Source organism: Drosophila santomea, chromosome 2L, assembly GCF_016746245.2.
Source record: "Drosophila santomea strain STO CAGO 1482 chromosome 2L, Prin_Dsan_1.1, whole genome shotgun sequence".
In the NCBI taxonomy this organism is placed as follows: domain Eukaryota; kingdom Metazoa; phylum Arthropoda; class Insecta; order Diptera; family Drosophilidae; genus Drosophila; species Drosophila santomea.
The window spans coordinates 1680529-1818549 of record NC_053016.2 but is presented as its reverse complement, the minus strand read 5'-3'; the positions used below and the strand labels follow the sequence as shown (position 1 = coordinate 1818549).

The window sequence follows — 138021 nt, the reverse complement described above, 5'->3', positions numbered from 1 at the left end:
ATTTCCCCGAGGACCTTGGAACCTCCCACGATAATTATGAAATGGAAGTCATTTGTTCAGCTGTCGCCGGGCGAAGTTTTTCCAGCTGCGAGCTGACCACTGGGAAAGCTTTAAGGTGGAAGTGGAAAGATCGGAAAGTGGGAGGTGAAAGTGAGTGATTTGCATGATGATACTTTATTCCCTGTTCCTACTTTCCATTTCTTCCTCCAGCCACATCCACATGAATAAATTCCAATGGCCAATTTTGGACAAACTTTGTGGCATGTGGAAGGAAGGGAAAGGGTGCTTTACACGTGGTGCCAATGTCGTCCCGCCAACATTCTGACAATTTGTGGAAAACAAATAGGAAAAGCGGGGGAAGAGCTTCCCTGCTGAATTATTCATAAATATGCAACGCATTTCCATCTTGTTCTAGAATCTGTGAAAAATTCGGGTACATCCGATGACAAGCCAGGAAAAATGCTGGGACAGAAATGTCGAACTAGAATCCTGCGAAGGTGAGCTTGACATTGAACATCCTTCGAGGTCGGAAAAGATGGATGACATTTCCTAGGAACTTACTGATTTCAAGCTTACTGATATGCAAATCAGAGGGAAATCCATTAAAGACATGATGTGATGAATCTCTGTTTCTATATAATTTTCAATTCATTGCGCATCGAGTTTTTTAACCAAAAACCAAACAGTTTTCCCGCTCCTCTTTTATTTTCCACTTTTCAGAACCCCTATCCATTTTTACCCCCACAGCCGTTTTATGGTTTTGCACTTAGCAATTAACGAGTTTACTTTTTTTAGTGCTACTCCCAGTGCCCGCATCAAGTGGACATATCCTCCTCCACTCCCTGCAGCACTTTCTCCCTCTGGAAGCCCCTTTCACCACCCAAAAACACCTCCCAGCTGGCTCGTTGCTCTCAATTAGAGTGTCACTTCCGTTTGGAATTTAGTTCGCTGCTGGACAAATTTACCTATGTGCAGGTGCCGTCACCTCCGCCTTTTCCTCCCATTTTTCCAATCCCGCATCCTTCCATGTTTTCCACCCGCTTTTCCCGCTCCTCCAGCTGCCATAAAAACGGAACTCGGACACGGACTGCATTGCGGTATGGTCCTCTTTGGGGGATGCTTAATGGGAAGAGGATAAGGATGTGGATTCGGATCTGGATGGGTCCGACTTGGATCCTCTTTGAGTTCGTGCTGGGAAATAATTGCGCTTCAGGGAGTTGGTAATTTATGGCAGGACAGTGCAGGGTTCAACTGAAGTTCAAGGTCCGAGAAGCAGTTTTCCGTGGAAATTGCCATTTCAATTGCACTAAGTTCGCTTCGCGGACAAAGAAAGTTCTCACAATTTTTGCCGAGTTCTGGCTACAAGTGAATGCACATTATTCTTTGGAGTTTTCCACTCCCTTGGCTTTATTACCCCCTCACAATCACCTTCTACTTAGTAGCTTTCTTTGCAGAAAATGCAGCGGAAATTGTTTCTAAATAAGAGCAAAAGCAGAAGAAAATGGGAAAATGTCAAAGAAATTTAAGAAGCGCAAAGAAAGTTGGATGGGGGGCTGTTAGGTGAAGGCAGGAAGTACTGCAGAGAAAACTCCGATTGAATTGGCGTCAAGGAATCGGAAAATAAAAACAGGTGGGAAAATAAGATTTGAAATGAGGAGAATGAAGGAAAAGGGATTCCTCTGGAGTGGTTTTGATTTCCGGGAAAGGTTCAAACACATGTCGCTCTCACCTTTCACCGGCTTTTCAACTTTAATTTTCTTTGCGGTCTGCCTTCGAGCTTTTCATCTTCCTGTTCTGCCTGCGGTTCCTTGGCAGGAAGTTAACATTAATTATAGGAAAGTGCCTGCGAACACATTTTCACATCATTAAAAATTATTTATGTGGGCCAAGTGGATAGGGGCCCAGGATAACAGGAAGCCAGGGATACCATTCAAACGGAATTAATGTCCTTCCCCGCCTGCCTCATCTTTTAACAAATATGGAACCGAAGTAAGTTTCATGGATACTATGAGATATTCGCGAGACTTGAGAATCATTGTTTCATTGAAATTTGCATAATACGCTGCGAATTTTGTGGTCGCAATTTAACGAGCCACACAATTTGTCAGCGGACAACCTCGAATTATTCATGGGCAGCCAAAAAGGCAGGACAGGTGTAATGGTGTACAGGTGTACAGGTGGGAAAACTCTGACTGTGGAGCAATCAACTTTGGGTCTATGAATTTGTAATTGGCAAGGACACAAAGTTAAATGGAATGGAAGCAGACGAGAGTTAAATGCCAAGGAAGGTGAGTCTGGAAGATAGGTGTCCAAATGCCTGGAATTCGCCTAAAAGTAATCGGAATTATTCATGGTCAGAACTGCCATTTACTACTAGGAGAAAGAGGTCAGAACTCACATGTTGTAGATTAAATAAATTGGAAAAACTGGAGACTTCCAACTAATAAAGTGAATTGTTATTTATGTCTGGCTGTAATTTGTTAACAAGCAAAAATAGATTAGTGGCCATTTTGGAAACAACTACAATTTTATATTGATTCTGCAATGAGAGGAAACGAAGAGATGCAAACGTTATATTGCCAGTTGGGAAAACAATTACTGGAAATACGGAACACTATCAAAAATGGGGGAAACTGGAATAGGAGCATTTCATTTGTGGCCATCGGTAAATAATTTAGAACTGGTGCAGCAACCACTGGACCACCGAATCCCCCGTCTTTCCCTGTTGATATATAACCCCGAAATCCGCGACTGAGCTATTTAATCAACAAATTATACGGACAAACAATGTGGGCGGTGATGCGGACAGGGGCGTGGCATTAGGCAATGGCAATTGAAACTGGCAACTTCGAAAATAGAAATGACAGTTTTAATTTCCGTCTCGTTGTGCAGCGAGAACAAATGAAAACAAAGAGCACTTTCGACACCAGGACTTTCAGTTTATTAAAATAGAACAAATGCTTAGTTTAATCAGTAAATACTTATTTAATGTAAAGGTCAGCCGCTCTTCTGAATTTCTACTTATGTCTTGAATAATTGTCCTTGGTAGTTGGCAACTCAATCGACGAATTCTTAGGGATTCCAAGTATACCCATCATCTCCATCATCCCCTCAATCATCATCATTCCCATCGATGAATTCGCACGTGACCCAATGCCATAGATTTCCATTCCCCCGATTTCCCCCAACATTCGCTAAGAAAACAAAGGACCCGGGAAAATGTCAACAAACACAAGCGGAAAAATCGTGAGCAGGATGAGAGAAAAAGAAAGGAAAATGTTCTGAAGTCGATTCGCCAAGTGAATATTTTGTGTCGCTTTCGCATTTTGCATGCGTAGTTTCCAATTCCACTGTCAATATGCCAAGAGTAAGAAAGAGATAGCGATGCCAGAGGGAAAGAGACGGGGACACACATGTTAGCTTTTCCAAATTCTCTCCTCACGTAGCCGTAAACCATTTTGAGCCAAAAAATGGAAAAAGCGATAAGAGGAGCGAAACCGAGACCACGGCGCACTACGAACTTAGCATGGGAGATGAGAAATACCAGGACCACGCCCCCTTAGGCCTCCCACCTCCTGCCAGTTGAAGAGAAAGGCCTTTCTCCAGACTGAGGCGACTTTATTACGGCGATTCTTCCCCGAGGGAAAGGAGAACAGAGGGAGAATTGAGATGCACGCGACATTTCAACAAAATTAAAAGAGGGAAAAATGCTGAAAATGTCCTTCAGAAAAGGGCGAAAAGGAAGAGGCACCATCGAGCTTGCCAATTTAATTCGTTTCTGAATTCCAAATCCAGTTTGCTGGCTTTTGGCCAAAATAATTTGCAATATTTACGGGGCAACGAAAAGAGGAAAATCTTGGCCAAGCAGAAGTGGGTCGAAATGGGAGGGGGTATTTGAAAGACGAGTAAACATGAAATTAATATGCGATATGGAAACATTCGAATGAAAATACCAACAAGAAGCCATGTGAATTATAAGCCGACCAACATGGAAATGCCAATTTTGGGAATGAGTTTCGGACTTTAGACTTTTCTTCTTAGACTTTTTAGGCCTAACTGTCCATAAAACAGCCACATCTACTGCAACAAGATGTGGTCGACACCTGGCCCTGGGTCATTTCCCTCCTTTATCATTCAAATACTCTCCATTTAGGGTTATTGGAAAACTTTTGTCCTAACTACAGTCCACTGGAATGCCGAAAATGTGAAACCGATGGAAAAACTAATTTGTGTCTCAAAAGAAGCCCGACTTTGGTAACTTCTGTCCTGAGTTCCTGGTCCCTTTCCACCTGAGAATATGGTCTTAGCCGGAGGCAGTTCCTCTGCTATATTGGAGATTCCAAAGTTATTGGAGGAGATGCAGAGGAAGTGGAAGTGAGGAAGTGAGCCACATAATTCCTGGACCACTGACAATTTGAAACTTGCACCGCGAAATTACGCGGACTGATGAGCAAAGTTGGCTCCCAGAGACATTCAAGATTTATTGCAGATGCAGAATGCAAGATTCCATTTTTAACAATTTCCAATTACTTTATTTGCTTTTATTTTTTTCAGTGCAAAGCACACACATTTATGGTAAATGTGGCTCGCATTATTTAACTTTTCATTCTTTCAAATTTATTTCACCACGCCTTATAATTTAATACAACTTTTTCTGTGGCATCCCCCTCTCTTTCTATCTCCCTCTGTCCGTCGCTTTCCTTTTTTGTTGGTAATATGTGTGTGTGTTTTAATGTGTGTTACTTTCCTCTTAGCGGAAATTTTTGCTTCCTTTTCTGTGGCTTTTTTGGTGCTCTGAAATTATTCGCTGGCTGAAAATAAGTCAAGGGAAACCAGCAAGATTCCCCGTCTCTCTTCCACAGTTAACACAACCACTGTCTCTTTCCCCCAGAACACCCCTCTCTTTCTGCCAAGCTCGGCATACAAAAGCAATTACGATGGGTGCTCCACTGACTGGTCTTAAATGGGTCCGCTCTCCGCGTCCTCCTTTCTCTCGGAAAACACAAGACTCAAAGTCAAGGGATTGACAGCTGCCGCGCCCCCTTTCCACACTTTTCCCGCCGCCTCTGATGCTTCAATATGTCAAAACAAAGCAAAAGGAAAATCACTGCAGGACCCACGGAAGTTTTCCTCGCCTGTAACTGTAAGTTGGGAAAAAGGAAGGGAAAGTCTCGCCAGTGCAAACAATGACAACTTGTGCTAACCCCTCGAATTTCACTCATTCACTCTGCTTGCATTTCATAATTAAACAGAAGTGGTGGGTTCTTTATTCTGAAATTTCCACAAATCTGTTGCCAGGAAAAACTGTGACACGACCTCAAATCGAAACGAGGAAAAGCCCATTTAAAAAGTGAAAATAAAATGAAGTGAGGAGGAGGATTTGAATGCAGACATTGTTTCGTTTATCGCGAACTTTTCTTTATTTTCTTTCTAAACAGGGATTCCTTCTTGTCCCAAAGTCTTTTTTTTGTCTTGTCTGGAAATGAGGAAAAGCGATTGAAATCATCACAAGTGACCCACAATCAAAAGAAAACTGAACTCGGATCTAAGCTGCTTAAAGAGGAGAACAAAAGAAAAGCTCTCAAATTCAAAGAAATTTACGCTGATAGCGTAAATATATATTTTTGTTCATAAAGCTAAAAATAAACCTTTTTAAATTTCTCATTCCCACTTTTCACAAATTTCTAGTAAAAAGAAAAAACATATTTTATTTCCAGGAAAAACTCTTTTTGTTTGTTTGATTCATCTCATGATGCCGTAAATCTTTTACAGCCCGGAAAAATATTTATTTACATATAAGTGAAGGATGAAAAACTTTGAACAACAGTTTAACAAAAGTTGCTAATTTTAGTGGCAAGCCCAAGAACGAAACTTTTTGTAGAGGATGAGCAAAAATATGAAATACAATTACCACATTAATTTACATCACTGCGGCCCGAAAAACAATTAAAAAGTTACCAAAGTTTGAGCCCAAGCAAACAAATGTAGTGGGAACTAAAAATCAGAATGAGATTTTTTGGCTCCGCAAAGTTTGCCAATAAATCGAAATGTTGTTAGACAAACTAATCCTGAATTCCTTGATCCCCTTTGGTTGCTCACATATTTCAATCGAATATTTCGTTTGCCCTGCGGATTCATGGATTCCTAAACCACAAAGGTTTGTTTGTTGTGTAGTTTTCCTCGTCGCTTTTCCTTTGTTTGCCAAGCGAATTTCATAGAGAAATAGATTCGAAAATGGCGCTGTGTTTCATTCTGCTCATCTGTTTATTGATGTACTTCTTTTTACAAAAAAGCATTGAGCAATGTTAATGGAGAAACAGACTGAGAAACAGAGGGAGAGAAAAGTTTTCCTGCCACAAAAATCAATTAAAAGTTCGCCCCAAGCTCAGACAGAACTCCTCAATCTTCCATCTTCAGCAGACTTTAAAGGGAATCTCATTCTTCGGGAGAAGGATATGCATCAATGAATCAGGATGTTATTCAAGCATCTTCCAAATTAAACATTGATCGATGGCAGGATTATGTTCTCCCATTCTCATCCCTATATTATTCCCCGATAAACACTTCTAATTGATATTTAAATTGAGACTTTCCTTTGTCGCTATTCTAAGCCAAAGAAAGCGTAAGAAGTATGCCCACATCCAGTCGGATAAATTTAAGTTTGGGTTCTGCAAGGATAATCTCCCCAATTCCCCCGACTTTTCCTGCCACCTCAAATGTGCGAGTCGTTGACATGAATAATAAGAATTTCGACCACGGACAAAGGACTCTCCGCAGACTAAGGCCTAAGGACTACTGACCTCCCCCAAACTGGTTTCCTCGAACGGAGGTTGGTCTCGAAATTATGGCAGCAGAGAGGATGGAATCGCAGGAGAGAGGGAAAGCTTCTCTAGAGATTTATCTGTGAGATAACCCGAGCGAAGGGCGGATGTTTCTGGCATCATGTTGACAATGTCTGGCAACATGTGTGGCATCCTTCGTCCTTTGGCTCTCCCTTGTATTGATTTCTTGCTCTGTTTTGGCTTCGATTTGAGGTTGAAGGCGGTGCAAGGAGTCAAGGAAGGGTGGCAGATGGATTTCTGGGTCAATTGCTTTCTGGTTGCGTATTTCATTTCGGGGATTCCACTCCAAAAACCGCAGACCTTTAACTTGAAACGGGGTAACCGTATGCCACCCTTTCACACTTCACACACTTTAAACCAATTACGAACTTGGCCCAGCCGACAAGCACTTAATTGGTTTAAAGGCCTTGACACAAAGTTTTCACTGGCAATTTGCGATGGCTGCGCATTTCCATCCAGTCATCCAGTCAACTGACATGCCACGCCAACTTCAATCGAGGACCCACAAATTTATTTGTTTTGGTGTGCGGTAAGGGAAAATGCACGAAATTCTGCGGACAAAGCCAAAAATAAATGAGCGGATGCAGGTCAAAGTGCAGTGGATGCACCCCGTCGTCCTTCGTCCTTCGTTTCCCTCCCCCTAACGCCTGATTATCGGACCCCTTTTTGTGATAGATGATGCCGCCTGTTTCTGTTCCTGGCAACCTTTTTAAATTCCGCTCACGCAGGACATCAGCTTGGATGCTGGCGTCCGTTCCACTGCTCCTGCCCCTGCTTCGTCCTTCAGCAACGAGTTGCGGTTTCCATGGGAGGAGAGATGGGGTTCAAATAGGGATAAACGGGTGGGAAAACACGGTGCAGCTGCAATTCGGGGCCTCGGTTCGGCTGACAATGTCAGCACTTTCATTATTGCCCGCATTTCGGACTCAAAGTAGGACAAAGGAAGGAGCTTAGGTAAAAGGGCGGAGGAGTGTGGTGGTGCAGCTGAGTTCAGCTGATTGAATAGCATTTTTCCATGCTACTCGCCAGAGTTCCGATGAGGCAGCAATCAAAGCATTTTCCAAGTGTTTTCTGGCATTTTCCGGGATCTGATGAAAGGCACCAAATGGGAATGAAATCCGAGGCAGGTAAACTGAATTGCCGAAGTTCTTTCATCTAGACAGGTGAATTAGAAGGTATCCACATTGGATTGAGTTACAATTCAAACAGATTGAATAACTTTTTCCTTATTCACTTTAAGTTTGTATATTTAATTTTAAAAAATTTAATGGTTTTGCCCAGTTTATCTTTCCATTACTCATACGCAGCGTCGACCACAGCAGTCTGTCCAACTTGTCTTTTTCAACCGACTGGGGAAATGCTTTTAGACCCGCTTTCAGAATTCCTAATGAGAATTCTCCCAGACGAGTTCCCGAGTTCGGACATGGCTTAGAGGAATGTTCTTCTGCACTTTTCAAACGGTCAAGGTTGCTTTCTGACCTTGAACTTACACATGAAGACACTCGAATGAAAACCGCGATGGGAAGCAGAAGTGCTTTTCTTTTCCCTTCTTTTTCAAATGAGAGCCGTTGGGAAATCGCTCGCCCACCTATTCCCTTCTCTAATATATTTCTTGACTTTGTTTTCCATTTCGGCATTTCCTTTAACCCACAAATGCAAATGGAAACACTCGCATAAAGTGAAAAATTCTCCTGTTATACCAGCCTCCTTAAGCCGCCGTTTCGCCAGGCAAATAAAGATTTTCCCATCTCAGAGCGCGCTCTCCTGACCCCAATGCATCCTAGTTGAGGTTCTTCTCCTCGCCTAAATGGAGATGAGCACCTGCCCACCTCCTCATCTTGGGGTCACATCAATTTGAATGTTTCGCCTTGTTTGAGATGCTAATGCTGCGTAGAACACGAATATCTCAGTTGTCGGGGAGTAGAGAGGTTAGCCGGCAGGGAAAGGGGAAAGTCAAGTTGCAACCACCCGGGTCACGTCCTCTGTTCTCCCTCCTCCACTGTCGATTGTGCGACAGTTGAACACTGGAAATGGGTCGAAGGTGTTGCATGATTTATGGATGGATGAAGATGCAGGGAGTCCCTCAAGACGGTGTACTGCACTTGCTGTTTATGTTCCAGGTGGTTAATATCCTGCGAGCGGGGAAACAACTCGAACAATAGGAACTGGGAAGAGGGAAAGCATATGCACATCCGTACTTCCTCCTTTCCCTTTGCCCTTTCTCCAATTCTCCGATTCTCCAGTGAACCACTTCCCGCAACTGTGTGCTATGGAGTACAGGGATGCGCGATAGAGACATCTGCCACTCCACCCGATTCATTCCCACATTGTTCAGTGAACGCCCATTGAGGCATGCATAAAATATGTTACAAGGCAACCGACCATGCCCTCTTCACTGAAAGGGGCGGGGGATTCCGGGAGATGGCAGCCTGCCATCGATAAATTCGTTAAAATCTTCGCTTCATTCAATTAAAAGGGAAAACAAAATAAACGGAAAACAAGGAAAACAAGGAAAACACGTCACCAGAACTGAAGGAAATTTAAAAGGGGAAGAGCAAGGATATGTAAAGTGAGATGTCATCCGTGCGGGAAATCAGAAAGGATATTCCGAATCGATCTGAACTGACGTAATGAAGTTTCGATTTACTCAGGGTGAAAGGGTAACGTGGTCAGATCCAACTGTTGCAGTTAATTATGACTTTTGGCTGAATGGTAATTGAAAGCCATTGAATAAGAACCACTTGTTAATGGTTATAAAAACGGAAATTAGTAAATTTTCCTGGTTTCCCCTTGTTCAGCTAGAATTTCTCTACACTTTTGGGAATCCGATCACATGGAAGGTATTTATACCCGTTACTCGTAGAGTAACTTGCAGCGCAAGTTTGTCGATTCATGTTGCCACGCCCACTCCAACGCCCACAAACCGCCAAAAAAGGTCAGTGTTGAAATTTTTCTTCGCACTTCCATTAGTTGAGTAACGGGTATCAGATAGTCGGGGAACTAGACTATGGCGTTCTCTCTTGTTAAATTATTTTTCATTTAAATCTTGTATTCCCAGTTTCTATCAATATGCCAGAAACATGTCCAAATTTCTTGTTCGCACTTCCACTAGCTGAGTAAAGGGTATCTGATAGTCGGGGACCTCGACTATAGTACTCTCTGTTTATTATTCAATCATTTATTTTTAGAGAAATAATTGAATGTTGATTTCCTGAAGTTTATATTTAGCGGCTGTTGTCAATGGATTGTCTTGATTTACATAACTCTGCAATTGATTTTCCTTAATTTATGTACATAATTCGTTGCCTGGCAGAATTGCATCCACTGTGTGATCAGTACGCCAAATCCAAGCAAAAGGAGGCAATGGTGAAGCTGAAAGCGGAATCTCGGACTGAGCAGAGGGATCTCTTGAATCAATACTATCAGGATGTTCGGAATCTGTTGAATGTCCTTGCGGCGGATCTAGATGCCACCGCGAGCAGACATGAATTCACCTTGCAGAGCAGGCCAGCGATGAAGCCAAAAAAATCCGCGCATAAACAACTTTAGATTAGTTTAGATGTTGATTCCATTAAATATACATTCTAGTGCTCTTGTCAATTAATTGCCTTGATTTACATAACTAATCAATTGAATTTCTTTAACCTTTCGCGGCGAATGTATGTACATAATTCGTTGAGCTCCGTATAAATAAGCCCGAAATTCGGCAAAAATGTGTCAGTTGAGTTTTTCGCAACATGTGTGGGCTGCGTACCTGTTTTTTGTGCCTCGTCGTTGCATTCTGCCTCCTCTTCGGAGTGTCCCACTCCACCAACGAGTCCGTTTGTGTCCTGAGCGATGCGCCGCAGCAATGTGGCGCCTTCTGCCTGGGAGCAGTGCATCCACTGTGTGATCAGTACGCCAAATCCAAGCAAGAGGAGGCAATAGTTAAGATCATAGCGGATTCTCGGGCTGAGCAGAAGGAGCTCGTGGTGAAGCTGATAGCGGATTCTCGGACTGAGCAGATGGAGCTCGTGAATCGGAGCCAAGAGGAAATGGTGAAGATGATAGCGGAATTTCGGGCTGAGCAGAAGGAGGTGTTGAATGTCCTCGCGGCAAATCAAACTGCCACCACGAGCAGACTTGAATCCATCTTGCAGAGCAGGCCAGTTACAGTGCCGCCTGGGTTCCAGAAGATTGGATCCAGATACTTTTTCGTAGAATATAATGAGGAGAAAAGCAGGACCTATGCCGAGGAAACCTGTCGCGAAAAGGGCGGTCAGCTAGCAACCTTCGGAAACGAAGACGAGTTTGAAGCCGTCACAAGAATCGTCAGTATATATTCCTCCTTCTGGCTGGGTTACCATCGAAATAGTAAGGACGAATTCGTGACGACCACTGGAAATAAAGGATCGTTTATGAAGTGGCATTCAGGAGAACCCGAAAACTTTGGCGAGCAGAACTGCGTTGGCCTGTACAATTTAAGCATGTATGCTAGGAAATGCGATATTAAAGATGGCTTCATTTGCCAGTTGGACACGGTTTAATAATTAATTATCTTTACTACGTAAATATCTATACATACTTATGTGCCAGGTGCTCTGCGAATGTGTCCGCAGAGAGTAAGAACAGTTTTCGTGCAAGCACACTATTATTGGGTTGAATTGATTAACACAGAATTAACCAAATTCATGGCATTTAAAGCAATATTCAAATTAGACCACCTCGTACTCATTTTGGCGGGTAGTATTTAACCGCACAGGGGAAAGCGATCAGTGTTCGTTGTTTGCGAGTATACAGAATATGCTGAAGTACTGAGCCCCATGGTGGATCACATTGCCAGGCGCCAGGAGGAGTGGACCTCTTGTATTCTGCAAGCTAACGAAAGGGAGGCGAGGTAGGAGGTCTCTCCCAAGGACATTGGGTCGAGGCTGGACAGACAGGAAGGTCAGCAGGCGGTGCTGTTGCGGATGGTTCGTAGTTAGTCCAAGTTTGATAGGAAAATAGTTGCGCCCAAGTTCGAGGTGGATTCGACTCAAAAAAATGTAAAATTCTAAAATATGTAAAATGTAATCTGCGGAATATAGACAAGTAAAAAGTAAAAGGGCACGTTTATTTCATTTCGTTTGTTTCAAATTTGTATATATATGGCTCCACAGTAGCGAGTGTTTTCGTCCACCCTCTTCAGGATTGTTCCGATTCTAGATTCGTTGAAAAGTATGTAACAAGCACCAGGAAGCGTTTCCGACCATTTAAAGTATATATATTGTTGATCAGGATCAATAGCGCAGTTGAGCTGGCCATGTCCGTCTGTCCGTCCGTCTGTCCGTCCGTATGTCCGTCCGTCTGTCCGTCCGTCCATATGAACGTCGAGACTAGGACCTATAAAAGCTACAATGTTGAAATTAAGCATGCAGCGCAAATTTGATGACCCCATTGCCACGCCCACAACTCCGAATTTCTGTTTCGCACTTCCACCACCTCAGTAACGGGTATCTGATAGTCGGGAAACCCAACTATAGCGTTCTCACTTGCTTTATATTGAATAATTTAAAAATTAGAAATATATTCCAGTGCTTGTTCAATTAATTGTCTGCATTTACATAACTAAGCAATTGCATTTCTTTAATGTATGTACATACATAAAAGCTCCGTATAAATAAGCCCGAAATTCGGCAAAAATGTGTCAGTTTAGTTTTTCGCAACATGTGTGGGCTGCGTATTTATTTTTTGTGCCTCGTCGTTACATTCTGCATCCTTTTCGGAGTGTCCCACTCCACCAGCGACTCCATTTGTGTCCTGAGCGATGCGCCTCAGCAATGTGGCGCCTTCTGCCTGGCAGCATTGCATCCACTGTACGATCAGTACTCCAAGTCCAGGCACAGCCAAGAAGCAATAGTGAAGATGATAGAGGATTTTCGGACTGAGCAAAAGGAGCTTTTGAATCACTACTATCTGGATGTTCGGGAGCTGTTGAATGAACTTGCGGCGAATCTAACTTCCACTGCAAGCAGAGATGAGTCCACCTTGCAAAGCATGCCAGTGACAGTGCCGCCTGGGTTCCAGAAGATTGGATCCAGATACTTTTTCATAGAATATAGTGAGAGGAAAAGCTGGACTGATGCCAATAAAACCTGTCGCGAAAAGGGCGGTCACCTAGCAGCCTTCCGAACCGAAGACGAATTTGAAGCCATCACAAGAATCGTCCATAAAAATACTATGTTCTGGCTGGATTACCATCGAAATAGTAAGGACGAATTCGTGACGGCCACCGGAAATAAAGGATCGTTTATGAAGTGGGAGTCAGGACAACCCGACAACAAGGGTGGCAAGCAAAACTGCGTTTTCCTGTGCCATTCAAGCATGTATGATTCGAATTGCGAATATATCTATCCCTTCATTTGCCAGTTGGACACGGTTTAATAAAGATAAAGATAATACGTAAATATCTATACATACTTATGTGCCAGGTGCTCTGCGAATGTGTCCGCAGAGAGTAAGAACAGTTTTCGTGCAAGCACACTATTATTGGGTTGAATTGATTAACACAGAATTAACCAAATGCATGCGATATAAAGCAATATTCAAATTATTCAAATAGATCGTACTCATTTTGGCGGGTAGTACTTAAGCGCGCAGGGAAGAGCGTTCAGTGTTCGTTGTTTGCGGGTATACAGAATATGCTGAAGTACTAAGCCCCATGCTGGATCACATTGCCAAGCGCCAGGAGGAGTGGACCTCTTGTATTCTGCAAGCTAACGAGGTGGATTCGACTCGAAAATATGTAAAATGTAAACTGCAGAATATAAACAAGTAGAGAAGTAAAAAATCCCATTTATTTCATTTCGTTTGTTTTATTTTTGTATATATATGGCCAAAGCAATAATGGTGGGATGATAGGCAACTGTTACCTGGAAGTCCTCTTTTACCTGATCGCATTTGGAATTTTTATTCGTTTATAGACTATAGCGTTCTCTTTTGTTTATATTCGTACATGCAGTCAAATGATTAACACAATGAAATTAAGTCAGTTTTGAGTTGCTAATGTGTGAAGAGGTCCTCATTAGTTTTGTATGACTACGCAAATGAGGGGAACTCAGAAAGGAGCTGAGCTGCGAGTTCGGGATGGCAAGTCATGTGAGCTAATGATAAACACTCTCGTTAAGGATGTGTGGAGAGGGGAAAGGAAAGGAACTAAGCCAAAGCGGATGCTCAGATAACGGACAACGAAAAGCAGGAAGTGGGAGTGGTTGCAAATGGTAGCGGAAATGGAAAATGGGAAGTGCAAAGGACTCCATGCAATTCCCATTTCATTTGTTCACTGAATAATTGTGCACTTTAATTGAATATACGAATGCATTTTCCTTTGGCCGGAAAATAACGAATAAAGAAAAATCAGTTGCAGTTATTATTATGACAGGTCTGAAAAATAGTTACGAGCTGTGCACTTTGTGACAAACGAAATGATGGTTAATGAGGAATGGTAATGTCAAAGAAAATTAAATGCAAATCTCTGGAAAATTAAAACAAAGCTAACTATGGAATTTAGAACACTCAAATGTTGCGCTCCAATGGTTTTAAAATAAGCTGTCAATTAAGAATATGATATTGAAATTTAAAGTAGTGGAAAACTCTGCCCAGAAAAGCATTTTGAGCTCTGCCAAATGAGGCGAGGGAAAATGGGGAAAAGGCCAGAAAAGCAAGCAAAGCAAATGGAAAGACCATGGAAAACTGCCGCAATTTGTTGCAAAAACATAGAAAGTTTCGCTTGTCGGAAAGGAAATGCAACAAAGTAAAGGATGGGAAATGCGGCAGGGGAGATATTTAAATCCTTTCCCTCTGAGTTTTCTCTTCCTGAGTAGAAACTGCAATCAGCCACTCCCACAATTCTCGCTCCGCCCATTTTGATGGCGCTTGATAAAAACCCCCAGAAAAATAGAAAAAATTGAAACATGAAGAGGGAAAAGTTCATGTTTTCCCTTGTCAACTCTTCTTTAAAGAAGAAAGGAGAAAATTTGGTCGATGAAACGGCTTGCAAGTGGGGGAAGCCACGAAGGACTGAGGACACTTGCTGCTTGCATTTGTGTTGTTTTATTTATTGACTTTTATTGCCTCCCATTCGGATTTGCATTTTCAGTGCAACTGAACAGCACCTAATTGAAAGTAGGGCGAATCGGAAACACAAATCGTGGATTATAAGAAATGTGAAGAATAGAAACGGACTGAAAAGATGCCAAGAATCGATTCATGAGGCATCTTCCAGTTCATAAATTCCTCATGAAAGTTCTTTCCCATGTGAAAGGATTCTCCACTGTGTTACTTTTCCAGAGCCTCATTTTCATTCTCGCCACATTGGAACTCTGAATGTGCAGCATAAAACTAAGTGCTCCCTTTCAGGATCTCTGCCTGCTCCTTTCTTATATCGCATATCCCCCCAACTTACATCCTGTGCCTTCCTGAATCCTTTCATTTCGTATTTAGCCGAAGGGAAACGCAACAGAAAGGAAAATGCGGCTAGACAAGAGCTTGAAAGCAAGAAAAGGACCACAACTGGGAAGAGAAAGAGAGGCTAGAGCACAGATGAAAAGAGAAGGGAATAGAGGAGCCAGCAGTCAACATTTGCTGACTTAGCTGCAATTATGGCAGATATTTTTATGAACTTGATGTCAGCACACACTCACACTGAGACACATCCTCCGACACATGACACACACACTCTCATACACTCACACACTAAAGGATGGTGGATAGGGACATTACGACTCCTGAAAGGAAGCTGCGAGAAAAAGGTCAAACGGAGCATGGAAAATGAAGATGAAAACGCCAGTTGGAAAATCATCCGCAAGAGTTTATGAAGATGTTGTTCACTACTCCACAGATAAGTTATGTTATTGTGCAACTCCCTATTAAATTAAATTTTTAATTTTATATAATTTCTTTGTGTTCATTCTATTAACTAAAAACATAATAGATTATTTCCTGGCTGCTTTAAAAATGCCGTATCATTTTTAATTTTCCTTTGTTGTTCATTTTATAGGTGGCACTTGCAACTGAAAAACGTGTCCATGATGAAAAACCGCACATTTCCACAAGGGACAACCAAAAGCAGAGGTTAATTGTTCAAATATTTTCAGAGCACACATGGAACGCCCTTTGACCTGCGCCCCCACTCCCCTCTGCAATCCATTTCTGAAACAGTGAAAGGCGCCACAAGATCACAACTCTGCTTTCACCAAAAACAAACTCCAAATTAATTTACGGCGCAGTTAAACATGCAAACATTTTCATTGTTAATTTTTATAGAGGGAACAGTGGAAAATGGAAACTCTACTTCATTGCAGTTTATTTCGAGGCTCGATAAGAATCATCAACAATTCATTTTCGGTTTCATTGCGTTCCCATTTCGCGAACTTTATTTCTTTAAATATCCCGCGGGGAGAACCATGAAATTCCCGTCGTAAAATTAAATTTCTCGCAATTAATTCTTCCGATTCCCCTCCGCTTTGCAGAAAGTTCGCTGGAATTTTTATCGCTGACCCGGAATGACCTTCCCATCGATTTCATCGCCTCCCATTTCCCACCCTCCCCTATTTTATTTTCTTTAATTTATTTATCTTTGTTGAAGATGTTCCTTGAAGTTGATTTTATGCTCTAGCTGACTTTGTCTCACTTTGGTCCCCTTTCCTGTCGCCTTTTAATTGTGTTTAAATTATTCGGGAGAGTGGCAGGGGAGCTTCGATTTCTGTTTATCTTTAGCAATTCCCCAAGAATTGGATCGAAATTTCTTCGAAATTTATTGCTCCGGAAATTAAAGAAAGTTTGCGAAGGAAAATGGCTCCTGGGACTTTTAGTACAAACGCTCAGATGTAAAATATAAAAAAAGGACTTACGTTTGGTGCTTAGAATTTTAATATCATTTTTTATCACAGCACCCAATAGTTTATGAAAAATGTTTATAATATATTTATTGACCATCCACAAAACCTTTCTTTCTTGTCAGCCGAAAGATAATAAAATTATTATACAACATTTCAAAAGAACAACAGCCTCGCAGAAGGATAATCTATTTTGTCGCTTCATTTTCAAAGCTGATTTTTATCACGGGGCACATTGAAAATTTACGACTTTTCACAGCGCATAAATTCTGCCCCGTTTGCCAATTTTTATTATCTGCAAAATACTTTATGCGCATCTGAGGAATACACGGGATAGGGAGCATCTAATGGATACATGAACCCAAATTGAGACACTTTGCATAGACCGAAGCAATCATCATCCCCTCGAAGGGAGTCGGGAAACTTCGGTAGGGAAAAAGCTCGGAAAATGAGCCAAGAAATAATGATAAAAGGTGAAAAATGCACTTTGCGGAAAGGAAAAACAGAAAATGCTAAGCGCAACTTATTATGAAGGGAGCACAGCAAAAGAGGAGTGGGAAAAGAAAACTTTGAGCGGAAGCTTCAGCTGCATGTGTTGCATACTTTGTGGGACTCTAAAGAAAGCATGAAAAATGGGCAAGGGGAAAACTAATTTTTAATGCCTCCCAGAGGAAAGGAAAAATAGGAAAAGTTTCCTCCTCCGATTGCAACGCAAAATGTTGTCACTTTGTATCCCGACAGCAGGGATCATCAATCGCCGCTCTCTTTTCTGAGTCACCAGCGGATTCATCAGAAAAATGTAAGCAATAGGAGTAAGTAAACCAAACTTCTTCTCGTTTGCCAATAAATTTTCAATTTCCGTCTGAAATTTGCAATTTATTTCACTCCAGAAAAGCTAATTTCCCCGCTCTCCAAACACTTCGCTCCTTTGTAAGTCACTTTCAGGGAGTTTTCCAAGGTGGATGGTTCGTTTTCCCTGCAGTTTTCCACACAAGCTATCCAGAGTTTATCGAAGGACATAAATACGTCGGAAAATTGCATTGTCTGCTGCCAGGATTGCTCTTTATTAGATAAGCAAAACAAGGTAAACATGTGCCGCATTCCTCTGCGATCCTTTGACAAGTAAACAACTGGAAAAGTTCGCCCTTCATTTTCCACACAAAAATCCCAGCATTTTTGTCAATGGTGCCAGCAATTTGATTTGATTTGCCAACTCTGCGAAAATATTTCATAAATATTTGCCCGGAATTTTCCCCGATTTTTCAACACTTTTTCTGGGGTTTCCTTCTTATCGCCCAGCGAACATTTGCAACTGTGAAAATGTTATTCACTCTTTCCGTTTGTTTTTCCCTTGCTACTTTGTTGTGCAAATATTTTTGACCGTTTTTGCACTTCATTTGCCTGGGTGGGCGTGTTTGGGAGGGGCGTGGCTGTTTGTTTTTCTTTGATGTGCTAAATTGGTGCAACGATTGCATTCGGAATGAGATTCGATCGCCTTGAAATCGTAGAAGTTAACTTGGGATTATGGGGAAAATGGGGAAACAGAGATTTTTATTTTCAAGCCCCTTTGGGACGATATCCATTTGCTTTTAACGACTTGCGAGCAAAGTTTCCCCGCAGGCAACACGAATCCTTTTCCAAGTGAAACATTAAACTTTTCCCCATCAGAAAATAAGGATAACAACAGGGTGGCAAAGGACATCAGCTGAAAGGCAGCCAGGATAATGGCCATGCAGACATGTCAGCAATAAGAGAAAACATTTTCAATAATCTTAAAAGAGGTTAAAGGCGGAGCATTTTCATGACATTTTTGACATCATTTTGAATACTACATATACATTTATTCATAATGACCAAAAGATTTGTGAGGATATTTTAAGGTCAACGAACATTAAACCACTTTGAACCACTTAGCTAAAGTCTGGCCCAACTAAAACGAAAGTTTAAAAGTGAAAAAGCACAAATTCTATTGCGATATATAATACATTTGATCCACCCCCGCCCACTTTTCGCCCTCTCTACCACTTCCAACATAATTTGTCTAATTAACTCATTTCTGGTGTACTCTTGAGTATCCTTTTCCTTTTACCCTGATAAAAAAAATCCTTTCAGGGGATTTTTGTTAGTCCAATTTGAACGAAATCTTTTACAGACTCCAATTATGCCACTTCGTTGAAACTGTGACTGGGGCGTCCAAATTGCATGTGAATTCCTCGAACGGGCTTACGTGGCGTATGCTTAACTTCTTTGTATCGCCTTAGATGTGTGGGTTCCTTGGCGCCTTATTTATAATGAATTCACGCACTCAAAGTACGTAGCCATGGGCTACTGACTCTTAAATTCCGCGATTAATTAGCGCTTAAGAAACGAGGGTATACTTATATCTGTTTTAGAATTCCGAGGAGAATCCGCACTTCTTTCACTATAACTACATCCTTGTATCCAGCAATCAGTCTATCAGTACACATGACTTAATTGATGGCTAGTTTTCGTTTAAGTAACATCGAGCTGCAAAAGGGTAAAGTCGATCCCACACTTGAGAAATTGCATTCGGTTGTCCATGCAAATTGCAAAAGTCCTCGCTCATTTCATTGTTGACCCTGTTTGTTCCCCAATTGTTTGCTGTGGTTAGTAATTAAAAGTTCGAACTACTGTTGTCGGAAAACGCCTCACCAATTCTAATGGCAAGCTGTGTAGCAAGTGCCTACCTTGAGGATGTGGTGCAGCTGCTCTGAATAGTCATGAAAACGTGGTTTGATAATGGAATGAGCATAAGGGAAATTGCTGTGGGCTCCTTGAAATTGGTGAAGTATGGACTTACTGCATAAGAGGGCTTCTCTCTGTTATATATGAAATAGAAAACTAAAAAAGAACATCTCCTGTTCCACCGAAAACAGCAACACACCAACAATAAAATGGAAAAAGTGTGGTTGTTCTACGTGAAATTTAATCTGACACTCTTAATTAGTAAGTTTATTAAACATATTCCAATCTTTAATCGAGCGATTTTCAGGTAGTATTTCGGCACATTTACTCATCAAATATTACAGTTCGGGTAATGAAGTTCGTCCTTGAAGTTAACTAACCGGTAAATTCACAATACAGCGAGCGAAAGTTCCCAATAATTAGTTTGCTTATCTGTCTGACTCATCAAGAAGTCAGCACTCTATGTTCACAACGTTCCGTAGGGTCATTTCCGTGTCACAAATTATTCCGAGTCGGACTTCAATAATGTCACAACCGAATCGGATTCATCGGATTCGTCAGGTCCTTGCGCACTTCACCATCAGAGCTACGTTGTATGGATCCTGGGTCCTCGGACTATTTCCCTTCACTTTCGATTCTCGGACAAGGCGCCTGTATCGCTCCAAGTGGCTTTTGGCATATGGTTTGGTGCTTAACTTGAGTCTGCTGGTTTTATCAGTGCTGCCTTCGACGGATGATCACAATTCTGTCAAGGTGGAGGTCTTTGAGCGGAATCCATTGGTTAAGCAGGTGGAAGAGCTAGTAGAGGTTATCGGTGTGATAACCACACTGGTGACCCATCTGCGAACCTTTTCGAGGAGCAGTGAACTAGCTGAGATTCTCAACGAGCTACTGGTGCTGGAGAAGCGTCACTTCAGTAAGCTCATCCTATCGGAGTGCGACCAATTCAATAGGTATGTGATCGAAATGGGTCTTGTGGTAATCCTGGAAATCGGCTCCTCTTTGCTGATCTACTTTGGCATACCGGATAGCAAGATTGTTATCCACGAGGCAGTCTGTATCTACATTGTGCAGCTGGAAGTGCTAATGGTGGTGATGCACTTTCACCTGGCAGTGATCTACATATACCGGTATGTGTGGATAATCAATGGACAACTTCTGGACATGGCCAGTCGCCTGAGAAGGGGAGACAGCGTGGATCCTGATCGAGTCCAACTGCTTCTCGGGCTATATTCTCGCCTTTTGGACTTGAACGCCCGCCTAGCCGCCATTTATGATATTCAGGTGACATTTTTCATGGCCACCTTGTTTTCGGCCAACATTATTTTGGGCCATGTGCTGGTCATTTGCTGGATCAACATCAAGAGATTCTCCCTGGTAATCATGATCCTGCTCTTTCCCCAAGCTTTGATCGTCAACTTTTGGGACCTTTGGTTGGGAATCGCCTTCTGCGAATTGGCTGAGAGCACGGGCAAAAGGACCTCTATGATCCTAAAGTTATTCAATGATATGGAGAACATGGACCAGGAAATGGAGCGCCGAGTAAGTGGATCTTCGTTTTAAAATATTATGTATTTCTTTACACAATTACTTTTCTTTCTTAGATAGCTGAATTCACCTGTTTCTGCAGCCATCGCAGTCTGAAAATTTGCCATCTCGGATTGTTCGATATAAACTATGAGGTGGGCTTTCGTATGATAATCACAAACATTTTATACGTAGTTTTCTTGGTGCAGTTTGATTACATGAATTTGAAATTCAAAACTGATGTTTAATCAATTGAGGTGTAAATTTTCATTTTAAGACGACTAAAAACGATAACATATATTACTTTAAAAGTTTTTTGTGACTCCAAATATTACTTTTCTTGACTCTATGGCTTACAAGTAGTTCGTACCTTTTCTAATATAGCTGGGTTCACTTATTGGCATCGTCCTTAATTTATTGAGTGCGCCAACAATATAACTCCTATCTCATTTAACCCTAAAATAATTATCCTATTAATTTGTGTATACTACAAAAAGTCATTCCTCTGCAATCGATATTTCATCACAGTATTAATCATTTTAAAAGGGTTTATGTTGATTGTTAACTTTGGAAGCCGTCAACACTTTCTATTTTAGTGTTCCCGTACTTTCCCCGGTGTTTACTTACATTTTTGTGACACCAGTTGACTTCTCTCGCGTGGTCGGAAATGTTCGAAACAAGCCGCGACATTCGTCCTTATTTGGCAAGACAGATCCTTAGAGCCACTCTCTATGGATCCTGGCTATTTGGTTTATTCCCCTTCACCGTGGACTCTAGAAAAAGAATATGCCAGCTTAGGCGCTCTCGCGGCCTAGTTTTGTACGGCCTAGTCGCTAATTACTTCCTTATATTCATTCTGATTCGATTGGCTTTTGAATTCAAGAAACGTAAACTAGAAGTTTTTGAGAGAAATCCTTTGCTGGAGATCATTAACATAATAATTTCAGTGATAAACATTCTTTCAGCCATATTGATACACTTTATGAACTTTTGGAGCAGCAAAAAAGTTGAGGAAATATGCAACCAACTTTTAACTCTTGAATATCAGGACTTTGAAGGCCTGAACTTGAGAAATTGCCCAAACTTCAGCTGTTTTGTGATTCAAAAGTGTTTGACTACTATGGCTACAATGATATCTTTTTTAACGCTCATCTACGCAATTCCGGGAAATAAGTCCCCTTTATATCTGACACTTTTGAGCTGTCTGATGGGAGTATCCTCCAATTTGAATACCATGCACTACCATATCGGAGTCTTGTTAATCTATCGCTTTTTGTGGCTTATAAACGGACAACTAAAGGACCTCGTGAGCCAACTAAAACTGAACCCTCGGGCTGACTCCTCCAAAATGCACCAATTTCTTTCCCTATACAACCGCCTTCTGGAGCTTTATAAAAAATTGGCCATCGCCTACCAATACCAAGTGATCCTATTAATAACATCTCAGCTAGCTGGCAACATCGTGGTCATTTATTTCCTCATAGTATATGGAATCAGTATGCATAACTTTTCAGTCTTTTTGGTGGTCTTCCCGCAATCTCTGTTAATAAACATTTGGGATTTCTGGTTGTTCATTACCGTATGCGATCTTACTGAAAAGGCTGGTGACGAAACTGCGATCATTCTAAAAATATTTTCTTACCTCGAACACCGAGATGATCGGCTAGAAACCAGTGTGAGTACATATGTGAGATAATTCGATATGATTATAATTAATTTTTCCAACAGGTGAACGAGTTCGCTTGGCTTTGCAGTCACCGGAAGTTCCGGTTTCAACTGTGTGGCCTGTTTTGTATAAACTATAAAATGGGCTTCAAAATGATTATAACCACTTTCCTCTACTTGGTATACCTAGTTCAGTTTGATTATATGAACTTGTAAATTAACCTTTTTAATTCATTAAAAAATGCTTTCAAAATTTCCTTCATTTGTTGCCCATTGTTAACGCCCTAAATCAATAGTTCACCCCTATGAACCCTTTTTAATAAGCCAAAATGGACTTTATAGATTGATTAACGTAATAGCTCCAGTTCTTCGATGATTGCTTATATCTAGTATAGTTATTGTATATCTGGTGGAGTGAAATTGACCATTTAATTTTCGATTGCTAGTCGAATATGTTGGGATCACGCAGCAACTGGCAATCCCGTTTGTGTTGGTTTGTCTTGAAGGTAACTTTGTATGGATCCTGGTTACTTGGAGTATTTCGGCAAACGAACTGCTTGTCCTTGAGTATCAACACTTTGCCAGTTTGAATGAGAAGAATTGCCCCAAGTTCAACTGCCTCGTGATTCAAAAGGCGGTTACTGTGATTGGCCTCTTACTTACATTCCTGAGTGTTTCCTACGTACTGCCTGGAAACAACTTCTCCGTGGAAATGGTGATTGTGAACTCCTTAATGCAATTCAGCATCAATTGCAATATTATGCACCATTATGTCGGAGTCCTGTTAATCTATCGCTACTTATGGCTGATCAACGGACAACTATTGGAACTGGTAACCAAACTTAAACTGGATCATAGGGTTAACTCATCGAGGATTCGTGAATTCTTTTCATTGTACCGTCGCCTTTTGGAGCTCATAGGGAATATAGTGGCCGCCTACGAGTACCATATGACCCTAGTTCTTATAACTGGCATAGCCAGTAATATTTTGGCCATATATTTCTGGATTGTGTTGAACATCAGTATGAATATAAATTCCTTATGTCTGCTGATTTTCCCGCAGTTTTTGCTTGTTAATTTTTGGAATATTTGGTTGAACATTGTCGCTTGCGATCTAGCGGAGAATGCTGGCAAAAGGACCCCAAAAGTACTTAAACTTTTCGCTGATCTTGGGCTGAAAGATATTGAACTAGAAAGAAGTGTAAGTATAAACTAAAGCAGATAAAACAAATATTATTATATTTATTTTAGAAAGGTGAACGAGTTTGCATTGCTGTGCAGTCATCGCCAATTTAAATTTCACGTGTGTGGACTGTTTACTATAAACTATAATATGGGTTTCCAGATGATCATCACCAGTGTCTTATACTTGATTTACTTGATTCAATTTGATTTCATGAATTTGTAAAACTGTCTTGTTTGCCCTCCTTCAACTTACTTATTCGAGCTTATGTTCACAGAAAATAGGCACTCATTACATTTGTGGTTGCTACTAATTAAATTACTTTCCGCTTGAATTATATTTTAATGTGGTGTTATCTTCATCACTCAGAACTTTACTAATTAATATTTCATCAATTAACAGGCTGTTTTGGGTTTTGTGATGGCATTTTCATCAGTCGTCCTGCGATGTTCCGACCTCGATGTGGTCTTCGACCGAAGTTTGTCTACGTTGTCCTTAAGTCGATCCTTTACAGCTCCTGGCTGCTCGGAATATTTCCATTTAAGTATGACCCAAAGCTGAGGAGACTACGCCGCTCCAAGTGGCTAATCCTTTTTGGACTAGCCATGACCTCCAGTCCCCTTATCCTGATGCTGAAACAAAGTGCAGAGTACCATGAACATGGGATCAGGTTGGATGTCTTTCAGAGGAATTCCGTGCTTCATCAAATTATTTCAATAATGGAAGTAGTCGGAGTGGTGACCATTTGCACGGTGTACCTGCGAACCTTGTGGAGGAGCAAACATCTGGAGGAGATCTACAATGGGTTGATGCTGCTGAAAGCCAATTACTTTTGCTCCGATGCAGTGGAGTGTCCTGCCTTCGATGTCTATGTGATCCAGAAAGGAGTTCTCATTGTAGTGGGACTATTAGCTCCCTGGATTGTGCACTTTGGAACGCCCAATATTAATGTACCCGTAATGAACGTCTTGGTCGTCTCGTTGGGCAAGTTGGGAACGCTTCTCCTGGCCGTTCACTATCATCTTGGGCTGGCTTTCATTTACCGATTTGTGTGGCTCATAAACAGGGAACTCCTGATCCTGGTTTCCTCCTTGAGGGGCAACCAAATGGGCAGCTCCTCCAGAGTTCGCTTCCTCCTGAAACTCTACACCAAACTGGTTCAACTATATAGCAGACTGGCCGATTGCTACGACTACCAGACGGTCCTGATGATGGCAGTATTTCTGTCTGCCAACATCATCGTTTGCTTCTATATGATTGTCTACAGGATCAGCCTGGGCAAGATGTCCTTTTTCGTAATGTTAATTATGTTTCCCCTCGCACTAGCTAACAATTTCCTGGACTTTTGGCTGATCATGAAGGTTTGTGATTTGCTGCAGAAAACTGGAAGTCAAACTTCGATGATCTTGAAGCTGTTCAACGATATTGAGAGCATGGACAAAGATCTTGAGAGAAGTGTAAGTTATAGGGATGATTTCTTAAAAATAATCGCTTAAGTCGAGATTTCACCCTTAGATAAACGACTTTGCATTGTACTGCAGCCATCAGAGGTTTAAGTTTCTTCACTGCGGATTATTTTACGTAAATCGAGAAATGGGCTTTAATATGTTCGTCGCAAGCTTTCTCTACTTGCTGTACCTAGTCCAGTTCGACTTTATGAACTTGTGATTCCCCAGGCTTTCTATTAGGGTTGAGTTCCTTTAGAGCTGCCACTAAGTCTTCCACAAAGACATGAGATGCAATATTAAGCAGGTGACATCATGGCAATAAAAGCTGAATCACTTTCCCTACAAGCAGTTGAGCAATTGTCGTCGAGTGAATGAAGCGAACGACTTGCAGTTGGGAAAAGGAAGGGAAATTGGAACAGAGCCGCAGGGCCGCAGTGCAAAACTACAGCTGCAAAAGCCAAACTCCTTTGGAACTCTTACCCCTTAAACGAGACTATGCAGAAAGCCAGAAGTTAAGCTCTCAAAAACGGAAGAGTCAAAAGCGCCCCAAAAGAGTGGAGTGGCTGTAAAAAGAGTGCAATTAAGGCCAGCAAATAAATGAGTTTACTGCTTTACTGTTTTGCAGCTAGCTGTGAATGGGATCCCTTTTCTTACTACTTTGCGAAAACAATGGCACTAACCTACATGAGCAGCTTTAAGGGCGCTCTAGCTGTTGTTCACACCAAAAATAAACATATTAAATAGGATGCATTGTGAAGAAAAAAACGCTGGCTTATTACAAATCCTTTTGTTTTCACAATTTAATTTAGAAAATATTTAAAACTGCGTATGTAGTTTATAAAAACTACATGTTTATATATAATAAACATTTCTGTGCTCGTCTTCGGGGTTCTCATTTGTTTGCCCTTGCAATCACCTGCGTTTGATTTATGCCAATGTTACTATACACTGTGTCCGTCGTCTGTTCTGCCGGACATTGGCAACATTTAGGCCAGAAAACTACAACTGACAGGCAACAATTAGGCCAACAATGTGGAGCGCACAGAAAAAGTCAGACAATGCATACCCACACACGCTGGGGCCCTCGTCCTTGGCATCCCGAACATCCTTGGCTGTCAGCTACAGTCCTCTGGTCCTTTTCGGCCCTCGTCGGGGTAGAGCCCCATTATCTTCGATTATCGAGAGCACAAAGCCAGCTGCGATAACAGGGCCCAGCAGCCACACTCGACACAATCGCGTAAATTGATTTTTATTATCCTGTGCAGGGGATGCCCCTCCTGCCGCACGGCATCCTCGGCTCTCGAGCTTCTGCAAATTTCCTGCCCATCTGCACGGCGGGCAAACAAATATAAAGTCGAGTGTACACAAGCATTTGATTTATTGCCCTGGCCCAGGACATCCGCCAATTGTTTGGGCCACGTGGCACCCCCCGGATCTCTCGGATCCATTGTTTACACAATAAAATTCCAGCAGTGAAGTCAGCATTAGGTCAACATTCTTCCTGTTAGGGCGACTCGTCAACGCTTACGGATAATTCGATTCGCTCATCTCGATTTGTGCCAGCTTTCAATATATTTTTATTAAAATGACAGCATCTGGTTATCGCCCTGCTGAGTGAAGCACATTTTCACCATTTTCACGGAGGCAAGAATTCATAAAAATTTTCTCGTTTTATGATGATTCGCACTGTCAGCAGAAATAGGCCCGAAATGGGTTTCCTTTATAGTGATAAGTTTGGTTATCTGTCCCTCATTTCACTCTCCATAATGCAATCATCTTTTTTATGGTATTGGTTTTTATCGTCTACAATACAAAAGTTGCAAACTTAAATATTTATTTAGCAACAGAGATAGTGTTTAAGAACGTGTTCCAAAAAAAATCCCAAGCTGTTTCTTAGCCAAGTGCAATTAAAGTTTTGCCAAACGAATATGGCTGCAATATTTAGCCAGACTATCCACTAATTGCCCGGCTTTTCTTGGCTTCCTTCCATCGCATTTTCAGCCTTCAGATAGTTTCGTTTTAGCTGGGGACACAAATCGGCTTTGCTCTTCGTTGAATTGTTGTTTAAACTGCCAGCAACTTGCAGCAAATTGGCAATTATTTAATCCTCAAACTTTTCTGAGCCAAACTTTCGGGAGAAGCTTCTACCCACCGCTCCGAACGGCTTATATAAATTGAGGGCTGGAGGTCCAAATTATAACGCATTGGCAAACTAATTAAGGCAGTCGGCTTGAATCAATGGAACAATTGATGGGAATTTAGCGTAATTAGGAACGGGCTGAGGGTTTCCCTTTCATTAACTGCTTCCCTTGAAGTTCAGAATTCTGCGCAGCTGACTCACTCCTTAGTCCATCAGAAACATTCTCCAATTTGCGGCTGCTGGAAAGCATATAAATTTAAATTAAAAATTTGCTGATAACCTTTGACCTTTCGTATGCAGCCTTTGGCAATCCCTTTGGGTCATTGAACGTCCTTTACCTAAGAGAAAACGAAAAAGTTTCGTCTGTTTCGTCCCTAATTACAATAAATGAACAGTCAGCCCGATTTTGTGGAAGGCCTGGCGGCAAATTTTAATTAATTTGCTGGACAAATTATAAATTGAGGTGAGCTTGCTGTCAGGAGAGTGTGAAAGGGCGAAAACTTGTTATCTGATTTGGGAAAGAAGCGCAGACCTTTTCTTACTAAGTCATTTGGATAATTGGAAAGCTATTACATGTAATTTAATGTAGGGGCCCAATAAAATACGAGTATATGTTGCCTACCCCGACTGACTTTTATATTGCCATAAAATAATGGCTGCACCAATAAATATTCCGCCAGACAAAAACAGAATGATAGCGGAAATTATCGATGGAATTTACGAGTCTGCCTCATGAGCATGCGATGGCGCATTTCGGCGAACTAATGTGTCCATCAGGATTTTTATGGTGTAAACAAAGCAATGAACAATTTGCGCGCAATCCGGATAAAGCCAATAAATCAAATATATTGGCCAGAGCGAAAGGGAGGAAATGCGCCCGAAACTTTTTTTTGCTGAGCCAAGTTGAATGGCTACAGGACTTTGTAAGTGGATAGGGAGCGCAGGACGCAGGACGCAGGATAATAAAAATCAATTTACGCACTTTTGCTGTGAGCGACGCGTTCTTTGTAGTTGTTTTTACTGCCGATGCGGCTGATGTCCCCTTCGGCATTGTCTTCCTCCTCTGGCCTTCTAATCGAGGCTAATGGCGGTGATTCTTGGGATTAGAAGGGTGGTGGGTGGTCTTGGCCTGGCCTTGACAGCGGTTGGCCTCTGACAATAAGTGGCTAAGGGTCAGATTATCCGCAGCCTCGAGTGTTGATTTTTAACAGGATTTTATCCCTGCACTCAGCACTTTAATTGATGCCTTCCAGAGGGATTGGATTTCAATCTAGATGGGTATCCTTAAAGCATGGGTATCTGGTATTTAATTTAACACTTTTTTCATTCAAATATAGTGCAAATATTAACACTTAATAGAGTTATACCTGCAGCATATATACAATATACATCTAAAACTACACAACATGCGTTCTTATGAATGGAAATCCGCATCAAAAGCAATGCCCGGAGCACAATAAATCAGGGAAAACAAGCAGCCAGCAGGGGAAGTGTGGAAACAGCTGGAAAATCGCAGTCAGGGAAATTAGCAGAGCACACACTATGCATCGCACAAGAGTCGAACAAAGAAAATGCGCCAAAGCTACTGCTTTCAGCTTTTCTCTGTTTTCTCCGCAACCATTGTTCGCCGGAAAATCCAGCTGCATTCTTAGCCAGTCGTGTACAGAGAGCTGAAAACTCGTTCATTTGTTGGTCTTAATTGCGCTGCTTTTCACAGCCACTCCATTTCCCCGAATCCTTTCGACTTGTGCATATTCTCCTTTTGGCTTTAGAATGGCCTCCTTTTTTGGAGGAGGAAGGGAAATAAATCTCCTTTCATTGCTTCGTTTTTCCTGCTGATGTCCTGCGGCCGTGTTCCCGTTCTCTCGGCTTAAAAGTCAAAAGGGCTTTCACTTAGGCACGACTCCGTGTAAGCTCGGGTACACATCCCACTTGTTCTGCCTCCCTTTTGAAAATCTCCCGACTTCTTGAGCTGTCACTTGTTAGTCCCGCGTGCTCCCCTTTCAAGGACCCTCAACTCCAGACGACACAAGGAAGTGCGAACCAATTAGAGGACTCTTCCAGGGGCGCATTTAATGGACTATCTTCACAGGTTCCAAAAATCGAACTGGATGAGGAACAGCAGGTACAGAAAGCTGGTGATGGCCATGCGGAAACCCATCTCGCAGTTCACGTAAAACAAGCCGCAATGATGGAATCTCAGCCGGCGATGGCTGCAGAATAATGCAAAGTCCGTGATCTAGGTTAAGAAAACTAGTTTAAGTTCTAAATTATCTTATTGAGTTCCACTTACACTTCTCTCCAGTTTCTGATCTAAGCATTCAATATCATTGAACAACTTCAGGATGGTGGAAGTTTGTCTACCAGTTCTTTCCGCCAACTCACAAATCTCAATGTTTAGCCAAAAATCCAACATGTTGATGGCCAAGGCTTGAACAAAGACCACAATTTGAATGTCCATGTTTTTGTTTAGACTAATGGAGTAGATTATGAAGAAGTAGATGCCCAGAACATTGGCGATCAGAAAGCTGGCCATCACCATGACCATTTGATAATCATAGATGGATGCCAGACGATGGCTAAGATCCAATAGGCGATGGTACAGTTTGAGCAAAAAGTCCACCTTTTCAGACTCAACGGTCTCCCCATTCGCCAGTTTGTTAACTAGCTTGAGGAGCTCCCTATTTACGATCCACATATATCGGTAGACAAAGACGACGGCCAGGTGAAAGTGTGAGGCTCCCAGGAGAACTGCCGACATCATTAAACACAAACTGCCGAGTCCAATGAAGAACTGCGCACTGAAATTCGGTGACATGCCCAGTTCCAAGGCCAGCATGGATGCAATTTCCAGGACCACAGATAAGGCTTTGTACAGGACGAACCTATCGAAGCGGGTGCACTCCTCCAAAGAATAGTAACGAAAGTAGCGGTGCTGCAGGTCCTGTAGTTCGTTGAGGGTCCTCTCGATATCGTCGCTCTTCCAGAAACTTCGCAGCAGCATTATTGACACCATTGAAAGGCTCTGAATGTCGTGAATGCCATTGATCTGCTCGGCCAGTGCGTTCCTGTGAAACACCTCCATACGCAGCGGAATTTCGGTCTCCGTGTCATTGGTAACGACCAGCAGAATGAATGCCGCGTTCAGGACACAGCCATACACAATTAACCACTTGGAACGACGCAATGTCCTTGTCCAGCTATCGTAGGTGAAGGGAAACACGCCCAGGATCCATGATCCGTATAGAGCACCCTTCAACGTGAGGCTGGTCCACTTCTGGCGGAAGCCACTTCCGCTACGCCGGAACATTCCGCCCGGAGAGTCAGCCTCGAATGGTCACGAGTGGAATCCACCGACGAGTGCCAGCTGCGATAAGGTTGGTTGCATATACAAATGGTTTCCGGGCCTGGTGTGGGAAATGCCGATGAAGGCATTGCTTGTCCAGACCAACAAACATTTCACCACTCTGCACTGAAAGAAATCAATAATAGTATTAACTTACATATTGATATCCTTTTAAATACATGTTTTATAGAACTTCGGTCTATACTATTTCTTCATACCATACCATTTTATTGCATAACATTTCAGGTAACGTCTTATCTTGCTTGTTTTATCACACTAATTAATCTTAGTGTAGTTGCCTTGCATACCAGCGCTTTATAGGCCAAACAAGTTGTTTGTGCTCATGATGCGAGCAACATTTGCTGCGATTTAATCATTTAATTAATTGGATGGACACTGGTTGAAGTTGCGTTAAAGTTTTTCGCCCCAATGCTGCCCACTTAGTCGGGTCATTTCTGTGGGCAGGCTCGTAAAAAATAATTTGGAGCAGCCCAAAGGAAACCAGAAAACAACCTCGAGAAGAGCCACTCATTGCAATTCATCAGAAATCGGTGAGGAGCGTCGAGTGCGATAATATGCCAGCATATTTCACTTCACATCTGAAGAGCTCTCTTGGAGATAAAGTAGAGTAGGAGTCTTTGGGTCTTTGGGTCTTTGTTGGGTGAAATCCCCTCAAGGGGCCTTTCTGCACTGGAGATGTTCCGAAGTTGTGAAAATGAAATTTCATTCAATTAGTGTGGCAGACGACGTGTTCATGCCCCAATGAGCTGCTGAAGTATGAGCGAAGAGACCGAGAAGAGTGTCCGATTGTGGGAAATATTTGTTGATGTCCAGTCAGGCGCTCGAGTCCTTGAACCCAAGTGCTTGAACCTCCGATTAATAAGGCTCAATTGGTGCATGGGAATTCTCAGTAACTAAATTCTTTCATCGAAGTGTTGGCAATTTTCCCCCAATATATTTCAGTTTTCATTTTACCCCGTCCCCATTGGCCGCTGCAAACTTTCAAATGGTTTAAAGTTGTTTCCCGATGCGCCTGCAGTTTTTGACACTGTTGCAAAGTTAACGCTTTTGCAACTCCCCTCTATTAGGATGTTATGTTGGCTGCCAAACTTTTAGCAGCTGTCACCTGGAAGTTCCACTCTTTTCCCATTTCATTAGTGGTATTTTTCTGGCTCCTTTCAAAGTATGTTTTTGGCGCACTGCAATTGCTGCTTTGACACTTCTTTCACAAAGCTGAAAGTCACCCAAAGGGAAGATCAAGGCTTGAAGCGAATCCTTGTCCCAACGGATTTCAATTAATTCTGAAGCACTTTCCCAGAAAGCAGAAGCTTTAGCTTGTAAATTGCTGAGCAGATTCATTCTATTATCAAACCACATTTTCATAACAATTGAGAGCAGCTGAGCCGCATCCTCGGGGTGTCCTTTGTGGGTCCTTTGGGGACATTCGCTACACAGTTTGCAATTAGAATTAGGACTCAGTGCTCGACACAACAATAGTTTGAATTTTTAATTGCTGACCACAGCAAACAATGAGGGAACAAACAGGACCAGGTTATTTTGACATCCTGCGGCTCATCCAATTTGCATTGCTAAGCGAGTTCATTCGCTCTTGTAAGAGAAGGTGACTTTACCCATTTGCAGTTCGAGCTTAATTAAACGTAAAACGGTGTACAATTGTGGAATGTCGTTTTCCCTGAATAGAGCTCTCCTCCTGTTTGAAACCTACAATAAACCACAGAATGTTGGTTGAGACGAACTCTTTATACCAGTGAGAGCTTTCTGCGGATCCCCCTCTGAATTTTACCCTTCCTCATATAGAATTTCCTTGCCTTTTTTTTCAGAGCTTCACACTTCCCCCAAAAACGTGCCTAATTTTATTATAAGTAAGGCGCCAAAAACCAACACGTAGGAGTAAAGCGAGAAAAGTTATCAGACGTTGCGTATACGCCACGTGAGCCGACTTCCAGGCAGTCGTGCGCAATTAGGCCACGCAAGTCACATTTTGACTCAAATGACATAATTAGAGGCCGTAAAGGATTCCCTCTACCAACTTCAAACGAAGCCATGAGAAATCCTCCGAAGAAGTATTAAAAAAAGGGTACGGAAATAAGGGTGTTATGGGATAGGCCCTGAATGACTTAATTAGATAAATAACATTATAAGCGTCTCAAATGGGAGAAGAACCTATTAAAACAAGATTTGTGCTTCTATTTTACCCTTCCAGCTTGATTGCTGAAAATTAGCTAAGCGATTCCAGACTTATAATATTCCGTGATCTTTGAAATATACCAAACAATCTGTTCTCCATTGTGCATTTATTTTCAATGCCTCTAAAAAGTGGAAACGTGAAATTGTCCCGCCTTTAACCTCTTCCTTAGGATTATTGAAAATGTTTTCTCTTATTGCTGTCATGTCTCCTTGGCCACTATACAAGCCACCCTGTTGTTATCCTTATTTTCTGATGGGGCAAAGTTTAATGTTTCACTTGGAAAAGGATTCGCGTTGCCTGCGGGGAAACTTTGCTCGCAAGTCGTTAAAAGCAAATGGTTATCGTCCCAAAGGGGCATGAAAATAAAAATCTCTGTTTCGAGAGTTAAGTATGCAAACTGAGGGCTTCCATCCCCATTTTCCCCATAATCCCAAGTTAACTTCGACGATTTCAAGGCGATCGAATCTCATTCCGAATGCAATCGTTGCACCCATTTAGCACATCAAAGAAAAACAAATAGCCACGCCCCTCCCAAACACGCCCACCCAGGCAAATGAAGTGCAAAAACGGTAAAAAATATTTGCACAACAAAGTAGCAAGGGAAAACCAAACGGAAAGAATGAATAATATTTTCACAGTTGCAAATGTTCGCTGGGCGATAAGAAGGAAACCCCAGAAAAAGTGTTGAAAAATCGGGGAAAATTCCGGGCAAATATTTATGAAATATTTTCGCAGAGTTCGCAAATCAAATCAAATTGCTGACAGCACGATTGACAAAAATTCTGGGATTTATGTGTGGAAAATGGAGGGCGAACTTTTCCAGTTGTTTACTTGTCAAAGGATCGCAGAGGAATGCGGCAGATGTTTACCTTGTTTTGCTTATCTAATAAAGTGCAATCCTGGCAGCAGACAATGCAATTTTCCGACGTATTTATGTCCTTCGATAAACTCAGGTGAGCTTGTGTGAAAAACTGCAGGGAAAACTAACCATCCACCTTGGAAATCTCCCTGAAAGTGACTTACAAAGGAGCGAAGTGTTGGGGGAGCGGGGAAATTAGCTTTTATGGAGTGAAATAAATTGCAAATTTCAGACGGAAATTGAAAATTTATTGGCAAACGAGAATAAGTTTGGTTTACTTACTCCTATTTCTAACATTTTTCTGATGAATCCGCTGGTGACTCAGAAAAGAGAGCGGCGATTGATGATCCCTGCTGTCGGGATACAAAGTGACAACATTTTGCGTTGCAATCGGAGGAGGAAACTTTTCCTATTTTTCCTTTCCTCTGGGAGGCATTAAAAATTAGTTTTCCCCTTGCCCATTTTTCATGCTTTCTTTGGAGTCCCACAAAGTATGCAACACATGCAGCTGAAGCTTCCGCAGAAAGTTTTCTTTTCCCATTCCCTTTTTTCTTTGCTTCCCTTCATAATAAGTTGCGCTTAGCATTTTCTATTTTTCCTTTCCGCAAAGTGCATTTTTCACCTTTTATCATTATTTCTTGGCTCATTTTCCGAGCTTTTTCCCCACCGAAGTTTCCCGACTCCCTTCGAGGGGATGATGATTGCTTTGCTCTATGCAAAGTGTCTCAATTTGGGTTCATGTATCCATTAGATGCTTCCTATTCCCGTGTATTCCTCAGATGCGCATAAAGTATTTTGCAGATAATAAAAATTGGCAAACGGCACAGAATTTATGCGCTGTGAAAATTCGTAAATTTTCAATGTGCCCCGTGATAAAAATCAGCTTTGAAAATGAAGCGACAAAATAGAATATCCTTCTGCGAGGCTGTTGTTCTTTTGAAATGTTGTATAATTTTATTATCTTTCGGCTGACAAGAAAGAAAGGTTTTGTGGATGGTCAATAAATATATTATAAACATTTTTCATAAACTATTGGGTGCTGTGATAAAAAATGATATTAAAATTCTAAGCACCAAACGTAAGTCCTTTATTTTCATATTTTGCATCTGAGCGTTTGTATTAAAAGTCCCAGGAGCCATTTTCCTTCGCAAACTTTCTTTAATTTCCGGAGCAATAAATTTCGAAGAAATTTCGATCCAATTCTTGGGGAATTGCTAAAGATAAACAGAAATCGAAGCTCCCCTGCCACTCTCCCGAATAATTTAAACACAATTAAAAGGCGACAGGAAAGGGGACCAAAGTGAGACAAAGTCAACCAGAGCATAAAATCAACTTCAAGGAACATCTTCAGCAAAGATAAATAAATTAAAGGAAAATAAAATGGGGAGGGTGGGAAATGGGAGGCGATGAAATCGATGGGAAGGTCATTCCGGGTCAGCGATAAAAATTCCAACGAACTTTCCTCAAAGCGGAGGGGAATCGGAATTAATTGCGAGAAATTTAATTTTACGACGCGAATTTCATGGTTTTCCCCGCGGGATCTTTTAAGGAATAAAATTCGCGAAATGGGAACGCAATGAAACCGAAAATGAATTGTTGATGATTCTTATCGAGCCTCGAAATAAACTGCAATGAAGAAGTAGAGTTTCCATTTTCCCCTTGTTCCCTCTATAGAAATTAACAATGAAAATTTTTGCATCTTTAACTGCGCCGTAAATTATTTGGGAGTTTGTTTTTGGTGAAAGCAGAGTTCTGATCTTGTGGCGCCTACTTGTTTCCTACATTGTTTCAGAAATGGATTGCAGTGTGGAGAGGGGTGCGGAGGTCAGAGGGCGTTGCATGTGTGCACTGAAAATATTTGAACAATTAACCTCTGCTTTTGTTGTCCCTTGCGGAAGTGTGCGGTTTTTCACCATTGACACGGTTTTCAGTTGCAAGTGCCACCTATAAAATGAACAACAAAGGGAAATTAATAATGATACGGCATTTTTAAAGCAGCCAGGAAATAATTTATTATGTTTTTAGTTAATAGAATGAACACAAAGTAATTATATAAAACAAAAAATTTAATTTAATAGGGAGTAGCACAATAACATAACTTATCTGTGGAGTAGTGAACAACATCTTCATAAACTCTTGCGGATGATTTTCCAACTGGAGTTTTCATCTTCATTTTCCATGCTCCGTTTGGCCTTTTTCTCGCAGCTTCCTTTCAGGAGTCGTAATGTCCCTATCCACTATCCCTTAGTGTTTGAGAGTGTGTGTGTCATGTGTCGGAGGATGTGTCTCAGTGTGAGTGTGTGCTGACATCAAGTTCATAAAAATATCTGCCATAATTGCAGCTAAGTCAGCAAATGCTGACTGCTGGCTCCTCTATTCCCCTCTCTTTCCATCTGTACTTTAGCCTCTCTTTCTCTTCCCAGTTGTGGTCCTTTTCTTGCTTTCAAGCTCTTGTCTAGCCGCATTTTCCTTTCTGTTGCGTTTCCCTTCGGCTAAATACGAAATGAAAGGATTCAGGAAGGCACAGGATGTAAGTTGGGGGGATATGCGATATAAGAAAGAAGCAGGCAGAGATCCTGAAAGGGAGCACTTCGTTTTATGCTGCACATTCAGAGTGCCAATGTGGCGAGAATGAAAATGAGGCTCTGGAAAAGTAACGCAGTGGAGAATCCTTTCACATGGGAAAGGACTTTCGTGAGGAATTTATGAACTGGAAGTTGCCCCATGAATCGATCTCTTTGGCAACTTTTCAGTCCGTTTCTATTCCTCACATTTCTTATAATTTACGATTTGTGTTTCCGATTCGCCCTACTTTCAATTAGGTGCTGTTCAGCTGCTCTGAAAATGCAAATCCGAATGGGAGGCAATAAAAGTCACTCACCAGTTGTAAACAACACAAATGCAAGCAGCAAGTGTCCTCAGTCCTTCGTGGCTTTCCCCACTTGCAAGCCGTTTCATCGACCAAATTTTCTCCTTTCTTCTTTAAAGAAGAGTTGACAAGGAAAAACATGAACTTTTCCCTCTTTATGTTTCAATTTTTTTCTATTTTTCTGGGGGTTTTTATCAAGCGTCATCAAACTGGGCGGAGCGAGAAATGTGGGAGTGGCTGATTGCAGTTTCTACTCAGGAAGAGAAAACTCAGAGGGAAAGGATTTAAATATCTCCCCTGCCGCATTTCCCATCCTTTTCTTTGTTGCATTTCCTTTCCGACAAGCGAAACTTTCTTTGTTTTTGCAACAAATTGCGGCAGTTTTCCATGTTCTTTCCATTTGCTTTGCTTGCTTTTCTGGCCTTTTCCCATTTTTCCTCGCCTCATTTGGCGGAGCTCGAAGTGCTTTTTCTGGGCAGAGTTTTTCACTATTTTGAATTCCTCTTTAGAAATATCATATTCCTAATTGACAGCTTATTTTAAAACCATTGGAGCGCAAAATTTGAGTGTTCTAAATTCCATAGTTAGCTTTGTTTTAATTTTCTAGAGATTTGCATTTAATTTTCTTTGACATTTCCATACCTCATTAACCATCATTTCGTTTGTCACAAATTGCACAGCTTGTAACCATTTCTCAGACCTGTCATAATATTAACTGCATCTGATTTTTCCATTCGTTATTTTCCGGCCACAAAAATGCATTCGTATTTTCAATTAAAGTGCGCAATTATTCAGTGAACAAATGAAATTAGAATTGCATGGAGTCCTTTGCACTTTCCATTTTCCATTTCCGCTACCATTTGCAACCACTCCCACTTCCTGCTTTTCGTTGTCCGTTATCTGAGCATCCGCCTTGGCTTAGTTCCTTTCCTTTTCCCTCTCCACACATCCTTAACGAGAGTGTTTATCATTAGCTCACATGACTTGCCATCCCGAATTCGCAGCACAGCTCCTTTCTGAGATCCCCTCATTTGCGGAGTCATACAAAACTAATGAGGACCCTCTTCACACATTAGCAACTGAAGGATGAGCCCGAATATGGAATTTCATCTACAGGCATCTGACTGCATTTCATTGTGTTTATTATTTCACTGCATTTACGAATATAAAACAAGAGAGAACGCTATAGTCTATAAACAAATAACAATTCCAAATGAGTGGGCGATCAGGTAACAGAGGACTTCCACTTTGGCCATATATATACAAAAATAAAACGAACGAAATGAAATAAATTTGTTTTTTTACTTCTCTACTTGTCTATATTCTGCAGATTACATTTTACATATTTTAGAATTTTACATATTTTTGAATCCACCTCGAACTTGGGCGCAACTATTTCGCAACAGCAGTACCCGCCAAAATGAGTACGAAGTGGTCTAATTTGAATATTGCTTTATATGGCATCCATTTGGTTAATTCTGTGTTAAGCAATTCAATATTCAATTCAAAACACCCAATAAGTGTGTGCGTGCTTATGCGAAAACTGTTCTTACTCTCTGCAGGCACATTCGCAGAGCAATTGACACATAATTATGTATAGATATCTTTATCTTTATTAATCCGCCTCCATCTCGCAAATGAAGGAAACGGCAGTACAGCATTTCCAATTAAGCATGCGTGATTTGAACAGAACAACACAGTTCTGGTCTCCACCTTTATTGGGTTCTCCTGACTCCCACTTTATAAACGGTCGTTCATTTCCGGTGGCCGTCACGAATACGCCCGTACTATTTCGATGAAAGCCCAGCCAGAAGTAGGTATGTTTATTGACGAATCTTGTCACGGCTTCAAACTCGTCTTCGTTTCGGAAGGCTGCTAAGTGACCGCCGTATGCGCGACACGTTTTCGCGGCATCAATCATGGATTTCTCTTTATATACTATGATATAAAATCTGGATCCAATCCTATGGACAGGCAACAGTGTACGTGGCATGCTCTGCAAGGTGGATTTAAGGCTGCTCGCGGTGTAAATTATGTTTGCCGCAAGGACATTCAACAGCTCCTTCTGCTCAGCCTGAGCCGCTATGATCTTCACCATTGCCTCCTGGCTTGACTCCTGTTGCCTGGACTTGGAGTACTGATCGTACAGTGGATGCAATGCTGCCAGGCAGAAGGCTCCACATTGCTGAGGCGCATTGCTCAGGACACAAACGGACTCGTTGATGGAGTGGGACACTCCGAAAAGGATGCAGGATGCTACGACGAGGCACAATAAATAGATACGCAGCCCACACATGTTGCGAAAAACTCAACTGACACATTATTGCCGAATTTCGGGCTTATTTATACGGAGCTCAACGAATTATGTACATACATTCGCCGCGAAAGGTTAAAGGAATTCAATTGATTAATTATGTAAATCAAGGCAATTAATTGACAAGAGCACTAGAATGTATATTTAATGGAATCAACATCTAAACTAATTAAAGTTGTTAATGCGCTGATTTGTTTGGGGGGTTTCATCGCTGGCCTGCTCTGCAAGGTGAATTCATGTCTGCTCGCGGTGGCATCTAGATCCGCCGCAAGGACATTCAACAGATTCCGAACATCCTGATAGTATTGATTCAAGAGATCCCTCTGCTCAGTCCGAGAATCCGCTATCAGCTTCACTATTTCCTCCTTTTGCTTGGATTTGGCGTACTGATCACACATACTGAGGGGGCATCCCTAAGGACACAAACGGACTCGTTGGTGGAGTGGGACACTCCGAAAAGAAGGCAGAATGCAACGACGAGGCATATTGCGAAACTTATTGCGAAGAACTCAATTCAATGCCGTATTTTGTGCTTATTTATACGGAGCTCAACGAATTATGTACATAAACTAAGGGAAATCAATTGCAAAGGTATGTAAATCACGACAATTAATTGACAACAGCCGTTATTTCAGGGAATCAACCACAAATTATTTCTCTAAAAATAAATGATTGAATAATAAACAGAGAGTACTATAGTTGTGTTACCCGACTATCAGATACCCTTTACTCAGCAAAAAAAAATTAACAAGAGAGAACGCCATAGTCGATACCCGTTACTCGACTAATGGAAGTGCGAAGAAAAATTCCAACACTGACCGTTTTTGGCGGTTTGTCAGCGTTAGATAGGACGTGGCAAAAAGTTTTATTGAAAATCGAGAGAAATATACAAGACTAACAAAAATGTGAAAAAATATAAAATCATTTTTCAAACCATCATTTTTTATAACCATTAACAACTTGTTCTTATTCAATGAATTTCAATTACCATTCTGCCAAAAGTTATAATTAGCAGCAACAGTTGGTTTTGACCACGTTATCTTTTCACCCTGAGTAAATCGAAACTTTTATTTCTTCATTACATCAGTTCAGATCGATTCAGAATATCCTTTCTGATTTACAGCACGGATGACATCTCACTTTACATGTCCTTGCTCTTCCCCTTTTAAATTTCCTTCAGTTCTGGTGACGTGTATTCCTTGTTTTCCGTTTATTTTGTTTTCCCTTTTAATTGAATGAAGCGAAGATTTTAACGAATTTATCGATGGCAGGCTGCCATCTCCCGGAATCCCCCGCCCCTTTCAGTGAAGAGGGCATGGTCGGTTGCCTTGTAACATATTTTATGCATGCAATGGGCGTTCACTGAACAATGTGGGAATGAATCGGGTGAAGTGGCAGATGTCTCTATCGCATATCCCTGTACTCCATAGCACACAGTTGCGGGAAGTGCCACACGGAGAATCGGAGAATTGGAGAAAGGGAAAAGGAGGAAGTACGGATGTGCATATGCTTTCCCTCTTCCCAGTTCCTATTGTTCGAGTTGTTTCCCTGCTCGCAGGATATTAACCACCTGGAACATAAACAGCAAGTGCAGTACAACGTCTTGAGGGACTCCCTGCATCTTCATCCATCCATAAATCATGCAACACCTTCGACCCATTTCCAGTGTTCAACTGTCGCACAATCGACAGTGGATGAGGGAGAACAGAGGACGTGACCCGGGTGGTTGCAACTTGACTTTCCCCTTTCCCTGCCGGCTAACCTGTCTACTCCCCGACAACTAAGATATTCGTGTTCTCCGCAGCATTAGCATCTCAAACAAGGCGAAACATTCAAATTGATGTGACCCCAAGATGAGGAGGTGGGCAGGTGCTCATCTCCATTTAAGCAAGGAGCAGAACCTCAACTAGTGATGCATTGGGGTCAGGAAACCGCGCTGTGAGATGGGAAAATCTTTATTTGCCTGGCGAAACAGCGGCTAAAGGTGGCTGGTATAACAGAAGAATTTTTCACTTTATCCGAGTGTTTCCCTTTGCATTTTGCAGGCCAAAGGAAATGCCGAAATGGAAAACAAAGTCAAGAAATATATTAGAGAAGGGAATACGTGGTCGAGGGATTTCCCAACAGCGAAGTGCTCTCATTTGAAAGAGAAGGAGAAAGAAAGGCACTTTTTCTTCCCATCGCGGTTTTCATTCGAGTGTCTTCATGTGTAAGTTCAAGGTCAGAAAGCAACCTTGACCGTTTGAAAAGTGCAGAAAAACATTCCTCAAAGTTGTGTCCAAACTTGTCTCAGAGAATTCTCATTAGGAATTCTGAAAGCGGATCTAAAAGCATTTCCCCAGTCGGTTGAAAAAGTCAAGTTAGACAGACTGGTGTGGTCCACGCTGCGTATGAGTAATGGAAAGTTAAGGTGGTCAGGAGAAGGGCAAAACCATCAAATTTTTGAAAATTATATATAAAACACTTAAAGTGAAATGGAAAAAGTTATTCAATCTGTTTGAATTGTAAATCAATCCAATGTGGATACCTTCTAATTCACCTATCTAGATGAAAGAACTTCGGCAATTCAGAATAGCTGGCTCGGATTTCATTCCCATTTGGTGCCTTTCATCAGATCCCTGAAAATGCCAGAAAACACTTGGAAAATGCTTTGATTGCTGCCTCATCGGAACTTTGGCGAGTAGCATGGAAAATGCTATTCAATCAGCTGAACTCAGCTGCATCACCACACTCCTCCGCCCATTTACCTAAGCTCCTTCCTTTGTCCTACTTTGAGTCCAAAATGCGGGCAATAATGAAAGTGCTGACATTGTCAGCCGAACCCAGCGAGGCCCCAAATTGCAGCTGCACCGTGTTTTCCCACCCGTTTATCCCTATTTGAACCCTGTCTCTCCTCCCATGGAAACCGCAACTCGTTGCTGAAGGACGAAGCCAGGGGCAGGAGCAGGGGAACGGACCATAGCATCCAAGCTGATGTCCTGCGTGAGCGGAATTTTAAAAGGTTGCCAGGAACAGATGCAGGCGGCATCATCTATCACAAAAAGGGGTTCCGATAATCGGGCGTTAGGGGGAAGGAATCGAAGGACGAAGGACGACGGGGTGCATCCACTGCACTTTGACCTGTATCCGCTCATTTATTTTTGCCTTTGTCCGCAGAATTTCGTGCATTTTCCCTTACCGCACACCAAAACAAATATATTTGTGGGTCCTCGATTGAAGTGGGCCTGGCATGTCAGTTGACTGGATGACTGAATGGAAATGCGCAGCCATCGCAAATTGCCAGTGAAAACTTTGTGTCAAGGCCTTTAAACCAATTAAGTGCTTGTCGCCTGGGCCAAGTTCGTAATTGGTTTAAAGTGTGTGAAGTGTGAAAGGGTGGCATACGGTTACCCCGTTTCAAGTTAAAGGTCTGTGGTTTTTGGATTGGAATCCCCGAAAAGTGTCACCAACAACCAGGAACAGATGGTGAAGTACACAACCAGAAAGCAATTGACCCAGAAATCCATCTGCCACCCATTCCTTGACTCCTTGCACCGCCTTCAACCTCAAATCGAAGCCAAAACAGAGCAAGAAATCAATATAAGGGAGAGCCAAAGGACGAAGGATGACACAAATGTTGCCAGACATTGTCAACATGTAGCCAGGAACATCCGCTCTTCGCTCGGGTTATCTCACAGATAAATCTCTAGAGAAGCTTTCGCTCTCTTCTGCGATTCCATCCTCTCTGCTGCCATAATTTCGAGACCAACATCAGTTCTAGGAAACCAGTTTGGGGGAGGTCAGTAGTCCTTAGGCCTTAGTCTGCGGAGAGTCCTTCGTTCGTGGTCGAAATTCTTATTATTCATGTCAAAGACTCGCACATTTGAGGTGGCAGAAAAAGTCGGGGGAATTGGGGAGATTATCCTCGCAGAACCCAAATTTAAATTTATCCGACTGGATGTGGGCATACTTCTTAAGCTTTCTTTGGCTCAAGATAGCGCCAACAAAAGTCTCAATTTAAATATCAATTAGAAGTGTTTATCGGGGAATAATATAGGGATGAGAATGGGAGAAAATAATCCTGCCATCGATCAATGTTTAATTTGGAAGATGCTTGAATAACATCCTGATTCATTTATGTATATTCTTCTCCCCAAGAATGAGATTCCCTTTAAAGTCTGCTGAAGATGGAAGATTGAAGACTTTTGCCTGAGCTTGGGGCGAACTTTTAATTGATTTTGGTGGCAGGAAAACTTTTCTCTCCCTCTGTTTCTTAGTCTGTTTCTCCAATAACATTGCTTTCTTGTAAAAAGAAGTACATCAATAAGCAAATGAGCAGAATGAAACACAGCGCCATTTTCGAATCTATTTATCTATGTAATTCGCTTGGCAAACAAAGGAAAAGCCACGAGGAAAACTACACAACAAACAAACCTTTGTGGTTTAGGAATCCATGAATCCGCAGGGCAAACGAAATATTCGATTGAAATATCTGAGCAACCAAAGGGGATCAAGGAATTCATGATTAGTTTGTCTAACAACATTTCGATTTATTGGCAAACTTTGCGGGGCCAAAAAATCTCATGTATTCTGACTTTTAGTTCCCACTACATTTGTTTGCTTGGGCTCAAACTTTGGTAACTTTTTAATTGTTTTTCGGGCCGCAGTGATGTAAATTAATGTGGTAATTGTATTTCATATTTTTGCTCATCCTTTACAAAAAGTTTCGTCCTTGGGCTTGCCACTAAAATTAGCAACTTTTGTTAAACTGTTGTTCAAAGTTTTTCAGCCTTTACTCAGTTATATGTAAATAAATATTTTTCCGGGCTGAAAAATATTTACGGCATCATGAGATGAATCAAACAAACAAAAAGCGTTATTCCTGGAAATAAAATATGTTGTTTCTTTTTACTAGAAATTTGTGAAAAGTGGGAATGAGAAATTTAAAAAGGTTTATTTTAAGCTTTATGAACAAAAATATATATTTACGCTATCAGCGTAAATTTCTTTGAATTTGAGAGCTTTTCTTTTGTTCTTCTCTAAGCAGCTTAGATCCGAGTTTAGTTTTCTTTTGATTCTGGGTCACTTGTGATGATTTCAATCGCTTTTCCTCATTTCCAGACAAGACAAAAAAAAAGACTTTGGGAAAGGAAGGAATCTCTGTTTAGAAAGAAAATACAGAAAAGTTCGCGATAAACGAAACAATGTCTGCATTCAAATTCTCCTCCTCACTTCATTTTATTTCCACTTTTTAAATGGGCTTTTCCTCATTTCGATTTGAGGTCGTGTCACAGTTTTTCCTGGCAACAGATTTGTGGAAATTTCAAAATAAAGAACCCACCACTTCTGTTTAATTATGAAATGCAAGCAGAGTGAATGAGTGAAATTCGAGGGGTTAGCACAAGTTGTCATTGTTTGCACTGGCGAGACTTTTCCTTTCCTTTTCCTGACTTACAGTTGGCCACAATTTTGGCGGGGAAAACTTCCGTGGGTCCCTGTAGTGATTTTCCTTTTGCTTTGCTTTGACATATTGAAGCATCAGAGGCGGCGGGAAAAGTGTGGAAAGTGGGCGCGGCAGCTGTCAATCCCTTGACTTTGAGTCTTGTGTTTTCCGAGAGAAAGGAGAACGCGGGAAGCGGACCCATTTAAGACCAGTCAGTGGAGCACCCATCGTAATTGCTTTTGTATGCCGAGCTTGGTAGAAAGAGAGGGGTGTTCTGGGGGAAAGAGACAGTGGTTGTGTTAACTGTTGAAGAGAGACGGGGAATCTTGCTGGTTTCCCTTGACTTATTTTCAGCCAGCGAATAATTTCAAAGCCCCAAAAAAGCCACAGAAAAGGAAGCAAAAATTTCCGCTAAGAGGAAAGTAACACACATTAAAACGCACACACATATTACCAACAAAAAAGGAAAGCGACGGACAGAGGGAGATAGAAAGAGAGGGGGATGCCACAGAAAAAGTTGTATTAAATTATAAGGCGTGGTGAAATAAATTTGAAAGAATGAAAATTTAAATAATGCGAGCCACATTTACCATAGACCGGAAGTGTGTGCTCTGCACTGAAAAAAATAAAAGCAAATAAAGTAATTGGAAATTGTTAGAAATGGAATCTTGCATTCCGCATCTGCAATAAAGTGTTTTTTGTATGGATGAAGTATATTATACGTATATTCATGATCAACTCATTCCCTTTTTCAGTGCATAATGTTGTAATGTGGCAGGTATTCAAAGCATGCTGCTCACTTCACCAGAAATTGTTTCCATTTACACGATACTTGAGCATCCCTCTCCTTCACTTCCCACTTTCTATCTCTCTCCATTTCCCGTAGGGTAATTTCTCATCTCTCTGAATGTGAATGCCAGTGGAGAATCTTGAATGTCTCTGGGAGCCAACTTTGCTCATCAGTCCGCGTAATTTCGCGGTGCAAGTTTCAAATTGTCAGTGGTCCAGGAATTATGTGGCTCACTTCCTCACTTCCACTTCCTTTTGGATCTGCTCCAATAACTTTGGAATCTCCAATATGGCAGAGGAACTGCCTCCGGCCAAGACAATCTGCTCAGGTGGAGAGGGAGCAGGAACTCAGGGCAGAAGTTATCAAAGTCTGGCTTCTTTTGAGACACAAATTAGTTTTTCCATCGGTTTCACATTTTCGGCATTCCAGTTGACTGTAGTTAGGACAAAAGTTTTCCAATGAACCTAAATGGAGAGTATTTGAATGATGAAGCGGGGAAATGACCAAGGGCCAGGTGTCGACCACATCTTATTGCAGCGGATGTGGCTGTTTTATGGACAGTTAGGCCTAAAAAGTCTAAGAAGAAAAGTCTAAAGTCAAAACTCATTCCCCAAATTGACATTTCCAGGTTGGTCGGCTTATAATTCACATGGCTTCTTGTTGGTATTTTCATTCGAATGTTTCCATATCGCATATTAATTTCATGTTTACTCGTCTTTCAAATACCCCCTCCCATTTCGACCCACTTCTGCTTGGCCAAGATTTTCCTCTTTTCGTTGCCCCGTAAATATTGCAAATTATTTTGGCCAAAAGCCAGCAAACTGGATTTGGAATTCAGAAACGAATTAAATTGGCAAGCTCGATGGTGCCCCTTCCTTTTCGCCCTTTTCTGAAGGACATTTTCAGAATTTTTCCCTCTTTTAATTTTGTTGAAATGTCGCGTGCATCTCAATTCTCCCTCTGTTCTCCTTTCCCTCGGGGAAGAATCGCCGTAATAAAGTCGCCTCAGTCTGGAGAAAGGCCTTTCTCTTCAGCTGGCAGGAGGTGGGATGCTTAAGGGGGCGTGGTCCTGGTATTTCTCATCTCCCATGCTAAGTTCGTAGTGCGCCGTGGTCTCGGTTTCGCTCCTCTTATCGCTTTTTCCATTTTTTGGCTCAAAATGGTTTACGGCTACGTGAGGAGAGAATTTGGAAAAGCTAACATGTGTGTCCCCGTCTCTTTCCCTCTGGCATCGCTATCTCTTTCTCACTCATGGCATATTGACAGTGGGATTGGAAACTACGCATGCAAAATGCGAAAGCGACACAAAATATTCACTTGGCGAATCGACTTGAGAACATTTTCCTTTCTTTTTCTCTCATCCTGCTCACGATTTTTCCGCTTGTGTTTGTTGACATTTTCCCGGGTCCTTTGTTTTCCCAGCGAAGGTTGGGGGAAATCGGGGGAATGGAAATCTATGGCATTGGGTCACGTGCGAATTCATCGATGGGAATGATGATGATTGAGGGGATGATGGAGATGATGGGTATACTTGGAATCCCTAAAAATTCGTTGATTGAGATGCCAACTACCAAGGACAATTATTCAAGACATAAGTAGAAATTCAGTAAAGCGGCTGACCTTTACATTAAATAAGTATTTACTGATTAAACTAAGCATTTGTTCTATTTTAATAAACTGAAAGGCCTGGTGTTGAGAATGTTCTTCGTTTTCATTTGTTCTCGCTGCACAACGAGACGGAAATTAAAACTGTCATTTCTATTTTCGTAGTTGCCAGTTTCAATTGCCACTGCCTAATGCCACGCCCCTGTCCGCATCACCGCCCACATTGTTTGTCCGTATAATTTGTTGATTAAATAGCTCAGTCGCGGATTTCGGTGTTATATATCAACAGGGAAAACCGGGGGATTCGGTGGTCCAGTGGTTGCTGCACCAGTTCTAAATTATTTACCGATGGCCACAAATGAAATGCTCCTATTCCAGTTTCCCCCATTTTTGATAGTGTTCCGTATTTCCAGTAATTGTTTTCCCAACTGGCAATATAACGTTTGCATCTCTTCGTTTCCTCTCATTGCAGAATCAATATAAAATTGTAGTTGTTTCCAAAATGGCCACTAATCTATTTTTGCTTGTTAACAAATTACAGCCAGCCATAAATAACAACTCACTTTATTAATTGGAAGTCTCCAGTTTTTCCAATTTATTTAATCTACAACATGTGAGTTCTGACCTCTTTCTCCTAGTAGTAAATGGCAGTTCTGACCATGAATAATTCCGATTACTTTTAGGCGAATTCCAGGCATTTGGACACCTATCTTTCAGACTCACCTTCCTTGGCATTTAACTCTCGTCTGCTTCCATTCCATTTAACTTTGTGTCCTTGCCAATTACAAATTCATAGACCCAAAGTTGATTGCTCCACAGTCAGAGTTTTCCCTGTACACCATTACACCTGTCCTGCCTTTTTGGCTGCCCATGAATAATTCGAGGTTGTCCGCTGACAAATTGTGCGGCTCGTTAAATTGCGACCACAAAATTCGCAGCGAATTATGCAAATTTCAATGAAACAATGATTCTCAAGTCTCGCGAATATCTCATAGTATCCATGAAACTTACTTCGGTTCCATATTTGTTGAAGGACAAGGCAGGCGGGGAAGGACAATAATTCCGTTTGAATTGTATCCCTGGCTTCCTGTTATCCTGGGCCCTTATCCACTTGGCCCACATAAATAATTTTTAATGATGTGAAAATGTGTTCGCAGGCACTTTCCTATAATTAATGTTAACTTCCTGCCAAGGAACCGCAGGCAGAACAGGAAGATGAAAAGCTCGAAGGCAGACCGCAAAGAAAATTAAAGTTGAAAAGCCGGTGAAAGGTGAGAGCGACATGTGTTTGAACCTTTTCCGGAAATCAAAACCACTCCAGAGGAATCCCTTCTCCTTCATTCTCCTCATTTCAAATCTTATTTTGCCACCTGTTTTTATTTTCCAATTCCTTGACACCAATTCAATCGGAGTTTTCTCTGCAATACTTCCTGCCTTCACCTAACATCCCCTCATCCAACTTTCTTTGCGCTTCTTAAATTTCTTTGACATTTTCCCATTTTCTTCTGCTTTTGCTCTTATTTAGAAACAATTTCCGCTGCATTTTCTGCAAAGAAAGCTACTAAGTAGAAGGTGATTGTGAGGGGGTAATAAAACCAAGGGAGTGGAAAACTCCTAAGACTCCTAAATGTGCATTCACTTGTAGCCAGAACTCGGCAAAAATGGTGACAAGTTTCTTTGTCCGCGAAGCGAACTTAATGCAATTGAAATGGCAATTTCCACGGAAAACTGCTGCTCGGACCTTGAACTTCAGTTGAACCCTGCACTGTCCTGCCATAAATTACCAACTCTCTGAAGCGCTATTATTTCCCAGCACGAACTCAAAGAGGATCCAAGTATGACCCATCCAGATCCGAATCCACATCCTTATCCTCTTCCCATTAAGCATCCCCCAAAGAGGACCATACCGCAATGCAGTCCGTGTCCGAGTTCCGTTTTTATGGCAGCTGGAGGAGCGGGAAAAGCGGGTGGAAAACATGGAAGGATGCGGGATTGGGAAAATGGGAGGAAAAAGCGGAGGTGACGGCACCTGCACATAGGTAAATTTGTCCAGCAGCGAACTAAATTCCAAACGGAAGTGACACTCTAATTGAGAGCAACGAGCCAGCTGGGAGGTGTTTTTGGGTGGTGAAAGGGGCTTCCAGAGGGTGAAAGTGCTGCAGGGAATGGTGGAGGTAGTGGGAAGTGGAGCATTGGAGCATTGGAGCATTGGAGGAGGATATGTCCACTTGATGCGGGCACTGGGAGTAGCACTAAAAAAAGTAAACTCGTTAATTGCTAAGTGCAAAACCATAAAACGGCTGTGGGGGTAAAAATGGATAGGGGTTCTGAAAAGTGGAAAAAAAAGAGGAGCAGGAAAACTGTTTGGTTTTTGGTTAAAAAACTCGATGGGCAATAAATTGAAAATTATATGGAAACAGAGATTCATCACATCATGTCTTCAATGGATTTCCCTCTGATTTGCATATCAGTAAGCTTGAAATCAGTAAGTTCCTAGGAAATATCATCCATCTTTTCCGACCTCGAAGGATGTTCAATGTCAAGCTCACCTTCGCAGGATTCTAGTTCGACATTTCTGTGCCAGCATTTTTCCTGGCCTGTCATCGGATGTACCCGAATTTTTCACAGATTCTAGAACATGATGGAAATGCGTTGCATATTTATGAATAATTCAGCAGGGAAGCTCTTCTCCCGCTTTTCCTATTTGTTTTCCACAAATTGTCAGAATGTTGGCGGGACGACATTGGCACCACGTGTAAAGCACCCTTTCCCTTCCCTCCACATGCCACAAAGTTTGTCCAAAATTGGCCATTGGAATTTATTCATGTGGATGTGGCTGGAGGAAGAAATGGAAAGTAGGAACAGGGAATAAAGTATCATCATGCAAATCACTCACTTTCATCTCCCACTTTCCGATCTTTCCACCTTAAAGCTTTCCCAGTGGTCAGCTCGCAGCTGGAAAAACTTCGCCCGGCGACAGCTGAACAAATGACTTGCATTTCATAATTATCGTGGGAGGTTCCAAGGTCCTCGGGGAAATTGAAAATGAGAGCGAGCAGCACAGCTCAGCTGTGACATTTTTATTAAATTTCCGCCACTTTTCCTCTCTCAGCGGGATGTGAGGTTGTGGAAGCTTTAATTAAAGAAATAATCAAGGCGAGTTTGTCCTAGTAATATATCAAAATCTCCTTCTGCTCCGATTGAACTTTGGGGTGTGACGAATGTGGAAGGGCGGGGTGGGGAATTGATTAATGAGTGGGGAAAGTAGCCAAAAGGTTTTTAAAATATTTTGAGAGGGCCAGCTAAAGAAGAAGGAAAGCAGGACAAGTACTTTCTTTAATATCAGTTAAACTACAAAAATATGTTTAATATATAACATCCCTTTCCATTTCTTCCCACACGTCTCACAATCAAATTTTTCCCGACTTTATGTTTTGTCTTTTGAAGGTTTATGACTCATCTTGTGATTTCACTGCGGTTCCGAGTTTATATTCCTTTTATGGCAAGTCTTGTTTCAAGGCTGCCAGAATCAGGATATTCCATAAGACATCAAAGAAAAAGGGGAAAGGTCGCCTTTGGCCAAATAATTCCCGTTCATAAATTTGAATCAATTTTTAAAGAGTTCATCAGCTGAGTGCAATCAGCTCGGAAGAGTTTCTTGTTTCCGAGGAAAATAAGCCAAACAGAACCAAAAGCACAAGGCCAAAAGAAACAGAGTGAAAAGCGAGAACAGCAAGAGAAGAGGAAATTAATTAACAATCTAGGCTATGAAAATGCAATGAAAATGGTTGAAAGGCACATTGCAAAAGCGTTTTTAGTTGCAACAAAAGAAATAAAACAGAAATGACCCATAATAAACAGCCAAAAGCAATTTAAAAACACTTTATTGGCGACTGTAATACTTAATATCCTTCTCAAGTGCAAGGAATCGAGGACAGAAACGTCGGAAAAGGATAACACAAGCTCCCACTGCTTAATTTATGATTTTTTAATAGCAACCACTAACTCGTGGGCGGTTCAAACGGGGCGTGGCAGATTTCGTTGTCCGTTCTTGACGCAATTACGGAATCAGGGAAATTTAATTGCTGCTGCAGTGGACCGACGAGAAGGTCCTTACACTTCGAGGAGAAGGCGAATGGCAGGACGAGTGGTGGATGGGTGGTGGTTTCTATCGTCTGCGGCTGTTTACAGTTGATTATCGTCCTTGTCGGCTGTCTCCACTGTCTCCGCTGTTTGCCTGCTCCTGTTTGTGACGTGGATAGTTCGTGGCTATCTTGGTGGATCCTGCGGATGGAAAACCGGCCATTGTTTGTCAGTTTCCCTTGTACACACGCCTTGGTTTATTCTTCACTGGGGCAGTAAGATCTACAGGATACTCCTCTCTGTTGAACATTAAATGGTAAATATTCAATATTAGCAAAGTAATTTAATCAAATTCGAATAACGCTTTTTCCTTGAAATTCTAGTAATACCTAAATAAAGCTCTCACCTTTCACCCCTCATCTGAATGCAATCTGAATGCAAGCCCGCATGACATGTCATATTTGGTATCCTCGTTGGGGGCCTTTATCCTTTTTCCCATGCCAATGTTTGCCAACTTGGTCAGAATGGTGCAGCTGACCAGATGAAATCCCCGAGCACATCTACGCTTTCCCATTTAACCCCCTGCTAATTCCCATAGCCGTGATTTGCGAACACTTTAAATATGCCACAGAGCGTGGAAACAGGAATCAGGAGACCGGCAGGATACCAGCTCCCCGAAAATACCAGAACCCATTCCTCTTGTGGATGTGGGCCGAATTAGTGAAGGGCAGTCAAGGATTAAGGACTCACCAGCGGTGAGGATTAAAGTGTGGGAAAGTAGCACTCACACTCGCGTTCATAACAGTTTTAATATTTGCATTTGTGCAGTGAGTGCTGGAATGTCCAAATATACGGGATATAAGTCCATATCGAATGAGTGTCGATAAATTATTCATATGCGGAAGTGCAGCAGGAAGCTCATTGCACTGCCTTTCATTAACAATACCAGCAGCATCTAGCCACGCCCCCATTTCGTGCAGTAGGCGCAATATCCTTCCGTTTTCGAGGTTTGCCAATTGGACCGGAAGTGAAATTCCGGGGGAAAGGCGAAGGAAATTCGAGAGACGAAAATTGCGGTTGAGCAGCGATTAAAGCGCTTCACTTGCGTTGAGTGTTAATTCCACTCTCATAATGGCAGATAATTATTTTGAGAGTGGAGTCAATTAAGTAGATATATCTGCAGATTGATTTACCACCCCTCAACCTCTCTTCATATTTGCCTTGGCCTACAATAAACATGTTTTGCAATCTTTATTGCTCCTCGAACGGTTTCCATACCATTTCCCTTTGCCAATTGCGCTCGAGGATCTCAATCCGCCAAGCAGGTCAAGTGAAATGCTCTACAAACTTTTCTTTCTCCCAGAACCTTCCGTTTTCCCACTTTTCTTTTCCACACACAACACATCAAACAGGGAACACACAATGGAGCTCTAAGAGGGAGAAAGTGGACCTGGCGACCTGATTTCTGGGCTTCTCCTACTTGGACACGTTCTCATGCAGATGTATGTCTAGGATCTCTAAGGACTTATGCCACGCCTACTGCGCCTTCGTTTTCAGGCAAACCACCACCCCCAAATTTATGCAGAATTCGCCAGCATTGTTTCCATGAAATTTTTGATAAATGCTGCCAATTAAGTGAAAGCTTGTCAGGAAACGGATTTCCCAGGAAACAGGAAAAATGGAGGAAGGAGGAGTGGGCTCACATATCGACTCCATTCGGATTCGGACTGCAGACTGCGGATGATGTTGGTGTTGGTCTGCCATGGGGATTTGGCCTTAAATGCTCCTCATTTATTTTAACACCCAGCAAGAGTCGAAGGCCCAAAGCTCAAATGTAATTCTAGCTCACTGCGAGAAATACCACTGTGTGATTTAAATTTAATGCAACCTTTTTCTCCTCCAAATTTAATTCATTTTCTCTCGGTGTACTGAAGGTGTTCTGCTGGATATTTTTCTACTTTGAGCCACCGCCTGGGGCGTAAATATCTGATTAGGCGCCAGCCCACAAAAACAGCTCCCCATATTCCTTTGAAATTTTTCTTTTCTAGGGAACCGAACAAAGGGCACAAAGAAAATGGTGAAAATAATCTTGGGCAACATCTGGAGGAAAAGCGAGGGAAATCAGGAGTCGAATGCTCCCTTTGCGATTGAGGACAAGGTTAAGCATTCGGCAGTAAAATGGCAACTTATTGTTTGGAATTGCCCGGAAAACAAAGGGAAGATGGAAAATGCTTGAGGTTTCCTCTGGGAAATTCATTTTGGAGTGGGAAAACTGCTGTTTTCAGGAAATATTGAAAATGTTTGACCAATCACATGGGTCATTCTGGCTATAACCTGGACAATTAGTTGCCCAATTGATAACTATGGCTTTCTGCGGGGTCTGTCTGCTTTTCTGTCCGCCTTATCCTTTGGTTGTTCGCTTTCAAAAAGGATCCACTGACCTCGTCCTGTTTGCAACATCCTTGTGAACTGCTGTGGCTGCTGTGGTCATCCTGACACTCCCCGTCAGTCGAGCTCACTGTAGTCATAGTTGTCTCCTTTGTCCTGGTTTGTTGCTTCTTTGTGTGGTTTTCTAATAGCTGATGGAAATAATTTGCTCATTTTATGAAAGCATTTTGCCCATGTGGTTGACACATCAAAAGGACCTATTTAATGTAGTTAAACGAAGCTCGAAACCGAGAAGTTTAATTATACTTGTCTCTTACATTTCCGATAAGTCATGAATATATTAAATTTCAATTATTTACTTTTTTGCAAATTGAAGAGTTTTGGTTTTCTGAAAATGATTTCCAAACAAGGCATTGTCTTGGAGAAGCATTTATTACTTTTTAATGAACACTTTTCCTCCAAAATGCCCCACGTGGCTGCCATTAAGTTGGCCCCCCCAAAAACCTGGCCCACGAGTCTGTAAAACTTGCCACACTTGCACACTTTGCAACTTTTCCACAACTTCGAAATGAACTCGACAAAATGGCCAAATCATGGTGGTTTTGAGGACATCACTGGCAGGATTACCGCAGCAGTCATAAAGGCAAATGATGGCTAAATAAAAATGGTAAACTACAGTTGCCAACTCATGCAAACGTCTTGTCCTATCTGCGCTTAAATTACTTTTTCACTTGGGACTGAGGTCAGTGGTTGCTGCCGGGAGTAGGAGCCGGAGATGGTGATGGAGCACCAGGATGAGCAAGTGCCTCATGACCGCAGAGTGGGCTCAACGAGACGAGCTGTGGCCTCCAGCAACTTGGGCCCAGACCAAAGACAAACTTAAACTTCAGGAAAACTTCGGTTTTTGCTAACATGTTGCGGCTGGCAAAATGTCGCCAGCCGGAAAACTTGGCGAAAATGTCGAGTTGAACTGGGCTTAAATGCCCCACTTGCATGCATTCAAAATTTGTGTCCAACAACAGTAGATTTAAAAACAGAAAAAGGCTTACAGTTTCAGCAAACGAAAAATCGCACAATTTAAACACCAGTGTTAACACAATACCAATCCATACGCAATTCGTTTTTTCCTTAATTTTCCATAACTTATATCCGTATGAATTACAGACTCGCAACAAGCAGTCTCTGGGAATATAAATTCAAAATTGTGTTTCGTTTACTTTTGTTTGACTGAAAGAGTGAAAATAATCCTTTGTGCATACTGATTGCAAACAGGACTAAATTCTTCTTTGTTTTTCAAGCTTTTACTTGCAAACTGGGATTTTTTTCGCTAAGAGTCGAGTGACGCATAAGTTAAGTCGCTAAAAAAATCAGTTTATGCAACTCGAAATGGGTTTAGAAATGCAAATCCTTTTGCGAAGTGACAAGGATTTTCAGGCAGCTTCCTTGTGCGTGTTTATCCTTCAGTTTCCACCACTTTCAAACAATTCGAAGCGCAAAAGAGACCGCGGGGAAAGATTAAGACAATGCTCGATCCACTTCGACGCCTTGAGACGGAAAAATCTTTTCCCATTTTCCCCATCCGAGGCTTTGACATCTTCACTTGCATGCGAAATGAATATCCTGCTTTTTGCTAATTGGCGGATAGACAAACTTAAGTTTCCCCAATGAGATTAGCTGCGTTCGGAGTTTTAAGTTGCTTTTAAGTTTCTGCAACTTTTCAGAAGAACTCTGAGCGCTTTCAGCCACTTTTCATTTTTTATAAAGCACAAAATGTTCATAAATAAGTTTGAGTGGGTGGCAGACGTTTGGGAAAAAGCGATGCCGAAATTGAAGTTGAGAAAACTACGCCAACATAAATGGGGCATTTCCAGCGAAGTTAGCATTGTCTAAAAAATTGTCTGAAATGAAACCAAAAGAATTCAATTTATGACAATGAAAAATGCGATGTACAAATACCCAAATACAGTCAAGTCAAATCGTATTATGAAAATGCAAGTTAACCAAAGGACCTCAAGTCTGGCAAAGCCATTCGTCTGCTTTTCTGGCTAGCAGGATCTCACAATTCGTTTTCATACGCCAATATATCCCCAACCTACACATGCACAGCGAATGGCATCGCGTGACTGAGTCATCCTTCTGCCGAAGAAGGGCAACTAATCCAATAAGTTCCAGTGGCACTATCCTAATGAGCCATTCTATTTGCTTAGTTCCCGGCTGACTCTAAGCCTCCTGGTAGTTCCATCGGCAGAGGAGCGAAGGCATCCACATCCTGTTGCTGGAGGAGGAACTTTTCTACGCCGCCTTCCGACGGAGGCAAAAGTTACATTTAATGAACCATCAGGACACACCACTCCGGGCATCCTGCAGAGGGTCTTTGGGGAGGAGGGACGGTGATGGGGGGGTAGGCAATTCCCAGAAGTTAACTTGCAATTTTGCATGTCGCGCAATTAGGCAAAAGTTAAATTGCTTGTCATAAATGTAAAATTTGCAACACAAAAATTGACTTAAGTGAGTGCAGGAGCTGCAGCCTGGGCTCGAAATAAATTTAAGCGGCTTTTGAATTTAAATTGCACTCATAAGCATCGTAACTCCTTGGGCTGTTAAAAGCGCTGAGCCACGCCCACGGCGCCAGCCGCCCACCGCCCCATAAAGATTATGAAAAGTCGTAAAAGGCCAAAAATATGAATGCGATAGTCATAGTCTGGAGCTGGTAGAGCTGGTACGAAAATGGCTCAAATAAAATAAAACAGCAGACTCATGCAGAAAAGTCAGCGCCGCCAACATTTTGTGACATTTTCCGCTGTCAGCACGCGGAAAACTCTGGAGTGCCAGAGGTGGGGGGTTCAATGGGTGCTACACTCGAAATAATCTAGAGTATAAAGAGCAGACTTAACTTAAATCCAAAGGTTTATGATCGAGTTTATTTACTCACTTATATATTTACTAACTATTTACTTAAGGACTTGACGAGTGACCATGGTGTATTCATATGCTGGCTTTAAGTAAAACTTGTTGATTTAGATTTAGATTTTCTTTCCTGCTTTTATTTAGTTTAAAGTGCGCTTGTGGTAGTAACTAAGCTCCGGAGGAAGGCTCAAAAATGCGCCGCTGGCTGAACATTTTGTCATACTTTGCTGCTTAGCCGCTTGAAGAAGCTGGCTTCATTATGGAACAGCTTGAATCCCCCAACAGGCTGCATAAAGTATGAAATTAAAATGCTGGCCAAAATGGTAAAAAAAAAAAAAAATAAAGCGAGTGACAGCAAAAGTTGCAAAAGCGTCGACAAAAGCGGAAAATGCAAACCAGCGGAGAGCAACCATTTTTGTTGACTTGCTTTGGTGGCTTTGGTTTGTTGCGTGTTTTAGTGTGTTTAGTGTGTTTGTGGGTTCAAAGTTGTGGGCTAGGGGTAATGGGTCCCGGGGGTGGGGTTTAGGGGGTGGTGCTCACTCGGGTCACACCTGTGTCAGTGTGTTGATGTTGGTGTTGGGCCAAAGTTGAAACTTAATGTGTACAGCTTGTCCGGGCGTTTTGTAGCCCCAAAGTCATGGTTAGTTGAACTTTTCATTGTTCCCATGAACAGTGGCAGCAACTTTTGCGAAATGTGCAAAAAGGAATGTTTAATAAGCTGCAAATAATAGTATTTGAAGAACAGATCCTAGCCCAAAAGAATCCTGAGCTCTACAGAGTTACAATTTGCCAAGCAGTTTTGAGCAATAAATTAAATACTTACATAGTTCTAGTTTAGTAGTTGGAATCTACGATATAATAAAATTTCTTAGGTCAACTTAAACTTGAAATATCAAACCACGAAAACTTAAGGGAATCCTTTATTACCAGGTCCCCTCTTTTCCCACCGCAGTTTAAGCTGACTTCGCCGACTTGCAGGACACGCTGGTGTTGGTTTATTGTGACAAATAAACTTACGCACCGAAAATGGCAGGAAAAGCAGGCAGGACGGTAATAAAATGCCAAAAGGTGCAAAATAAATAAGGGGAAACATCAACCAGCTCGGTCAGCCTGCAAAAACGGCTCGCATATCAGATGGTTTACAGCATTTGTTTATTTATGATGGGGGCCGAAGGAGGAGCAGCTACCATACCGGGCAGCACTCAAATTAAAGGATCCGCAAAAAATGTGATTTCGAAACAACATTCCCCGGCTGACAGGAAAAGCTTTCACCTGCAATTCACCCGCCTGCACTTGCCATAAAGCGAAAATTTCATTAGGCCTACCCAAAAATGGCAAAAAAGAGCAGGAAATAATAGAGCAGCAGAGCAGCAGTCCTTCACGACGATTAGGGTTGCCGCCCTTCGCATTTTTTATAGTACTTGCTGGTCGAGTATTTGGCCGTAAATTCCAAACCATTTCCATTTTGCACAAAACGTGACTGAGTTTTCACAACCGCGCCCCCTGGAAAATCCCCGCCCACTAACTTCCGTTTTTCGGCAGCCTCCGGCAGGGGAAACTGTAAATAAATTTTATTTTTCGGTCCGCCAGCAAAGTGCATAGAGAGGTCCGCAGTCCGGAGTCGGTATTCCGTAGTCCGTTGTCCGTAGTTGTCCGCAGTCCGGATTCCCGGATAGAAGCCTTAAAAACGAAACTTTATCTGCATTTAGTACGTAAATAATCGAGGGCCTCGCTCCGAGGATTTCGGATGGTAGGTGAAAAGGCTTTTAGCTGCACTCGGGATGAGTGGGCAGTGCTAATTTGTTTTGGATTGATGGACATGCATTTTGCATGAATGAGCTGGGAAACCCGATTAATCTAAACCTCTCAGCAGGCCCTGAATTGCAGCTCCGATAGTTTAACTTGTTTAACTGGAAAATTGCTAAAAAACGGAGCGTTGTGAACTGTCAGTTCGAGGCAAAATGAATAACTTCGTGAATATCCTTTTCACTGACGATCCCCTGGAGCGCGAGGAGGATTTCAATAGGCGTAACCAGCTCCCAGAAAAAGTTATTTCCACTTGCAGCCCGAGGAAAAATCAGGTGCGTAAAGGTTTTCCATTCTTATCTGGACTGGTGACTGTTTTCAATTTTCCTGATAAATCACCAAGCTACAATTAATTGGTTAGTTTTTCTGTTTCAACCGAAAGGGCTTATGTAAATTTATTGTTCATAGTATGTGAATGTTATTAACATGCATGTTTAAGGTCTATGAATATTTAATTAAGCGCTTTTTTCTCTGACAACTAACTGCGCAGCTATGAATATTTATTTCCTGCTAATTAAATAACACTTATGGTTATTTTTAAGTGCACTTTATTTTTTCCAATTTACAGGAAAAAGATATCGGGATGAATGCTCCTCCAGAGAACGAAGCCAAGCGTCCCATACTGAACTCATCGAACTTTAATAGGATATTTGGAGCATCTTCCGAAACAGATGATTTGGATTTCGGGGACTTTCCCGACCTCAACCATCCGCAGCCAAATGCCTCCATTCGCGAGCAACTGCGCCTGACCTCCGTGAACCGCGGAATTATCCTGAGTATTCATCGGAATCACGAAAAGCAACTCGAGGACCTTTGGCACTCGCAATTAATCGAAAAACTAGTGCAATAGTAAAACGAAAGGCTGGTCGGATTAGGGAGTATTATCCTTCTGGAAAAGAATTTTCTAGGCAGAAAGCTTTGCTCCTTCACTTGACATTTTCCACCAATAAAAGAATAAAATATTAATTAAAATAAATCAATATATTAGCAAAGACTTGATTACTCTGAAAGTTGCTGCCAAAACTATAATTGCACTGATAACGTCTAACTGTTAACAGGTGAGTGCGAGGCTTAATTGCAATTTGCGCAGCGTCAACCAGATAATTAAGTGAGTTTTAACTTGTGCACAAACAATGTGCTCCATGTCACACCAGCAATGGCAATGTCAAATGGAAGGCATTGTGGCACTTTAAATGCAAAACTCACAATTTGCACTGGAGCCTGCTGAAGTCATTTAATTTGGCTTTTGGAAAGTGTTGGAAATGCGGGGGAAGTGCGTGTCCACAGTCGAAAGTCAGGACGTCCAGCGTGTGTCAGGATGCATTGATTTATGTCCTGCGGACGTCGTGAGGGGAGTGGAAATGACATGAATCTTCATTTGTGAATTGCATTTTATAGTATATGACTGCGCTGCCTGAGATTGAGTCAAGTATTTGTGCGCACATTCGCGGTGCAAATAATAGTAACTGCGTATGGGAAATGCTGGAAGGAAATAAACATCTATTGTGATTAGATATAAATGTGTCTGTGATAGCAATTTTGTACAATTTCTGAAATATTTTCGGAGGTATGACTGTGCTTCCTCTGGCATACATATGTTTCGATAAGCTCATCGCATCCTGACTCTTCACTCAGCTCCACAAAAGGCCTCCCAGTCCCACCTTCTGGCTCAATTAGGGCAAGTGACCAGCTTTGTGCTCAGCTTTATTTATACAAATGTGTATGCAAATGCGTGTTTTTGTGGGCCAGTTGGGTGGCTTCTACACATGCGAGTATGCAGGACGAGATCCTTGCTAATGGAATTCCCTCAGACAATCCGGAATTCATTCGACTGCAAAATTTCTTGTTTTGAGATGTTTGTTTGTTTGTGGGCCTGGCAAATGGAATTTTCCAGTTGCCAGCAGAAAGCACTTCATTTTGGACTAAGCACAGCTTCCCTTCTGTTTTCAGTCTTAATTATTTGAGGAAGTTATCTTCTCAATCAGGCTATCTTTAGGCGGATTGGGAATTATTTATTGCAGCACATAAAATTATAATAAAAATGAATGCCAGATTTTAGGAAGGCTGAACTCGGAGGTCTTGCAGATATTTCCCTGCAGTTAACTACGAAGGTAACGTCTTCATAACTTCCTGTTATTTGCCTAATGAAATTCCCCCGTCCGCAGAGCAGCCTGTGCCCCTCCTCCCCCATCACCGTACTCATCCGAGGCTGAGCTTTAGCTTATTGAAATGCTGAGCATCGGGGACCTGGACCTGGGTGGCCACCACCCCACTCCTCGAAGCCCCTCCAACCCCAATACACAACCAGCCCCAGGCGCACTTAAGTCAGCCCCTTTTCAGCTACAACAATGCAAATATTATTCCTTGACACCAGCTGTAGAAGAGGCGACTCCGCCAGCTGCTGTCACAGGATCCCCATCGTTATGTGCTCTGTGCTATGTGCTATGTGCATATATATATCTATATATATCTGGGTTGACTTAGCAGCCCCACCTCCTGCAGAGACCCTCGGCATTTCCATTCCATGGCTAATAACTTGTTGCTCAACCAGAAATCCCCGATGCCTGCCATAAAGCACTTAATCAAGTTAATAAAAATTGATGGCTGGCACGCAAACAATTTGTTTTTTGATTGCCACCAGGACGAGGAGGGAAATCATGAGGAGGAGCCTGAGATAGTTGGATCATACGAAATGTGTCAATTTGAAATATGCCACGACGAGATTATTCAATTCACGGAAGTTTTTGGGTAACACCAACTGTATGAGTCACTCTGTTTATTGAACTTAAGTTTAATGGAGTACACATTGCAGATAACCAAGGATAGTTCTAATAAGGCTAATTGCATGTGAAAGTTGGATTAGTAGCTTTTCCTGGCTGAAAACCTGTTGCCTTCAGTTTTAGCCAACACTTTAGAGGGAAATGTTCCAACCACGACGCGGTTTCAGTTGCCTCTTGGCATGGTTCATACTTCAGACGACTCTCTACGCATCCTGGCTACTGGGACTGTTTCCCTTCACTTTCGATTCCCGAAGAAGGCAGCTGAAACTATCCCGATGGCTGCTACTCTACGGTTTTATTCTGCATTTTTGCGCCATGTGCCTGGCGTTGAGTAGCTACTTTGCAGTTCGGCAGCGGAAAAAAAATCACGCATTTGAGCGCAATCCGCTGTTGGAGCTCATATACCTACGGTTTGCACATACAGTGTTTTTTTCCATAGGCTTATTAATACTCATGAATGTTTGGAAAAGCAACACGATTCTGAAGATTGCCAATGAACTGCTCACCCTAGAGTGCCAGGTAAAAAACCTTCTGACAATGAAGAACTGTCCCAACTTTAACTGTATCGTGCTTAATAAAAGTGTGACTGCAATGGGTCAGATCATAGTGTCAATCTTGTTCTGTCTGTGGCAAGAAAATTCGTACCCGAAGATCCTAAAGATCCTTTGCTGCCTGCCACTGCTCGGCTGCCAATTGATTATTATGCACTTTCATACCGAAATCATTTTGGTGTACCGCTATGTGTGGCTGCTTAATGAAACACTGCAGGACTCATGCAAGCTGAGCTCCTCAAGAATTCGCGCACTCACGTCCTTGTACGATCGGCTGGTGAAGCTGAGTGAAACGGTGGTAGCGACCAACGATACCCAGCTGATCCTTTTGCTAACTATTTATATAATCGGTAATACTGTGCAAATCTTTTTCCTCATTGTGCTGGGAGATAGCATGAACCAGCGGTATATTTACTTGATGGCTTCCCCTCAATTGCTGCTAAATTTTTGGGACTTCTGGCTGAATGTTGTGGTGTGCGATCTCACTCAAAAGTGTGGAGACCGAACATCGAAAGTCCTGAAACAATTCACTGATCTGGAGCACCATGATGGGGAGTTTGAGCGAAGTGTGGGTATACTTTTGGAATTTAAGTCTCTAATTTGGTCAACTAATTTGACCCTTTTTCTTACAGTTGAATGAATTCGCATGGCTGTGCACTCAGCGCAAATTCAGCTGTGCGGACTCTTTCCTATTAACTACAACATGGGCTTTCAAATGATCATCACCAGTTTTCTATACGTGGTTTACCTGGTTCAGTTCGATTTCATGAATTTGTGAAGCTTTCTTTACGGCGACAAGTAAAGTTGAAGATGAACTATTGCTTTGCTATAACACAAACATATACCACATCTTTAACTATTCCCAAACAATTCCCTTAAATTGGAGAGCAGTGCGTGTGACATTATTATTTTCCTGCCAGGATCGTGACATCCGCGACATATACTTTCCCCGATTCGTGAGTGATACGTGATTGGAAATAATTTAAGATGCTGCGATAAAGCAATTTGCGCAAATTTAAGATGAAAGAGGCGACGGACGGGCCACAGCAACAGCCACAGCAAAACACACATAAAATGGAAGCATTTTCACAACTGTCATTGAAATGTCAACATAAATCTACTGACATCCAGTGCCAGGTCCTGTTCGTCCTGTTCGTCCTGCTCGTCCTGTGCTCCTTTCGCCATTCCTCCGTTTCCCCACATCTCCGCCGCTTTCCCAGCGACTTTTGCGCGCTGCGTGACGTAAATGCTGATGAATATTTCTCATCTGTTGGCTGCGGTTCTCCAGCTGAAGTGAAGTGGATGGAGGAGGAGGAGCTGCCTGGTGATGCGGAGCCTTCCCTGCAGTTGTGCTGTGCGTCCTGGCTGCCAGTTCATCCGAACACAGAGAAAATAAACCAATAAGGAGGATAAAGCTTGTGCAAATAATTATTTTATTTCCAGCTTTCATAGTATCCATAGCATAGCATTTATCTTACCTAGTAGGCCAGCAATCCCATCCATTGTTAATACTATTTTAATGCTCTCGGGATTTTCTCCAAGTGTGGTGTCATAGCTCAGCTGGAGGGCGCTCTGTGACTCCCAACAGCGAAATGGGCTTGTCAGTTTTGATGAACTATCTTTGGCTGCCCTGCGCTCGTCCTGTTTCGCTGCTAATGCCAATGCCTCTGACAGAGATCTATGTGCGGTCTGATTCATTCGACTCCCAGTCCCAGCACCAATCCCAAACCCAAACCCAATCCCAATCCCAGTCCCAGTCTCAGTCGCAGACTCAGTTTCCGCCGGCTGGCAGACCTCAAGATGAGGTCACGTAGAGCTGCGTCGACGGCCGCTTGTTTGGCTTATTAAATGCTCAGTTGTCCTGCCTCCAATTGCAGGCATTTCGGGCTCATCCTGCTCCTGCATTTAGTATTAATCTGGCTTAAATGTGATTAATGTCTGGTCTGAAAGGTTGCCACCACGGGCCCCCGCGCCGCACGAGTCCTGCGGTCTGACAAAGTCTGGATAAACTAAGCCGGGATCAGCAAGTGTAATCAATATTGCCATTAACATTCAGAATTCAATTAGAAGCTGTGTCCGTCCAGCCTTGGGGTCTTTCCAAGATGTCTCTGATACATATTAATTGGTTTAGACGAAGCTAGTTTGCGGTTGCCACTTAAACACATTAAACTGCTATGTGGCAGAGGATAGTGAGCATTTGATTGGAGCTACTCGACTTATAGTGGGTGTGCGAAGACACATTTAAAATTATTGCGTGATGTATACCTTTAATACCTTTAGTACCTGCCACATACGACACAATAGCTGTCTCAGGACTCAGTTGTGGGTGGGTTATCCCTTTAAGGATAACCCCCTTCGATTGCACCTTCGATGGCGCCCCAACTTGTGGCAATATCTTGTGCCCCGAGGTCTCAAGCAGCAGCATTCATTAGCTGTTTGAAGGAGCCGCTGGGTTTGCTTTAAATTTAATTGTTTGCCCGCTGCCGCTGTGCACTTGGTGGTTTAATTAAGACGGGATTGGGGTATATATGCATGTATGTATATATGGTTGTGGGTGGGGCAGACAGACGGCAGCTGCCTCAAACCAAATTACACTAATTGGGTTACCATATGACAGGGCAATGCGTCGACTGTGACATTTGTTTGCCATGGCTTGCCAATGCTTGCATTATGTCCGCCCACATCCTTCGCCCGCACAAACACAGGCGCTCGAATGTGTGGTGTTGGTGTACACTGAGAGAAAAAGTCAGTGGGCAGTACTTCGTTAGTCTTAAGACGCTGCTTTCTTCTTCAGGAAAACCACGTAATATTAGTAATAGCAAACTGCAGCCTCTTGTCCTGCGATAATGATAATTACCCCCCGATTGTTTGCAGTGCGCCATAAGCCCAGTCGTCAGTAAGTCCTTCACTCCACCAAGCGTTTGCACTCGCAGTTGCCAGCTTGTAATAAGCTGCAGAATCATTTTCCGCATGCCGGCTGCTTTGACAGCTGCAATACCACACATGGCTCAAAGGGTCGAAAAGCGGGCCACATGTGGCATATGGGGAAAAAGGGGCAAAGGGGGGAATGAGGCAATAGAGGCAAAGAGGCAGAGGACATGGGGAGTTGGGGAGTTGGTTAGCGGCGTAGACCGCACTCGAAATGGAAGCCAAAGGACTCTGGCTTAGTTAATTGAGTGGACAGCCAGGAGGTCTTTAAAGTGGGATTACATTTTACTGGCAAGGATAAGAAGATGAGCATATTAGACCACGTTAGCCTATATATCTAACAAGCTCATTTGGTTCATGCTAAAGAAGAAAGAAAGTTTTACTTTGTATTAGCTTAACTAGGTGTAGAAGAAGAGACGTGCATTTCATGCGGCTTGTCGCTTGGGGAGCTCCTAAACATCGACGGCGGGCTCCACGGACAAGGACCTGCTGCTCATGCTCCCAGCGGGGGTCATGATGTCCTCCAGCATTTGGTTGAGCGACTCGGAGCCCAGGGCGTACTCCTGCTTGTTTGCACTGCGGTTGTGCATGGCGTCCAAGTAGACGCCACTCGCGTTGCGCTCGCTGCTCAGCACGTGCTGCAGGACATTGCTGATCCGTTCGGAGCCCAGGATCTTCGGTTGCTCGGTGGCCAGTCCATCGATAGCCGCGGTTTCCAGCTGGTTTGAAATTTTGGCAGGCGACTCCTCCTCGTTGGCAGTTTTTAGAAAACGTATCGCCTGTGCAGAGGCCAAAGCTCCGGCTGAAAAGGAAGTCAGCCACTGAGCAATCGAAATCATTGCAAATTGGATATTTATTAATGATTCGAAAAATAATTTAGACTTAGTTTTGAAAGTTCGTGGCGATTGCTATGACTTGCATTTAAATAGTGGAGCACCCTTTTCAGTCAAAAAATTATAGGTAAACTTATTTTTCAACAACTGGATTGGCTTGCTTAATAAAATATATTTCATAATTAATATTTTTTAAAAGCTTTGAATATTTTGAAAGCACTTAGCTAGAAAATAGCTAACAGGCATTTATCGATATGTCGCTGCGATAGTCTCAGCTGTTAACGCCCGCAGTTTAATCGATGTCGCAGCCCTGGTCGGCCACCAAAAATAAACATTAGAATTTTCACTTAACTTGATAGAGTTTTGCCCTATTTGTGCGATGCTGCCGGGCGTTGGAGTGTTCGGAACGGGAGAGATAGCCAATGTGCTGGTGCCGCTGCTGCGGGAGAAAGGATTCGAGGTGCGGGCCATTTGGGGCAGGACCCTGAAAGAGGCGAAAGAAACTGCCACCACGCAGAATGTCCAATTCCATACGAACGTAATCGACGATGTCCTGCTGCGGAAGGATGTGGACCTGGTGTTCATCGTCTGCCAGCCCTTTCTGCACGCAGAGATCTCGGTGAAGGCCCTGGGCATCGGAAAGCATGTGGTTTGCGACAAGCCAGCTGGATTGCACCAGCAGGACGCACTCAAAATGGTTCGGGCATCCCAGTACTATCCCACTCTGATTTCCCTGGTCAACCATCCATTGAGGTTCCTGCCCGCCTTCACGCACATGCGTCGCTGTTTGCAGGAGGAGCTGATTGGCTCCATTGGCGACGTTGTACTCATGGATGTGCGCGTTCAGATGGGAACTCTCTTCCCCGAGAAGTACAACTGGATGTGCGATGCCCAAATGGGCGGCGGTGCCCTGAATCTCGTAGGATCTGTGGTGGACTTGGTCACCTTCCTGCTGCAACAGCAGGCAATAAGAGTGCATGGAGTCCTACGATCCTACACCAAAACAACGGCGGCCATCAATGGCATTCGTCAAATTACTGCTCCGGATTTCTGCAACTTCCAAATGGAACTGGCCAGTGGCACTCTGGTCACAGTAGCTCTGCACAGTCACACTGTGCCTGCCAAAGCCTTCTCGCAGGAAGTGCTCATCTATGGCAGCAAAGGACACCTGGTGGTCCGCGGCGGTGACCTATTTGTCCTCAAGGAGGGCCAACCCAAGGAAGAAGCTGTCTATGTTGATGTCCAGGATCTGCACTTCGCCACCAATAACTCTTTGCTACCACGACCCTATATCAAAGGACTCTGCAAGATGGTGGGCGCTCTGAAGGAAGCCTTCGGCAGCAAGGAGTCCTCCTGGGTTAAGGCCCCAGTTTCCACAGCGGCCACCTTTGAGGACGGCCTCTACGTCCAGGCTGTGGTCGAGGCCATCCGGAAATCGAACGAGACCAGGCAGTGGCAAAGGGTTCAGTTGTCCACCGACAGCCCGCTGAATCACGACCAGATAATTCGATATGCCCGCATGTCCACAATGTAAGGGAGTCGGTATTAGGTGCAATATATGAATGATTCCACTCTATATATTTTTTATATAATGTACGTGTTTAGTCTGTAAGCGTTTAAAAGATTCAGGCTTTTAAGCCGGCGTCATCTCCATCAATGTATTTAACTTATTTGTACGGCATCAGCATTTTGCAACTAATAAAATTAATTTGTTAGACTGTCACTCAAGTCTTTTATATTAAGACATCTATATTGTCATTAAGCACAGAGAAGTCAAATTTATGTACCAAACGTTTTATTATAAAAACAAAAATTAAAACACAAACTAAACGAAATATACCATGTACAAATAATTCGCGCTTAGGGCTAAAACTATAGCTAATCACTAAAGAGACGAAACAAAATGTTGATCACAAAAGTATCTTTGTAGCGGACCTTACAGCAGTAGATGAATATTCAAGACGTGGCATGGCTGGAGTTCCTCGCGGAGACCCAGCTCAGTGGATGAAGTTAACAGTTTACAGGGCAAGATGGAAACGGGGGTATAGCGATTGTGTTGCAGTTGATCTTCCTTTTTGGTATATCAGCACTTAAACTGGAGTAAGCTACCCTAAAGCCTTCTTGCATACAATATTTCAGAGAATATCTAAATAAATACCTAAGCTAGCATCGAATCGGTCGATCAATTATAAAAACACAAAAAAGGGAAGTTTCGAATTTAAAACTAAAAACAAGGAGAGATGGAAAGACACCCGACTATGTACAAAAGGATTAAGACTGGGACTAAGCATTGGGCATGGAATCCTATCGCTTGTTGAGCTTGCGCCACAGTGTGAGGATGGTCAGCACATGCATGACTCCAATCACGATGCCCATGAGGATCAGGCAGTCGGACATGTGCACATCCGATATCATCATGTACTTGAGGAAGACCTTCGGGCTGCGGAAATGGCAGTACATCGCAGTCTCGGGGCACTCCAGGAAAGGTCGATCCATTCCGTAGATGGCGTTCAATGCCCCATGGAATCCGGCGCGGAAGTAACTCAAGTGCCACATCCATCGGAAGAGGGGCGTGATGTCGATGTAGCGTGTGCAGAAGCCAAAAACGGAGAACATCACCGCCAGAATGGGTCCCAAGAACACGGCAAGCTGAGGAAGTGAAATCAGTTATTACCAATTGGATTTCCAGTTAGCTGATGGACTTGATGGTGTAGAACCCACCTTGGTTGGCAACGTGGCTCCCACGAAGAAGCCCCAGGCCTGGGCACTCAATGAGGCCATTATGCCCAGCAGCACAAAGTAATAGATCCGGAATGAGTCCGTGGCATCGTTTCCAGTCAGATGCACGCTGATGATGATGTACATGGCGGTGCAGAGGCTCTGAAATGTGGAAACACAAATATGAGTAAGCCAGTGGGTAAGGAAGGAATTATTAATTGGTTGATTAGTTGAATTGCCATACATATTAATATTGATTTGTGTGTCATTTACCATTTATGATAATATTATAATTCATTGCATTGATATGGGCCGTGATAAGTGATTAATAGTAGGCAGATTAGATAAAACCAGTCTATGGGTTCCCACTTTCATATGTGTAGAACTGGTATGACACCAAAAAAAACGGAAAAGCAGACAAGAGAATGCTGCCCCTAATTACCAAAAATGCCAGGCTTTCGAATCGTAAAACATTGCGGCAAACAAAAGAGTTTCTTTCAATGCCAATTTCACTACATATATGCACATATATGCCGCAGTATCGGAACAATCACTGCAAAATTACAGGTAGTCGGGCTTACGCGATTCTGTCACGCAAATGAAACGCAAACTCGAACATCGCCGATTTCACATCGTTAATTTGACTTAATGACCGAGCGGCAATTCATTAGGCCACTGCCACCTATGAAAGCTTAGCTCTAAATGATGATTAATGACCACCATCGCCACCGTTGGGGTTGGGTTCTGATCGGTCTGGTGATCTATAGTTGATCTATGTATAGTATCAGCTATGGGGGGAGACTCACCTGGAAGGGTATTTCGAAGGAGATCAGCGAGAGGAAGTAGGGACCCAGTTTGTACCAGCGGTTGAAGTGCTCCCGTGTCAGCATGTCAATTTCCAGCGGAACTGCGGATAAAGTTAATTGATAAATGAGATTGCGATTAAATTCAATGGGTTCGATGCGATGCAATGCGATGCGATGCGAAGTGTGCGCACGAAGGTGAGGGCATTATACATATGTACATATGTAGGTCAGGTCAGTAAACCGAAACCGGTAAAGATCGTATCCCCCAACTCCCCCAGTTCCAATGCCTCCTGTCTGCAGAAATTTATTGTAAAAGAGTCGAGAATCGCTGGCCAACCGGTTTTATTATACAATAATCGCCGCTTGTGTCTCTTGTATTTTATAATTATTTACTTAGCGGACTTCAGGATCGCCTTTTTCGGGGTGAGAAGTGCAATTTCTGCCAATTTACATGGAAATTATAAATGACAAAGTGGATCGACAGAGATCTCATATCGCTAATCAGATCTGTCCTCGCTGCGAGGTTTAATGTTCCAATAAATATATTTTCAATATGTTTATTTTGGCGAATTTGGAACGCTGATAATTTATAGTTTGTGCGTAGAGATCTCTAGATAATAGATTCTGAAGAGTTTTTAGCATGTCGACATAACCAATAGAACAATCTTAATCTTTAATCATAACAACTTCTAAAATCAGCTCTCTAAAAGACATTTCTAAAACTCTACACCAACCCAGCTAATGATCCGCTATCTAAGCACAAAATCTGGTTTCCTTTTTGCCAATTAAGACCCCCGAAATTTTGTGCAAATGCCAAGAAATTATTGGCTAATCCGGATGCCGAGTTATATAAGTATCTAGCCAAAGTATCTTAGAATGCGGCAGCTGAAAACAAAGCAAAGTGGCCAAAATAAACAGATATTGCGCAAGAACAGCTGCAGTTTCTGCCAAATCTGGCGACAAATTTTTGCATAACTTGGCTATCCAAGAAAACCAATGACTGGAAACTGGGAGAGGCCAAGCCGGAGCTGCGCGATAGCACTAGAGAACTTGGACACTTGGACACTTGGACACTTGGACACTTGGACACATGGACAAATGCATTTGGGAGGTGAGGCCAGCGATTGCAGCTACTTACACGTCAAGACCACTGCCATTTTGCCGGTGTAGACCAAGAGCAGCGTGGAGCCGTACAGATACACGTAGTTTCCCAGCACACTCTGCGCATTGTTGCCCACGTTCATGTACAGATACCCGAAGACGACTCCGATGAAAATGTGCGAGAAGATGCGGGCCAGCAGCAGAAACTGAAAAAAGATACCAGGCATTGGGTTAATAAAAATTAATATCAAGCAACTAGTTTTCTTTGCCTAATTCATAGAGACTCTAATTGCCAGATACTTTACGTAATCGCAGTCTTTAACTTTCTCGTGCAAATGCGCAGAACTCTTTAATGTCCTTGTAAATACGCAGTTTTTGTTAGTTAGTCGTTAGATTTTGTGTACAAAGCTGTTTTTTTACTTTAAGTGACACACTTATGGGCAGTTTCCTCAAGGTAGGGCTATTTGTCATGTCCATAAAAGTGCTTGGCGTATTTAACTATCTTTTGGGAAAGTGGGTCTAAGCTATTACATATTGCGTTAGCTAAGCCCGTAGGTGTAATAAACATTTTCGTTCTTAGACAAGTGTTAAATAATAGGAAACAGTGTAGGAAACGCCATTTAATTAGCTGACTCCACAGTTTGATGGCTATTGCAGTGACCGCAGCTGTACCTTGGGCAACCAATAGCCAGCAGAGCTCGTGCAGTGGATGTTGGTCATTAGAACGAACTAAAGCCGAAATCTATGTGAAGGCTGAGTGCTGGCATTACTTTTGAGTTACGAGCCGCTCGAGTGGCTCTGAGATTCTCGGATTCTGGCCGGTTGGTTGGTTGGTTGGTTGGCCAGTTCTATGACACTGCGCTGACAAGTCAATATCGGTGGCTAACAAAGCTGTGGAGGTGCTAACAAAGCTATGCCCACACTCCAGTGTTTGAGTGGCCGAGTGCAGTGTGTATGCAGATCCACATTAATCGTGTGCAGTCACATAAAAGTGAGCTAACTCGCTAAGTGGTCATCACACAAGCTGTTCAATTTCACATTTGAAACGTTCGCCAAGTGCTAATTGCGCACATTCAGATGATAAACGCCGGTCATCAATCTCGATGGCGTCTCTGATTCCGAAGTTATTTATTTATTTATTTCATTTTTATGCTAAGTATTTGAGCCTTTGCCCTGAGTCTTTTGTTTTCATTTGTCGCACTGCCAACGAACTGCAAACCGTGTTAAGTGTAGAACAAACCATCTAATCCATATTGGTTAGCTATGAGAAATTCAATTACACAATCGAGTTGTGTGCATGAATTACTTATGAGCCCACAAGTCGCTATTAAAAAACCCGCTTTATGCCGCGATTATATGTTTTAGGTATAATGCTCTCGGAAACGAAAAAAACTCAGCAAGTGCCCTATTATATTCCGCATGCATGATCTTATATCACAATTAAAAGCATGCATAAGTCCCATTTTCGTATGATTTTTTAGCAAAATCCGAAAGCGTGGCGAAGTGGCCAACCTCCCCAAAAAAAAAAACTTATAGTAAGTACTTAATGTACTGCCACAATGGCCGTAAATGGTAATGTGCAGCTGTGCTGTAATTGCACGGAGAAATAAAGCAAAATAAAGTAAAAAGCGGCTATTTAAGAGATTAGCCATTAAGAATTACGCAGAAACGAGATTAGCCGAAACTGGATTCACTTTTTCGAGGACGCCGCACCAATTACCAAATCAACTCGACAGCCCATCAACTCTTAGCCACTCTGACACTCAGTCACTGCCCTAAACTGGCTTTAAGCTAATTGTTACCCACTTTGTGCATTAAAGTTATTGCAGGCGCGTCTTTAAAACGTAAGCTTAAGTATAAAAGTAATATAATATATGTATGCCATAATTCGAGCCTTGAACTTTGAGCGTTTCCGATTGCATGATAATTAGTTATCATGACCCCACTGTGTTTCTACTCACGTAGTTTCGCTTGGCGCAGATCAAGATGCGCTGCATCAGGAGCACATACTGCATGAGGAACGAGGCCGATCGGATGGCATTGGCCATTGCCGGCCTGGCAAGCTCACTGCCACTGGCAAGCTTCTGTGGCTGGGGATGTGGATGGGGATGGGGCTGCAGATTTTTCTCGAGGAGCTCTGGGTCCGTGCCCTCGGTGGCGCCGTTCAGTGCCTTGATCTCCTCCAGAGCCAGCTCCTGCGGCGAGGCCTTCACGTAGTCAAAGTTGGAGAATTGCACCTGTGCAACGGAGGCCAGCGCTTCGCCCAGCGACTTGGTGCCGATGTTGTCTGCAATTTGGAGAAAGTTCATGATGGTAGCTGGCAGGTAAAGTAGGGGAGATTTGGAAATTTTCTGCACCATGCCAGGCCAACAATTGGCCATTTTCCGCAACAAAAAAATGCTTTGCTTGTTTATACTCGTATGTGTAGCTATCAATTGTTTCCAGGTTTTAATGGGCAACACGTTTGTAACACCGAAATAGTAGCACACACCTCCACTTTAACGACACAACTTTAAAACGTGGCCACATAAAGATGCTATCACTTGACCGTAACAATATTCGCATAAAACTTCATTCAAACTTTTATATTTAGAATTTACTTTAATAACCAAAGCATGGCAACAGATCCGAGGAGTTCAGAACTCACCTTTAATAGTGGCCACGAGGGCTGCAAAATCGGTACTGCTCATAAAGCTATTGCGATCCACATCCTCGTAATACTTTTTATTGGCCGCATGGATTAGCTCATTCAGGTCACGTTGATGCTCGCCCACGGCCACTTCCAGTACTGGAATCCATATGAAATGATACGATATGATATGATATAGTATATAGATGGGTAGAAGAAGAGCAGGGCATGAAAGTGGGGAACTTACGATAGTCGGCTGGGTTGTGGTAGCTGGGGCAGACGAGCTGCTGGTCGGCCAGGAAGGGCACCAGTTCCCTCACAGGTCCTTGGTACATGCAATGGCCATCCACGACGGTGTAGAGCTTGTCGAACATCTCGAAGATCAGGGCACTCGGCTGGTGGATGGTGCAGACTATCGTGTGGCCCTGGGACGCCAGCTTCTTCAGCAGAGCCACGCAGGAGCTGCACGAGGAGCTGTCCAAGCCCCTGGAATCCGAAAAGACAACCAGAACGACCAGAGCAATTAATTCAACTTTCGCAGTGAGTCAACTTTGTTTAATTGCTGCCTGCCTAACCTTTGAAGAATAACAACCCCATTAAAGCTCTGTCTTGCTGACAGAAAAGAACATCAAACAATTGGGCAACTGAAACTTTAATGGTAGGTGAGATTGGGGCTTGAACTTGAAGCGAACTCAAATTGAAAGTGACAAACGAGTTTGTTCCCAAAATCCATTTAGCAATGCAAGTCGAGCGGCATTGCAAAGATTTGATTGACTTGCATTCGGCATTTTATTGGACAATTTCAAAAACGAGTTATTCCAAGTGTTAATAACTGCCTCAAATTGAGATATACGGCTCACTTGAAATGGGAATTCGTATCCATATATCCTAAACTCACGTTTACACTTTGCTTAATAGCCTTATATATACATATATAAACATATCTTGAACTTAGTAACAGTCAATAAATGGTAAAAAAAAAAAGAGAGGTCTTATTGGAATGAACATGATTTCAAAGCGATGCTCAAAAATAGCCCCGTTGTTCTCTGCTTTTATTCTTGGTATATTTCTGGAGCTGACAACTCCCTTTGTTTGTAAACCATCCAGTCACGGTTTTCACTTTGGGATTGTGGGGTGTTCGGCGAGTTGTCTGAATCAACTTTTACTTAGTCATTCCCCCTGAAAAGGGACTCATAATCGCCACTCAGACAACTCAAAATAGCTGGTCCCTAATTGCTGCATAAATCTGATTTGGCTATATATATAACAGCAGACCCATCAATCCCCATTAAAGTAATCTACAACTAATGAACAATTTAATTAATTACGCGATTATCAGCCAGATAGCGCAGTAATTTAATGAATATTCAATAACAAGATACATGTCGCATGCTAAAATTTAAATAACATACTGTTTACAGCTCACTGAGCAGCACCTAATCAAAGCAAACTAAACTATTAAACAGACTATCTGGACAATTGATAAGCCCTATTGCTATAAAAACATATAGTAATATAGACGGGGACAAACTTGACTTGTGGGTCAGTTGGTGTTTTTGCTGAATTTCCGCCAGGCAAAGTTTGCACATCATCGCCTTCAGAGCGCTGGAGATGATCACTATCATGGCTACTCTAATTACATTAGTCTGCGTTTATACATAGTGTAGTATAGTGTCACTCACGTCGTCGGCTCATCCAGATATAGCACGGGAGGATTACTTATCAGCTCCAGGGCGATTGCAAGTCGCTTCTTCTGGCCACCCGAAAGCTTCCCGGTGGGCACATTGTAGCGATGGTCCAGACCCAGCAGCGATAAGATGTGTTTGATCTGCAGATGGTACCAGAAGTGTTTCCAATAAGATAAGATATCGCATCATTGCCCTGATATCTTCGCACTTCTTTGCGCTTCTTGAGAGCTGTAAATATATGGAAGTTCACTTACCAGGTCCATTTTGTACGCCTTGGTGACCTTGAAGCCCAGTTTCAGATGGGCCGCCAGGAGCATTATCTCGCCGACCAGCAGCTGCGGACGCAGCAGATCGTCCTGGTGGATGTAGCATAGCATTTGGCGGAACCGCTCCGAGCTGGGAGCCATTGGCTTTCTATTTACCCGGATATCGCCAGACACGCCGGTGGAGCTGTGGAACAAAAATCACAATATATTATAATTACAATAAAGTACATCGGTTGGTTCAACATAAGCCGGGCTGAATGAAAAAATAGCTTCGCAAGCGTCTGGTTCGGGGAAGTAAACCTATGGTTCGGAACATACATGCGGCACTTTCAAGTTCATAGTTTACTGACCGATAACGTTTAGCAATGAAAACCCGTGTACCGCCTGGGGGCATCGTTTATGCCACCACGTTCACAACTTGAATCATGATAATTAAAGCAGCAGCCCGCAGTATATGTTTACACTAGCCAGAGGCGAAACATCTCCCCTCTGCACGTGCGGTGCATGTATAAATTGCTAAAATGTTTATTTACTAAAAATGCTGTAATAGCTGTCAGTTGGCCATCAAAAAGAGCGCTGCGATTAAGCGGCGATTTCCTGCGAGATGCGTCAATTTGCGGGCTTGTGACTCAGAGATTGTTACCCATCCCCAATCCCCGACTGAAGTCCTAATTATGCAATGGCTGAGAACTTGAACCGAGCTGCCGGAGGAAGTGATGAGATTATGTCCGGGATGGAACGGCAATCGCAAGTGCACCGACTTCCAGACGTCAAACGAAACGCGCGATTGTGATTCATGTGTACTGTGCACAAAGCTTAGCTATCAGGCTATCAGTTTAGACATTTGCCAAGTGCAGATCCCTCTAAATCTAAATGCAAATCGAGTCGCTGCAAGGAATATGGAAATATGAAATCATACAACCTACACCTTACTTGAATTTGCTTTCTAATCTGAATTTGCTTATGACTGGGAGACACTAGAACTAGGTGCATTTCCACAAGACCCTCTTCAAGCCCTTCGATCTCTAACCCAGCCATGTACAAATTTAATTATATAGCTAACCAAATGCAGCTGTGTTGCTCAAACAATGTGCTGATTGATTGAACGACTGCGACGTCTGCACTTTATATGCACAGCCGATGTGTCCAATGTGTAATTAAATGGCACGAAACAGATTGCAAATTCAGCGATATAACCATAAATTAAATGCCAAGCTGCCCGCCAAGCTGCAAATCCATTTTCAAGTTCAGCTGTGCGGAAGACTCACCAAAATCCGGACATCACATTGAGCAGCGTGCTCTTCCCAGCTCCCGAAGGACCCATGATGGCCGTGAGTTCGCCAGACCGGAAGCTGCCATTCAGGCCATGAAGGATCTCCTTGCTGACTGCGGCGCAAAATGTAAATATTTCTATCAGTTACTATTAAAAACTATCAAAGATGTGGGGTACTCACCGAACTTTCGCTCCGGGAAGGAGAACTTCTTCACTGTGTAGCGAACGTCGGAGAACTGGATGTCCACGGGATCGCAGTGGTCGAAGTTGGCATGTGCCACCGCCTGGTGGTAGTTGGGCCTCTGGAATTCGCTCAGGTCATTGGTCACCTTGGTGGTCAGCTCGGAGGAGCCCCGGGACGAGGTCGACGACGTCTCGTCGATGGACAGCTCCGAGCTGGCCGCCGTGGTGCAACAGTTGATGCCCAGGCAACCGCCATCGTGGTCGCCATGGTGATCCTTGAGACTACCGACGCCGGAACTGCTGCTGGCATCACTGCTCGCACCACCCACGCAGCAGGCGGCGTCCGAAGCCTTGATGTCTGGCAAGAGGGTCATGTTGGTGCGGATTCCTCAATGTTTCTGGTCAGCGAAGGAATCTGGAATGTCACGCAGAGGAATGCACTCTTTAGATGCGTTGCAAACTGGTCGAGGGTTCAGGAAACTGCGAAGATTAGGCTTATCAACGCAGACGTGTTTGAATATAATCAATAATTGTGTTGCACTAATCAGCGTTTGAAAGCCAAGGCGGAGACTGAACGCTAATAGTGCTATATTAATAATAATTCTAATTAATTTTCTCTCTAGTTATGTGGTCCATCGGAAAACAGAATTCACGTTCATAATTGATGGCCTCTCAACAGATTTTTCGCCCAAGTGTAGAATTATAGAAGCCGCTTCAGAATTAACGACCTGTTTGCTCGCTGGGGCGTTAACTGAAGTTAATGTTGCTATTTGACTACAAATTATTTATTTGTTGCGAGCAAATTAAATTTTTTGGGGCGTTTCACTTAGCTTGTGCAATTTAGTAAGACACTTTGTAGGCGCACTCAGCAGATGTGCCATTAAATATTTCTTATATAAATAAATATAAAAACCCAGTTTGTTTTGTTTTCTGGGCTTTTGTTTAAGTCCGTTTCGAACAAAGAAAGTTATTGAGATGTAAAAGGCATTTATGGGGGATGGGGGCACTTCGCTAAGTGAAAAGTGAGGTCTGTCAGTCTGATGGACAGTTTTGTTAGCTGGCAGTCTGGAGATCCCTTTGCTGCGAAGAATTCCCCTTTGGAGACCAATAAACTTTTAGTTTATTCACAGACCGTTTTATGTTCTAAAAACCATGGCATGTAAGCAATTAAACTTTTAGCCCGTCATCTTGTGTGGAATTTCTCCTCTTGGAATCGATGACTCGACATTATGCAAAAATAGACACTCAAAGAACGAATAAAATCAAAGACTTGTTAGTGAATTGTTTTCGCTTTGAAGAAACGGTGTCAATAGCAAATATTGATGTTCCAGTCCTAATGAAATTAGAATTGATTTATAGTTGATTATTCTCCAGTTAGCTAATGTTTGCTAATTTTATGTACCCTTGACTTAGGTCAGTAATTTTCTGCCCGATTTAGGGTTTGCTAATTACTTATGCAAACAAATAAGCTGGGCGGAATCGCCTAGAATGTTGTTTGCACTTGATGGACAGGTGTGTAACTATTGGGAAATAGTTTATTAGCTACTATACTAAATTGCACTGCCTTTCTCAACACGAAACCTTCAAAGAACGAATATCTAGGCTATCGCAAATGCAAATTCAAAAACGCTTTTCCAGCGGCTTTGGGCGGCTCTTTTTTGCCAGGTTGTCCACCCATGTATTTTTCGATTTTGTTTGGCCAACGACGAGTTTCGAGTAGCCAACTGATATTGACTTTGGTGTAAAGAGTTTGTGTCTGGCTTGTTAGCTGAATGACAAGTCAAACACTGTTGAGAGGCAAGGCGAAACCAGTTTCGCATAAAGAACTGCAAATCATTTACACGATTTTCGCAGTTCGCAGTCTTTGATTAGCCAAAAAAAAAAATAGAGCCGCTCAAGTCGAGAAGTGCGACATGATCTTGGTGGCAACTGGAAGTTCAACTGGTTCTGTCTTGAGTGCATTTCGAGTGCAGTTTCATTGAGTTGACAGTTTCCATTGATTGGGCGACTGTGGCAGACACAATTGAGTTCAGCATATGGTCGACCCATTCACGACGTTTGGCGAATGACATAATTTTATATGTGTACTGTGAACACTTTGGAGTGCTCATGTCTATGCATATGAAATCAGAAAATCGAAGTACTCGACCATGGTCGCATATTAGATCACGGATGAATACCTAAATCGGGAGTATGTTGTGAGTTTACTGCACAGACAACAACGCTTTCAGTATTGCACGTAATTAGTTGTTATCATGCATTTGTACTTTATTTATCGTCAGAAAATGTACATGGTTAGAGCTCTGCTTATAAATCTCTGCCCTAGCTGCTTTTCAGCAACAATTAATATTTTTATTGCAACACTTATCTCTTAAGCATTTTAAGCTCGAGCGGCGATGACTCAAATATAATTGTGTATGCACTTTGTAAGCCAGAGATCGTGACCCAGCTTCATAAGTGGTTCAGAAGCACCGAAACGAAACTATGAGAATCCGGGTATATCATAATCATATAATTTTGGAAAGCTCTCGTCGCAAAGGTCGTGGGGACCTTTCGACATTTAGACATTCGGTCTGCTGTCTGTTCTCTGTTCATAACTCAGTTGATGCAAATTGTTATTTTTTCGCCGCTGGCTCGACATGCAAGTACACATAAACTCGAAAAACGCTCGCCATTTCAATTAAAGTCACGAAACTGAAAGATCATGAACAACTTCAGTACAGAAAATAAAACAAAAGTAGAGGAGAACTACAATAGAATGAGGCAATTGATCGTTTCGGCTTGGCGACTGCACAGCCACGATAAATACAAAACAAAAAGGAAAACTAAGCCGCGCATTACGTATACGGCCCATGGAACCACTATTTCACTGTTCGCCTCGCGATAAAGAAAAGTGACATCGCCAAGGCCAGCACGTGGCCAGCTAAATAATGTTAATGGATCAGGGTTTATCTCAGGCAGACTCGGAAAACATATATGCACAAGAATGAGTTCTACAAGTATGACAGCGATCATATTTGTATGTACATAACATATAAACGTCGCAGTAGCCGGCATAATATTAAGTTTGTTTTGATTTCCAATATTTGTCTTGCCTTTTTCTGTGTTCAATTGTTGAATTTTTTCTCGCTTCGAGTGGCAGTCAGCCAATGACCGCTATATTCGGTTTGTTTATAATTTATAATTCGAGTGCATTACTTGGCTATTTGCCTACAAATGTATTAACATATATACTCGTATGCATACGTTTGTACTTTTTATTGTCCGGGTCGCGTAATGAGCAAATTGAAGGAAATTAGGATGATTGAATGGGCATTTAGATATTTAGATAGAGAGATTAATCTGCTGGAGTAGCGAAATAAAAGTCCACGATATAAGTAATTGCCCCAAACAAATTAGAAACACATTGCGGCTGGGCATGGGCATGGGTATGGAAGTGAATAAATTTGCATAGCACAATTCCCCATTCAAAGCACACTCATGAATAAGTGAGTCGAGGCACGAGTGATGCAACTAGAAATGCTGTTCGCAGCGGATCGCATAATCGCATAATAGGAGTGTGAGTGGGAGTGGGTCGCACGATAAAGAAAAACCCGCCGATGAAGTCGATTCTAATGCGATGGCCTACATTTTCCAGTTTCAAGTTCTGTTTAAGAGTGACGCGGCAGACAGAGAGGGCTGTCGAAGAAAGAGCAGGACGGAGCACGAACGGGTAGCTTTTCTTCCAAGAAAGACAAGCCAAAATATGCAGCAGAAATGTTTACTTTATAATCGAAAGCTTTCGCATTCACAAATATTTGTATTTATTTGTAAACAAATGCATATATGGTCCATATGTGAGTAGATTTATGAGAAATTTCCATATTGTAGAAATTTGGAAGATTTAAGAAACTAGAAGCATTCTTCTTTTTTTTCTCAGTGCCTGGCAGACTTTCAGTATTCTTCTGTTCTTTGTCTACACAATTCTTCTGGTGATTCAACCCGCTCCTGCACTCCACTCCCCACAGAGCTTTCTATCGTTCTTCTCCGTTTAATGGGTCAAAAGGTAACCAACTCGGCGGTGTTAACGAACCTCTTGACTGCAGGTTCTTCAGCGGCTATTTCTTTCTTCGCTGTAGTACACAAATTATTCGAATTCTTCTCGGGAAGTCGTGAAGTCGTTGACGCGTAACGAATATTTCTGAATGAAAACACATAAACACAGAGAAAAAGGTTTCTCGTAATCCTCAGGCAACTGCAACGCGAAATAATTGCAGTGTGTCTAATTAACCTTTGATTTGCATATGGACGAACACGCGATGATTGTTTTATTGTTGTTAGGCGCACTTCTTGTATTTTTTTTGTTGATTTACTAGTTCGTCTTTGTTGCACTTTCTTCACATTTTTCTACTTTTCCTCTCGGTCTGCGGTCTGTGCTTCGATTGCTGCGGCTTTTGCCTCTGCTTCCATTGAACTTATGCAGATGGGCAGCGACGCGTAAATTAATTTTAATTGCGTGTGCTATACATAATGTGCTTCGATTTCAGTGTGTCTCGATTTTTCCCCGACTCCGATTCCGATTCCTGCTGAACAAGAATATATATATATGCTCCGCTGCACGTGCGCTCGCCACGCTCGCTGCCGATCAACTAAGCGGCGGAGCTCTCTCCGCGATGCCTTTATAAGACTCAGCTGCTCCGGCGGAAACTCTCCCTCTCTCTCTCACCGGCCGGTTACGTCTCCGCCTGGCGTTACGTTACGGGATTGCTCCCAACTCCGACATCCAGTAAACCCCATGAGTGCGGGGTATGCCAGATCTGCATGCTACGAAATATTCGGAGGAGTTATGAGGATTTATATATTATATCGAACAATAGCTCGTGGTGAGAACTTTCAAGTCATCCTGTAAGGATCTATTCATAACCCTGCCTTGTTTCCATATTTCTATCATATTTCTTGTCTGGCCAGGGTATCCAACAGTCGAGCCAAGTAGCATGTTGTTTGCATATGCTTATGAGTTTTGCATTACAAGTAATATACCCTGACCTCCATCGCAATCCCGTTAGCCAGTACGTAGTGCGACTCTCTTTGGCAAATCTCCCGATTTCTTTCTGGGTTTTTTTCGCCAACGATCGCGTTGCGTGGTTTGCACAAGTCAAAGTCAAGTTTTTCCTATGACGTTAGTTTTTCAATTGCCACAATTTTTCTTTTACTGTGAATCAGCTTGCGGTTGGAGCTGATTTATGTGTGGGCTTTAACAGCAATGTGGAAAATGGCAGTTTGACTGGGGCTTTTGGCATTGTTACATAGACAGAGCGCGAATTTATTCGGGTTTATTGATCGACGAGCTTGGGGACAGGCTGCAATTACTTGAAAATAAGCCATTGGCATATGAACTACACTGTAATCAATTTGAAGTATTGACTTTTTAATTACTGGTTTGTGCAGGGCTTGCGATAAAGCCAGTCTGCTTGCTGGCTTCACAGGAGACACGTGAGCTGGAAAAACTTAATTGGGCTGAGATTAGCTGGGCTAATTGGCTTCTAAATAGATCTAGGGCTGTTGCTACGAGTTTTTTAAATGGGTTAATCCACGGAACGAAGCTTGTTGAAAACACTTAAGTACCTTTGCCCAACAAAGTCTCTGCGTAGAATGCTTTAATTGTTGTTTGAATATCCACCGATCAATGAAAATAGGTGTAATTATTTAGTTTATGTAGATTCTTTGCTGCATTTTAAAGATACATATTCAAGCTATTACCTATAGCTACTATTTATACATCTATCAACTTTCAACCTCACCCTTAATCATTGAATGGAATAACAAGTGCCTTGGGTCCACCAAAGCCTATTTAGTTTTCTGATCACTCAGGCTTAAACAATCCCTTTTATTGTACTGAAACCTTTAATTACAATCCATTCTGATCAGATCCGGCCAAAGATCAAGAAAGTGCATGGCCCTACCTTAAAATCTTTAATCACCCCTCATTTCTTAAAACATTGTTGGTTCAGGCTAGCAATTAAGTCGAGGAAAATTTGTGAAATGGGTCAAATAAACATTCTGGAAAATGAATCTTAATTATATGAGCAGCAAGTGGAAAACAATAAGGAGCTTAGGCTTAGCCAATGATTTAGCCAGGTTCGCCAACTTGGCTAATAACTACCGACATTTCTACGATAAATGGCGCAGTTTTCCCGTAACTTGAGTTAGAGAGTAATTATTTGGCAGAGATAAGGAGCAAGAGATAGCGAATAGATAATGGAGTTATTTTTCCTGTTTATCTGCACCAATTATGTGGCTTTTTGTCACCGCCAATATCCAGAGATAATGCCATTTACTGTGTGTTATTTGCGCATCCAGTTATTTGGCTACCAAATGCGGCCAAAACACTTGCTGCATTTCCCACAACCTTTGAGCCAAGTAGATTTCAGGCGGGATATTTGTTAATCGCCATATAATAAACCTCAAAAGATGATTTATGCCCACTACGCGGATTTTCTTGGCACACGAATGGGCGGTCGCAAGGTTTAATTTACATTTATAATTTGCCAGACAACGTCACGATATTTTCCCCTGCGATGTGGGATTTGAGTAGATCTGCTCAAGATTTTACCGAAGTAGAATGGTGATTCAGATTGGGAGATCGAGTCTTTCCATAAATAGAAACAAGTACTTGTAAATTTTATTGGTAAGTTCCTATTTTCAAATAAAACCAAATTTGTTTACAAACATTCATTCATTCATAAATTGAAATTCAAGCCGGGGATCCGCCAATTAATAAACATTCTTGCGAATTGTTTAAAAACAAATAACCAAACCAAATTCTCAGACTCATTTCCAATTTCGAATGACACCCAGCTACTCAAATTTATGGGTCTTGGGTTACAATCTCCATTCCTAACCCACATAACCGAGCTTAAAGCATGCTAATGTGACTTTTGTCACGCATTTGTGAATAAATTGCCAGTTTCCTTTTCGCTCAGCTGCGAGGCACTAGCCCAGCTTTTAAATATGAAAATCTAAATAAGCTAAAAACAAATTACGGCTGGTTGTCAACAAACTGACTGAAACGAAACTGCGCAAGCAGGAGATGATGACGATGGCGATGGAGGAGATACCGCTCCACAAGTCCGGCGCACTGATTACCCATCGCGTGTCCCCCTGGCGGCGAAAAGTTTTGGGTGTGCTCCCAGATCTACGTACATACATATGTGGTCCAAGGCTTAATCGGGTGCTCATATAAGCCCAGTAGCCCTCGGAGGTGACACGATGCTGGAGCGTGAGCCCATACACCGAAGCCTTCCAAACAAGGGTTCGATCTGGGTTCACGATCAGCTATTTTTCGCAAGCTGGAAAATACTCAGGGCGACACTTTATAGTTCGGAAAAAAAGTTCCAAGCTGATAAGTGATAGCGAAATTAGAAATGATTCGCAAGCACTATAATAACAAGCAAACGAGCCTGAGAAGTCTTTCCTTATGCCCAGCCAGAAATCGCAAGAAAATAAAATCGCATTATTAAAAGTCCACTTGGGACACCAAATGTTTCGCTAATGAGAGGCATAAACCCATACCCACCCATCGCTGTATCGCATATAGGGAGCCATAGCCAGAAATCCAAATTGGCTTACCATTTGTCCACTAATTAAGAAAGGGGCAGGGAATCGGAGGAATCGGAGGAATCGGAGGAACCGGAGACAAAGTCTGGCTTTCGGTTTTCTAAGCCTGATTGACATGCATACACTGCAACAAAAATGGGGGCGGCAGGGGCGCGGGCTGGCGTGACGTGATAATTGTGAATGGATCAATGAATGAATAAGTTGATTTCGAAGGAGGCTACTTGGCATTTCGGTCTGCTCCCAACGGGATGGGATGGCTGATTCCACGACGATCGTGTCGATGGCAACGTAGACCACAGTTGAATGAATTATAGATGCGGGATGATCTTATATAGTTCAAAGTCTGGGGATGGGTGCCCGAAACGCTTACGGCATCAGAATTCAACGAGCCGTGGTTCATAAAACGATAATGGTCGAAATCGTGGGCTTTCATCAGAGTATTGGGGTATCAAGTGTTATATAAAAAGTAGTAAAATTATAAAGGTATTTTTCAGTGTTTTACGCATTTTTAATATTTTTCCTATTTTCTTTACTCTCATCATCTACACAGAAATCTCATTGACTTGGCTGTATTGATAAAAATAAATTATATTCCAGAAATAAATTAATTGGACAGAAAGCTAATCACGACCCATCAATTTATGTCTGTGCTTCCCCCAATCGAGTTAACCAGAACTTCATAGTTACTATGAATAATAACTAATGCGAGCTACTGGTTACCTCCCCTCGGATGCGTCACTTACTTTCCATTCAAATCCAGTGGCATAATATGGGAACTGAAAACTGCCGAAAAACCCGCCGGAAACAGCGAAAGAAGCCGTCCAAAAAGCTGGGTACCGAAATCAGAATGCGAGACATGCGGCACATGACAGTACTTCGTAATAAATCCAATTTTTCCTATAGCGAAAGGTGTGTTCTGAAGAGGGAATATGAGTGCGCAATCGATTAGCATATGAATACCACTATGCTTTTGGTCATTTAATTGTGCTTCGCAACCGACAAGTTGAATAAACTGCAAGAAGCAGCCGTAAAGTGGAGACGTGGAAAGCGAAGATGATCCATTCGAGGAATGGATCCCAGATCCCAGAGGTAGTTGCACCCACGATCCAACCTTCAACCCAGCACAGCTGTCAATGGCCCAACCTTGGGAGATTAACGCTGGAAAAGCAAGGAAAAACAATACTGGATCACACAGCTGCCGCAACTGGCGGCTTTATCGACATGCCATTATAGGCAAACTTGACCAATATTCTTTATCGTTCACGGAAAAAAATGCGAGAATGAATGTCTACTCATATCCATTCGCAAACTGAACTTGGAATTTCAAATGTTATGACAACTGCATAATATTTTCCAGTATTAACGTAACTAGTAAAATCTTGTTAAATTTTTAAATTAAGAATTTTATATAGTATTTGGTTTATTTTTCTATATGTACAATGTATGTACAATAAAAAAAACATAGAATTGCTCATCAAGAAAACCTCGTTAAATCCAATCAGCATGATTAGCAAGAAATCCATCAATCGTATGCCAATTGAGCAGATTAAGGAAAAACAAGAAAATGACCAAAGAGGAAAACCCATCAGGGGTGAGTGGGCAGGGGAAGGCTATAGAAAAACAATAGGGGGTTAGAGGGAAAACTTGATGTGCGCCGTAAACAAAAACAGAGAACTGGAGAACCAAAATATGGAAATTGAAGGCGGCACAAATATGATAAATGCGCCGTAACTCAACCTGGGATTTCTCAAGCCAAAACTACGCATCACAGGCTTCGAAAGTCCTCGCACTCCGTTTATAACTAAAGATTTAATAAACTAGCTTTTTAGTTGCTAAACACTTTTCACAATCACTTCAAACTTACAGTATAAATTGACACTTAAATAGGAAGCGCTGTCATTAAATATTTTATTCAAGCGCTGCGTGCTGCGCCTGCAACTGCAGTGGAAAAACAACTGACTACGCGAAGGGAAATGAAAACAAAACGCTTAATAGCTGCGGAAAAGAGAAAGGGAGGGAAATTGCTTCAAGAGGGTTAAAAATGCATTCTCTGTTGCTTCCGGTTTGGCGCCAAATGTAAAGCATTACGAATTCAAATAACAGCGAGCTGTTAATTACAACAGAGCTGCTATTCTCATACAGTCTGTTAGCCAAAAACAGCTGAGGCTGAACGCTTTTCAACACTGTAATTGCACGCTGTTTTTGTTTTCATTTGATAAACTAAGTGGCTGCTTAAAAACATCATGAAAATATCACGTTTCAAGAAGTCACACAAAACTCTGGTGTTTTTTGCCACCAATTTCGACTACCGGGAACCCTACCAAGTGCTGATTGATGCCACCTTCTGCCAGGCAGCCCTGCAGGTTCAGTCTTTCATATCTAAATAGCACTTGTTGATTTTCATAGTTATTTTTGAATTTGTAGCAAAAAATTGGCATAGATGAGCAGATAAAGAAGTACTTCCAGTGCGGCGTTAAGCTACTGACCACCCAGTGTGTTATCCTGGAGGCGGAGTCCCTGGGAGCTCCTCTCACTGGAGCCACGTCCATCGTCAAGCGATTCCATGTCCATAAATGCGGACACGAGGGAAAACCAGTTCCCGCTTCCGAATGCATCAAGTCGATGGTAAATTGGGAAACACATGACTTTAAATATGCTTCAGTTGTCAAAATATTACTCACCTTTCAGACCAAGGACAATCGCTATGTGGTCGCCTCGCAGGATCGTCTGCTGCAGGAGAGTCTGCGCAAGATCCCCGGACGTTGTCTACTCTATCTGCACAAAGCCACTCCCGTTTTGGAGGCACCATCGAAAGCCTCCAAGAAGTGGGTGCTGCGACGGGCCAAAAACCTAATGCTGGGCAAACAGGTCGAGAAAATCGACTACATGAAGGAGAAGCAGGGACTGAAGCCAGCTGAGACTGCAGTCAAACCCAAGAAGCACAAAGGTCCCAAGAACCCCAATCCACTATCCTGCAAGAAGAGTAAAAAGGACAAGGCGAAGCCACAACTGAAGGGAGTTGAGCAGACTGCAATAACCAAGGCAAAACGAAAACGGGTCAAGATTCCCGCGCACGTCAAGGCAGCGTTAGGAAAAGATTAGATTAAGTCGGTTGATCAAGTAGATAAATATAAGATAATGCAAGCTAATCTGCAGTCTGCAGTCTTGGCAAATCATTTGAATGTAAATGTGGGCGGAGTTGCTTTAACCAGCCACCTGAATTGCAGAGCAATGTATGCAGCTGAACCACTTGCAATGATGATAGATTACTAAATTCCTGGTTAATAACTTAAGTAAACTAGAATATTTTAGAATTCGTTACTCACCAATTACCATGACGTTTTCTGCATTTTAAACGTACTACCTCTACTTGCTCACCAATTGAATAGGAGAAACTGAAGAATCCCTCTGTGCCTGTGAAGATTATCTCAATGGAATAACACACTCAACTTAATCTTGTGCACATATTTATATATTTAGTATATATAGTTAAGCATTATACAAGAGTATAAAAGATGACTGAGAGCCGTTGGAAGGAGGAAGAGGGAAAGAGGAAAGGGCGAGGCTCACCGGAGATTTTCTCACAGTTTGCCCTCGCGAATCTTGTTCAGCGTCTTCTCGGTCATGAACTGAGCCAGGATCTTGCTCAGCGTGGGATTCCGGGCGCAGTAGGCCAAGGTGTTGACGGGGAAGAGGCCACACCAGGTGAGATCCATCTTATTGGCCAAGGCGACGGCGAACAGATCGCCACACCTCTGGGCCGTCATCCGTTTCTGATTGGCCGTACTCAGACCCACCTTTTCGCCCTGCGAGCCCGTGAAGGCCTCCTGCAGGAAGTCGGTGGCAATGGGTCCCGGTGCGAAGAGGGACACATCCAGCTTGCGCATCTCCACTTTCAGGGAGAGCAAGTAGGCATTCAGGGCGTGCTTGGCGGCACAGTAGGTGGGTGAAAATGGCACTGGGCTGAAGCCGGCGATGCTGGAGGTGGCAGCGATATGGCCTCGACCGCCGTTGTGCTCCACGAAGTAGCGCACCACCAGGCGGCTGAGATGGACCACCGAGAAGACATCCAGCTCGAACAGCTCGCGGTCCACCTCGATCTCGACCTCGGTCCAACTGGCTCGCTGCGAGCGGCCGGCATTGTTCACCAGGACATCCAGCCGATGAAAGTGATTGAGCACCGTGTTGAGATGCGTCTTGTGCTCGTCCAGATCGAGCATGTCCATTTGAATGACCAGCACGTCCTTGGTGGCCAGCAGTCCTCGAGCTGCAGCCAGGCACTCCTCTTGCACCTGCTCCAATTGCTCCAGTCGCCGGGCACTAAGGACCAATTTCACGCCATGTCTGGCCAAGCTGAGCGCCAGAGCCCGGCCAATTCCGCTCGAGGCACCAGTTATCCAAACCACCTGGCCGCGCATCGACGACAGCGATACTCCGAAACGGGACTTGTACCACAGGGCCACATTGCAGTCCAGCAGGATCCAGAGGAGCACGTACACCACATAGTACAGCACCAGCAGGAGCAGCAGAAACTCCAGGAAGCTCATCTCGTTGACGCTGTCTGGCTCTGCTGGATCGGAGCAACCTTTGTCCTCTGCCGCAACGGAAGGCACTGAAACCTGTTCTTGCCCTCACGGAAATCACTGCGAGAGGGTCTGATCGATCAGCTGTTGCTGGGCACCAGAGATGACGCAGTGACTGCGGAAAGTAATTACCTCATAGTCTTACTGAAAGCCCTGCAAAACTGAAAAATTTGTGTTCGAATGATGCTATATTGTTTAAATGCCCAGTAAGGGTACTATTATCTCTGATAAGGCATCCTGTGGAGCAGCAACCAAGTCATAAAAAGCTCTGCCATCTGCTCATCTCTGATAGTATCTTTACGTAAACGAGTCAGGTCTTCCAACACTCTACCTTTGCGCCAACACTCGCACAAAATTCAACCCGATCTGTTTGGCTAAACGTTTCTTTTTATATAAAGTAAGTAAACTAAGAACTAAAGCTAGGTCTGCAGGAAGTCTCCGAGATTGCCGCATATCTTGTCGATTTCCGCACATCCCGATTGCTCCAGCGCCGAAATGGCATTTGCGAGGGCCACGGTTTCCTTCAGTGAATGCGCCTTGAGCCAGATCCTGCCGTTGACTCCCACGGCGATCTCGTAGGGCAGTTCCCGGGTTAGAGCGCCGAGAACGGGGCAGTTTTCCCGCAGCAGCATCCTGCCCAGATTCAGGCTGCACTTGAAGAAGAATCCCTCGGCGAGGACGCCCAGTTTGCCACGCTTGCCCACCGAGTTGACGCAGACCAGCTCCGGTTCAATGTCCGCGCTGGCATTCAGGACTCTCGCGTAGATCAGATCCCCGGGGTTCAGATCCGGGCGATTCTTCTTGGTGGCCGCCTCAAAGGCGAGGTACGATATGGAGGCTGTGTCCGCTGCTCCGATGTCCACGCGATACAGATCGCCCGCCTTGGCCCGCACTATGCCCAGTACCAGATCTCCGCGCGCCGGGATGTACCGCCTCTGGTAGTTGTCCACCCAAAAGGTGCCGGGTTCCTTGTGACGAAGTGGACCCGCCTTGCTGGCCACCACCGTGTCGTCCAATCGCCGCAGTCCGGGTCCGAGAATAACGCGCTTGCTCTTGGCGAGCTCCTCAATCGCCGCGATCCGCTCGCCGGGCATAACTATTGTGCTGGTAGTGCTCATTTTAAAGTTACTGCTCCGATTTAAAAACTCCAAACAAAAAATCCGCGTGTGCCTTTCAAAACATATGGTCAAGTCGCGTGCTTACCAACACTGCCATTGCCAGCCCTGGTCCTTAAAGATAAAATAACAGTTTTAGTTGCTGCTGTAATGTTTATATTCATGTTAATTCTTTGCCCCTTTTTATAATCATGATTTAAAAAGGCTTTTGTATTTTTTTTTAAATCTGTTTAAAGAAATATCCAATAACTAAGCTATATTTACTTTAAACAGTATTAATAGCTGATTTCTATTACAAAACGATTTTGAAAATGTAACTAATAATTTAAAGCGCTAACAGCGCGTGGGCGGCATGTTAACCAACACATGCAATTATTACCCGATCAGCTGTGCAGCTATAAACATAATCGTACGATTTGTTTAAAACCGCTTAGCACTTATTTGTCCTAATTTATGGAAGCTCAAAAGCGTGAGTAACCCCACACAAGTATGTGACTTTGAATGACCGATTGTCCAGAAGCCACGGGAACAGTTTATCACCATTGGTTGTTACATTTCCCTTGATGCCATTTGATTGTTTATGCTTTATTAACGAGAGCATTTACTCTCCTGTAGATAGACATGCAATCCACAGCTGCGTGTGGATCCCAGTTCATCTAACCTTGTGCGAAGGTCAATTTTCCCCAAAAAATATAGGAAACATACCAGCAGCAACAACAAAAAAGGGAAAAACGCACCCCCACACTGAAAACCGGCGAGCACCTGGAAACGCATACATATAAAGGAGAGTACAAGTAAGTGTCGCTCTCTTTTTACATACATCTAGAGGTGGGCGAAAAAACATCGCCTAAGCTGAGCTTTTAAGTTTATTTACAATAATTCATCATATAGTTTGTATCGGAGTTGCAGATTTTTATAACGAAGCTTAATGTATATTTTAACTGATACTATTACTATTTTTTCAAGTTCCAAATGAAAAGCGTTTTCCCCGACGTCTATTAAACATTCACACAATGTCTTGGATCTCGGGAATATGCAGGAGGACTTCCATCACTAATATAGAGTTTCTGCGTCTGCGCTTTTTGTCGTCGCTAGCGGGCAGCGAAAAATCGGCGAGCGGTTTCTCTGCGGTTTCGCCGCGTTTCAGAAGCAAATCAGCAGTCAGCCAGTTCTCATCTGGATTTAAATTTGTGCAGATCCGCAAAAGTACTTGGTATGTATAACGCTAGACTTGGTGTGTGTTTGTGCATCCAGCTTATGAAAATATTTCATTGTTTTATCTGCGAACCTCATAAAGATCACCCGCAATCGAAAGGCTTGAAAATCGAGCATTTTTCGCGAGCGATTTCCGCGCGATTATCTAACAAATGGTGCTGTGCAAATTTTCAAGTGGCTCATTTTCGTACATTTCCAATCGATCTAATTGCACAAATCTAATAATTTCAATTGACAGCAAATTGCCGTATCGCTGCAGTGGGATACTTTCGTTTTTCGCAACTTTTCCACGTAGTGCGGCTTTGCTGGACGCCTCACTTTGGGTCTGACCTTTAAAAGTAGCTTAGAGGTCATTCGGTTGTTCGCAGAGAGAAAACTGAAAACTGAAAACTCTCCCACTGAGAAAGCGGAAAAGCGGCAAAGCGTCCGTGTCAGTGACTCTAAATAATTTTAGAAATATTTAACTGAAATCTGAAGACAAATTAAATATAGAAAACGCAGAGGGGGCATTTCGGGAATACGAGTATTCCGTGGAGAAAGTCACACCCAAGTGGGGATACATAAACTTACACCACTCGCCTCTCAAATGGCAAGTGATTACAATTCTTTGCACAAATAAAGTTTATATACTTTAGTTCTCATATACATTTATGTATATCGAAGCTTTGACACCTAAGGCTAAAATTACAGCTAAGCTATATCCTTTTCCCACTTCTTTGAAAGGATCTCTCAGTTCCTTTATAGTTTCCCCCTACCATTTAAAGGATTACTACCCATTTTTTGGGATTTCAACAAATTTCCGAATATTTCAACGCATCACCAAACATTTTATTTCATTCAACTGTCAACTTAGTAAAAATTAGGCCATCGTTGAATTGAAAAACCTCAAGCTTTCAAGCCATGACGGGGATTTCGGGAATATTCTGGAGCACATCCACCATTGCCACCGAAAGGCCTCGTCTGCGGTCAGCCATTTGATAGAACACCATGCCCAGATTGAAGCCCCTGATAGCAATCACTAATTCGCCGTTCTCATGGACTTTGGTTATTTGGTTTTTGCAGTGACAGCAACGAGATGACCATCAAAGCGATCAAGGCCCGTCAGATCTATGACTCCCGTGGCAACCCCACCGTGGAGGTCGACCTGACCACCGAGCTGGGACTCTTCCGTGCCGCCGTTCCGTCTGGCGCCTCCACCGGCGTCCACGAGGCTCTGGAGCTGCGCGACAACGACAAGGCCAACTACCACGGCAAGTCGGTGCTGAAGGCCGTCGGCCATGTGAACGACACCCTCGGTCCCGAGCTGATCAAGGCCAATCTGGATGTGGTCGACCAGGCTGCCATCGACAACTTCATGATCAAGTTGGACGGCACCGAGAACAAGAGCAAGTTCGGAGCCAACGCCATCCTGGGCGTTTCCCTGGCCGTGGCCAAGGCTGGTGCCGCCAAGAAGGCCGTGCCGCTGTACAAACACATTGCCGATCTGGCTGGCAACAAGGACATCATCCTGCCGGTGCCCGCTTTCAACGTGATCAACGGAGGCAGCCACGCCGGCAACAAGCTGGCCATGCAGGAGTTCATGATCCTGCCCACCGGCGCCACCAGCTTCACAGAGGCCATGAAGATGGGCTCCGAGGTGTACCACCACCTGAAGAACGTGATCAAGGCCAAGTTCGGTCTGGACGCCACCGCCGTGGGCGATGAGGGCGGCTTCGCCCCCAACATCCAGTCCAACAAGGAGGCCCTGAACCTGATCAGCGATGCCATCGCCAAGGCCGGCTACACCGGCAAGATCGAGATCGGCATGGATGTGGCCGCCTCCGAGTTCTACAAGGATGGCCAGTACGATCTGGACTTCAAGAACGAGAAGAGCGACAAGGCGCAGTGGCTGCCCGCTGACAAGCTGGCCAACCTGTACCAGGAGTTCATCAAGGACTTCCCCATCGTCTCGATTGAGGATCCCTTCGACCAGGACCACTGGGAGGCCTGGACCAACCTGACCGGCTCCACCAGCATCCAGATCGTGGGCGATGATCTGACCGTGACCAACCCCAAGCGCATTGCCACCGCCGTGGAGAAGAAGGCCTGCAACTGCCTGCTCCTGAAGGTCAACCAGATCGGTACCGTGACCGAGTCCATTGCCGCCCATCTGCTGGCCAAGCAGAACGGCTGGGGCACCATGGTCTCTCACCGTTCCGGCGAGACCGAGGACTCGTTCATCGGTGACCTGGTCGTGGGTCTGTCCACCGGCCAGATCAAGACCGGTGCTCCCTGCCGCTCGGAGCGTCTGGCCAAGTACAACCAGATCCTGCGCATCGAGGAGGAGATCGGCGCTGGCGTCAAGTTCGCCGGCAAGTCGTTCAGGAAGCCGCAGTAAGCGCAGGCCACTTCGAAATTCCAACCACACCAGCCCCATCGAATGAGATCTGGATCTTGGAGAAGGGAGCTGGACGCAGTAGATCCAAGGAGAGGCGGCGGTGCAGGTGCTCGTCGAACTTCAACTTTCGGAATTTGTGTCTGGCGCACAAGTACATCAGAATTAAACTACCAAACCCATTTGCTGTCTCTATGCTTCGTTACTAGACATTATTATCAATGTTAAACCTTGATCTAATCATTATTTATAAACAAAAAGCCCAAAAAACACTAAACAATATGTGCGAGATGTTCGTTCAGTTGCCGCGCACTTGGAATATCTTCGCTTTAGTCGCTGTAATCGTTTTGAAATTATAAATTGATCTACACAAACACCAAAAACCCACAAACAGACAGTTATTCAATTCAAAAATGGTTCGAAAACAATTGTTGTTCACTTCGAAAACGGTTTGAAAACCATTGTTGAGACATACATAGAATTTAAGCGGAAAGCTGTTGAAATATTCTCATCGAGTACACGGTGTTCAGTAGTCGAGACCTTTGGCAGATGGATGGATAGTACACCAAATATTAAACGTATTCAGATTTGTTAGTTGATGTGAAATAAAAGTATAAAAACTAGAGAATTCTTTTTTACTCGCTTGTGGCGTTGCCAGATCTTGTTAAATGTGGTAAGGGATCTTCAAAATTATAAGTATTTTAAATCTTAAAATTAAAAATTGTCTTGATTTTGATTAAGAGTGATTGGCTTGCTAAAATTGTTTGACCTTAAACAGATAAATTCATTTATTCAAATTTTAATGTGATTTTCTGTTTCAATCTTTATTTTTGCTTTCCACCAATGTGTTACAATAAGCTTATTCAACTTGCTTGAAACGGATTTGAATTTCTAGGGTGGCCCAAAATGGCGCACTAAGTGGCGCCCTGAACCGCCCTTCTTCCCCATTTCGTGGGGCATTTTTAGGCATTTTCCTGCAGCCTCATGGCGGCGGCATGTTTCCACAGTCGCAGTGCGGTCACTCTGATGGACGTGTTTTCTACAGCGGATCAAAAATAAATTACTGCAAACCTAAATCACAAACGCTCAGGATCGGCGAGCTCGAAATCGAATCACTTCACCGGTCGAACGACGTACTTTAACTGCGCGCCTAGACTAACCGTAGGTTAAGTTAACGCTCATACGCTGCAAGCAGTGCAGTTGCATAACCAGCCGTTGCCGAAAAGTTGCAAAATCACATCGCAGCGAAAGCCCACAAAGTTCAAAGGACAATAGAAAGTGGCAAGTGGCCAGTGGCAAGAGGAAGAGGAGTGCGTGCTCAGCGGGTCAAGAGCCCCTCCTCCTGGGGCCTCAGCTCCCCCCTCGTTCCTTACCCCTCCGCCCACAGCGTGCCTTACAAAAACAGTGCGTTCCCCGAGAAAACCCAGTGCGCGTTAACTCCCAGTAACTAGTTGCCCAATCCGTCGCAGGAAAAGGAGGAGAAGGAGGAGCAGATCCCGGAACTGGGCAGCCCGCGAAGATGGCCCAGAACACGGCCGACACCCTCATCCACCTGATTGCCGGCGGGTAAGTAGCTCCCGTTGGGCCAGAGTCTGGATTCCAGAGACACCCAGAGCAACTGCCTCAACTGCGTCTTATCGCGGGTCAGGCGATCATCATAGTTGAAACCGGTTTGCCCGGCCTTTGGTCGTAATTGTGGGGCGAGAACGTCGCAATTGCGATTAGATTTGGCTCGCGAATGGGGGACGCAAAGTGAACTTTTTATTTTGGCGCCATTGCCAAAAGCGAGGAAACCAAGGAGCGCGAGGAGTCCGGAAAAGAAAGGCCGCCAATCTGATCTTGGGGAGGAAAGCACGCTGCGTTCACGTGCTTTTGGCCATGTTTGTTGTTCGGCAACGACAGCTGCTGAAATCGCAGCTGAAATGAGCGAAATACACAGAACCGAACAGAAAAGAACAGAACACAATTGATGAAATGCCTGCAGCGAAGAAACATCCATAAACAGAGCAGTTCTGGGTTCAATTTCCCCCAGGCAATGTCCAATTGGATTTATTCCCATAATTGCTTTGTTGTTGTTGTGTTGTTGTTTCCCTTGTGCCTTTTGTGGCCGCTATTTGTTTCATGGGGCTATTTTTAGACGCGTCGCATCTGAATTTATTTGTGTTTTCACCTGCACCCTACACACACAACAGCCAGGCACTTTAGTTCCTCCATCCAAGCGGGAAACCAGTTTCCAGCACCAAGACGAGCCCCTGGTCAATCGGGAAACGATCTGAATCTGGGCTTTGTTATTCATGCTCCACAACTCCGAGCTTCGTTGTATATTTTTCCTTGATATTTACATGTTGTATAGTAAACAAGTGTGGTGATATTACTTTCTTTACTAGGTATCTTTAATGCTCCACTTTATATACAAAGCTCACCACTTTTCCATAGTTTGATTGCAGTGACCTTGGTGGAGGCCTTTGATAGCATGACCCGCCATAGTAATTCCACTTCTAATGCCAACGCCACAGTGGCAATCTGGTCTTTCCGGGCAATTTGCCGGCCGGCAGTGCAAGTCCACTTATCAGCGGTGCAAAGGCAACCACACAATTGGTCGTAGGACTCGTGGCAGCCATCCCTGTCCCAATGTATCCGTATTCGTATCCCTATTTGTATCTGTATCTGTATCGGTATCGGTATCCGTATTCGTATTTGTATCTGTATCTAACGAGCTGCTGGCACATATGCGTAACACGAGGAAATACGAGGCGCGACATGCACGTTGCAACCTGAGCTGGCTAACCGCTAATACCCCAGTTGTTCTGGCCACCGCCCACTTGGCGTCCACTCGCTTCCCGAGTATCTCGTGTTGGTGCACGTTGGGAAAACAAGCCTCCGCACATTGCTATCGCCGGCAGTAAGCCGCTCGGCAAACAATCAAGCGACATCCATCTAATCGGCCACCAGAGGCCTCCAAGGGGCTTACATAAGTTGAAGGGGCGCAGTGCACAGTGCTTTGAATGCATGCCTAATATTGTTCCAAGATCGGAAAACAGCTTACTTGGGGCCTTCATAAGTAGCTGCCATTTGTAGTTTACTATGTTGTATAGTAAAGTATTTGCGAAATGAATCGAATCTATTCCCTGAAACTTAGGATTTGGCACACCACATTGCGCACATATAATAATAGGTATAATAAATAGGTGGTGCATTGTGCGCTTCCTACATACGAGTATCTGCTGTCTAGAAACAATTCTAAATTGAGCTTGGCAAGCGATTTCGAATTTGTTTTGGTGCTCAGCGAGACACAACAGGCAAATAAACTTTTTCTGGCACACTGACTCAGTTGAAGGCGAGTGGGGACTGCAAGTTGCCACAAACAACAGAACCCCAAGGTGTGATAGCAATGTCACTCTGGCTACCAGTTGCACTTGGCTCTTGCGATTCCTGCTCTGCTTTCTCTCGCTTTTTAGATTATCATAATACCCCAAACTTTTCCATCAGCTGGCATTTGTTTTCTTCTTGCTTGACCAGTTCAAAATATCCAACAAAATGTATTCTCCGCCCGTTTTTCATTCGTGTCCCTCTGCACGTACGCATATTTCAAAGACTGCTCATACTTTGTGCAACTTAAAAGGTAGCAATATCCAAAAGGAAGAAACCTTAATGAAAAAGGTGCATTTTACATTACTCGAAATGATATTCATATTTATTTTAAACCACTTGGCACGCTGAAATTGTGTCAAGGGCGTCGTTTTTATAGCACTCTTGATCTAGACACAAATTTTCATAAATATGCGGAAGCCAGAAGTGCGAATGAACATTTATATAGAATATATAGATATAGAAGGTCGCGTGCCAATTTGTATTTGAAAATAATGGCTAAACTCTATCATAGTTCTGCAAGTAATCAATCTGAATCAGCTCAGCACACAGAGCTCCCTAACCTTCGATTCCTTTGACCCATAAACAATAACATTGAAAACTTTCCATAGATTTCGTAATCTTCAAAGTAGCCCAAAGCAGCAGGAGCTGGCTTTTTAAAGAAAGAAAAAACGTGAAACAAAAACGGCATTGATAAGCTGAGAACGCAGGTCTGCGAAACGCAAAAACCATTGAAAAGCGCGTACTATATGCGCTGTGATAAGCAAAGTCTGCCCGAAAAGCAGGCGTCTTTATCAGTCGTCTGTGAGGTGTGTGGTGTGTGGGGGGATTCTGCCTCGAGCACCTGGACAAAAGTCACCCCAGCAGAGCTGACGCATTTCCCCAGCCGAATTATCACACCGAATTCGTGTGCTCCCCTTTTACTTTGGACGTATCCCCATAGACGAAGTCTGCGGGTCCAACATTTGCGCTCTTATCTCCGCAACGCGTGTGTTTTTCGGCAGGAATGTCAAGGAACAGATAAGTCGCACCGGTTAATGTGAATGCACAATGCACGATTCTCGCACATGCGTCGCCAAAGGCCATCGATCGGGAGAATAGCTATATGCATATATATATATATCTGATCGGACTAAACGAACTTGGATGCTCATGTACACCTTACTAATTGAGCATTTCACATGCAGCGAAACTCTTGAAGTACTTGGCTCAATATTTACTCACGGATTTATTTGCGATTGAGCTCGAACTGCGATCTACTTTGTGGCGCATGACTGGCACTTTTGCTTGATTTATAGCTCAATGGGTATCTAATGGTGCGAGCAGTGCTCCAGATCATCTGCCCTCTTGTATTACTCCTCATTTATCACACTTTTATTGCTGCTTCGTCACCTGCAACTGGCGAAGCGAGTCATTAATCGTTGCACTGAATGGCGTCTTATACCTGGATTGTTTGTCCAACTGTCTGGGTAAATTACCTTCGGTCAGTGTGGAATGGGTAGCAGTTAGCTTCATACTCGCATGATGCTAATTGAAGCTGAATGCATTGATCAAGTGCGTTTCATTTTTATGAAAGGATGTGGAATGAAGGGAAAGTATCCAGATTAAGTGACCGAAAAGCAGCATATGGCGTGCTTAGTTAGCCATTGAGATAATTGGCCACAGGTTCCATTATGTCACTGCCATTAGACATGGCAGATTCCAGGCGGATCGGGCAGCCGTAGAAGTGCTCTGTCTCCAGTGGACATAGCTCCCTAATGGATTTGCTGGCTGATAAGGGGCTGCTTTTGCGCGGTCAGTGCAATTCATCCGCTGGCAGGCAGCAAAGGTTATCGCAAGTAGAGCCGGGTCAATCCGCAACCAGTTCGCACCGGATTGCCATAGCCGGGAGTCGCAGCTATCGCGTCCAGATTTGCGAAATCAAACGACGCCAGACGGTTGATTAAATGTTATAAATGTTATTTTTACTACAACTTTATTGCTCTGGGATTAGGGCAGCCAGCCATTCGTGTCTGTCCCCAAAGTATCCAAGTATCTGCTCATCGATCAAACTTCTGGGCCCCCTTTTCACTGCCACTCAATTTCCGCTTCTGAGTTGCATAACCTTTTCCCCTTTCGCGAGTTTATTGCCGCCGATTATAGTGATTCAATTTCACAATTCCCAGTTGCCAACTGCCAACCGGCAATTTACAAGTTGGCGATCACGAGCTATGCTTCTGCAAACATGCGCCCCTATCTTTCCAGATAAAAGATAAAAAGATAAAAGTTCCCAGCTGCTGTTTTCCCCATCGATAGAGGCAACTGTGTGGGCTTTTGGGAAAGGTCGTGTATAATTAATTTTTGGGGGCACTCTTGCGCCGCCGTGTAAACAAGTTATTAATCTTGGGTAAAACAGAAGTCAAGGTTGAGGTGGCTCACCTGCACCTGAGTGCTAAATGGGCTATTTTAGTGATAGAAAGTCTACTAGATCTTCATGGAGCTCCATTTGCATCTCCTTGTGCTTTTTCGCAGCTCAGTAAACAAATGAAATCAGTCGACCTTGCCTTACTTACTTACTTACTTGCACTTGGAATTTGCAACGCATCGAAATGGAAAATGTTCTATGACTATAATGCTACTTGGTGGACATCAGCTGCTCCTCCCAGATTCCAACCCTTCCATTGCATTGGGCAAACGCCACTCATTTCCGATGCAGCCAATCAAGAGTGGCCAGCACTTAAATCGAAATCGAAATCGACATGGAAATGGAATGAATTGGCATGGGACAAGCTGCTCAAGTAGTTGACTATACTATATGTGCTATATGCACGGAATGGAAGCACATTTTTAGCCGGCGAATTGCGCAAATCCAAGAAATACGAGTTTGGGAAACAGATATTTTTCTGCCTGCTTGATTGCCAAATGAGATTTATTTTTGTGTTACTCATAGTTGAACACTTGCCATTGAAAATGGGGCGGCATATACGAGTATGTACATACGCTCTAAAGGACTTTTGGTTCTATTTATGTCTGACAAGATTTAATTTAAGATGCCTAAAAGTTGAATTTAAGAAACCTAATAGTTGAATTTAAGAAACTGAAAAGTTGAGTTTAAGAAACTGAAAAGTTAAAGAAAGGAATTAATAGTGGGAAATCTAACTTAATGAAGTGCAAATTTCTTGATCTATGTCATATATGTAGGTTCCGCTCACTACGGTCACTATTTTTGGATGAGATTACTTACTTGGGAATGTTTTGCTTTTATTTTCATGCGCGCAGATCCGCTGGCACAGTGGGTGCCGTGGTCACATGCCCCCTGGAGGTGGTGAAGACGCGTCTGCAGAGCTCCACGGCGTTCATGACGCCCACGCGGCTGGCGGAGAATGCCGGAGGACCGGCGAATGGGGGCCAATCGGAGCTGCTGCGGCCGGAACAACGACGTAAGCTAAGCACAACGATATTACGTAACAGATCACAGCCACAGGTGATTGGGGGTGTGCGTAGGGTAGTACCAACTTCTTTTACCTATTCTCTCATGCCCATCTAACCCACCGCCCACTGCCCACTGCCCACTGCATCTAAGCCACTGCCACTGTCACTGCCACTGCATCCTAACAAGCTAAAACTCCCGACTCCCGATGCCTGGCACCTTCGATCGATGCCTTCGATTCCATCGATGCCTTCATCTCCATTGCCGCCAGCCTGCGATTGGAGTGCTTTACTAACTCAACCTGTTTTTGCCTTGCAGATCATGGCCATTTCACACTGCGGCATCTCATCCACAACGCCCAAGTCCATGAGCATCGTGCAGTGCCTGCGGTAAGTCAACTTAAGCTTCCATCTACTAGAATACTTTATGCTCATTGCTGCACTTGCAGGCACATTGTCCAGAACGAGGGTACACGCGCCCTGTTCAAGGGGCTGGGTCCGAATCTCGTGGGCGTGGCCCCATCCCGTGCCATTTACTTCTGCACCTACTCGCAAACCAAAAACACGCTCAACAGTCTGGGGTAAGTCTGCTCACTCGCTGTACATCCAACTGGGCAATCCCATTAATTACCATTAATTACTTGAATCCGCAGCTTTGTTGAACGCGACTCGCCACTGGTGCACATCATGAGTGCAGCCAGTGCCGGCTTCGTCTCCTCCACGGCCACGAATCCCATTTGGTTTGTGAAGACGCGCATGCAGCTGGACTACAACTCCAAGGTGCAGATGACCGTGCGGCAGTGCATCGAGCGGGTCTACGCCCAGGGTGGTGTGGCCGCCTTCTACAAGGGCATCACCGCCAGCTACTTTGGCATCTGCGAGACCATGGTTCACTTTGTCATCTACGAGTTCATCAAGTCCAAGTTGGTAAGTAGCAGCATTTAATGCCGACTTGCTTAGTTCCCTTCTAACTTTGTATCGTTTTTGTGTCAGCTGGAGCAGCGGAATCAGCGGCATACGGACACCAAGGGTTCGCGTGACTTCCTGGAGTTCATGATGGCCGGCGCTGTGTCCAAGACAATCGCCTCCTGCATCGCCTACCCCCATGAAGTGGCACGCACTCGTCTGCGGGAGGAGGGCAACAAGTACAACTCCTTCTGGCAGACCTTGCACACCGTTTGGAAGGAGGAGGGCAGAGCAGGACTCTACAGGTGGGTTAAATTGGATAGTATGGGGGGAAATTCCTATAAAAGCAATCAATTTCAGCCTCGGGGTTCCCTTGCTCAGAAAGTTCCCTTTTAAATGCACCTTGAAATAGATTAAATCTTTCAATTGCCTTGACATTTGGCTGAGGTCTAGAAAATCCCACAGCACCTAATGGAATCCCTCTTCCAATCGGCATTTCAAAATGTTATTTATAAAATATATATATGCACTTTATAGAAACACACTTTTCTGCTCGATCATAGCTAATGAATTGCCATAATGCGCCACCCACGAATTCGCGAAATCTATTTAAATTCTTTTGCGTCGCACATTTCTGTTTGTTTACCTTAATTTGATTATCACTCGCGAGCGTGCTCACTCGGTGTGTTTTATATTTTAAGGGGACTCTGGCACCGCAAATTCTCCTACTAATTTACTAATTTACTACTTTACTATCCATTCCACAGAGGCTTGGCCACGCAGCTGGTGCGACAGATTCCCAACACGGCGATCATGATGGCCACCTACGAGGCGGTCGTCTATGTGCTCACGCGGCGCTTCAACAACAAATCGAACGAGTTCTACGACTTTTAGAGGCCTTTCAAAAAGGACTGGTTAACGAAAAGTAGGAGGAGGAACCCAATCTGTGCATATGTAGACGCGACTGCTGCAACTTAATTGTAATTTGTAATCTTACCCCGTTTTTAGACGATCCAAACCAACGAGCGCAAATTCTTAGTTAACTAGCTTCTAAGTCACACATGAAACGAACTCGATAGACTTAAGACGTTAGACGTTGAACGTTGGCCAACAATACAAAATGAGAGATGATAAATGAGAAACACGCACCAGCATCGAAACTGAAACCCATTTCGCTGCTGTTTGGTACAGAAGGATCTGCAAGGGAAACGTTATCAAAATTCAAAAAGGCTGCTATTTAGTTAAAGTTACAATATATATTGAGTGTATAAATGTGGTTGATTCTTGGATACGTGAATACTTGATATAGTGTAAATAGGACTCGATTCGTTATTTTCGCTGAGAGTGTGTTGTAAATAGTTGAAGAGTGAGTCCACTGGCGTTGCAATACGGCCTAGTTTTCTTAGTTGTAAGCACAAAATGTTGAATGCCGCTCTATATATATATAGATATTGTAGAAACGACCGATCCCATACGTACGCTAGCCCTAATTTGTACACGTTTGCGTTAAGTTTCCTCAAGTGCGATATACAATTTAGTTACCATTACTCTACCTACCACTACTTTAGTTATGTTAATAATATTATCATTGCTGTTTATTTAGTCCACTAGTTAGCCAGTTAGTGAGCTCCGCAGCGAGCCATACTTTTCCCCCCAAAAACGTATTTCACTGATAACTAAGGAAACCACTGTGAATAATTGATTGCAATCCAAATTTGCTGGTGAAATCAATAAATACAACAATTTTGTTTAAAAATATCCCACTCGTTTGCTGTTTTATGTCGCCTGAGCTCTAATTCCGTGCATTATCATTATCTTATCGCCCAGCGTCTGCAGACCCTCGAACATAGTTCATAAAAGCGAGATGAGATAAGCTAATTTGGCCAAGATAATACGTTATTTTCTTAACTGAGTTGAAGTGATTTACTAGCTTATAAAAAATTCCTTTGCTGAAAAGAGAATTTCAAAAATTTAGACCCTGGTTCGAGTCAGGGCTATAAACATAGCATAGCCAGGTACAACACCAACTGGCTCAATCGAAGATCTCCACCACCTGCACGATCGCAGCTCTAGTCCATCTCCATCAACGCCAACACGCTCAACAACGTAACGCACTGCCGTCTCTAGTGACGTAAGCAGTGTTTCGAGCAACAAGTTTATTTTATTTTCATAAACAAAGTTTGTTGAAGGCGAAAAATCCTGCTCAAAGTGCTGAATCGTCGGCTATTCCGCTAGTAACCTTTATAACAAGTGAAAGAGCAGCCAAAGAGCAGCGCACTTAACCCGGATAGAAAGCAATCAGTGCAATTGGAGCAGCTTGAAAGGCCAACGCCAGCAAATCAAGAGAATTGTTAATCGAGTTGACACCCATTCCACCATGCAAATCGATGCACTGGAGGCCTGAACATGCTGCTCAGCGAGACCCACTTCTGGACCACGGTGCGGGAGGATGTGGTGCGGATCAAGAGCCAGGACCTGGGCGCCTTCCGCTACCTCAGGCAGCGCGACAAGGAGCAGGAGCAGCAGGACCTCGCCTTCCTGGCCAAGCGCGACTACACGGAGCGTCGCAATGGACTCGCCGTGCTGAAGAACAGCGGTCGCAAGTCCACCGGCCGCTTGAAGGACAACCTCAAGAAGCTGGAGGATCTGCTGCGCCAGCACAGGATCATCCACTCCGAGTGGCAGGACGCGGCGCAGGTGCTGCTCCTCTTCTCGCACGGCCTCATCGCCCACATCTGCGTGGACATCTACACGGGCGACATCCTGCGCATGGTCTTCGAGAAGTACCTGGTGGGCAAGCTCGCCTCCGAGGTCATCACGGATGGTATGTGCGCTCCTCTCTCTCTCTCACTTTTCACTCCGAAAGTCTCACCACCTCGTTGTGTGCCCTCCTCCACCCTGCCCATCATCGCATCGCATCGAAGCCATCCATCAATCACCTGGGGCAGTGCATTTCTGCATGGGCATCTCGGCTGGCAAACATCTCAGCTTACAGAACTCGAAAATCAGTTAAACCAGCACGCAATATTTAATGGTTACTACACGCCTAATTAAGGGTTCCTCGTTATTAGTTCGAATTACTAAGTGAGCCTAGGGTATCAGCCATTCGGCAGAGTGCAGTCGGCATCTTGGCCTTGCTCCGCGGAGCGCTGCTTGTGCAGTTATGGAGAAATTTGCATTGGCCGCTGCAACAAGTGCGACTTGATTTGCACTTTCCCACACCAACACAGCCGCACGCACACATGCAGGGGCATGCAATTATTGTAATTTTTAATTAATCTGCTGGCTTGTTTTGTTGCCTGTAAATATGCGAACCCCGAACCCCGAACCCCCTATCCGCCCCCATCCCCCAATCCCCCATCCACCAGCTTTCCATGTTTTGTTCGAGTCACTCATTCAGCTTTGTCGCTTGTTTCTTTCGTCGTTGGCTCGCCAGCTTTTTTCACCCGTTCCCACATCGTCTTGGCCTACAATACCAACCAGCTGACGGTGGTGCATCTGCAGCGGCCTAATGCGCGCTCCCAGGGGCCGGAGAAGATCGCGAACATGGATCCGCGCATCTTCCACGTGATCATACCGGGCGCCACAGAGCGCAAACTATCCCGCCACCTCACAGTCAACGGCAGCTTCGATCTGTTCGTGGTTTGGACGCAGTCCTCGCAGAACGAGGTCTATCCCTGGAGGCCAACGGTCAGGGACCAGGATCGCGCCAACATACATGTCTTCAAGATCAAGGGGTAAGTTCCAATCAACTCCAATCCAATACCACCATAACCAATTGCTTTGCTTAGTTTGCAGCTGGAATCGATTGCCTATTGCTGGTCGGAGAACGATCCGCTGTGCGTTGACTTCCTGCGGAGCAGCGAGAGCCAGATCATCACCCTGGAGCAGAAGGTATCCCGCAAGGGCGACATAAGCGCCGAGATCTGCTCCTACGAACTGGCCGCCGGCAAAATGCAGCGCACCGCCATCACCTCCATTCCAATGGGCGCCCAGATCTGCTCCTTCGCCTTTAGTCCCGACCAGGAGAAGCTCTTCCTGGGCAGCATCGATCGGAATATCTGCCTGCACGACCTGGTCCAGCAGTCGACGAAGTACGCCAACCAGATTGAGATCGTGCCCAATCAGTGCGCCTGGCACTGCGACTCCGCCATGCTTTGTGTGGCCAACGAGCGCTCGGTGCTGCAGTGCTTCGACCTGGCCCTGGCCACCATTGGCCATCAGCTGGTCAGCGAGAGTGTGACGCCGTCCAGCTTGCTGGACCTATCGCACTACTTTGTCGCCCAGCCCACGCTGCTGAGTGTCGCCTTCAGCCGGAAGCCAGATTTGTCCACTTTTAAGCACACCTACGCCCAGACGGATTGCCTGCTGCTGCTGATCTACGAACAGGGTCCGCTGGCCTGCATGCGCATCTTTGGCGGCACCGGAATGCGCGGCGATATCCACAACTCCGGACTCACGGCGGACGTCATTGCGGACAAGTATCTGCGGCTGCAGCAGCCGGACAGAGCGGTGAACGTGCTGGCCGCCCTCAACTGGGAGACCTACGGAGCCATGTGCCTGATCACGCTGCACAAGATAGCCAACTATGTGTTCTTCGGCGGCGACCAGCGACGCCCGCGCATCGAGCTGATGGCCAGAGCGCTCAAGACCTTCGCCCACACGCTTTCCGAGGAGACGAAGGACGAGTTCAGCGATCAGGTGTACGACCTGAAGCGCCGTTTCTGCTTCTATCTGCTGCGGTGAGTTGCGCTCATCTAAGCCTGCCATTTTCTATTTTGAATCCTTGTATTGCCTGCAGCAAAAACCTTTTCGCTGAGGCCTTTGAAATCGCGCAGGATGTGGCCGACTATGACATCTTCATGGACCTGTACAACCTAACCAAGTGCATCTCCAGCCTGAGTGAGTTCGCCCAGGTGGCCTTCACTCAGGCAGCTGCCATAATCCACGAGGAAGATCGTGCCAACGGCAATCTCAGCCTGACCTGCGACCTGCGCTCGGAGTCCGCCTGCTCGCTGTCCACCTGCTCGGACCTGTTGCGCGTCCAGGGTGCGGCCATAGCTCCCGAAACCGGACTAGGCCCAGGTCTGGCGCAAAACCAGCAGGTCCTCAAGAACTACGTGCCACCGCTGCCCTCGTTCAAGTCGAAGGTGTTCAACGCTGAGATGATCAAAATCAACATACCCAAACCGGAACTGAGGCCACCCTTGCCGAAGGTTTCGCTAGCGCCACCAACCTCTTCGCTGGCGAGTCTAACCCTGAAGTCCAACAGTCTGCAGCAGGCGCCCGCAAAGAGTCTACACTCAAATGGTTCGTAGGAGGAAGGGCTGCTTAAGTAAATTCCTCAGCACTTTCAGTGTTTATGATTTCAGGCAATGTGTGGTCCCAGGATGTGCCGGATCAGACGGTGGGTCTGCCCATGGCCAGTAGTCCCCTGCCTCGTCTGCCGCCCTCAAGCATTGCAGATCAGAGCGCCCAGCTGGGCCAGTTCAACACGTTGCCAGCTTCGCCTCCGCCGACAGCCGCCTATCAGCCGAAGTTTTACCAGCATCCGCTTGTCTCTGGCAATATACCCGCCATGCTGCCCTCGCTGCCCAGCGAGGACTACCAGAAGCGCCTGCTGCTGAAGAAGCCCACTGCATCCATTCTGTCCAACCCGGCGAATCCAGCACCCGCGAACGGAGAGGCACCCGCCACGCCCGCAAAGTCACAAACGGCCGAGAAGAACAAAGTCAAATTCTCGGATACAATACAGGTGGCGGTGGTGCCTGTAAGTTAAGAAACCAATCGAGGATGTGCCAGTTTATTAATGCTTTTGCTCCACCAGGAGATTCCGCGCAAGGAAAAGCCCATGCCTCCCAAGAGAAATGGTTACTCCAGGCCAGCAGCGCGACACCTGACCAATCCCAAGAAGGAACTCGCAGACAGCCTGCCGCTGTGTCATCCCAACGACGAGTACCTCAAGGATTTCAACCCCATAACTACCAGTGGGTATTACTTGAGGTTACCCATATCCTTGCTCCATTGACATTGTTCTTTCTCCACAGATGTGACCAAGCCGCCCATTCGACGACGCGAGGAAGAGCCCAAGAGCGGCAGCAAGGGCGGCAACTCCTCCTCCTCCTCGTCCATCAAGGTGGTCCACTTCGGCGTGGTCTAGTAATCCATAGTGCAATTGCTAAGCGTACACCACTTCGGTTAAGAGCTGCGTCTTCCAATCGTTTGTAACTATTGCCGTCCCAGTTAGTGCAAAGCTTTAAATAGGAAAGTTTTTACTCATAGGTTCTCTATACTCTCTACACAGGTTACTCATTAAAGCCTAGCATTAAATGTTTGCCAAATCGGAGGCGCCGCCTACTTCTTCTTGGTGGTGGTGGGTCCGCCCATGCGCTCCAGCTCGTCCTTCAGGTCGAGCAGCTCCTTGTCGGGCACGTAGCGTCGCTCCTCGCAGTCGTCGGTGTGCTCCTGCACCCTCAGGCTCACTCCCTCGGGCAGCGCCGCCTGGGCAAGGCGCAGGAACTGCGGATACACTGGCGCATCCACGTTGTTCAGCTGCAGATTGCGCTCGTACGTGGTCAGCTTGTACTCCGACTCGATGACCGTGGAGTTGGGCCGCAGGCGCTGCACCGTCGTCTGCTGCGGCGGCAGGGCGTAGCAATCGGAGACGTCCAGGTCCAGGTACTCGGCCACTCCGTGCAGAAACCTCTGGTAGCTCTCCAGCTGCGGATAGTCGTAGCCCTTGATCTGCACGTTCAGGCTGTCGTACTGCGGGAACTTTGGCTTGAGGGACTGCAAAACGGAGGGAATGGGAGATAAATTACTATATAAGATAGTTCCAGTGCTTAGCTGCCTAAAATGTATGTGATCTCAGTTGGTGACCCACCTCCAGGTAATCCGGCTCGTAAACACTGCCACTGGTGCTCCGCACGGCAGTTGTGGTTGCTCTCGGCACCTGCAGCGCCAGCCGCACACTTGGCACTATCTAGCACAACATAGAACATTAGTTTTAATAGAGAGTTTAATAGATATCTTCAGCTATTTACCCTGCGCAGCATTTCGTTGTTTTCAATTTCTCGCAGTCAGGTTATATCACCAGCTGATGGCGTGCAGCCACACTGGGGCCAGCGCCACGGTCACACTGGCAGATGCGTCCGATAGGCTGGGGCAGTGTTATCGAAGAGCGATAGGCACCGATGAGTTCGGAGAAGTAGAAGAGGAAATAATATTTGTATTTACTTAAGTCCATCGTACGCAGCACTCGAAATGCAGGGATTGGCCACGCTGTTGGTGGTTGCGTTGGCACTGCTGCTTGGCCCGGCGAACACGGCCGGCAAATCGGATCCGGGCATCGTGGACGTGCTGGTGACCACGGTTAGTATGCGTACCACACCACCTCAGCCGCAAACAAATGGGGGAATTAATCCGTTTCCGGCTACGTAACCACTGCCTTGTCCCGTTCTATCCCACACAGGACTTGTCCAGCATCCGGGAGCAGCGTCCGCTGCTGGCCAACACCAATATCTACGCGCAGAGTAAGTACAGGCGGCGGCGGAAAACGCGTGACGAATGCCTACGACTTACCCACTTACCCCTTTCTTCCACACCCTCCTGCTTCAATGGTTCCAGTTAAGGGCTGCAATTCCAATGTGGAATCGAACCTGACCATCACGTTCCGGCTGACGGAGCATCCCTGCATCTTCGATGACCGCACGGTGGGTACTCCGCTGCCATATGGCTCCATGCCCACTTAATCCCCTCAATGTTGTATCCCAAAACAGCTGCAGACCATTGCCCAGAATTCTACGCTGCAGAAGAACGTCACCATCAATAATGTCATCACAGAGATCACCAGGACATATCCCTGCAACGAGCTCATCGTGCTGGCGATAAACAAGGACAAGCTGGTCGAAGGAGCAGCGATCCCGACACCGGAGCCCAAGCATCCCATGCTGGAGCACAAGCACCCACTTTCGGTAAATGCGACATTCAGTATATATCAGCGATAAGTAGAAGCACGGCAATTACCCAGGCGCAGCCAAACATTTGAGGCTTTTCCTTATCAGCTTATCGTTTAAACAGGGTATTCTGTAGGTAGGCAGGGCATACTGCTTTTACGGCCTGCATGAAACATTTCCGGTCATTTGAATAATTTGGGTATACATTTTAGAGCACGCCATTTCATTGTATGGTCTATCAGTTTTCTAAATTCACTGATAGAACAGAAGCCACGCAGTAATTGAACGACTTCCGTTTCCTTCCAGCCCACAACGAGTCCGATTGCGAGCGTCAAGGAGGATGGCATCTACGAAATCGAAGTGAACATTGGAGCATCCCAGTCCGCGCAGTTCAGTGCCGTGGTGCACATAGAGTTCCTGGGCCCACACGGCTACATTTCGGCCATAGATTGGCCATTCCTGCCGGTATGCGACGAGTACTTCAAATTCTATTTGTTTATGCTTTATATGCCTGTTTATTTACCCACAGTTCTATCTGATCATGTGCATTGTTTACGTGATATTTGGAATTATTTGGCTTTTTGTTTCATTCGCTCAATGGCGAGATCTGTTGAGAATTCAGTTCTGGATTGGTGGCGTCATACTGCTGGGAATGCTGGAGAAGGCCTTCTTCTACGCCGAATACCAAACGCTGACGAACAAGGGCGTTGCTGTGCAGCACGCCGAGCTGGTGGCCGAGTTTGTGTCCTGTGCGAAGCGAACGCTGGCCAGGATGCTGGTCATCATCATGAGTCTCGGCTTTGGCATTGTCAAGTGAGTGGAACCACACGTTTGATTCGGTTAGAAACAGAACGACCATTAAACTACCGCCTGCAGCCGTGTAGTAAAGCAGCTGCTGATAGTAACCGATCCACCTAAAGCAATCCAGTTTGATGGCATTCCTTAATCCATTTCATCTCTTTCAGACCCCGCTTGGGACCCATGCTGCATCGCGTGGTGGGTGTGGGCACCCTCTACTTTGTGCTGGCCTGCGTGGAGAGCTACTTGCGCATCACCAATGTGAAGACCGATCGCAGCGAGTTGCTGGTGGCGAGCATTCCACTGGCGGTGCTGGACACGGGAATATGCTGGTGGATTTTCACATCGCTCGTGCAGACCACTCGCACTCTCAGACTTAGAAGGTGACTAATGCGAACGATGAGGATGATTACACTTGCTACAAATATGTACATTTCACATTGCAGGAACATGGTCAAGCTATCACTGTATAGGCACTTTACCAACACGCTGATCTTCGCTGTTATCGCTTCCGTCATCTTCATGCTGTTTGCGCTGCGTTTGCGTAAGGTCGAGAATTGCACGCCTGTGAGTTATTGATTAGCATATATGGAGCTGCGAACGCGGGCTTACTGGTTTCAAATGCTTTTTAGGGCTGGCGCGACATTTGGGTGGATACTGGTTTCTGGCACATTCTATTTTCGGTTCTGCTGCTGGTGATTATGATTCTATGGCGACCAACGAATAACAACCAGCGCTATGCCTTCACCCCGCTGCTGGATAACCCAGAAGACGAAGACGACGAAGGTAAGCTGGAACTTGAGATTGTCCAAACTTCAATTGATTTTTCACATTTTGGCAGACGAGGAGGATCAGTTCGTGGCTGATGCGTACGGCGTGAAGATGCGCGGCCAGAATGGGACGCCGAAAACGTCGACGGCTTCACGAAATGCCACGACCACCGAGGAGGACGACCTGCGCTGGGTGGAGGAGAACATACCATCTTCGATGGCGGACTCGGCGCTGCCCATCCTAGACTCCGATGAGGAGATCATCAACACCAAGTTCGAGGTGTCGAAAATGCAATAAGCTGTGACTTTCGCTGGACCGAAGAGACTTTTTACGCATATTTTTGCACATTCACGCAAACCATGTCGCCCGCCAGCAGCAAGTCCCCCAATTTGCAGTGTATTTCTTAGTTCTATCCGCCATCGGGGAGGAAACCGTTTATTGCTGTGCTGCGCTGACACTGATCTTCCAATTTCGAGAACTGTTTGTCCGGCCACGCCTTCTGAACCCGTGTAAAATATTGTATGTAATCGTAGTTCCTTCTACGCGCACGTGCTCCCCCCTAAATAAACCTAACTTATTCATAATACCTAGCCTAAGTTGTAGATACCTACGCGACGAACCGAGAACTTAATTTAAAAACGATTTCACTTCTAGTGCTGAGCCCCAAGCTATTGGTGGTCGCCTCATTGTATGTATATAGCTGGTAACACAAAACGAAACGATCTATATAATTGTACGAGTATTCTGTAATAACTATGATAAACCGACGATGTCCGTCGATGACAATGTCGGGGAATCTTTAACTTAAACTATTCGCTGATAACTGAAAAGATTAAAAGTAATTGTCTAAGTAAGCACACATTCGTTTGCGTCACACACCTCAAGGTATTTAATTAAATATTTTTAATCGAACGGTCTTAGATTTTCATAAATAAATGCAATCGTATCTTAAAGGTAGCCATGAACCAAACTGCCCCTGTTTTCGTGTAGTCCTTATCTAACTAGCTTATGATATGATACAAGTTTGTCATGACTAAAACTACAACATGGTAAGCATCGATGCAGATATATATATTTACTTTTATATATCTTATCTTTTGCGATAATAAGTTTGAACGAAGCAGTTTCACTTTCCCCCAATGAAAAGCTCGGAATTTATAATTCAATATTTATTAGTTTTCTTTGTATAAAATTTCTCTTTGCCTTCCAAATTTTTGTTAAAAAAATATTAAGTAAAGAAGAAAGGTAATGTGCATTTCCTCAGATAATACAATCACAAAGCGATTTCAGTTAATAATTTGCTTCGAGCTCCTTACTGTTAGAGTACACACAAACACAAAGTCACAATTAATAAACACAATATTTATTCGCGGAAGGATTAAGAACGAAACTCAAGTGCCTCAGGTGCCTCGACTTCGGTGCAAATATGCATTATTACAAATAAGATACAAATACTTATGGATACTGTCTTGAGGGCGGCGAAGTTGGCATTTTCGGCTGAACTCTGGATGAAGCGCGACTCTAAACTGCAACAATGTGGGAGGACAGTTGAAACGGGCGGGCGGGCAAATTTACATTAATATGTTTCTCGCGGTGTAACAATTTTCTCATGTAACAAATTTACTGCCTAGAAATGCGTATTTAATATTTTAGTCTGCTTTTTTAGTCCAGTCTAAGCGAAGTCCTCCAAGCTGCTCGGCCTCCAAAAAAGGGCGAATAACACCGAATTGGGTGGTTGCAGCCCGAAATATTATGAAAATTATTTCTATTTATGACAATATTTAGTAGCGACGTCAGTGCCTTGCAATTCGCACACTACTGCGCTCTCTCTGGGAGCATTCGGCTTGTGGGACCCCCATGGACTGGATTGGTTTATGTGGAAATTCAGCCTTCAGCCGCTCAGTACTCAGTTCGATTCGGGCTTGACATTGCGTCGCAGGATGGCCGCTGCGAGGTCCTGCTTCATGGCCGCCTGTTGGCGCTGATCGGCCAGCGATTGTGTGCTCCTTAGTCCGTTCACAATGTCCTTGGTCTTGCCAAAGTAGATCTCGTTCAGCGTGTTCCTGATCTTGTTCTCCATCTCCTCGACCATCTTGCCAATGTTGGCGATGTGCGGCGACGACTCGCTGACGTTGGCATCCTGCTCCTGTTGGCGGGTCAGCGATCCGCCCAGATTCATGGTGCCCGAGCCCTGTTTGTTAGTCTGCAGCCACAGCATGGCCGTGGAGGTGAGCTTGTAGTGGGCCGTCCTGCCGGTGGTCTTCTCCTGAACCTCGACCACATGGATGGAGTCCCAGCAGCCGCGGATCATCTTGCTGCCGTCGCCCGCCTTTTTGATCAGTATAACGGCGGCAAATCCGTGGTCCAGATCCCATAGGTAGACGGAGGAGACGCCTCCCTCGTAGTACATCTCCCTGTACTGATCGAAGGCATAGTTGGCCTCGATTTCCAGCTTGCGCAGTCGTTCCGAGGGCATTTGGCCATCCTCCAGCGGCGGATAGTAGGAGTTCGACCAGGGCGATCTGTAGGAGTCCCCATCCCGGTTATAGTCGCACAGCAGATAGTCCTTGCCGTGCTCCTTGTCCTTGGCGATCTTCAGCGGTTGGTCCACGGAGGAGAGCAGGTCCTCGCAGAGATCGGGTGCCAAGTCTATCAGATCAATGAGGTTCTTCTCGATCTGCTGGGGCGGCAGCCTTCGCATCAGATCCAAAGCGCAATCCATCTGCATTTCCGACTGAAAGAGCAGAGATACAGATACACCATTGATACCATTGAGTCACTGCAGCGATAAGAGAGCCGAAAAAACCCCTCCGCTTTCTACTGCCACCCGGCAAAATAAGGATTACCATATATGGGCATTATTTGAGGCCACTGGCCGCCGCCCATGCGGAGCTTCTCTCCGTGGATTAGGTGCCTTAGTTACCTTTGCCTTGTGGAATGTGCGGTACCGTCCAAAATCACCGTTTGTTGGCCTGCTTTTTTCTTGTTACTATTGTAGTATTACTCACCATTTTGTTACTTTCTGCTTTCCCTTGTTTCGATGGTTTGACACTGTTTACGTTGCAGGCCTCCGTTCGCTGGGCAGGGCCAATCTTAAACGCTAGCTAGGATTTCGGGCTTATATTGCAAGTGATTGCACTAAATTGACTCTTTTCTTTATTATTAGGATTTTTATTTTTGCTATGGTGTGCTAGAGCTGGAACACAGCCCGATACTTATGCGCTATCGATGATTTCGGAGAGGCATCGATTGCTTGCACAGTTCGGACTATCGATTTCCTAACCGCAACTATCGACCGGAAGTAAGTGAAAATAAATATAACAAATGGCCGTTATTTTTTAAATTATGAAAACAAAATCGAGCCCTTTTTAACATAGCACTGCTCTACAGTGCACAACAACAACAACAAAATAACTTTGGCACCAATTCCGCATAAAATAAAACCATTGTCTTACTTTTATTATATTTTAGCAACAAGTTTATTGAATTTAGTTTCGTTCATATACTTTTATGCTTAATTCCATTCTGGTTGCCCATTTCCTCTCCGTGTTTTGTGAGTTTCTGTTACAATGCGTTTGGTTTTTGTGACTGTGGGTTTAGCTTACTCGTAGTTTTTAATATGTTACACAAAAATGTATGGCATAATCGAAAGTTTTCTTTTTTCCGAGTTCGTGTTTAAAATATATTTAAGCCGCTTCGCTTGCGCACTCTTCAGATATACATACATACTTATTTAGAAATCATATGCGTGCTCCGAAAACGTATCCTTCTGAATCAATCCTTGGATTTCTTGATTTTTACATTAATGTTAGCCAAATACGTAGCGTGTGGGATTTTGCCTCGTTTAGTAGTAGTAGTTCAATAAACTTAATTAACCGCTTTGGTTTTAGACTGCCGCTTCAAGGGCGCTTTTTAGGTGTATACTTCGACCATATACAATAAATGTAAAATCTCAGACTTTAATTTTTAACTAAGGTGCACTACATACAGAAATCGTTCGGAGAAATGTGAACTAAATCAAGGGTTTTTGTTCGCAGCTCTGCGTTTTTTTAGCCTGGGTAAAAACTGTTACAGGTGACTTGTAAAATTAGGGCAGGTTTCACTAATCGCGAATAACTTAGATAATTATAATTTGTATTTCGTAGTCGTTCTTTTGAAGTTTAATATTTCGGCTAATTAATATTTATTTACTTATGCTCTGTCGCATTCTAGACACTGTGCCAATATTCGAAATCAAAAGCGGTTTCAGATTTAATAATAATACATAACTCCATTTTCAATCGTATTTATCGTATTTCTCGTTTCATCTTTTTTTCTTTCGCTCAATAATTATGCAACACTTGCTTATCAACGCTTTGACAATCAAATGTAATCACAGTTTTATGTTTTCCTTCTTTATATAAACTCATTTTCATTTAGCTATTTATTTCACTATTTTCGCATTTCGCGTTGAGTATGTGTGTGTGTTTCTGTGAGTGTGTTTGTTGTGGTTTGTTCTTCTTGACTCTTGACTTGTGTGGGTGGTAAAACTAAAAATACTTAGGGGTGGTAAGTACACGCCTAGTCCTCATGTGCTTCAAAAACTCACCTAACCTTCCCTCCATCCTCAATCTTCAATCTTCAATCCTCAATTCTCGATATTCAATCCTTAATCTTCAATCCTCGATCTGCAACCTAAGTGTCCTTCCCTTCGGATCCATGCTTATGAACATCTCAACTCACTGATCCTTGCCATGATCGCATATTAGATTATTAATACTATTACGTATTTAGAAAACTTTAAGAATATTGCACAACTTGTGAAAATGCTGATTCTGACTGCCCTCTCGTTTCGTTATAAGTTTTTAAAAATATTTCATTTAATATTTAATACCTGAGTTGTTCATAATCGTTTCGCATGATTATTACATCCGTTTTTTTTTCGGTTGCTTTCATTATTTTTTAATCGTAATACATATCGAAAAAAGTTTCTGTTTTGTTTTTTGTTTTCTGTTTTTTTTTTATGTTTGTATTAAATGCATGTATACATCGTCGTGAGTCTTGATAATGCCCTGAGTTTGCTCCAAACGGATTTGCGTTTTTTAAAACTATTTTTTGTTTTTCGTTTAACCTTATTCACGTAAAGTACTCCTCATTCCGAACTTCTTTCTCAAGTGGACCGTTGTCGTCTTTGGATTTAAGTGGTTAAAATTTCGTTTGGGTAATTCGAAAACTTTTCAGTTCAGAACAAAGTAAATCGAATAGTTAGTTCATTGTGGTAAATTTCATGTGTAACTCAAGTTCTGTTGCATTTTGGTTTGAAATAATTGGTCCAAAATAAAGGAAAAACCAAAAGGGGTTTAAGCTGTTTGGAAACTGAATTTCAATCCTAAAAAGTCACACCAACTGTCCGTTTTTTCGAGCGACAGCCATCCTTAAAATTTTAACTTTATATTTATGCCGAAAAATTTGTACGATTTCTTCTTTATCGATTCCTCGCCTCTATATATATTTAATTAATTTTAATTTATCTGCTAAATTTTGTTTGTTTTTTTCCTGAAATTTTGTACTCGTCATTGTTCCAAAAGTTTTTTGTAGTTTTCAAGTGTGACTTATACGCAATAAGAACGCAATTCGAATGGGAAAACTAAAGCGAGGGTTCAAATCAAAAACAATCAAAACACACACATTAAATATAATTTGTACTTCCTTCGATCCATCGTGTTAGACAAATTTACAACAACTTGATTTACACATTGAGGGGTAGACGTGGGAATGCTCTATATATGGGGTATACTCGTACATACCATAGTGTACATACACATACAACTAGCTTCATCAAGCATTTTCATCTTCAAATTTCGCATTGAACTGAACTGTAAAGTTGCTTAGGCCTAAACACATTGAGTTTCATTAAATTACTTTCGATAGTCGTAAACTTTAGTATACATATTTCGTTACATTTATGTTTTTTGGGGGCAGTGGGGTCATAATCAATCGAGTCCAAAATGCTGTCAGTACTGTGGGAATGGGAATATGGGGAATGGGAATTTCGAATTGTGTTCAATTTGGATAACCAATAAAATTGCCAATTGGAAGTGGTTTGTGTTTTTTTTTCTGGGGTTTAACATTTATTTAGTTGCATTTTGTTTTAGCATTTACGTGTTTATAGATTATAAATTTAGGTTTTATCGTATAATTGTTACAAATTAGAAAAATGTGTATAATGTAATGCGTAAACAAGCCAATTTGTTGCGATCGAACAGAACATCAAATCATACAAAATATATATTACATTTTCTGCCACTTAACTTAAACTGGGTTGGTGCATGCAGTTTTCGTTTTTCCTTTTATTATTTTATAGTTATTTGAAATAACTTAGGTAAAGTAAGCATAATAGTGTTTCTGGAAGGGAATAGGGATGGGGATTGGGATCGGGATCGGGATCGGGATTGGGGAGTTGGTTCTGTTGAAGGGGTCACAAAATCATATCGAATCGAAATGTAATCGTAAGTACAATTGGCTTGTTGAGGGGTTGGTTTTCGTGTTATTTGCTTCTTGACATTTCGCGCTAAATATTAATAGAAAAACAATTACTAACAAAAATATATAACAAAAATTACATCGAGCTCTTACAAAATGTTCGGTGCACTAAATTTCACGTTAAATTGAACTTAAATTTTGTTTTGTACGTGTGCACACTATTCTTTATATTATTTATATAGTTACATTTATTATATTTGTATTCTCGTTACAGCTTCAATTCTGTTTATGGATTTGCTTACTAATTAATTTATACAACTCAAGGTAAAGGTAACTAAAGATTACTGAAAAATTACGAATATACAATACACAATTCTTCTTGTTTAATTTATTTTATGTACAATAATTGTGTGATTTCGTGACATTTTGTTCACTTTTCGTGTGCTTTACTGTACTGTACGCTCTAAATGCAAAATGGCGACATTTGTGTTTTTTGTGTGTTTTTAGTTTTAGATTAAGTTAATTACGCTCTCTGGGATTTTCTTTCGATTTTTTGTTTAGCTTGCAAACATATTTTACAAAGAAATTATTTTACGCCGCTTGTCGAAAAGTTGGGCCTAAAATCTGATTACAGATAAAAGTATTTTTGCTTTTTCGTTTTTAAATAAATATTTATGTATAATTGATGCACGTACATAGAGTGTTGCCTGTGCCTAATATTTGTTATAATTTTTATTTTTTTCTTTAGCCAAAAGTTTAAGCCTAAAATGTTTGTTTTGTAAAGTTTGCTTATTCACGCAAGTTTCTTTTAGAAAATTTTTATCTTCGTTTAGCAAAATGATTTTCTCATTTTTTCTTTCCATTAATTTTTATAACCGTGTTGGGTTGGCTTTGAATTTAGTTTAATGTAATTTTTTTTGCTCAAATCTCAAATCTGGTATTTGGACTTGGCTCAAGCAAAAGTATACCATTTACTGGGATCGTTCCTTAATTTTTTTGTGGATTTTCATTCCTTTTTGGGGTAAATTTTGTAGCCTTAAATAATTTCTTTGTATTTTTGTTTACGTTAAGATTATAAAGAGTTACGTTTCCTTTCTCGTATTTTTTTTTTGTTTGGTTTGCCTCATTCAGTTGCTTTGCCGAAATTGATGTATACAAATGATCTTAATCCTGGTCACATATCGCCTACATCGTCTGCTCTCTACACATACATAGTAAAAGTTGTGGATATTTTCGTATAATTAGGGTTTAGCCAAAGGTATATTCTCGTAGTTTTACATTAAATGTTTTATTTTATTTTCTTTTATTTTGTCTGTATTTCGTGGGCTCCGTGTGCTCAGCGCATATTTACATTAAAATCATAACCATAAGAAAATCAGTAAGTATTCTCCTTCTATACCAAAGATTCCTCACTGTGTGGTTCTGAGTGTCTGGGGATCGAGGGATTGGGGGGTCTGTATGTGTCACCATTTTACAAAAAGAATTAAAAGAAAGTGGTAATGAAAGTATATGTGGTTTCTCATGCTCATCTCATCACTGCGCAGTCTATGGCTAATTGAGGTAGTTCAGTTTACTATTGCAGTTCGATCTGGTCTTGGTTTCCCTTAATATTGTATTATTGCTATTGTGTGTTCATGTGTGATTGTGTCTTTTGCATTTAAAATTAGTCCTCACTAAACATAGGTGCCACTTAGCCACTAGCTAACCGATAATCGAACTAAGAACTAAAGCTTTCTTGATAGCATCTTCGATTACAGCGAAACATTCATTGGTTTCTCCTCTCGTCCTCTGTTTGTTTGTCCCATGCAAACCGAAAAATATAATATACTCTAAAGGTAGTAATAAAAGTAATCATACAAATAAAAATAAAAATAAAAATAAAAATAGTTCAAACAAGATTAAAAACACAAAGAGGTAGGTTCTTTCCTGAGGTATATGAGTTCCTGAGTTTGATTAGACTCTAATTGTAAGACGAAACGCATAGCGCAACTAAGAACTAAGTTAACGTAAACTAAAAGTAGGTGGTGTATCAACTAAGTTGTGATTGTGGTTACTCCCATTAACCCCTGATAACTAAGTTGTTATTGAACATTGTTTGATTGATTCACTGACTGACGGATTGAATTACTGACTGATGGCTGACCCCGTGCCCCGTTCGTGCATTTGCGCCCCACCAACGTACTTAAAAATAAAATGTAATTCAGACTCCAGCGAACGCTGATGGGGGTGTGCAAAGACGGACCGGCAGCCAGGGGTTAAGTCTGCTTGTGTGCGAAGAGGTAGTTTGGTTCAGATATTGCCAGACTCTAGTGGGTTAACGTACTCGTATTACTATTGCTTTGCTTTGCTTTTGCCTTGCTGCTGCTCCTATTTTATTACTATTTCAGATTTCGCCCGGCCAACACGAATGCCAAATAAAATTCGAGTTGACAAATTATTCGTAAAACGAACGAAAAAATAACTGAACGAAGAAGGTAAACGCCATTCGTTTGCAACTTCGAAAACGATATCACAGAACAAACTGGGGATCGGGTGACGTTGATATTGTGTCTCGTGTGCGGTGTCTTGTGGTTCAACAGTTAATAAAGGTAGTTTCATATTCAACATTTTACATTTTGGCTATTTTACGCTGCTATGGACTCTGGATCATTCCTAACTTCCCTCCTGCTTCTATTCTATTCTATTGCCTGGCTAACGAAAACGTGGAAATGAAGACAGTTTCACAATTGAAATTCAGTTAGCTCCTGATCAAATAAAACCCTTCTCTCTTCTATCCGTTGGCGAGCCTAATGTGTTCCTACATATGCGCTTAGTAGTTTAGGTATAGGTTTACAGGTATACGAATACATATTATATCTAGGTTTTATCATTATACAACTGAGGCCACATACATATGCTATGGATATGCATACATATGCTATGGATATATATGCGCTAATAATAATAATTAATGTATTTACAGGCCAAGAACTTTGTTTAGCCTTGGCAGATTTTCTCAATATTTTCCATTGCATTTTTCTTAGATTTCCATTCTAGGTTTCTCGTTCGCTTACAACAAAATGGTTTTTTCTTTTTTGTTCAGTATTTTACAGCTTTTCTTTGTGGGATTTGTTATTTCACTTGGGAAATATGTAGCCATCGAAATTATAAGAGCCGAAAAAAGGAATTTTGAATTTTTGTTGGTTGGATTTTTGGTGAATTTTAATTTTCATTTGTACGAAAAATGTTTTCCAAAGGTGTGCCAAAAGTTTGATTTTGAATTTCGCTTTGCTGCTGTAATTATTGCTGTTTTGTTGCCTTTGTTGTTGCCATCAAGTTTTTGAGAACGTTTTTGAGTGGTTTTTGCGTAATATTTTCGTTTGTTAATTAACATGTTTCACACTTGGCTAGAATTATTCAATTAAAAAATAATTATATTTACTTTACGTTTTCTTTGCTATTTGCTTTTCTCGCTCATCGTTAAATATACTCTCCTTTGTTTATAAAATTTTACTAGTAGTCATTTAATTATATATTTCTTATAGGCACCCAATTTACCAATTGTTTTTTACTTCATTAGAAACTTCTGAATTCGGAATTGAATTTGTTTTGGTTTAGATTTTGTAGCCGAAAAGCAGTTGTATAAAATTTTGAGGCCTAAACTGGAAGGAAAACCATAAAACAATACGAAAATCACAAAGCAAAATGTTACTTCCTTAAAGCAAAACTTTTTCTGTCCTCGAGCACAGATCCTGGCATCCTCATTCCCCATGGAGCAGTGGTCCCCGCACTTGGCCCTCCTCTTCTGGCCCCATTTGCCTTTTCGTATTATTAATTTAATAAAATTATGTACAAAAAAACCGGACAAAGGGGCAGACTTTCGGGGAAGTGGGCGCCAACTGGTCCAAGTGGGGCACTCAAGGATTCGCAAGGATCCTGGCTCCTCCCTAGGTTCTTCTCAGCGTTTCTCTTCTCTTCTATTCTGTATTTTGTTTCTTTTGTTTTTGTTTATACTATTTTATTGTTGCAGGTACTTGTGGTTGCGGTTTTGTTGTTGCTATTGTTGCTCTGTAGTTTGTTTGTTGCATGTGTTTGCTATGTGTGTTTGCAGTGTTTAATCTTAGTTACTCGCGTCTTATTTAATTCAGTTTTTAGGTTTTTAGCATTATCGTTTCGTTTGATTTGAGGCAACTTGCAGTTCTGTGACGTTTCTATAGGAAATCAAAAATATATGCGACAATAATCTAATCATCGATCTCTTCCCTCAACACACACGAATAAACAAATTCTCAACGTTTTATTTGTTTTTTTTTTTTGCTATGCTGGCTACTCTTTTGGCGGTACCAATCAAAAACGTTCAAACTTTTTGCATTACTATTTCGTTAGTTTAAGCTTTTTGTTTAATTTGTTTTCCATTGCATTGCTGCGAGTGTTCTTGTTTGATTAGCACCCTGAAAACGATTTTTCAGCCGGATTGCATTTGTTTCTATATTACTATATTTCTGTTTTTGATTCTGATTCTGGTTCTGTTTCTGTTCCTATAAGTTTCTTGAGAGTTCTGTTTCATACTGCCATTAATTGGTTTGGATTCTGTAGCACTTGCTTGTGCCTGTGTCTGCTGCTTGAACTTCGTTGATTGTTTGTGGTTGGCTTGAAACACAAATTTGTAATAAAAATGTCTGCAAAAAGTTGGTCATCGAATTCTGCCATCTGTACGTGTGTTCGCTTGTCTGTCTGTTTGCTGTGTGTTTTTTTGCACGTGTGTGGTACATCTTATCATTTAGTAGTTTAGTTCCTTGTTTAGTTATTATAGTAATCAATGTGCCCGGTTTGGGACTTCTTGTCTAGCTTAGTAGGTGGTGGTCTCCGAGGGCAACAGCAGTTGCATCAGTAGTCATGTATCATCATCTTCTTCTTTGCGCGCGTAAATCGTGTTTGTAAATCACTCATCTTCATCACTCCGTCGTTTCATCGATTCTTAGCCTAAATCTAAGCAGCTTCTTTGGGGGGCATCCTCTGGGGGCATCTCGTTTCTCCTCATCCTATTGCTCCACATTGACCTTGGGCGTGGAGGTCAAAGTGGGCGTCTCGTTGGGCGGTATGATGTGTGGGGGGCTGGTGGGCGTGTTGGGCATGTGATCGTAAATGGCCTCGGCCTGGATATCCGGTTCGACCTCGGACATGTGCAGTCGATCCTCCTCGTCCTCGGACTCCGAGAGCACCTCGATCTTGGGCTCCACAACAACAAGCTCGGATCCTGGCTGTGGCTCCGGTGGCTGGTCCTCGTCCACTTCCATGGGTCGATCGCTGCCATCGCTGGCCTCCGCATCGCTGCAACCATCGCTGGTGGTGCCAGTGGTGTTCGTTGTGGTTGTGGTCGTCGTGGTGGTGTTGACCGTGGTGTTCATGGTCGAGTCCATGGCCTCGGCGGCCTGTTCCGCCGCCATGGCCGCCCTGATCTGCTGCGTCAGCTCCTGGTGCATTCGCTGTTGCTGCTGCTCGTAGGTGAGCGGTTCAGTGCCCTCTGAACCGGCTCCTTCTTCCGACCCTGCCCCGTCCACTGCCTCGCCCGACTCGCCTGCCTCTCCCTCTGCTTCTGCTTCTGCCCCATCTCCTCCTGCCCCCGTGGTGTTCTCCGCCACCATTGCGTCCCGTCGCTGCATGCACTTCTCCAGTGCCATCTTGAGTGTTTTACGTTTGCGCTGCTTTGCCGCCTCCTTGTTGGCGTTCATGACTACTGATGCCGCTGCTGTTGCGGCTGCTTCCTATGGTGAATGATTGCTGGCTGCCGCTGTAGCCGCTGCTGTTGCTGCAGCTGCCGCTGCCAAGTGTGCTGGTGCAATTGTTGCCCCCGCCGCCAATCCGATCTCCTGCTTGTGCTCCCTGGCAATGTGACGGCGCACCGTGTTGTTCCGCGTGAAGGTTCGCTCGCAGAAGGGACATGGCACGCGGATGCCCTGGTGGCGCTGCCGGATGTGTGCCCGCAGATTCGTCTCGTATCCGTACAGACGATCGCAGTACAGACACTTCAGCTTCTTACCGTCGGCCGTGTTCACGCTGTTCTTGTTGTTCAACTTGGTCGCGTTCCATACGTTCAACATGTCCGCCGGCGCAATCGAGGCGGCCAGGTTACTGGACAGCGTTCCGTCCGCCTTCAGGTTCTCCAGCAGGGCATTCGGTGTGGTCGACGAAGTGTTCGAGTTCGGCGGCGGTGGCGGCGAGTACTTCAAGTTCTCCAGCTTCACGCGCAGATCCTCGGCTCCGTTCTGTTCGTAGCAACATTGGAAATATTATATATGTTATAACTATTACGCTTCAACTACTCACATCTGTAGACTCATCCATAAGCTCGCGGTCGTCGTCGTTAGCCTCATTGGCACTGCCATTGTTGCGCTCCGATTTCACAATGCGCTCCATGCTACTGGTGGCGTTTCCATTTCCCGCAGTGGTGCTGGGACTATGGTTCTCGTAGCGACTGGGGACAAAATACTCGAGTCAGCTTACATACTTTAAGAGAAAGGACTGGGTGAACTCACCTGGACTGTGGCGATGCGCGTTCGGAGTGCATGGTGTCGGCCTCGGTGGGCGCCGTGGAGGAGGCGCTGGACGAGGGACGGTGGTACGGCGGCTTGTTGATGGGGCTGGGGCACTCGGAGGACTTGGAGCCATCTCGCAGGACGGAACCGCGCTGCTCCTGCTCGGAATACGGACTGCGGACAATAGCCCTCTTGCGCGGAGGTTCGTAGTTAATGGGTCGGTAGATGGGCGGCACATGGGTGTAGCCCATTCCGGTAGAGGAAGCGCTGCCACCCGGATGCATCAGGGAGTCGCACTCCTGCTTCAAGATGCCGGTGGAACCGCCCAGATGGTGAGCAGCGCCAGCGCCGCTTCCCAGGCTAATGGGTCCATTGTTGCCGCTGCCACTGCCGACTCCGTTGCCACCGATTCCCACTGCGCCGCTGCCATTACCCGCTCCCACGCTGTGGGCGCCGCCAATCCCTGCCGCTGTTCCGCTGATTATGTTGGCGCCGGCACTGCCGCATCTGTCCACGACATTTGCACTGGCCGCCAGGGTACTGAGGCTACTGGCCGCCGCATTTGCAGCCGCCGCCATTCCGCCACCAGCCGCCATGCCGGCCAAGCTCAAGCCGTTGCCAATGCCCATGCCCGGCATGGAGTTGGCTCCTGTAACGCCTCCTCCCAGACCGATTCCGACTCCGCCGGGAAGGATGCTGCTACCGCCGCTCAGACTGTTCCTTATGCTCCGCCTGCCCGTCGGCGAGTCCAGCGGCGACAGGTCGCCCATGTGTTGTTGCGCTTGCTGCGCCGCCAGACGTCCCGTTTCCGTGGACAGACCTTTGACCTGCACATAGGCGAAATAACGAATTAAAAATGCTCCAAAGTAACTAACCCAAATACGACGAGCTTTTTGGGTTAACCAAGCCCACGAGAACACATTTAAATTCATTACCCACCTGCAAACTCTCGGCGGACTTGAGGAAACTGTTGAGCGCCTCCTGGGAGACATGAACCTCGCCTTTGTACATGAACTCCAGAAGAGCGGCCATGTTGTCCGGCGAGGTCGCCTCCAGTATGATGACGCACTGGCCATTTGTGGGCGTGTTCTCGAACAGATCGGCGAACTTCTTTGAGCAGGCCGCCAATATAAGTTTGTGGGCTTTGAATACTACGCCTGAAATGGGAGAAACGTAACAAATGCGTTATTAAATAATAATAGGTGATTGCTCTTTGACCGCTATTTTTAGACACGTATTCCCTTCCTATTCTAAGCGAACAGGCTTTTTCCCCTTCCCAAACTTGTTCGCCGCTTTGCGATTAAAGCATCTGACTTTGGGACACACAACACGACGACCCAGAAAAGGTTGCCAACAGGTGGCGCCGAACCGCCAACCGAGACCTTGAACTCATAAAAAATCATGTCAAATATATACGGGCACTCGCACATAAACACGTACACGGAGGACAATAAAAGCCGCAGCAAGGAAATCATTTCCTCGCTCTTGACTACACAGACACAAAAGGGAGCTTTTCATCCGCAACTCGCTCTCATTTCGCCACTTTCCTATGTGTGCTGTGTGTGCTCTGTCTGAGTTATTATTCAACATCAATGTCGTCTTGGTCCTCGTCTTGGTTTTCGTCTTGGCCTGGCAGTCTTTTGTGTCCCGGCTGCTAGTACCTGACACACAAAAACCCACCCGGCGTATACGCAATGTGCGGAAAAAATGTGGGTGCTGGGAAACCAGTCAGTCACTCCGAAACTTAGTGTACTTCGATGTGCTCTTTGGTGCTGTGTGTGTGTGTGTGTGTATAATCGCTTGGCTACAATTTTTCACGCTTTTCTTGTCTCTCTTTTGGGTTTTCCTTTTCTTGCCACTTTTTTTTGGGGGGTGGTGGTGGGGGTTGGAGTGGCAGAGAAGTTATGTCTTTTCTTTTATGGGGCACTTGTTGTGTTGGCTGCGAGCATTACTTAAGCCAAATTGAAACGACACTCGCACAGCGGTGTTTTGAGATAAATTCAGAAAATATAGAGCGAAAGAGCGGACAAGCGGACGATGAAGGCTAATATTTACCGCCGACATTGTTCATAAATACATTTCAAGTTTGACACTTTTTCCCCGTGGCACTTTGTGAAATTTCTGTAGCAGCTGAAGCGTAAGCAAATGCATTAGCCCACTGCCTCACCCCAAACATTCTCCTTTTATTTTTTTTTCGGCTGGCTTATCGCGCAGTGCAGTCTATTTCGATGAAATTCAACCGAATTGTGTCAATTCTTGCCTCAGCGCTTGCCAGCTGATAAGCGGCGATAAGAAAACGCAGTTCGTGGGGCAAGACGGGCGAGGAAATGAAAATGAAAACGACACCAAGGTCAAAATCAAACGCATTGCACGAGCCCCAAAAAAGAGCAACAAAACGAGAAGCACTCTCGGAAGTGATTCAGGCGTACGCGGCGTATGCGCGATTTGCGTCGTCACTGATTAGCTCTCGCCGAAGAGGAATTATATAATCGCTTGATTAATACGGCAGACTACGCAAATTGCATTTAACATATGCCACACACACAGTGCCCATTTGTTTCTTTGTTTACCCGAACACCAATCAAAAAAAAAAAAAGTAAACTTTTATTCGTTCTTGCGATTATGTATCAGGCGTACTTTTTGTGTTATTTCGCTGGTTGGATTTTCTAACACTTGATACAACAGAAATTGGGTCACAATCACCACAATAAAAGCGCAAAAATGCCGCACACACATATTACTATAGAAATTCACTTCGATATGTCTGTATGGACTGGCCTTGATAAAGAAATGACATTATGTGTGTGTATAATATATATTGTTTACGTTCTGCGTTTGCGTTTGGCGTTCGTTTTTTCATTTACTCCGCAATTTGTTTTGATTTGGGGCTACTTTTGGGGAATTTTGGCTATTATGCAGTTTGGCAATAACATCGGCTCAAGTACACATAGTTTTTCGACTGTTTTTACGGTCAACAATGAGTGATCTAATCTAATCGAACACTTGCACGTGGTGTTTACTGGGAAAATATGTCGATTAGTGGAAAAAGTCGTCTGATTTCACATTTCATTCTAAGTATAAAAATCCCTCATCAACTCAACCGCCCAAAAATATAAATCTCTCCTCTTTGAAATCGTACATGTTACCCCATTTAAAAAATAGCCCAAGGCTAAGCAAATGTTCATTTGGGTAAAAATGCTCATTTCTCAAGTGTTAAATACGCCCCGAAACCCAAGCCAAAACTCAATGAATGCATCCTTCTCAATCACAATAAGGAAAAAGGGAAAAATTGTATAAAAAACGCAATTTGAAATATCCACATGAATATTAAAAACAATAAAAAACATACGTTGTTTGCCTTTGTTTTCACAGACGGGCAAATATTTAATGCTTCATTGCCAAATGGACAAAAGAGTCGTGCGGAGCCAAATCAAACATAACAAATGCAGAATCCAAAATATTTCGATGGATATGGAGTCCATCTAAAAAGCTGCTATCCCCAAAGAAATATTAAAAACCACAATTAAAAACAGTCAAAGCCGAGGGTTAAAAGAGGAAAGGCTGCGAGTGCTGCTGTGTGCTGGGGTGTAACGTTCGAAATTTTAATCAAAAGTAGTACCACTTCGATTGATATGAGTGACAACGGCAACCGAGGAACCGGAAGCCAAAAGGGTTTCAGGATTTGTCTAGGGTTTATTTTTTATTTTTTGGATGGGTGAGGTGGCTGCTGTCTGCGTACGAACACCCAGCCATTCCTAATAATCCCAGTCAGCTCTGCTTTTCCCACTCATTCAATCAATGAAAAACAAAAATCCATACTTACGCACACATGGCGTATGGAAATGCTTAAAGTTCCCCGGAAATTCTTGTTTAAATTAAAGCAGGAAACAAGCTGCTAAGCGAGTGATTTTAAGCCAAGGTTAATCTCGAAGAAAATGTATAAAATAAGGGAGAAGCCATAAAGGGCCATACATACGCTACATAATAATCATAAAAATAAGCCAAGATGCTCCGACATATAAGCACCCAAGAAGCAACCGGCGACGAAAAATATTTAAGCCCAAATCAAAAGGGAAAGAAAATAAGGTTAACAAGGGTCCCAAAACAGACACACAAAAAGGAGCCCCCAAATAACTGACCTCAGTCAAAAGCCCGAATAAATATGTGTATATAGCAAACGTGCAAATAAAAGTATATACATTGTACATTTAAAGCTGCTATATAGGTTTGCCCGCATTCATTCGCCATTTAATAAGCCGGCATAAAAACTGTAGTAAAAGGCCGTAAATGAACTAGCAGACAACAGGCGGGCTAGAAACATCTGAGGGTTGGATTCGATGGCATGGGCTGGTATATGATGGGTGGGATGTGGCTGACAGACAAGGACGAGACAAGCCATAAAAGCCACTTCCACTTCGCGTCTCCATCAAACAGAACGCCGGCAGGGCAAAAAGAAATCAATGTCTGATTCTCTGGCGCAGCGGCTTATTAGCGAATAGTAAAAACATAAACATGAGTAGCAGCAGGAAAATAAATATCTAAATTATGATTTACGAGCTATGACTTAACTGTCAGTTTAGTAGAAATCACTTACCATCACAGGATAATATGACATCGGCCAGCAGATCCGATTTGAACAGGTTGGAGAATGTTATTGCCAAGTTAGACGAGAAACTGTTCCACTTGAGGCAGAACTGCTGCTGCGGATCCATGGTGCCAGCAGTGGTGCTATAGCTTTGTCCCGATCCGTGGCCGTGACCGTATCTTTGTTCGTATCCCTGTCCGTATCTCTGTCCGTATCGGTGTCCTTAGCTCTCAGGATCCAAGCTGTTCGAACGGCGCCAGAACGGCGACAACGACGACGCTGTTTTCGACTTTTTCCAATGATTCCAATTTTTGGGTATTGGTGATGGTGCTGCTGCTGCTGCTGCTGTTTTTCAGCTGCTCTGCGAATTGATTTGTTTGTTTTCGGTTTGCCAAAATGGAATTTCGTGGAATTTTGTAGCTGCCAGCAGAGCATAAAAGCAATTCGGCCGCTGCAAATCCTTAGCCAAAGGGAATTTTGCAATTGTTTAGTTAATTTCTTGAGTGTCGTTCTCGTCGTTACGTTCGCCGATTTCGGTGCGAATTGTTCCGGTACTCTAATCACTTCCGCTGCTGCTGCTTCAATTGTAGCTGATAAGTTTTTTGTCGTTGGCGTTGGCATAGAAATTTAACCAGAGACTGTGAGAGCACCGAATCTCAAAACTGAATCCGACTCCGAACACGCCAAATGCTGCAACGAGAATGACGAAAATGATATTGGTTCGATTAGTTTCGGTTTCGATGCGTTTGACAGGGAGACCGATGGCAAATCCAGTGCCTGCTTTCTGCCCTGGAAAATCCGAAGGCAGCCAGACTGCAGGTTGCAAAGGGCAATCCTTAAATCTACATATCTGTTGTAGGATTATATGTGCCCCCCTACCTCCCTAGCTCCCAATCGAGTAGTTCCGAGAAATATGTTCCCAACAAACTCAAATTTCAAAAGTCATGCGAGGCAATGCGGCTTTCTTGGCCGAAAGCATAAACTGCATCGCATTTGTGTTGGTAACTCTATCTTTGGCCTGCAGCATTTCCGACCAATTTATTAGAAATTAATCGAGCATTTAGAAAGAACCAAAAACAGCCCTGCAAAAAGGCAAAAAAAAATCGGAAAAAAAATCACAAGATATACGATTCAATTCTGAGAATTCTGGGCTGGCCAAGTCAAAAATGCCGCCGCTTCCAATGGTTTTGATGCAACGCGCGTGAACACACAACTTTCTGATTCCTGACTCCTGCCTCCTGTGATTTTGGCCACGTCTACGGTTTCTGCCCCCCACCATCATCCTTTCTCGATTCCTGGAAACTGCAGGTGAGGCTGCCCTGCGTCGTTGCATGGGATGCGTTTGTTTTCTTCGAATTTGTTTAATCGTTAGAAAAATGCGGCCCGCAACTTTTGTGGAAGCTGCCAAGAGCAGTCGAGTTCCCCCCTCTTTCTCTCACTCTCTAATTCATTCTTTTTCTTTTTTTTTTTCTCTTGACCATCAAAATCAACGGTTTCGCTTCGAGCGGAGAAAAAAAAGGGGGATAAAAAAGATATCGGTAAAAAGCTATTAAGAAATTCCTGGGAAGTTTGCAGTTTTCGAGTCCGGCAACATGGAATTCACTCGCAGGCGCGCAAGGGAAAGTCAAAGGGATGCCCTTGGGGGATAGGAATGATTTAAAGATTGGGTGAAATTGATCGACATGATTCGGGGTTTATGGGGCAAAGCAAGTAGCAGGTTTGCTCAATTTAATTCGAGAGCTACGAGTACCTTGAAATGCCATAAAGGAGTGGTAACAGAAAGACACTGGCAGTTGCTTTAAAGTTGAACTAAGTTTTAAGTAAAAAATCCAGCAAACCGCCCCCTTTCTTCGTCACATAAATAATCCAAAAACTTTTACTGTCACTCGTGCGTTGCGGCATCTTTCTGCTTTAATTCCTGCAGAGCAACAACCCCAACTTCTTCAACTTGCCTCCTGAAAAAACATCCTTGTTTCTGCACTTGGACAGCTTCTGTCTTCGGGCTTTGGGCTTTGGGCTCGACTGTACTTTGGAAACCACCTCGAGCACATATCCTAATGCTGCCATTGTTGTTGTTGTCAAAAGGGAATACGCAATGAAATTTACGCAGCTGCATTTGAAATGCTTTTTCAATTACACGAAATGCTCGGCTCCAAGCAGCGTGAAAGGAGAACAGGGGAAAAAGCCCAGGCACAACAAATAGATCAAATAGTACACATCGTATGCCCGTCTTGTTCTCATTCAGATACAGATACTCTGACTGAGAGATACACAATACACATGCTCCTCACACGTACAGTACATATACAGAAAACGCACCTGAATGGCAGTCTCAAGGCGAAATCATAGCTCAGGTATCTGTATCTGTATCTGGTGGTAACCTATCTGCCTCCAAAACAAACAACAACAAAGGCCGCAGTTATGTGCGAAATGTACAAGAAAAAAGAACAAGGCGTAAATCCTTTTCACAAACACAGATACATTAGGATATGCGTTCCAGGAACAACGCACACACAAATGAAATAAAAGCAGCTTTTAGCTCCTTCGGAATTGTCTTTGTGTTGGGCAGGAAGAGGCAGTATATAGGCAGTACATATCTGGATCGGGGACTTGTAGCACGAGGGGAGGGTTGATCCTCAACTGTTGTCCAAAATAGCAACGCACTTTCAGCAAAAAGAAAAAAATCAGAGGAAATTGCGCAACTAATGCAGCATATACATATCTTCTCGATAGTTCGGAATCCAAAACTTTGAATTGCCATCATGGCAGCTCGAATGTTTAATTGTTATATTTGCTTGATTTGATGGCATTTCAACTAATTGACCTTGTGCACTATTTAGACAAAACGTCAATTCGATTCCGTGATTCACATTTTCTGTGCGTTGAGTGCAGCATATCTCAAGTGGTCGGCTGCGCGCACACAGATACTTTTGTATCTTTATGTGTGTGGCTACAACTACGCGTCTATTTTCGACAGTCTTGGTTCGCTTTGAATGGCAATTAATTCCGGCAAATGACGCATATTATGAAAACCACTTTGTCTTCTCTCTAGCAAGCCGCATAATGCAATCGGAAATGCCAAATAAAATATCTCGAAAGCGATATACTGTTACTACTGTTACACTTATAACAATATCTGCTACTTTTGAAGGAATTTTAATTACTTTCCAACTTGTGACCCTGATTCATCTCGATTGCATATATCCAAATACTGATACCCATAGAATGATAGCCCCCCTGCCATTAAGATTCAGACGAGAAAGGCGATTTGATAACATTACCGCATCGTATTACAAAAGTTACGATGACAGCTCGGGTGCAGGACTAAAAGAAATCCGCTTGTCAGCACTTTGCCACTCCCCCTTTTTATTTCCAGTTGATGGCCGTGACAGCAGCTCTTGAACCAGAGATCTTGGCAGGGAAACTGCCATCCTTTCCCCTCATATCCTATATCCTTTGCTATCCTCGCCATCGGCCATAATATTACACATGTCCGCATAATAGCGAAACGCCGGCAGATGTGCAGTCGAGAGATCCAAGAATAAATGTCGCATAATTCACAGCGCCAGTTTGGGGAAATTGTGAAATACTTCGCCACGGGGAGTCGGTACACATCAAAGCGAGAGCTTTGTGCTGTGCATATTGCATAATGAAAGGAAAAGGGGGCGTGGCAGGTCGGTGGTTTAGCCGAGTTGTGAAATGAGCAAGCACAGCGGGTGGAAGTCAGGTGCAACGGGCAAACAGCGAAATTGAGTAACTTCCTTGGCATTTCGCCTTTCCGCTTCGAGTGGTTATTATAGCCATAATTGCAGTGGGATTTCCCAAGGAAGCCGCTACTGGCAGCAACCAGTTTGATTGGCTTAAAGCTAAAATACTTTTCCAAAACAACTCCTATTATTCTCTGAAGTATAATTAACCTACTTTCCAATGCGACTTCCAGTGTCGTGATGGTGGTAATTAGCTATGCAGGAAAATGCAGCCAACTTGAAATGCAGTTCCATGAAAAACAAATGAGCTGCCATCAAAAGGGCCAAGCAAAGCAGTTAACACAGCAAGTAAAACGCTTCGCTGGGCAGCCGAGGAAAAGCTGTTGTGTTAATGCAGTGCAAGTACAAACAATGTGTATCTTGAAGATACGCTTGCCTTGCCGCAATTACAAAGTGTAATTTTTTTGGTAGCTTCTACAGTTACGAATATGAGGTAAAAGATTCATATGGGTCCCCAAATTAATTATTGTTAGAGAAACATAATTAGGGGGGGCGACAGTGACAGTTTGTGTTCTATTCTAAACTCACAGACATGATAACTTTGACCCCAGTTGGAAAACGCTTGGCTGGCCACAGAAAGCATAGCTACCTGTAAGCAGAAAGAGAGAAGTATTCCAAATTAGTTTATGAATTCATTTAAAATCTTGTTCATTTCTACTGTATCAATGATAAACACTCAATTAGGATCAGTCAATTTGTCATTTGCGGCATGTTAATGACTTATTTTCGAAGAGAGTTTAGAGTTTGCCTTTAATAGAGGGCTAAGTTACGTTTGAAATCGAAACCTCGCGTTTCGCGGGCACTCAATCATGGCGAACAAGTCTCGACGGACAAGCGTAAAGTGGCAAAAACTGTAGTCCTTTTAACCCTTTGGTGGCTGAGGCGGTGGCGACTGCTCAAACCCAATTAAAAATGTCAAAAAATGGGAATATCTGTAGGTAGTTAGCAGTTAGCGCACGCAGTAAATATTCATCACGCCATGCCAACAAAGGGTTAAGGGATTGGTAGGTAGGATGCTGAATGCTGAATGCTGGATGCAGGATGTTGGATTTTGCTTTTCTCCAACTCGCCAACTCGAATCAAACATCCTGGCTGTGGTGCTCCATCTCCAGCATTGCCAGCGCGTCACACAGTTTAACTTTTCATTTGGCATTTCTCTCTTTTTTGCAGATGTGGGGATCCAGGGGGAAAGCCTGGCCACCCCCGAAACACCCACCCCACCCCTGCCTTTTGGAGTGTGGCGCCACTGCTTATCAGCATGAGACGCACACATGTCAGGACACAAAAACAGGAGCCGCACACGGAGCACCGAGAGTTAGTGGAATGCATTGTGGACGTTGGAACAATTGCGTTTTGTATGTTTTCGTGCCTCGTCAGCAAAATTAAAAAATAGATACGCAAACGTTGGCCTACACAAGTGGGTGGGTTTTCTGGGTGTGCCGCCAAAGTTATGTGAAAGAAAAGTGCTCCTGCTCCTCCTGCTCCCCCTCCTCCACTGCGAACTCCACACCCCAAAGTCCAGTGTTCTCTCTGCCGAATTCAAATGTCACACAAGGATCGAAAGGTACGCATGGCCAGCTCTACTATCCCAGCCTGCTTTTCCCTGCTTTATTGCAAAAATACACAACAAGCTGCGGGGGAAAAGCGTGCAGTGAGGTGGAGTGGGCCATGGGCAGGTCCAAACAACAGCTGCTTGGCCAGTTTTTCGTCCTCTTTTTTTGGGCTTTTTGGCACTGCGAAAATCTAATAGAAGTAACACACAGGAGCCGGAGCCAGAGCTGAATGCCTGGCCAGAAATGTCACTGGTCCAGGACGATAACTATGGCCCAGCCACTCCCCCCTCCGCCCCCTTCCACACAGCACTCTGGGCCAGGAGCAGACACCAACAGACCCACAGGATGAATGGTCCATGGTCCAGGCCTCCACTTTTTCCTGCTTTTTGGGTGGTTTTTGTGTCTCGGTCTGGGCGAAAAAACAAAAACCATCCCCCCGTTTGCGCCGTTTGCAGCATTGCGTGTGTATTTTTATTGTATATATCATTGATGAATTCGCCGATAACAAATCTCAATCAAATGTCAAAAAGGTAACTGGCAGGAACGTCCGAGCGATGGACAGTACAGACTGAGTACCCATCCTCCACTAAATTAGAGTCCCTCGTTTGCGATTTCCTACACGTTGTAATGTTGCAATTTTCACGCAGCCCACGCGTCGTATGCGCAATTGTTTTAAGCAATTCTGCAGATAGATCGAAAGTTGCAAAGGGGTGGGATATTGGGTGGCTTCTTCCTGACAGCTGCAGGTGGGCAATTGAAGAAGTGACCTCTACTACCCCCACTTAAACCCACTCCAATGGATTGAGCCTTGCGTGTGACAGCTCAAATTGTCATCTTGAAATCGAAAAGTGTCAAACTTTTACGGAAACATTTCAAGAGGGAAACACTGAAGCGATGCTGATTGGAGTTGGGGATGTAGAAGGAATTGCATTTACAAGATTCCGCAATACAATCATTCAATATAATCATTCTGTGCCTTATAAAATCATTAACCTAACTGGAATCGAACCTTTTGAAGCCCTTTCCCTTACCTTCTGTTGTTTTATTCGCATCATCAGCAAATTAAATAAAGCTCAATGACAAACTTCATTAGCCAAAAGATCAACTGGCCAAATGGCGAACAACAAAAATAACAATTTGCCTACCCCTCGAAACAAATCCGTAAATACCCATGGACCATCCCCTCGTGATTTTTTGCGGACAAAACCCCTTTTAGACGGACTTTGTCCGGCGGTCAGAAAGGCAGAGCAAACGTTATGCCAGAAACTAAATTAAGATTGAAATGTAAAACTGAAAGCGTTTTACACAATTATTGAACGCTCGACGAGGATGCCATGTGATGTCGAATCACAGAGTTTTTGGGGAGGATTGGTGGGTTTTTTGGTAACAGGGAAAACCACTCTGGGAAACAGAGCGAGCGGGGAAACTCTGCCTGTCGCGACATTTGACAGACAATTCACAGTGCGAGAATCATTCGAGTGCATAACTTACAATTCCGTAAATATAAATTTTCGATTTCCCTGGTAAAAAAAAAAAAGAAAAATGAAAAAAGCCAGAAAAAAAAGGAGCAAATCGAGAGGATGGCAGAGGAGTAGAGTACGTGGACTAATGAAGGTTGTCCGTCCTCAAACTGCCGATTTGGAATTATCACTCCAGCATGCATTTTCTAAATGAAAATGGGCAGTGTGCAAGGAAAGGAAAAGCGGCAAAAAAAAAAAAAAAAAAAAAAACAGGAGAAAAAGAAAGAAGAGAGCGACGCTCTCAATGTATGGAAATTTCTGTTCAATCACAAATCCAATGATGTTCGCTTCGACGCATTTTGACATTTGGACGGGGAATGGAGAAGGTTTCCACCGAGGACCCACTTCACTTCCTGGTTTGAGTCGCTTTGATGAATCTCACTGGCCCCAACGATTGTTGTTTGTTTGAAAGGCTTCGTTTTCGTTGTCCATCCCCCTGTTATACTATATATGTATATAGTATCTCCTTCTCCACGCGCAACTGCCTCCTTTTTGGGCCGATCCTTTGTCCCTCGCAGTGCATTGATTAGAATGTTTGGACTTGAGTACGTAAATATTTTTGCTTGCCTGTCAATTAGTACGTTAAGCTGCTGTTGTTTTGCACTCACGCGGTAGTGGGGATTGGATTGGATTGGAATTACAAGTACCAAAGACTGTAGGCTTTCGAAGGACTTTGTTTGAGGGGTTGGAAGGCCTAAAAAGTGCAGATGAATCAGTTTGAAAGTTTGCAAGAAGGTGGGACTTATATTTGGAACTTCAAGTGCCTGCAATTTAAAAGCGATATTAAAGAACATCTAACCCATATTTAACCAACATCCAACCCAGTCTTTCAACCCACATTTGAATTTGGTAATTTCAAAATGATTTCACATAATAAAATAACCTTTTTCTTGGAAACTTTTTAGGCCTTTCTTTCGTTATCACGAATCGCCTTTATAAGCGAAACACCTGAGCTCGCCCAACTTCGACGCCCCAAAGGACTACTCAAAAAGTCATTACTTTAATCGAATTCGCATTTCCCGAAATGAACGTTGGCCGCAGGACTCAACTGCAACGCCTCCCGCGAGCCCCGTAAGGATAACAACGAATTTCTCATAAACTTCTGATGGCGAAGGGTGCGAGGGTCAGTGCAGAATGTCCGCCAAACATGCAATTAAGTCGTTAATACTTCATCGATTTAATACACGCGGACAGGAGCAGGATGGCCAGGATATCCAAGCGATACAGGCGATACAGGATACCGCGGACGCAGCGAGGATTAAAGCATTAGCAAATCGAGGATGAGCTGTCCTTTCCAAAAAGGGAAAGGGAAAAACGGAAGCGGAAGTGGCGATAGACGCAGGACGATGGCAGACATTTGATTAGTTTGTTTGGCCTGCCAATTTCCCTCGCTCGCTTTTATTTCTTTTAGGAGATATGCAATTACGATATACAAGTTAAACAAACCAAGGGATATTCGTCGATGCCTATGCGATGCCCAGCGATATGAGTTCAACATTTGAACATTTGATTAAAAACGCAAATAGATTTTGAAGCTCACCCCTTCCCCTTCCCCTTCTCCATAATCCTCTATGTGCATAAAAAATTAACCAACAACGATGCTCAGCGCTAAAAAGGAAAGAATAAACTGAGGGAAACTGAAAAGCGCGGACATTTTTTAGGCAAATACGGAGGACCAGCAGCAATTCATCAGAGGAACGACGCTTTTTTGTATCATCCGTGGGCTCAACTCATCTCCCACCTGTAATAAAAATCATAACCGGGAGGCGTGGCACCAGACACCGACGCACATATTGAACTAACGACCAGGTGGGCGGCGGGTGGTTGCGATACTAAAGGAAAAACAGTGGAGGGGGTGGAGTAAAAGGGGAGGCCATCGCCCGCATGTCTGTGTAAAAAGGTAAAAACCAATCAAGAGCATCAATAAAAGGCACGTCAATCAGCGTGTGGCAAGGCAAGGTAGGCTCCAGCCATTTTCCTCCTGCTCGGAAAAACTGCTGCTCAACAAGCACGAAAAAATCATATTTCCTGGTCCTCCTCCTGGTCCGGGTCCTGGTCCTCCTCCTGGTCCTGGCCAACATGCGTGAGTTTCCTCCCTCTTCACTTTCTCCCTTCTGCCGTTATCCCTTTTTGCCCACTCTACATTTTCCCCTTTTTCCAGCTCCTTGTGTGTGTTTTGGCCTTTTGTCTAGCATTGGCAACGCGGTTTTAGTTCAGTCAAGCTGTCATATCGACGCTTTTGCATGCCAGACGATGCCAACCGAGCCTCAGCCTCAGACTCGAAAACTGGAAAACTCGGAATCAAACTCAAACTCGAGCGTCAAAATTCCGGACCCGGTTTCTGGCCAGACTCGCTGGCTATCGGCCACAAAATCCTGCTCCCTCCTTTGGAACCCTTCCTGCGGTTATTTGATGGTTACATATCATGATTTTTCAATAAATTCAACGTCCATGCGCCACTTTGCTCATTGAATTTTGAACAGCGATCCCGGCGAAGTTGGGGGATAAATGCTGCGTACTCAATGGCCAATGGAAAGGTGGAGCTAGGCCTTAAGTTGAAAACAAACATTGGTAATGGATGTTGAAGCGATTCCCGAAGAGCAACCACAACATGTTTAATGAAAGGCTGGATAACTAAGCTATGGGGCAAGTGAAGAAAGCCAATTCAATAATCAAATTCAAACAAAGCTAACACTACTTTGCTTTAAACTTCTTTAAGCTCATTTAAGGCCGAGACCATTCCCCAATTAATTATGCCGCCCATTGCCGTGAAACAACAGCATTTCCGTTAATCAATCTTTTGAATAGTCCCTGGAAAAGGGAGTAATAAATAATTTTCAGCTCCTTGTCGCATGTGAGAGACTGGCAAATCCCAAGAAGGACTACCCCATGTTATGCCACATGGCTTTATAGTCCATAGCCAAGTCTGGCCACCACAATTTCCCATTCCGCGATCACGTTGTTACGTTCTTTACTTACGCATTGCTGCATTAATGCGTATGGAAAACAATTTTTTATGTTCCGAGCATTTCATTTTTTGTTAATGAATCTCGTTCGGGGTTGCTGCTGCAGCAAAGGATGTGTGTGTTGTGCGTTGTGAGTTGGGTCTGCTGTTTTTGAAAAGAAGTTTCCGAAATTCGCGACTCGCGGAACCTTTCACTTCTCGGTAAGCCGCATTCTGCGTGTCTCACTTGACGCGGCCAAAAAGCGAAAAAAAACGAAAAAAAATAACAGGAATGGCCGTAAAAAAATTTATGAAATTTAACAATGAAAAAAGGGTTCAAATGCTGGGCTCTCTGTGCAAAAGTGAGTATCAGATGCATATAAGCTCGCCCATTGAAACTCCACGGACTCCACAACTTTCCCCTTCTTATGCCGTCTGCTGCCAATTTTATTAATGAAAAGTCAAGTGATTTTCATTCGGCGAGTGGGCGTGGCAACACACGCACAACTTGTTAAGGGTTGTCGGAACCAAAAATAAAAAAAACAACAATTATTTCACATATTGAATGCAAAAAAACGACGCTGGCTAAAACACGTTTGTACACATTTTTGAGAAATATGAATACTCGAATATTTATGTACATATTAATTGGAGGCTAGTGAAAGAGTGAGGCTCTTTCTTTTGAATACTAAAACCTTTTTTACGGAATCCCAATAATCGTTGAATATTCAAAGGATATTGACTCCTTGCTTACATTTTGAATGTACTTCATAAACTTTAGTTACTTTAACTCGTTGGAAAACATAAAAGATTCTGCTCAACTTCAAATTTTTCCATGAAGTATCTGAAAATACATTCGTCCACTT

The 138021-nt window shown here is 43.5% G+C and overlaps 23 protein-coding genes and 1 long non-coding RNA gene across 27 annotated transcripts; 15 read left to right on the top strand and 9 right to left on the bottom strand.

Annotated features, from left to right (window-relative positions):
• The first annotated feature begins 10579 nt into the window (after positions 1-10579).
• On the top strand, positions 10580-11368 carry LOC120443959 (accessory gland protein Acp29AB-like). Its single transcript, XM_039623416.1, has one exon. The coding sequence runs from the start codon at positions 10580-10582 to the stop codon at positions 11366-11368; it is 789 nt and encodes a 262-aa protein (XP_039479350.1).
• Positions 11369-12517: 1149 nt separating this feature from the next.
• Positions 12518-13267, top strand: LOC120451163 (collectin-43-like). The gene has a single exon (XM_039634603.1). The coding sequence runs from the start codon at positions 12528-12530 to the stop codon at positions 13242-13244; it is 717 nt and encodes a 238-aa protein (XP_039490537.1). The 5' UTR covers positions 12518-12527; the 3' UTR covers positions 13245-13267.
• Positions 13268-19927: 6660 nt separating this feature from the next.
• LOC120443958 (putative gustatory receptor 22a) lies at positions 19928-21177 on the top strand. The gene is made up of 2 exons (XM_039623414.1): positions 19928-20948; positions 21011-21177. The coding sequence occupies exons 1-2, from the start codon at positions 19928-19930 to the stop codon at positions 21175-21177; spliced, it is 1188 nt and encodes a 395-aa protein (XP_039479348.1).
• A 419-nt stretch (positions 21178-21596) lies between these two features.
• On the top strand, positions 21597-22810 carry LOC120458903 (putative gustatory receptor 22b). Its single transcript, XM_039646749.1, has 2 exons — positions 21597-22604; positions 22658-22810. The coding sequence occupies exons 1-2, from the start codon at positions 21597-21599 to the stop codon at positions 22808-22810; spliced, it is 1161 nt and encodes a 386-aa protein (XP_039502683.1).
• A 236-nt stretch (positions 22811-23046) lies between these two features.
• Positions 23047-24002, top strand: LOC120458857 (putative gustatory receptor 22c). Its single transcript, XM_039646684.1, is given in 3 exon segments — positions 23047-23136; positions 23139-23795; positions 23850-24002. Coding segments are annotated over 3 exon segments (900 nt in total).
• A 221-nt stretch (positions 24003-24223) lies between these two features.
• On the top strand, positions 24224-25445 carry LOC120458905 (putative gustatory receptor 22d). Its single transcript, XM_039646751.1, has 2 exons — positions 24224-25234; positions 25293-25445. The coding sequence occupies exons 1-2, from the start codon at positions 24224-24226 to the stop codon at positions 25443-25445; spliced, it is 1164 nt and encodes a 387-aa protein (XP_039502685.1).
• A 4006-nt stretch (positions 25446-29451) lies between these two features.
• Positions 29452-30675, bottom strand: LOC120458904 (gustatory receptor for bitter taste 22e). Its single transcript, XM_039646750.1, has 2 exons — positions 29659-30675; positions 29452-29604 (listed from the first exon to the last, which is right to left on the bottom strand). The coding sequence occupies exons 1-2, from the start codon at positions 30673-30675 to the stop codon at positions 29452-29454; spliced, it is 1170 nt and encodes a 389-aa protein (XP_039502684.1).
• Positions 30676-37931: 7256 nt separating this feature from the next.
• Positions 37932-38944, bottom strand: LOC120454976 (C-type lectin domain family 3 member A-like). Its single transcript, XM_039640765.1, has one exon. It carries the CDS (start codon positions 38942-38944, stop codon positions 38264-38266), a length of 681 nt encoding a protein of 226 aa, XP_039496699.1. The 3' UTR covers positions 37932-38263.
• Positions 38945-58056: 19112 nt separating this feature from the next.
• Positions 58057-58903, top strand: LOC120456695. The gene is made up of 2 exons (XM_039643664.2): positions 58057-58238; positions 58532-58903. Exons 1-2 carry the CDS (start codon positions 58119-58121, stop codon positions 58811-58813), a joined length of 402 nt encoding a protein of 133 aa, XP_039499598.1. The 5' UTR covers positions 58057-58118; the 3' UTR covers positions 58814-58903.
• A 1981-nt stretch (positions 58904-60884) lies between these two features.
• On the top strand, positions 60885-62072 carry LOC120458690 (putative gustatory receptor 22f). Its single transcript, XM_039646427.1, is given in 3 exon segments — positions 60885-61862; positions 61927-61963; positions 61966-62072. Coding segments are annotated over 3 exon segments (1122 nt in total).
• Positions 62073-64488: 2416 nt separating this feature from the next.
• LOC120453444 lies at positions 64489-65142 on the bottom strand. Its single transcript, XM_039638195.1, has one exon. The coding sequence runs from the start codon at positions 65059-65061 to the stop codon at positions 64675-64677; it is 387 nt and encodes a 128-aa protein (XP_039494129.1). The 5' UTR covers positions 65062-65142; the 3' UTR covers positions 64489-64674.
• Positions 65143-65336: 194 nt separating this feature from the next.
• LOC120453281 (glucose-fructose oxidoreductase domain-containing protein 1) lies at positions 65337-66778 on the top strand. The gene has a single exon (XM_039637947.2). It carries the CDS (start codon positions 65435-65437, stop codon positions 66587-66589), a length of 1155 nt encoding a protein of 384 aa, XP_039493881.1. The 5' UTR covers positions 65337-65434; the 3' UTR covers positions 66590-66778.
• A 55-nt stretch (positions 66779-66833) lies between these two features.
• Positions 66834-85271, bottom strand: LOC120453147 (ATP-binding cassette sub-family G member 4). 2 transcript variants are annotated; one of them, XM_039637825.1, is made up of 12 exons: positions 85180-85271; positions 75718-76134; positions 75532-75649; positions 74252-74447; positions 73992-74137; positions 72557-72795; positions 72328-72468; positions 71642-71967; positions 69718-69886; positions 68580-68680; positions 67777-67935; positions 66834-67704 (listed from the first exon to the last, which is right to left on the bottom strand). In XM_039637825.1, exons 2-12 carry the CDS (start codon positions 76091-76093, stop codon positions 67360-67362), a joined length of 2316 nt encoding a protein of 771 aa, XP_039493759.1. In that variant the 5' UTR covers positions 76094-76134; positions 85180-85271; the 3' UTR covers positions 66834-67359. The 2 variants fall into 2 exon arrangements, with proteins under 2 accessions (XP_039493759.1, XP_039493676.1); XM_039637742.1 differs by lacking the exon at positions 85180-85271 and adding an exon at positions 79792-80343.
• A 223-nt stretch (positions 85272-85494) lies between these two features.
• LOC120453358 (rRNA-processing protein UTP23 homolog) lies at positions 85495-86561 on the top strand. Its single transcript, XM_039638071.2, has 3 exons — positions 85495-85678; positions 85740-85940; positions 86004-86561. Exons 1-3 carry the CDS (start codon positions 85559-85561, stop codon positions 86415-86417), a joined length of 735 nt encoding a protein of 244 aa, XP_039494005.1. The 5' UTR covers positions 85495-85558; the 3' UTR covers positions 86418-86561.
• Positions 86562-86765: 204 nt separating this feature from the next.
• On the bottom strand, positions 86766-87969 carry LOC120443809 (dehydrogenase/reductase SDR family member 7). Its single transcript, XM_039623150.2, has one exon. The coding sequence runs from the start codon at positions 87860-87862 to the stop codon at positions 86897-86899; it is 966 nt and encodes a 321-aa protein (XP_039479084.1). The 5' UTR covers positions 87863-87969; the 3' UTR covers positions 86766-86896.
• A 298-nt stretch (positions 87970-88267) lies between these two features.
• LOC120443811 (exosome complex component RRP40) lies at positions 88268-89121 on the bottom strand. The gene has a single exon (XM_039623151.2). The coding sequence runs from the start codon at positions 89014-89016 to the stop codon at positions 88318-88320; it is 699 nt and encodes a 232-aa protein (XP_039479085.1). The 5' UTR covers positions 89017-89121; the 3' UTR covers positions 88268-88317.
• An 890-nt stretch (positions 89122-90011) lies between these two features.
• Positions 90012-92879, top strand: LOC120443808 (enolase). Its single transcript, XM_039623149.2, has 2 exons — positions 90012-90226; positions 91291-92879. Exons 1-2 carry the CDS (start codon positions 90027-90029, stop codon positions 92603-92605), a joined length of 1515 nt encoding a protein of 504 aa, XP_039479083.1. The 5' UTR covers positions 90012-90026; the 3' UTR covers positions 92606-92879.
• Positions 92880-93607: 728 nt separating this feature from the next.
• On the top strand, positions 93608-102043 carry LOC120453987 (mitochondrial carrier protein Rim2). 3 transcript variants are annotated; one of them, XM_039638946.2, is made up of 7 exons: positions 93608-94168; positions 99230-99455; positions 99699-99769; positions 99829-99960; positions 100033-100306; positions 100373-100590; positions 101053-102043. In XM_039638946.2, exons 1-7 carry the CDS (start codon positions 94122-94124, stop codon positions 101177-101179), a joined length of 1095 nt encoding a protein of 364 aa, XP_039494880.1. In that variant the 5' UTR covers positions 93608-94121; the 3' UTR covers positions 101180-102043. The 3 variants fall into 3 exon arrangements, with proteins under 3 accessions (XP_039494880.1, XP_039494898.1, XP_039494889.1); XM_039638964.2 differs by having other exon boundaries at positions 93609-94168; positions 99230-99390; XM_039638955.2 differs by having other exon boundaries at positions 93609-94168; positions 99230-99434.
• Positions 102044-102398: 355 nt separating this feature from the next.
• Positions 102399-106626, top strand: LOC120451806 (WD repeat-containing and planar cell polarity effector protein fritz). The gene is made up of 7 exons (XM_039635802.1): positions 102399-103109; positions 103722-104022; positions 104077-105027; positions 105087-105595; positions 105658-106055; positions 106113-106272; positions 106333-106626. The coding sequence occupies exons 1-7, from the start codon at positions 102692-102694 to the stop codon at positions 106443-106445; spliced, it is 2850 nt and encodes a 949-aa protein (XP_039491736.1). The 5' UTR covers positions 102399-102691; the 3' UTR covers positions 106446-106626.
• LOC120452055 (39S ribosomal protein L48, mitochondrial) lies at positions 106541-107466 on the bottom strand. The gene is made up of 3 exons (XM_039636156.2): positions 107329-107466; positions 107169-107267; positions 106541-107074 (listed from the first exon to the last, which is right to left on the bottom strand). The coding sequence occupies exons 1-3, from the start codon at positions 107338-107340 to the stop codon at positions 106640-106642; spliced, it is 546 nt and encodes a 181-aa protein (XP_039492090.1). The 5' UTR covers positions 107341-107466; the 3' UTR covers positions 106541-106639.
• On the top strand, positions 107456-110779 carry LOC120451879 (transmembrane protein 87A). Its single transcript, XM_039635924.2, has 10 exons — positions 107456-107656; positions 107757-107817; positions 107912-107997; positions 108064-108258; positions 108547-108705; positions 108770-109053; positions 109206-109421; positions 109485-109605; positions 109671-109824; positions 109880-110779. Exons 1-10 carry the CDS (start codon positions 107549-107551, stop codon positions 110104-110106), a joined length of 1611 nt encoding a protein of 536 aa, XP_039491858.1. The 5' UTR covers positions 107456-107548; the 3' UTR covers positions 110107-110779.
• Positions 110780-111156: 377 nt separating this feature from the next.
• LOC120451973 (F-actin-capping protein subunit beta) lies at positions 111157-113025 on the bottom strand. The gene is made up of 2 exons (XM_039636038.2): positions 112818-113025; positions 111157-112543 (listed from the first exon to the last, which is right to left on the bottom strand). The coding sequence occupies exons 1-2, from the start codon at positions 112818-112820 to the stop codon at positions 111716-111718; spliced, it is 831 nt and encodes a 276-aa protein (XP_039491972.1). The 5' UTR covers positions 112821-113025; the 3' UTR covers positions 111157-111715.
• Positions 113026-120640: 7615 nt separating this feature from the next.
• On the bottom strand, positions 120641-127514 carry LOC120454364 (zinc finger protein chinmo). Its single transcript, XM_039639593.2, is given in 5 exon segments — positions 120641-122516; positions 122578-122725; positions 122787-123613; positions 123726-123943; positions 127381-127514. Coding segments are annotated over 5 exon segments (2535 nt in total). The 5' UTR covers positions 127499-127514; the 3' UTR covers positions 120641-121292.
• Positions 127515-132553: 5039 nt separating this feature from the next.
• LOC122756530 lies at positions 132554-136619 on the top strand. The gene is made up of 3 exons (XR_006356514.1): positions 132554-132702; positions 135117-136294; positions 136373-136619. It is a non-coding gene; the product is annotated as an uncharacterized LOC122756530 (long non-coding RNA).
• Positions 136620-138021: the final 1402 nt, after the last annotated feature.

Coding starts and splice junctions, on each gene's coding strand:
- LOC120443959 (XM_039623416.1), top strand. CDS start 10,580: ATGTGTGGGCTGCGTACCTGTTTTTTGTGCCTCGTCGTTGCATTCTGC.
- LOC120453147 (XM_039637825.1), bottom strand. CDS start 76,093: ATGACCCTCTTGCCAGACATCAAGGCTTCGGACGCCGCCTGCTGCGTG. Junction 74,448..75,531: donor AATGTGATGTCCGGATTTTG/GTGAGTCTTCCG, acceptor TTTGTTCCACAG/CTCCACCGGCGTGTCTGGCG. Junction 67,705..67,776: donor GAGCCACGTTGCCAACCAAG/GTGGGTTCTACA, acceptor TCACTTCCTCAG/CTTGCCGTGTTCTTGGGACC.
- LOC120443958 (XM_039623414.1), top strand. CDS start 19,928: ATGTCACAACCGAATCGGATTCATCGGATTCGTCAGGTCCTTGCGCAC. Junction 20,949..21,010: donor GGAAATGGAGCGCCGAGTAA/GTGGATCTTCGT, acceptor TTTCTTAGATAG/CTGAATTCACCTGTTTCTGC.
- LOC120451806 (XM_039635802.1), top strand. CDS start 102,692: ATGCTGCTCAGCGAGACCCACTTCTGGACCACGGTGCGGGAGGATGTG. Junction 104,023..104,076: donor CATGTCTTCAAGATCAAGGG/GTAAGTTCCAAT, acceptor TGCTTTGCTTAG/TTTGCAGCTGGAATCGATTG. Junction 106,273..106,332: donor TTTCAACCCCATAACTACCA/GTGGGTATTACT, acceptor CTTTCTCCACAG/ATGTGACCAAGCCGCCCATT.
- LOC120458904 (XM_039646750.1), bottom strand. CDS start 30,675: ATGTTCCGGCGTAGCGGAAGTGGCTTCCGCCAGAAGTGGACCAGCCTC. Junction 29,605..29,658: donor ATCAGAAACTGGAGAGAAGT/GTAAGTGGAACT, acceptor TTCTTAACCTAG/ATCACGGACTTTGCATTATT.
- LOC120453444 (XM_039638195.1), bottom strand. CDS start 65,061: ATGATTTCGATTGCTCAGTGGCTGACTTCCTTTTCAGCCGGAGCTTTG.
- LOC120452055 (XM_039636156.2), bottom strand. Junction 107,075..107,168: donor ACGAGCCGGATTACCTGGAG/GTGGGTCACCAA, acceptor TCCGTTTTGCAG/TCCCTCAAGCCAAAGTTCCC.
- LOC120443811 (XM_039623151.2), bottom strand. CDS start 89,016: ATGAGCACTACCAGCACAATAGTTATGCCCGGCGAGCGGATCGCGGCG.
- LOC120451163 (XM_039634603.1), top strand. CDS start 12,528: ATGTGTGGGCTGCGTATTTATTTTTTGTGCCTCGTCGTTACATTCTGC.
- LOC120458903 (XM_039646749.1), top strand. CDS start 21,597: ATGTTCGAAACAAGCCGCGACATTCGTCCTTATTTGGCAAGACAGATC. Junction 22,605..22,657: donor ATGATCGGCTAGAAACCAGT/GTGAGTACATAT, acceptor TTTTTCCAACAG/GTGAACGAGTTCGCTTGGCT.
- LOC120453281 (XM_039637947.2), top strand. CDS start 65,435: ATGCTGCCGGGCGTTGGAGTGTTCGGAACGGGAGAGATAGCCAATGTG.
- LOC120443809 (XM_039623150.2), bottom strand. CDS start 87,862: ATGAGCTTCCTGGAGTTTCTGCTGCTCCTGCTGGTGCTGTACTATGTG.
- LOC120443808 (XM_039623149.2), top strand. CDS start 90,027: ATGTCTTGGATCTCGGGAATATGCAGGAGGACTTCCATCACTAATATA. Junction 90,227..91,290: donor CAGATCCGCAAAAGTACTTG/GTATGTATAACG, acceptor TGGTTTTTGCAG/TGACAGCAACGAGATGACCA.
- LOC120451879 (XM_039635924.2), top strand. CDS start 107,549: ATGCAGGGATTGGCCACGCTGTTGGTGGTTGCGTTGGCACTGCTGCTT. Junction 107,998..108,063: donor GCATCTTCGATGACCGCACG/GTGGGTACTCCG, acceptor ATCCCAAAACAG/CTGCAGACCATTGCCCAGAA. Junction 108,259..108,546: donor AGCACAAGCACCCACTTTCG/GTAAATGCGACA, acceptor GTTTCCTTCCAG/CCCACAACGAGTCCGATTGC.
- LOC120454976 (XM_039640765.1), bottom strand. CDS start 38,944: ATGTGTGGGCTGCGTATCTATTTATTGTGCCTCGTCGTAGCATCCTGC.
- LOC120456695 (XM_039643664.2), top strand. CDS start 58,119: ATGAATAACTTCGTGAATATCCTTTTCACTGACGATCCCCTGGAGCGC. Junction 58,239..58,531: donor GCAGCCCGAGGAAAAATCAG/GTGCGTAAAGGT, acceptor TCCAATTTACAG/GAAAAAGATATCGGGATGAA.
- LOC120453358 (XM_039638071.2), top strand. CDS start 85,559: ATGAAAATATCACGTTTCAAGAAGTCACACAAAACTCTGGTGTTTTTT. Junction 85,679..85,739: donor TCTGCCAGGCAGCCCTGCAG/GTTCAGTCTTTC, acceptor TTGAATTTGTAG/CAAAAAATTGGCATAGATGA. Junction 85,941..86,003: donor CCGAATGCATCAAGTCGATG/GTAAATTGGGAA, acceptor CTCACCTTTCAG/ACCAAGGACAATCGCTATGT.
- LOC120458905 (XM_039646751.1), top strand. CDS start 24,224: ATGTTCCGACCTCGATGTGGTCTTCGACCGAAGTTTGTCTACGTTGTC. Junction 25,235..25,292: donor ACAAAGATCTTGAGAGAAGT/GTAAGTTATAGG, acceptor TTTCACCCTTAG/ATAAACGACTTTGCATTGTA.
- LOC120453987 (XM_039638946.2), top strand. CDS start 94,122: ATGGCCCAGAACACGGCCGACACCCTCATCCACCTGATTGCCGGCGG. Junction 94,169..99,229: donor ATCCACCTGATTGCCGGCGG/GTAAGTAGCTCC, acceptor TCATGCGCGCAG/ATCCGCTGGCACAGTGGGTG. Junction 99,770..99,828: donor AGCATCGTGCAGTGCCTGCG/GTAAGTCAACTT, acceptor CTGCACTTGCAG/GCACATTGTCCAGAACGAGG.